This window comes from Falco rusticolus, chromosome 2, assembly GCF_015220075.1.
Source record: "Falco rusticolus isolate bFalRus1 chromosome 2, bFalRus1.pri, whole genome shotgun sequence".
Classification (NCBI taxonomy): domain Eukaryota; kingdom Metazoa; phylum Chordata; class Aves; order Falconiformes; family Falconidae; genus Falco; species Falco rusticolus.
The window spans coordinates 107,638,145-107,782,323 of record NC_051188.1 but is presented as its reverse complement, the minus strand read 5'-3'; positions in this window follow the sequence as shown (position 1 = coordinate 107,782,323).

Genomic DNA, 144,179 nt, shown 5'->3' with positions numbered 1-144,179 from the left:
GTCTGGTCCCTTCTCTCCGAGTTTCACCTTAAATTCTTCTCCCCAACCACAAAGGCTTTTTCTTCCCTTTGGAGGTGTTGCTGGCACCCTGGGGCACATGCAGGCTCCCTCTGTGCTCCTCCATCAAGGTTCACCTCAGCCCTGAGGACCATCCTGCAGCAGCTCAGCCTGCAGCCTTTCAAAAGCCAGGGTGGGTGCTGGCCCGTCAGATGGACCAGGTCGTGTTACAGAGGCCACCATGTAAAGGGTCAGGCGCTTCAGAGGTGCCTGACAACCCGGGAGGGCACAGCTATCCCCCAGACCAAACATGAGCTGTTTCCAATATGAGCAAAGAGTTAATGTCCACTGAGTGGTGATTGTCCTAATGGTCTTGCTCATTTCCTCTGAACCCTTTCTGTCCTACAGCCTTCACATGGAGCTGTAAAATACACTGATATCTACCAGAAGACCAACATTGTGTGTGATTTTCTTCTCCCTCCACTTCTTGCCATTTGCTAGCTGAGGTAAACCCCAGGAACTACATGTGGCAGTTTCTGCGTGCAGGCACTGACTTGCCTTTTCCAGCTGCTCAACAAGGCTGAGGTGCCACCAGCAACAGGCCCTTTGGCAATAGCCTAGACGACCACGCTCCTCAGTCCCACTCACACTGGCCCATGGTGCTTTTGCAGTGTGACCCACTACACATGGGTGCAGGGGACAGCTGATGTTGCCAGGAGATCTGTGAATGGGGATTACTGACCCAATTTTCCTTGGTCAGGATTTACTATTACTATGCTATGAGTGAAATCTTGGGAAGGTTCCCAAGCATGACACAAAAGGACAACTTACTTCCCCATCTCCAAATTCTCCCAGATGCCGCTGGACAGACACAAAACACAGCACATCCACGTGTATATGAATGGATACACTCAAAATTTAATTCCCCCCCCCGCCCCCGCTTATGATATATGACAGAGCAAAAACACCGTAGAAACAAATTCAGGAGGGGATAGGCATTAGCAACGCTTGAAATCTGCTTTCCGATTTAAGGTAAACTCAAAAGAGTACTTAATCTTCTTTTCTCAGTTTTTTGTTCTCCATATTATAAATCCTTCTTAAAATCTCCAACCATGGTGTGTTATTTTGGCTCAAAAGGAAAAAGAAAATCCAGTTGATTTGTACTTTCAGGTTCTGCTTTTAGACTCCAGTTTACCATGATCATTAGTTTACAAATCCTGGTTTAAGGCACATTTAAAGACTGCATTCCAATGAATTATTCTGAAAGGTTTTCTAGAGTACATACTTAAAAACAGCTAGAAAAGAAAATAGTATCTTTACATTTCTCCAGGCCTGCATAAAGGACTCGTTTCACTCCCTGACACCTGACATTGCAACTAAATCACATGATCTCTGTCCGTAATTCCATTCATTTTAGTTGTACATGAGTGCCCATTTTTTTTAGAGTAAATTCCAAGGAGAAAAGTAGAGGTGAATAGAGTTGTTTTCCTCATAAATAATATAGAGAACTACACACCAAGACCACAGAAAATATTTTCTCAGAGCTTTCAGCTTCAGCAATGAAGCTTTTTTTTTTTTTTTTTCCTTAATTATACCAGAAAAATGTCCATATTTATTAGCCTGTACTTGGACGGCTCATGATCAGGACCTCTGCAGACACAGGATACCAGTGCTTTCCAAAGACAACTACAATTCACAGCACTCTTGAAACAAAACGTGGTACAGAAAAACTTTTGAGGATGGTCTAAATTAGCTGTTGCTGTTCACCATGGGAACTGACTTCAGTATAGTTATACTATGATTCATGCATCCAGCATCACCTGTCCCCCTCTGAACAATGCAGCTGGAAGCTGGTATGCAGCTGTCTGGTACTCATGAACCTCTAAAAAAACGCCAAACAAACAAACAAACCAAAAAAGAAAAAGGAAAAAAAAAAAAAAACCACCACCAAACAAACAAACCAAAACTCTGTTTCCATTTTGGGATGGGCTTTCCAGTCTGCTCCAGTGGAGAAGTTTGCATGCTGAAATTTCACCAGGCAACACCACAAATTCCATATGAACACCCCAAAAAAACCCCAACCATCCCACCAAAGTCACATCATACATATATAAGCAAAACCTGATCCTTAATGTTTAATGCAAAGAGAGGTGCATATAATATGCTCGGAGGTCAGAAACACTCCAACTACATGACACTACAACACATAGATTATGACAGATCCTGAACTTCAAACTTTCACTGGAAAGCATGTACCATCTTCAAGTCACACAACTCTCATAATAACATCTATGTATGAAAAAAAACACTGTACAGCAGGTATGCTTAGGTTTTGGCTGATTCAAGAGCTGTGAGTAAACAAGCCAAACTGCTGCTTAGTCTCATTGAAACAGGTACCTTACTTACATTTTGTTACAGCTGCAAAGAATACTTTAAGAAAAGCAAAATCCCATATTAAGGTATTATTTTCTGCAGTCAGATGCAGGAATCATTTTCTACCCATGATAAAAAAATCTCAGTAGAGCTCTTTGCCTCTGTCAGAGAGCAGGTAAGAGACTAAAGCAATACACCAGTCATTTAACGTATTTAATTGTACTTGGGAGAAAGGGAAAAAAGTTTACAGTATTTTTAAATCCCACAAATTTGGCAGTGACACATATTCTTAACTCACAAGCCTCTGAGAAGAGGTCATGCTGCCCAGAGTAAATAACAGCTTCCAATTTGCAACAAGGATGCCCAGCAGCAGCACTGAGATACATGCGATAATGTGATTTACAGGACCAGGAAATAATTTTCAGATATACTGTGCTGCATTAACAGTTCAGGTTAAGTGTGTGCTGCAACTTTCCCCTTGAAGGTACAGTAGGTGGAAGATTCGTGATATCTTTAAATGCAACAAAAGGAAATATAGAAGGGGGAGGGAGGAGTCTCCTGCTGAGATGTTGTGATAAATTATTAAAACTTCTTTTTAATGTTGATGTTACTCCTTAACCTCAGATCACAATACTGACAGCAGAAGAAAACTGAAAGTGCTATTAAAGCTGTGATAAACACACCATGTTGTGGCAACACTTGTAAGGAAAAAAAAAAAGAAAAAAAAAAAAAAGAAAAAGATCCTGGGGTGCCTCCAATCAGTAACATCAAGAAACAACCAGGGAGAAAATATCAAGCTATCTACAATCCACAGTCCCTCAGTCCAAACATTTATGAGATACCATTTCTGCTTTCTGAGCTATTTGATTATGAGACCTCAATAACCTGTGTTTTCCATAAACAAATGCCATGCAAGGAAGCAAAACAAAGTGAACTTTATGAAAGGGCACATTTAATGAACTGTTCGCAGCACATATAGGGTAAATCTACTTAGCAGTTTTTAAGAGAAGAGGAAAATGGTTTGCTGCCTTCAAAAATCATAAGTGTTTTCTCAGCACAGCATCTTTTTTGATAAAGTTGATGCAATTTATCTTTATTAACACATCAACACTGACATAGCCAATCAGCCAATTAGTGCTGCTGGCAGTACATTTCACAACGTTCATATTCAGTAAAAAAAATGTTTGTCTAGTCCTTTTTACCACATACACTAACAACTCTGCACTCAAAATAGGCTGCTTTCTTTTCTCTCTTCCTTCCTCTTCTTTTCCAACACCACAACCCGGTAGGATGGGGGTAACATCTCTTGCAAGAAAGCCACAAGCATCTGTCCCAGAGTCCCCATAATGAAAAGAACCATCTGAATTCTCACAGTCCAAAACCCCACCGGTTTCTAAATAGCATGCTTTTTTTTATATAAAGGCCTTAAATGTCATTCTGTCAATGATACAGTGCAAAGTAAAATTCCTGCAAGGAATATATACGTTACAGAGTCAGTCAAGCAAACTAACAAGAAAACAAATTAAACTCCATGCTCTCCTTTCAGAATCCTATTGCAAGCCCACATGGCAATGTGAAATCTGAGTCACTCAAACCAGCACAGATATTCCCCTGAGATCACCTTTAATGCTGCTTTTTAGAATCTTACCCAAACATCCATTACAAAACTTTTTCTTTCCACTTACCCCCCTTCCAGTGTTTGCCTTTGGTCCTGCTAAGCTTGCTCAGGGTTGGTCCAGAGAAGAGCAACATCAAAATGAAAAGAAGTTCAAACATAGTGATTTTCCACCGTTTCACTGATAACAACATTTCCACAAGTTATTTAAAAAAAAATAAAAAAATCTTACATCCTCTCCCCCACTTTCTGTTTGCTTAAGGAGGAATGATTAATCACTGAAAAATCAGAGCAAGGAGCAGCTTCGCTCTCCTTAGATGTTGAAGTAATATCTCAATGATGTAGCCCTGAGGAAAGCCACATTTCTCACTGATCCGGTTTCTCCCACACAACATGCAGCCAGCACCGCTGCTACTACAGCAGCTATAAAATAATTTCTGCTCCTCACTTTGGTTTCTGTGGGAATATATTCCTCAGCTTGCAGCGTGAGCTTGATTGAAAATGATAAAAACAGTAATGCTTGTGTCCAGCAGAAAAGAGAAAAGATGTCAGGATTGTGAAAAAAGATGAGAAGCAGTTGTACTGACAGCTTTAAGCCTGACTGTCTGATCCTAATAGCTGTGCAACCAACCAAATTGCTCTTTTAAGAGTAATAAGGCTTCAGTGAAAGCTGGTGTCACTGCCACTTGGGTAGGTAGTGCAGGGCTCGAAAATCACCAAGGAACCTGCTAGAGACAACGACTGCCACGGTCCCAGCTCCGAACGCAGAGGGCTGAGCAGAATACAGTATGCACAGGGAGCATTTAATCTCTATTGTGTGGAAGAGATTTCCTGCTTTACAGTGTGCAACTGCTCAGGACTTTTGCTTGCATTTTATTAAAGCTTTAGTTCATACTTTAAACTAAAATGCAAGCTTTAACACACTAATTACTTATAGCATTTCTGAAGCAATTATTGCATGGGGAAACGTTTTGGTGGTTTTGTGTGGTTTTTTTTTTTTTTAAGTAGCAAACAGGAAGAACAAATCCTTAGCAGTAGCAGTAATCTTTTCACTGCACAGAGCAGCTATGCATTTTATATTTTCACACTGTCTATCCTTAGGATCTCCTAAATCCAGGAGGCGGGAGTAGGGAGTGGAGAGAGAGGGAAAGAGAAAGGCACTGTTCAGAAGTACAGACATTTTCAAAATAATAGATTGCAGTCACAATTTTTCTGTTAATAGTTGTTACTGACACAGAAATAATATAGCTACCTACATCTCCCAATGTCTGTATTTAAGAATGTCGAAGCTGGATTAGTAAGCACAAGACTTTCTGTACAAAATTTTGGGTTTTCACAAAGGGTGCTCAGGGAAAGATTCATGACATTCAGAGCGCTCCAACAGTCTTGAGATGCCCAATGCTTACTTAAGTATGCCCAGTAGCTTAAATTGATCTACGGTTCAGCATTTAGTTGTTTCCATATAAGCATTCGGTACTCAAACTAATGAGCCACAAACCTCATGCTGTAGATTTATATAAATAAAAAAATCAATGTGTTTAGAATGACAAAGCAACCATGGTCACAAATTCCCTGAAGTTATCACATTTTCAACTATGGACATGGTGCCCTTTTCAGTGCAACATTAAAAAGATGATATTAATAAATCTGAAGCCTTGCTTATTTGTCTGAATAAAGAATAATATTTGGATTGGTGGAGACAATCATGAACATCTAATATATGTACAGTGATTTTTTTTAAACAAACGGCATGTAACATCACAAACAAGGAAATACTGGGACTCAGCCACCACTGCATCAACCATGAAAGATCTTTTGTTTTGTTTTGAAGTTCTAAAATATATTTATGACCTGGTTACAGGATGTAACATTTGCATTTAGACGGAAAACAAACGTACACTGATGTAGTTTTTCATCCCTCTGTGCATTAATTTTTAAAAGTTATAAGACATCTTACCAGATGCTGGGTCTGATATATCAAGGCTGATGTTTATGGCTCATAGTTTGCCAAAAATTAGGTCAGTATGTATCATGTAGAGTCACTAAGCTGCAGCTTCTTATGTGTAATTTCTCCATCAAGCCATTCTTAATCACCAGTCTCACTGCTAATAATTAAAACACCATTTCTTCTATTTCTCTCCCAACTGTTACTGAAATGAGGCAGACACTTGTATTCATTTTGATTGCTTCTGAAACTAGCACCATACTGCCATGCTGAAGCACCAAAAAAATTACAAGTTCACATTGCTAGGTTTCCAACTTTTTATGTCCAGATAATAAAATGACCTTAAATTAAACCAACACCAACCATCACCACCCTCAGATATCACTATGCAAATTCAAAAACTTAAGAGTTTTGAATCAGAAAGCAAACACCTCCATTGTCCAACACATGTGTGACAATAGCAGTCATACTTCAGAAATCCTGGTGGGATCATTCTCTTGGCCATCTCTGCAGTCTTATGTCATTTCTGCCTCCAGCATCCTTTCTTCAGTCTCTGTCTTGCTTTCAAATTTTACAGTCCCTGAAAGTTTGCCACCCTGTTCCTACCTCTACCTACGTGCAAACCAGCTGCTGTGGAGAAACCTGTTTCCAACGGTGGCAGGCATTCCTAAAAATAGCTCCTTGTTTTCTACAATGCAGAAGGATTCAACATCTTCAACTTGGACACCTCATCTTTTCAGTATTAATGAAAGCAGTGGCTATTGGAAGGTATTATAAGTTTCTGTCAGTTTTCTGCCAGCTCTGACATGTACCTCCAGCAGCCTCAGCAGGATCAGGTACCACTCGAGTAGCAGCTCAAGCAATGTGGCAGCAGAGGGGAAAGACCACCCAATACAAGAGCAAAAAGGAAACGATCACAGCTGCTGGTCATGGGCATATTTGGTTCAGTCTAATGCCTAAAAAGCCCAGACTTCCACTCTGCTGATGGTATTCCGGGTTATTTTGCAAAAAGTAAGTTATTAAATCCACTTTGTATATATCAAGAGTGAATGAGCAGACCTTCAGGGAAACACAGAAACTGTTGTCACTTCTTATGAAATTTAGTGAGTATTTTAATGTCCTCATTTCCAGGCTCATAAGATTTTCAGTTTCCCAGAGTGGAAATGCCTCCAGAGAAAAGATACAGTTTCAAGAACGATTATACAAACTTTATATGTTGGAACATCACAAAGACAAATAAAAGAAACCAAACACTTATTTTTTCCTTCAAGTACCATGATTTTTAAGTCAACATCATGTTTTAGAGATGTAGAAGAACTGATTTGTAATTCTATTTCATGCTATGAATATGCTATACTGGAAACTGAGAGAAAAGTAAGCAGTCTCTTCTACATTTATGTGTGTTAATATTAAAATAAAAACTCCTATGAGAGCTACAAGAGGTAAACTGATCCCATTACAGCTAAATGTCCCTGACATCCAACCAGTTCTTGCCAGGATCTCTTACACCCTCCCAGGTCCTTCTTGACAGCTTACAGCAGTCATGAGACTATTTAATATTTTCTAAGCACAGAAGAACTCATCTATTAAGACAAACCAAAGGCCTATCTTGTCTAACATCACACCTTCAGTAGCCATCAATCTCAGATACTTATGGAAAAAGAAAAGAATGGTAAAGAAAGCCTAGCCTTTACCATTTGCCTAGTCTGCCAGCCTCTGCTTGTGAAAGGCTTTGAGACTTCTTAATTAGAGATTCTATCAATATTAAGTTTGATTAAAGAGTGACAGACCTATACTTCTTGACTTTGTCTAGTTTATTTTTTGATACATTTATACTTTTCTCCACCCACATCATAGTCCTTGGCAATGAGTTCCACAGATTTAATCACCTGCGGCCTGAAAAGCATACTTCCTCTTATTTCATTGAATAGTATACTTGATAATTTTATTGAGATAATTTTGGTTTTCCATGGTGAAAAAAAAAATAATTTCCTATTTGCCTTTTCTCATAACGTGGTTTTCCAACATACCCTCCCTTCATACAACTTATTCCAGTAAGAAAAGTCCAGCCCTAGTCTTTTCTCAGACTGAAGATGTTCCATACCCACAATTGTCCCTGCTGCTTTCATCTTAAATATATCCAGCCCTAATATAGCGTTTATGAGATCAAGTCAAAAGAAAAGCTGCAATATTCAAGATGAATTACCAGTTGCATATTCTCTCCCTGATTCTGCTCATGAAGCCAAAGGGCAGCAGCTAACGTTAAGTTGGAACTATGTTTATAAATGCCTACAACGTTAATGGATGCAGAGGTTCATTTTCATTAACAGAATTTTAAGATGTTTACTCAGTGGAAGCATATATCAGCAACCTAAATAACAAACTACCAATGAGATACTTAGAAAAAAATTATGTCCAAGTTAGTTTAATCTGCAGTTGTTGTACCCACTTATTTGGTCACTCCTGTTTTTCCATATTTTCCTTCTTTTTACTAATCACTATCTGACACAAAGGACTACTGGTATAAATACTTGGTTAAAAGCCTCAAGCTTGAATAAATAGCAACAATAACTTCACAGAAGCTTAAATATCAGAGCCCCTGAGCAACACTCTCTTTTAAAGGTGCTATCTTGGAGAGGTCTGATGCTCGCAGGCTATAAGAGGGATAGGAGCCTTGACTGCTTGCTTGTTGGCATGGTTCTCTGGCCGTTTGTATTTGCCGTCCAGATCCCATTTTGCTGTGGTGAAGGTTACAGACTTTCACAAGATTCTTCTGTAACTGCAAGAAGCAACATTTTGAACAAACACAGCACTCAGTAGTACAGGCATTTTTCGTGCTTGTATTTGCTGGCACTTTTTAATTGTGGTGTTGTCTTAACATTTGGAGAAGCTCAGAAAAAATTGCAGCCTTCACTCTTCCCATTTCAGAACACTGGACAATGAAAATAAAAAGCAAAGCAATTGCAGAAAAAGATAGAAATTACTATTTACAGAGTCAAGACAAGGATGAGGAGGAATGGAAACAGAAGCTGAAATGCCCACCCGCTCCCTCAAGAAGTTACAAACATTTTATGCTATCCTACCTCTTTCCTTTTCAATTCGCCCAAAGATCCCATACAGCCAGCATGTGGCAGCGTGAAAATGGCCATGACTAAATGAACTTTGCAAAAGAAATATCATCAACACTAAACACTACAAGGTGGATATATCACATCCCACATTGTGGGCATGAAGTTTATTTTTCCACTGTCTAGCTCACCATATACAGAGGCCCAAGTTGCCGTAAGCCATAATTAATTCAGTTCTTTTTAGGCATGAAAATTGTTTTGATTTTAAATACTTTCAGCTTCAGGCATTCTAAATATCTGTGGAAACCTCCTGGGAACAACATTTTTGGATACTTGTAATACAATATATTGCCAAATAAATACATAGCCTTCTTAAATCAAAAATCTATTTGAAATTCATTCCAGTTCATGTGATTTCCAAGGACTAAGAAATCAGTGCTTGTCCAGTGTCCAATCTGCACATCCATTCAGGTATTCTGAAAAACAGTTTATATTGCCCTTTCAGGAATATAGCCAAATAAGATGAAGTTCCGACAATCACTGCGTGCCAGTCCCCAAATACTACGTTTATGTTAGCTTTCACTGATAATAGAGACCCACAAAAGGGTCTCTCTTTTCATCGTAGCTAATTAGTAGCTCTGTTTTTTGTATAAGACAACATGAAAGCTTGATGTATAGCAATATACCAGTTTTAATACAGTAGAAGAAAGACATCAATAAAATCAGCACAATAAGTCCAAGACAACTTTCTACACAGAGGGTTTTTTCTTGTTTTTGTTTAGAGGTCTAAGGTCTTTCTGATACTCTGCAGATTATATTACGTAGAATGAAGAAGTGCACAAAAGTTGTTTCATATTATTTTGTACTCATCAGTCAGCATTTATCTGAGGATTACATTAAGTATACTAAGATTGTTAATATTTCACTTAGAATTTACCATTTATTCCAGTCTTTATTCATTGTTTCAGATCAAAACATACATTTGCTTGATGGAGTTCATAGATAACCATGAAATGCGTAAATATTTGGTAAGTAATGTGAGAAAACCAACCTCTTTTTTTTCAACATTTCTAATAAAATAATTAACTTGAATAAACTTATCTACTACATTATACAAAAATATTCTCAATTTTTTCAGCACTGATAATATGCTATATTGTTACTTTGAAATGTAATTTCTAACCTGCATCTAATTTTATTGCTGTCTATATGTAATATAAATTATACACACAGTTTAACAACAATGCATTAAAATATATAATTTTATGTAAAAATATGTAATAAATATTATGTATTTAACAATAATATGAATTGTTAAACAAAATACATGTGCTGTTTCCCAAGAAGCTGCTTCGGTAAGAAAAGTACTGTATGAAGTCATGCATCATGAGAAGAGGTAAAAACACTAATGAGACATTTCACTGTGGTTTGTACTACGCAGTGAAAATACATTTCTTTGTCTTTGACAAGAGGGAAAGAAAAATAAGCAATCAGTTCTGGTCTTATTCCCCTCTTTTCTATTATGGTAAAATCTTAATATATTTGTTATCTTACTGTATCCTATTTTGTTCTGTTTCCTATTCAGAAATAGCACATTTATCCAAAACACAACTATGAAATTATCTGGAACAAAAATTGGCACACACGTATCCAACAGGAAGGGAAAAAAGAAAACAGAACAACGGAGGGCAAAGCAACTTGCAGCCAGAAAACATACCAGGATATATTTTCACAAAGTGTAAGTAGAACAATAGTTATAAACTTTGAAAATACTTGAATTATCATACCAAAATAAACTTTTTTTTTTCTTCCTGTGAGCCTATCTCTAATGGCTATCTCCTGATAGCAAAGCTGAAAAGTACCAGTTCATTCATATGGGAATCATAACCTGCCTACCACAACTTAAAGGCTTTGATTTATCAATAAACAAATTCTGGTTATTGCTCACAGGAAAAAATAAGGCAGGCTCAAGATTTCATTTTAACAAAAGATCTTTAAATCTGAAAGCCTCAAAGCATTTTGTATATCCCCCAGTTTTCTGCTGTCTTGGGGATTATTTTAGACCCATTCACTTTAAATTTTACTATACACAACTTCAAAGCCATGAAGTACTGAGCTCATCCTCTCCTCCTGCTTCCAACTATTTTTTGAAGCACTTTGGAACTGCAATGCCCAGTAGCTCCATCAGGAAGAACAGACTAAAGCCATTCAGGTATCTCCAGATGTAATTTATGGACATTAAACATATAGAAGACAAGCTGAATCGAAGACTATGTGGCATCTCCATATAGTAAAGATGTTGAGAGAAGACCAGTTTTATTGGGAAATGGAATTAGACAGGATCTAAAACTTGAGATCAGAAAGAAAGGAGGACTGAGAGGTAGCAGAGATAGTTCAGGAAGTACTGCTGGTGACAAGAGATACATCTGCTTTTGCTGAACAAATATTGATCCAGTCGGTTTTATGCTTGGGATGCCTCCAGTGCTGCTGAAGGTGTCACATTTCAGGTGACTTGAAACAATGAAACCCTGACTAATTGCAGTTATTAAAGATATTAGCTTGTTTTTCCTTTTATGCAGTATTGAAGTTTCCCTGAGGACACATTCAAGACAAAAGATGTAGCAGTGACTCCACACTTCTGCCCTCGACTTCTGAAGTGCTCAAGTGAAGAATCTCATTTGTCAGCTGAGATTCCAGATACAAATCAAAAGTACCAACAATTACCAGACAAGGGTATAATTTGTCAGTACGAAAGCTGTGCCAACATGCCACATTGCTCACACACCTGCAGCTTTACATACTGGAGTAATTTTTCTGCAGAGTCCCAGATTTGCAATCCTTTTGCAAAAGAAGGAAGAAGGTTTGTCTGGCTTGGTTGGGTTGTTTGCTCACTACGTTCAAGTTCAGAACAAATGCCTACATGGCAGAAAATAGCAACTGTGACACACCTGCTTCCACCCTTTGTTAAATTTTCTGAACATAAAGCCAAAACAGAGGATTTCTCTAACTCTAAGTATCAATGAGTGTCTTTCAGAGACAGCAAGCACTGTATAATCAGCATTTGTCTGAGATATTGGGACAAACACTACAGAGACTCCTGCTAAGCAAGTATCTTCTGTATTTGGGTTTAATTGCCATGTATGATCCAAATTATTTTTGTTTCAACAGTGCAAACCAATTGCTGACTAAGGATATGTTCACGTTCTGCATTCTTTCTTTCCTTTTCCTTTTTTATTACAGATACAGATACTGAGAAATATTTCTGTATTTGTTCTTTAAAATAAGGTCAAAAAACATTTTTTTTCGAGTGTTCTGGTTTTGTAAAATATTTATACTTCACTAATGATGGGATGCATCTGCCCAGCTGTGTTACAGTAGGATATAAACACAAACTGTCTGACAATCCATAGTACCTACGCATCTTGGGTTCAGTCTTGCTTGTGTTGGGAGACAGCTCATCAGACAGGGAACTTCTGCACCAGGCAGCATAACAGGATCCCATGTTCAGAGATGAAACGTAGACACAGCTACCACAAGACACCTCATCTGCCACAGGCATCACTGGCAATTCTGAATTCATTCATTCAACGATTTTATTTGTTTTTCTTTACTCCTATTAGCACTGCAGAGCCCACACTAGCAAAACAAACTGGACTGCATTTAAATATAGCTCACACATCAGGCGCTATTTGATAATTACATTCCAATGCCAGGTCCCAGCGCACCGGACTATAACCAAGGCTAGAAAGTACACACACTGATGTTGCATTGGTAAAAATGAAGGCACCAGCTGACCTACAGAAATCTTTATTAATGGTGTTGATTCACAAAGCAAAAGAACTTAGCAAGGCTATAATCCTAGCCTCAGTCTGTTCTGTCTTATTTTAGAAAATATAACCTATTATTCTCAAATTAAGAAAAAATTATATGTAAGTCCTTCCAAGATAAGCTTATGCCCAGCCCCACCCTTCCACACCATTGTCAGAGTATCTCACTTTGGACCGAGGCCACACTTCAAGCTTGGTTTTGTAACAAAAGCATAATCCTATCTTATGATAGCTTTTGTCATTGTCGTCAACTGCCTTCCACTCTTGTTCAGCATGGAAGAATGATTTTCCCTTTAAACAATTAGCATTACTAAACAACTACATAAAATATTTGACTGAAAGTGACTTTCAGATGAGTTGTACAAAACCCACGCCTGTTAAACAAAAAAACATCAAACAAGGAGGCAAAACACTGTTGTTGACATTAGAGGGTCGAAGGCATGGAGCAAAATTAAATTTGGGTTATTCCTCTCTACCTGGATGTCCTGTGCTGCAGACTCAGTAGAGGTGGCATTATAAGCATGGCTGAATAAAACAATTTATAATAAGGTTTTTGCCTACAGCATTGTAAGGTTGCATTATAGCAACACAGTAGGAAGAAATGCGATCTTTCATTGGTTTCACTCCAGTGACCAGAGGCCAGATGACAGTGGATAATCAGCAAAGACTATAACTTATCACGGCACCGTAATGCATAGCAGCTTCGTAAGACAAGCTGTTTCAGCAGCAGATCACCACCCAAGGAAGCAGAACAAGCTGGTGTCTAAGGCTCAGTGTGTGTCAATTCTATGCGCCTTGCTCGGAGGTTGAAGGAAACAACTGGGAATTCGCATGCGTGTAAATACTTTGTTAAGTCACCTAAATTAATAGAATAATGCAGTGCACTTCAGTTCCCTTTCCTGGTACAGTGATTTTTATAAGGTCATTGCCTATATGTTTAACAGCTAATAATTCTGTTCTTTCCCTCAGCATGGAAAATTCTGCCCTGTGCAGAGGTGGTCACTCAGACTTCAAACAACACACTACAGATATACCTAACATGAAGAAAATCCCTTAAGGTGAGGGACGCAGTGCCCCAACACATACAGTGCAAGTGACTAGTGCAAGCACCATTCTTGTACCCGAGAACTGAGCTTTTGCACCAGAGGACTCTCAAAGCTACAATGCCAAAGTTATAACCCAAAGCCTGTGCCTTCTGTGGTACATGCCAGGTCTGACAGCCACCAACCAAAACCCACACAGATGCACGGATGCTAAAACAAGCAGACCTTTCACTATACATGCTTCGAGGTGAACTGGAGCAATTTTATGCTGTGAGCTGAATCCTGACACACATACGACCTCTCCTTTGTGCAACAGGATGCAAAGGATCCTCTCATTTGGTACAGACCTTACAATACCATGCCAGCATGCCTCTCCCCTTTTACGCTGTATTATGAACAGTGGTACAAAGGCAGAAACGCTGAACTGAAACTCTTCTCAAGTTTCCGGTTAGTCAAAATCATCAGGTCATAACTGTGTGAGCGTTCAATGGGAACAGCCGTACAGGTGATCTGATCTCAGATCTAGGCAGAGGCAGGCCCTGTTCTTCCTCTGAGAGGCTGGGAAAATTTCACCTATTTATTCTGTTTCTTCATCCTTCCCCTCTGGCTCTGCCAGGAGCCCCAAATTTTTGTCCTGGCTGACAGCCTTGAAAACCACATGAAATTTATGAAAGCAAGTGGCATATGCTCACTGGCTTCCATGAAATTTAGATCAATCTCACAACCTTCAGCTTAAAACTCAGTGTCATTTTCAATATTAATTGAACAATTCAAAGTCCATCCATCTAAGCTCATATTTAGAAAAAAGAGTTTTTTCTTGTCCAAGAAGAGTTAGCCTTATCAGATACAGCCCCCATAAAGCTTCCCTATATCCCTGAAATCAATCGTCATATGCTTGCTCCCGGCTTTCCCCACATCTGCCTTTAGCAATTTAAGTCTCATTCCCTCTGTGAAACAGGCAATAAATCACATCCATGGTATTGAGTGAAAAATAAATCATAAACTTAGAAAAACAACCAGAAGTTTGTAAAAGACTTTTAAGAGGTATTGTCTTCAATTTGTGAAGTAAGGGAACATCAAATGTCGGGAAGGGGTTGCTTCTGCGTATGTCATCAAATGGCTCCTTAAATAGGTCCCAGTAAGGTTCTTGGGCTTCAATGCACATATAGATGCATACTGAGGAAGCAAAGTCTGTCCTTATCTATCTTTCATTTTTAAATATAACCTCAATTTTTATTTTTCTGACTTTTCTTCTATTTCTTCTCTACAAATGAAAATCAAAAGGATTTCTTACTCCTTAATGTACACACACTGTGGAAATAGTTTTACTGATTTTAGCTGCCTGTCAGCAGTTTAACTTTAAAGCACTGAGTAAACCCAATATGCATGTTCAATCCCCAAAATGGAATATACCTGTAAAGCAGAAAAGTCTTTTAAACTTAAGTATATAACTGGCCAGCGCTCCTCCTGCATCAAAACCCTGAAGCTGTGACTCCAAGTTCTTGCTCCTTTGGAACATGAGACCATCAGAAACCCGTATCTAAATACGCACAGAGAGAATGATTTTCTGTCATCCTGACATTTCTTTAACAACATTCATAAATAAAAAGTACAGACTATTGGAGTTTCATACCATTGCTGTGTTGCTACAGAAATTTTTTAAAGTTTGAGAAGAGACATCATACCATTACGCTTCATGAAATGCACAGACTGTTGCTATAGATTTTTTCTAAATCTGTTATCTTCTCACATATCCTCCTACATCTTTTAAAATATTTGAGCATATAAATAAATAATTCTGAAATTAATCTTCTTTCCCCAAAATATAAAACAACACCATTTTTATTAAAGGATCGCATATTTTACCAAAATTGGTATTTCAGGAGGACAGTTTGAAGTCAGGAACTAAATAGCAGAACACATTCTCCAAAGCAAACTTCTGCTTTCTAAGTTCATCTTTGTGTTTCACAAAAAACCCCAAACATCAGGAAAAAAATATTGTCCTAAAAACACTTAGAAATATATGAAAGCAGATTGTTTTAATAAAATTCAGTAGGGAGTAAACAAGGTTGATATTGAAAAATACATTACCTCTACAGTATAGGATATTTTATTTATATAATGTATATTTGTTATGGATGTATTTTTCATTTTATAACTTCAGAAATGCTGAAAGGAAAATGCAGTCTTTAATTTTATAATAAAGTAGTTTTGAGTTTAAGCATAGTCTTTCAAAAGGAATTTGCAACTGTTATTGTGACTTAGCCATCCTTTTAGAATACATCTGCAAGGCTAAAGATAGAAGAAACAATTTTTCTAAGATTATTAAAAAATGAAAAAGCCAGTAGAGTACCATGTTCAAAAATTCTATTTGCATTTTATCTGTCACTGAATTTGCCCTAATTGTCCACTATTGTGATAATGTCTGAGCTGAATATTGTATGTCTGGATGTATGTTAGCACCCAGCAATTAGCTCAGCAATAATTATATACTATTTCTGACCTCTTTGTGCAGCTGGCAGAGGGTGGGGTTTTTTTAAATACCTCTTCTGAAACTTTAAGTAATTTTAAAAACTAGAAAAATAGAGTTTAAGAACTATAGGAAACAATTATTAGCTTTGCTAATAATTCCTTATATACTTACAGACTTGGAGAATTCACACATACATTGTGATTGCAAGCAGTTTGAATTATAATAATATTCCTTGATAACCTCTGTTCCTTTTACAGCTCATTGAATGACTGTATCATTTCATAACTGATCCTGTGAAATCAATAAGTGACACTCATTGTTTTTTTAAAGGAACTATTTACTGAATGCATTTCCATAAGTAGGCAGAGTACTTAAATATTTTTAATCTTGCACTGCGTTTCTTCACTAAAATATCTTTCGTCACTATAATGACATCAAATGACAGAGACCCAATGCTGTCTACCTCAAGCAGTTGGCACGGGACTAGGAAAATACAGGTAATGCATTTCTCACTCCTGGATTGGTTCAGGTGCTTACTTGTTCCTCTGTTATTTTACCAGTTTCTCAAATGAGAGATTTTCAGTGATTAGAGATATTTAGACTTTAAGAGATCTAATTTCCCCCACAGGTATAGGCACGTAAGACTTGCCAAAGTTAAATGTCAAAAAGAATTAAAGATAAAATACTGATTCTAGCAAAATTATAAAAACCTCTATATTTGCATCGCTCTATATGCATGCCATGTGTAGTTCATTAACATTATATGTCAGAAAGGTTGCAGGTCAATTTAGAAACCTGATTGCAAATCAAGGGAAAACTACTTTCAAATGACATCTGCCTTGACCTTCAAACCCTAATAATCTAGCGCAAATCAGATTGTTAAATTATAAACCAAAATTAAGTTTATGATTAATAGAGTTCAGCAAATGAACTGCAATGGGTAGCTGTGCTTTATCCAGTCAATAGACTATCCATGAGCAGATCACAGCTCCACTGGCTTTCTTGATGCAGTATTTTTATCATCTTAAACTTCTCCAATGGGTCCTCACAGAGTCTGGAGTCCAGATGTGGTGAGAGAGCTCCTACTGCCATGGCACCTCTTTGTTGAATAGAGGAGCAGGGAAGGACTTCTAAATCATGGTTGTATGTGGGAGGCAAATTCAGGTGTTGGTCTTAGACTAAGGAGGTGAAAGAAACATGTTTCTTTGCACCAGCAGTCAGACCCATGGCTTGGCACAGTTTCAGACATGTCCATGGGTGGGACCTGTGAAGTATCTACTTGAACTGTGAGACCTACATACTATACTTGAGATTTTAATGTCTGTATCAGTGCTTCTTATGATGCATAAAAAACAATTAAAATTTCTGTTTTCTGTGAGGAAGAGAATTTCGCTGATCAAGGATGAGGTGACAAGTAGGCAATTCTAGGTAAGACCCTGAGCTTCTCCTTTTCAAAGCAAGCACAAATGAAATTAGCAGAAGCCTTGATCAATATCTGTGCTGACTAGAATTTATGGTTACAATGTGGCATTCTGCTAATTTCTCAGCATTAGCAAAAATCCTTTACAAGACATTATTACTATACATCAAAGTATGGACAGCACTGTAAAATGACATGACTGAATTTTTAAAATGATGATTCCACTTTCCATGGGGGAAAAAAAAAAACAAACAACAAACCCACACATCGTATTGCAGAGCAGACTGCATACTAGTCCGAGACAATAATGAACAAACTCTTACGCTGTATCTACAAGACTTCCAGACACAAAGTCTGGATAACTAATATGTAAATCAAATAACACTACCACGTGGCAGCTTCAGAAAACAAAGAATTATGTAGACTGAATAAAACATAGACTGTAAGCAGATGTTTAGTATAGGCTTGCATAAAGATAATGGTAGAAATATTTTAATAAGCAAAAAAAAACCCTGGCAGATTTTGTTTCTTAACTCCTATCACTGTCAGAGAAGAAATAATTTTACTGTATATGCTAAGATATCTACATACTTATATGGCTTTAATCACCAAGGTATCTATATACAATTTCTAATCCCTTAAAGCTTCATTCTCACAACATGTGAAAGAAGAATGGGCAGTTTATGAACAAGTAGCTGAGGCACAAACAGAGCTTAAGGCTTGGGCAATTTGTAGATGAGCCCATGATAGAGAGGAGGATTTTTAGAAATCAATCCCCCTCATTAGCTGCCACACATTTTGTTCAAAGACATACACGGCTTTCATTTAAGGACACAGATTAACAAGTACATGATAAACGCAAATCAGACTGTCAGGGCTGTAATGAACAATTTAAGAGTTAGTTTATATTCACTGTTGGAGGTGACCTGTTTTAGGATACTTGCTTCAGTTTAGCACAGAGCCTGAGATATAATGATGTTGCCACCTTATCCTATGCAGCAGAGTGCCCTAATTTCAGGAATACTTAGAGAAGCTTGCAGTGTTCAAACAATACAAAACCTTTTAAAATGGTTAATCCATGTCTTTGGTATCTTCATACTACAGTACACATCATCAACATTTTTTAAATATGCGAATTGCTGCAACAATCCTACAGATACCGATTATTCCAATGAATAGATTGTAAGGCAAGAAAGGGCTTTAAGAATCATCCCTCATAGCAGTTACGGTTATTTGTGAGTAGATGCTCTTTGAAAAACCAGCCACACGAGAAAGGATATAACTGGTGCTTGGCTCAACTGTTTCCAATAAATTAACATACAAATGCTAATTTTAAGTTGTAATTCATAATTTTTTCCATTTGAGGGTTTGATTTTGTGTAAAGACAAAAATTTAAAATAACAATACAGGAGGATAGGTTTACCAGGAAAAAATCTCCCATGCTTACAGATAAACCAGGAGCACAAAGCAAGTAAAGCCTTATTTTCTGCCCTTGTATCCTCTCACACAAACACTCACAGACAGCTATTGCAGTTAGCTGTGCAGCACTGGGGCTTCTCTACAGAAACTCTCCAAACTTGCAAAAAGGAGCAGCAGGAGGCGGGGGGGTGGGGGGGGGGGTGGGGGGGGTGGGGATGCAACCACCACATCCATCCATGTTGCAGCTGCTGGGAGGGGGCAGCTCTTCTTCCCAGGGACGGCAGAGCTGTGCTTGCCCTGCCCTGCTTAGATGGTCACCTTTGAATTTAATACCTTATGGTTCATCACAACCCGGAAAGCAGAAAAGACCTGCTTTTTAGAAACTTCAGCGAGCCCTCCTTTACGTAAATAGTGGGTTAAGATTTAACTGGTGAAGATTATGATGATATGTGGCAGCACATTGTTCCTTTCACGCTGGACCAAACCTCCTATCCCTCCAACCATGAATTAAACTTTTCTTATGGAAAACAAAGTAATCTAAGACGTCAGATCTCCATTTGTAAAATTGTGCTATCTCACTTCCTATTTTGTTCCATAATAATTATTCTAGCAAAGAGCATGAGACAATATCTAAGCAAGGAAATACTCCAGTGTAAATTAAAACGTAAATTTTTAAAATGTCATAGACATTCTTGACTAATGCCGAGTATTACTCTTAAATATTTAATCACATTTATTAGTTTCAGAATTGTTCTACTTTTACAGCTGCTATCAGACAAAGACCTGAGTTTCCCTTGGTCTAGATCTATCTCTCTTAACAAGGAGCACTGTGAAAATATTCTTTATATTAAAAAGCACTCAACTGGGCTGGCAAAATTGGGATCTTGGAGCGAAGCACCTAGAAAAGGAAAACTGCAATGTGAAAGTTTATTAAGGCTCTTTCTCTTTTTGGTTCTCTCTTTTATTTTTTTTTTCTTTTTTTTTTTTTTTTCCTTTTGATATGACAGTACACACAGTCAATGCAGATGTGCATACAGGACAGTACACACTGTGTCTAAAACAGCTATGTCAACGTACACTGGTGAGTAGCAGAGTGTGATTGTAGAAAACCATATTGTAGGTATTATTTCTGTATTTCAGCCACAAGGTTAACTTTGGCACTAGCTGATCATGTGAACAGCAGCATTTTATTGTTTAAAATTAGATGTGATAGCAATTTACAGTCAGAAGCAAATTACAAGGATAGCAGAGTAATCTCATCCCTGAGACAGCTGTGGCATAGATTACTGTGGGCACATGTGGGTTTCCCTACATGTCCCCTCCCAAGTAAATCAACATTTTCCATCACCTTCTCCAAAATAGCAGGGAGGAAAAGAACGTGGCTGTTGATGGGCCCGTAGAAAAACACAGAAGGAAATTACAACACAGGGCATGGACTCCTTCACCTTGAAATAACAGTCCACCGATAAAACATAAGATGTAAATTGGAGCAGACAGATATGAGAGATCATGTAACCTGTTGTCACGCGTCAACTGTTTTAACCAGTCAGGAGCTTTTCTTATTCATATTAAAAGTAGAGGAATTTCAAAAGATGTCTGTATTTTAATTAAAACTGATCAAATACTACTTCATGTATTTATTACATATAAAATGATGTTTTCTTGTTGGGTAATTAGAACTTTAGAGGTATTAAGATTTTTCTCACCTATCAAAGATTAAATTTACTTTTTTACAAATAATAGCAAAATCCACACACAGAATAATCCTACATATCTTCACCTAGGCTATATATTTTTATTTTCTTTCCCTTTTTTCCTTTTCTGAAGGAGAAAAATTAAGTTATATTAGTGTAAAAGTGGTTCAAATATTCTAAAATGCAAGCATTTTGATGACTGACAAACATAATGTACTAACATATAGTGATACACACTAATACTCAGCTTCACTATACACCTGAAAATGAATGCATATATAAGTGAATATTCCTTAAAAGCCCACAAGAATACCAGGCCTTAGCTCCTGAATTTTATGCTAATGTTCTGTGTTAAAAGGTAAGAAAAGAAAGAGGGGTTTGTGAGCTTTGATAGTTCATGGGAATACTGCAACACCAGGAAGCTAACAGCTGTCCCGCTCCATCCCTTCCCTTCCAGCCGAGCAACGAGGGCAATGAGCCGTTCCAGGCTTGGATGTGCTCCCAGTTGACCTGACCAGGGCTGCGCTCACGGGCAGCAGCAGCAGAGAACGACAGAATGTGACAGCGCGGGAGCCACGGAAGAAGGTGCTGAGGGCAAGATCTGGCTGCTGATCTAAGCACTTGCTCATGACAAGAATCCCAGGCAAAAATATGAGCAGGGAATTTAAGCAAGCCAAAGAGAAGCAAAGGCTTTTACCAGGTTAGCTTTGGAAATCCTTAAGTCCTCTAGAGTCAGCACTAGCTGATACCAAGCTGTCTGTCCCAGGAGGTACCCAATCACAATCAAATCTGAAAAGAACAGTAGTGATAAATACAGCTAATAATGAATATAACCAAGACCTAATGGCACTGCATTTATTCAGCACTGATACCCATTATTAAACTAAAAATTTGTAATAAAAGAAAATTAAAAAATATCCCACAAGTGTCCATGTATCTCGCTTCTGAAGTTATCCAAAATTTGCTGGCTACAGCATAGTTCACTTTAAACACAGATGAAAGTATTTTAAAAAAATATGCTTGCTTTTCTATTCCTATGCAGGGAATCACTTTAATGCACATTTTTTCTTATCAAGAAGAATCTGGAGCCCTTTGTTTGCAATGTATTTTAAATAACATCATGAAATGTTGTTATTATTATTATTGTTTTTAAATTTTATTACTAAAAATAATGATAATAATAACAACAATAGTAATCACAGTTTAGCAACCAAGACTGGTGCTATAATGTGCAAAGCAGCAGAAAGAGCAAACCAGAAGCAGCAACACGCCACCCCAAAAACCCTGGCAGTTTTAAATAATTGCATGAGAGGTGCATGAGAGGTCTCAATTAGGCCCCTGGTAGCCCAAATTTCCTTTTGTAATCAACAGAGAGAGGAGGACCCTGCTGGGGCACTACTTGGAACTCCAGTAGGCTGAACTCTGTGCAAGTCTCCGCGATCATGAGGCAGCAGCTCCTACACTGTTTATTAGCAGGACAGCATGCTTTTTGCCTTCTCTACGCTTGGACCATTCGCTTCCATCCTTGAACTCCCGCTACCCTTCCGGCCCTGTTCTCTGACACAAAGCTCCTCGCTCAGCACTGTCTTTCCAATGCCAGACCCACACCAGTCTGTCTTGCCCCCCCCATAAAAGCTTTAAATTGTTATTTTTCCCTTTTCTCCTTCCTCTACACTGCTAACCTTTTCTTTTCTTACCTACACAGGACCATAACTGCATTTCTCTTTGCAATTTTTTTAATTTACCCCAGCAGAAAGCTGCGCCCCTCTGGCAGACATCCCCACCACCTCCCTCCATGGCTCTCCACAGGAGACCAGCAAGGTTTCTGTGGATACCTGGCTATGATACAATGTTGCTGAGCCCTACAAAAAAAGCACAGGCGTTTTTCAGAGGGCTGAACAAACAATACGAGCATATGGCTCCTAATGCTAATTAATTATCCTATGGGTTAAGGGGGGCACTGAAATAATAATGTTAAATGAGATTGGAAAGATACTTCCTGTGAGTTTAATTAGGGCAGTATCTCTCTGATTTCAAACAGCAGAACATAACTCCAGAGGACCCTTTCTACACTTACAAAGGTCAAATGCCATAATTTAATCTGCCATAGTAAAATAATTAATATAAACATTAATGATGACATTCTCAAAGATGGGCTAAGCACGAATTCAACTTTATAAATAGCAGCAACAAATCAGTTCACACAGCTGAATTCTTCTTTTACAAAATATTACTTGTCTGCAGTGATTTTACACAGATGTTCCTTAGTTTTGCTCCCAGGTAAGTTGGATTATCAACTTCAGTCTTTTCTTTGAAATGGTGAATAGTTTTATTCAGCAGAATAAAAAGATTCAGCTATGCATGAATTATCCCAACTTCCAGACGTATCACTTACTCCAAGTAAACTACAACTACAACTGTGGGGTTTTTTTAAACATTCAAATTAAGAGATTCCAAAGAAAGAGTTTAACTGTGTCCCATGACTTGTTATTTATGAACTTTTCCTCTTTTTTTCTTTTGTAGTTTTTTTTTCTTTAAATGATTGCTGTGAAATCCCCATTGGAGTGATTATTTGAAGATAATCACACTCCCTAGAATGCTATTAAAGGTACAATGAGGTAAGACTTTTGTTCCAGAGAAATAACATTTTGATTTTGTGAAAAAGAAGTGCAGATCACATTTAAATACTTATAGCTCTTGTTGTGAAGTTGTTCCCATTTATTAAATGGTCACTGTCAGCCAGAAAATCACATTAAGTTCAAGAACAATTGTAATTAGCATTGTCAATCAAAATGGTACAATAATGGGCACATTAACACAATAGCATGTTGATGTATGAAGAAGTGAAGTTCTTGCAGCCTAAGGTAATGCTTTAGTCTGAAAAGAATAATTGCCAACTACTTCAAAGTGTTATAGCGAATTACATTTGTTTATAGCATAATTAGAGTGTAAAAATGAAGATATGCATGTGCCAGATTTCAAATTGGCTATTTTCTACCTGCAGTGCTCAGAATTTTCAAATCCTTCTGCAATGCATTGTACCTTATTATTTCAGGCACTATATCAAGTTGCATCATGTCACATCCTATTATATTAAATGACGTAACAATTCTCTTGAGTTAACCCTGAGGTATGACAAAGCTAGAAATGTAAAGGAAAGAAAAATATACTCAGTGGAAGAGTTAATGAAATAAAACTTAAAAAACCAAAACATCTTCTAGTTAACCAGCTTTCAAAGTGTAGGCTACGTAATTAATTTAGTTTCTTGGTGCTTGTTTTTGATCTCATTCTCCCATTCTTTCATCAGTATAAGAATGATGCAGAGAAGCCCAAGAGAAGGAAAGACACACCACAAAGAAAAGCCAATGAGGACTAAGTGCAAGATACTTTTTGAAAATCTAAGTGTTCGCTGCTAATTACTGTGTTAAAGAGTCCTTTTTAAAAAATAAAATTTCTTTGACAAACAAGACTCCTGTTTGTTATAGGGAGAATTCATGCTGAAATCTGTTCCCTAGTCTTAGAACATCTTTCAAAAGTTTCTTTTCCTTTTATAGCAGCTTTGAAGCAACTTTCTAGGTAGAAGAGACTGATATCAATCACCTACACAGTGTCCAAAGAGAGTTAATTACTTAAAGCCAGTACTTTGCATTAAACACAAATTTAAGATTTCCATTTGCTTTGACTGAGGACTAGTGAGAACATTTCAAAACAACTAAAAAAAAAAAGTCTGACAGATGGCAAAATCTCTTAAAGCGCTTATTTAAAAGTAAATGTTAGGTCAATATAATTAAGAGATTCAGCAGCAAATGCATCCTTAGTAATTTTATTTTTTAATCAAATATCACCATTATCGGAAGAACTTGCTGTATAGTTCATATATAAATATGGACCCTGAATCACTGCTTTTAATGCAATGGACAACATAATCTTTACCATGACAATATAACTAGCATATCCTAACCTGTAATAATACAGAAGTTTGGGTTTGTTTTCAAGCGCAGCTTTATACTACTATTATTTGGGGGACCTTGCACTTGATGGAGGAAAAGATCCACCTGGACCTCCATCCCTAACCATAAAGATGACTTAGAATCTATTTCCAAATGGGGGAGGGGAAAGTATATATATATTTAGGAAATAAAAAAGAATGCAGTGCCTTTTTAGAGGGGCTGGGAGCCTCAGGACTGAAATTAAAGTTAGCATGAAAATGAATAACTGATTACTGCAACACTGCGATAGTCAGCAGCAGGCAGAAAGGAAGCTGTACCGAAGGTTCAGCAGTTCTCTAGAGCGCACCCACAGCCACATTAATTTTGAAATCCTTTGAAATGCTATTCCACATTCCCATGCAATCTAGCAGCAGTTGTGAAAACATCTTTCAATCATCTATAATAGCTTTAAAATTATATAGCACCTTTCATCTAAATGGATCGGGAAATGGGCTTCTAGTTTTATTCACTAATTTTAGAATTTTATAGCGCTTAAAACAAAGAACTCCGTTAGCTAACTTATAAAAATAGGCTAATTACCATAACGTGACCTAACTACTGTAAGTTGCCTAGACAGCAAAACATACAACTTCAAAACTGCAAATCACCTGATTCTTTCCTTTTTAAGAATCTGAGTTCAGATACTTGCAGAAACATAAAGAGAAAGGAGCAACATGTAATGAATTTACAAATGAGGCCTCATTACAGCCAATTCAAAATTCTCTATTAAAAGGAATATTTTTCTGATTCATCAGAACTTCAGGTTATAAGACATGCCCTATCTGGCAGCAGCAGCAAACCAGGAAGGACTTGAATCTTTCCCGCTTTCACAGCCCACCACGCCACCTTCCTACCACCGTCAAGAAATGGAAGCTCCATCAACACATTTGTTTTTGCCTAATTAACGACCGTATGAACCACACCTCTGATCTGTCCTCATATGACATCCTCAGGGAAGGGTTAAGGCTTGGTTTATCAACACGCAAGAGGGAAGGGCTGTCCCAAGGTCTACAGCTGGAGAGGAGCAGGGAGGGAGGCAAAGGGCTCCCACACTCCTCAGCCTCGGCACTGATGGCTCCAGCTGCTTCTTCCAGCAGCAAAACATTGCTCACCGGGCAGCTCGGCCCCCTCGCCAGTGGGCTCTCCAGTGACTGAGCTTTGCTGTATTTTAAATTACTATTGAGGGCAACATTTCAAAAGTGTCAGAATATCAAAAGGATTATACATGTTAGGAAATCAGTCCTTTATACTTTTGATAATCATTACTCTTCACTTTTACTGTATCTCTACCAAAGCTGGTCTCATTCCTTCTCCTGTTATATTTGTCATCTCGACTGGAAACAAATCTAAAATAGGAACTGTCGTTTTTATTGCCTGTGTTCACAAAGCCTAACACATGTGAGATTTCCATTGCTAATAAACTACATATCTAAATAAAATCTCTTCAACAACTCCTTTTCATTCTTTGAAACCATCCTTTGGATGAGAGAAATGAGTTGATAAAATATGGCACAAATAGATGTGTCTGAAGGTCTTAACACCAGCATGGCTAATATGCTTTTTCTTTTCCTTTCCAACACATATACTGTTTTGAAATACAAAACGTAAAATTAAGTCAGTAACGGCAGTCCTTTAGCAGAACACTCATTCAGTTACAGACAGTGGGACCCAAGATAGGTATGCAGCTGAGCACAGAAACTATTATATTAACTGCTAGCAGAGGCTATACAGGCTTAAATGAGTCTATCACTATAAATGCAGAATGTGCAAATTAATGTGTGTCTGAGCCAAATTAAAATACAGCCTTGATTTTCTGCAAGATACAATATTTGGCTTAATGCAAAACGTTTTAAATAGTCATGTTAGTAAATAAAATTGGTTAGGGAAGTAAGAAAAGGGCACTGACCAAAGCAAGGCCTGTTAAAGATTAGAAAAAAAGAAAATCAAGGTATGTGAAGGGTTGAAAAGTAATAAGGTCTGAATGACTTAGTGATGGCTGTCATAAAAATCTGGCAGGGTATTCTATTTACAATATGTAATAAAACTGTCATGCACAGAATTTATAAAAGCATTTGCCCTAGAAAACTAAATCTTTTTGCCAAGGGCAAGTTAATAACCTCTACAGTTCATTTGAATATATGGGCAAAGAGATGTTTTGACTAATAGAGCATCACAAGGTGAGCACTAGGCAATCTAATAGATATTGTGGGAATGGGATGATCCAAGGATGACAACAACCTGTTAGAATACTGCTGAAAAACCTTGTGAACTTCATATCCACTGTGATCTGTCACTAATGAATGTATACTGTGCATGTATGTGTAAATGCATGGGTTTTACTGATTTGGGATTACACATACAGCAACCCCATGTTAGCTGACATTAAAATAATTCCTCCTCAAATACTCAGAGAAGATGCTTACTTGAGAAGTGGCAAAGTGAATGCCAAGCTATTGCTGTTACGATTATGTGGGGCTTAGTGGTTTGAGAGATTTAAGTCACCAACAGATCAGTTGACATCCAGGATTTTTCCCTCATAAAAATCCACACTTGTAAATTAGCATATTTTTAAATCAAAGCCTCAAATATACATCTAAAATTAACTTGGAACAGTGTCCTACATTATAAATTATGAATCATCCAGGAAAATTGTTGATACATAGCCAGAGTACAAAGCTGCGTGCAGGTTCATAGGAAATGAAAAAGAACCACTTTTGTTAGGGGTAAAAACCATATTCAGTATGATAATAATCACCATTCCAGAAAAATACATTTGTTTCTGCCCAAGAACTAGGAACATTTTTCTGCCCTGAGTGTCGCATTGCCACAGACTTCTATTTATACCTGAGCTAGCTAATATAAAGCTAGCTTTGGATATCTAAAGTACGCTGCCATCACAGCCATGACTGCAACTTAGACTCTGTAAGAAGCTACGTTCACTCCCCCTATTTATTGGCAGTGGAGCTTTGCTGAAAAAAACAACCAGGGTAGATTCCATTAGACCTACATGAATTAAACTCTGCTGCCAGGTATTTCTGTGCAAGGCACTTGATGTCTCTGCACAAGGGAAAGGGTCCAACTAAATGAGATGAGCTTCACATTAGGCTTTAGTCATCATCCCAATAGACATACTGAGGCAGCAGCTAGGAAGGGTTTGTGCGTCTGGCTGGTGGCCTATCCCCACAACACAAAGGGAATTATCCTGTCCTGCTAATGAAGTGCTGTGCCTGTGCACAGAGCTGTGCAGGTTTTGCCGACCTCGATTTGTATCTGAGCAATGTTATTTTAACTTAAAATTTAAAGCCTTTGCATCAGAAACAAATTCAAAAGTTCAGCTACCATGTAGTTTTTATAAATGTCATCAACGTAACCTTAAAAAGCCACAAAATCAGAATGATATGACTCTCCTTTCATGCAGCTGAAATTACCCGAATTATGCTTTACTTGTACTCTTATGTGACTGACTGATATCCAGGTACCTGATGGGCATTTGCAGTTGAAATAATACTAATAATCTCCCTGTCTCTCAACTCTCATCCACAGGAGAAGCAATTATGATTGATTTTATTTTATTGTTTTACTTTCTTACTGGTAAGCCGTAGAGGAAAGGACTCTCAGAGAGAGAGAAATTTACTTAAAACTTATGGTGGAAAAGTGGCAACACATGTGACTGTTCAAATCTCCCGCACACCAAGCTTCAGCCTCTCACCTAGGTAAATCTATAGCTGTTTTTCTCTGAACATAATCATCCAGGACAGTTAATGGTAACAGGGGAAGAGGCAATGCCTCAGAGTGATAAGGCAGTCCTAAAGAAGTCATGATTTGGCACAGAAAGATTAAGCAGTACACTCATTTGTGAAGTGATGCTGAGTGATGATCCTGTTATTATCAGGTTATAACATATGTTCAGGTCAGCAGCATACATATTGCATCCCCAATTTCAAAATTAATTTTTTGGAAAAAGATCAGCACTCAATTTCTAAAAGCCAAAACTTCAGCTGTTTGAGTTAAGAGAAGCTGGACCAGGTTAGAGGAGATTAGAAGTAATGTCTGTTATGGCACGCTTGCTGCCATTTCTTAGCCCTGTCACAGAAGTTTAGAAGGGAACACAGCTGATGCTAGAGGCACTCTGTGGTCCCTGCCCTTGCTATGTCCTTGTAACTCCACACACCCTCATGCACACACACTTCTCCTAAAAAAAGCCCTGTCATTTTGCTACCACTTGGTATTAGCCAAGGCAGAGTGCCCATTCCCACAGCCGAGCCCCAGCTCTGCCCCCAACAGGTAATGGTGTCGACCACACATCATTGCTTTACATGTGCTTCATTTTACTGCTACTGCTGTAGCAGCATCAGCAATGAGGTGTGCATGACCACCTTTTGGCAGCTTGCTCCTAATCAATCATCCCTCTGTAGCCTGCTTTCAACCTGCTGCTTTTGGCCTACTGCCTTGTTATCTCATGGCTTCTTTCCTCCACAGAGCGTGCTAGCTGTGGTCTCGGCAAATTACCCTTATTTTTCTCTACTCAGGGATTATGGACCTCTCTACTGGCTGGCTGCTGCTGGCCACGTGCTCTCCTCACTGGGCGGTTGCTCTTCCTTTCACACAGATTACACCTCCAGCCCCAGAGCAGTAGCAGGCTGCCTGCCTGCCAGCCTGCAGGTATACAAAAATAGCCTGGGAGCCAATATGACAGCAGTAGCAACAGCAATAATGCACTGAATGAACACATTCATACATACAGTAAGAAGTGACCCAAAGTGCTCTAGGATGGAAAAAGAATACAAATCTCAGACTTATTTTGGATTTCTAACAATACAATGGAGCTGTTTAACACGGGTATACCCTTGATTATCCAAACAACGCAACTGAGCTAAATGTAATTTCTTGATGAACGTGAATGAATGAGGTTAAAGATTTCTTGTCACATCACATAAATACCCCAAAGTGATCCAGAAGCATGCCTACAATGTAACAGATGTAGAGGGATCATTAGACTCGGTAGACTGTTTACCGTAGTACCCAACCATTGCAAAAAGCAGTAAAAAAGGCTCACAGCTTTTCCCTGTGGAAATGCAGTGTTCCAGGGACATATTGCCAAGGAATAAGGGAATCACCTGCTGCTTCAGTCTTACCCTACTCTTGTATTAAAGGTTCAAACTGGGGTAAATTAAGAAACTGTCTCACTATTTTTAAAAGAAGAACAAAACCAACAACACAAAAACTTTAAATGTTAGCCTTAGGCCAAAGCTTAGGTTGGAGTAAGGTGGTATCGTTACCCAAAAGTCATCAGTATCAATGGCTCGGCTGGATGCATCAGCAGTTACTGCATCAAGGAATGCAAAGTATTGGAAAAGATAGTAGGAGAGTAAAATATTACATTGAGTTCCAGCAATTTTTAGTACTGAGTTGTTCACTTTCACTGTTAGTATTGAAAGTTGATAGTAGCTGTAAGAGAAAAAGGATGTTTGTCCAACATGCTCCTTGATGAACAGCATAGTTCAAAGTGAAGAAAAGGACCACATTTACAACAAGCAAACCAACATCAGTCTCCTTGATGAAAAGGTTTTGATTAAACAATAGTGGTAAGGGAGGGAAGGAAAGCCACACCTGCCCTACAGGCCATCATTCAGGTGGCAGAAAGGTAACTGTGATTCCTGGTTTCAGTGGGGTTGCAGGTCAAAAAAACCCAACAAAAATATTCTCTGTAGTGAGCGAGGGAGCAGGTAAGTCCTGGCTCCACATACTGTCCCCTACTTGATAACCAGAGTGGGAGATTAGGGTGCAGCAAAAAGGTATCTGCCCCATGAAAAGATCTGTTAAAAGCTTTTCCTTTCAGGGGAAGGAAGAGCAGCAAGTGAAGCCATTTAGCTCAGGGAGTACAGATGAACAAGAAGAAAGGTGAGCACTCCTTTTGTAGGTTTTCAAATTGGTAATACATACATTTATTTTTTTGGTTTGTGATCAAGAAAAGGACATCTGGAACCAGCATTTGTTCAGCTTCTGGTTTGCTGCCAAGCTTTAATTGATTTGCAATTTATTACAGGTGTGTCTGAAATTATGGACAGGAGTGCCTTTTGTCCTAATTTTTGATACAAAAATGCACAGGCTATATTTTCAAATAGCAAAGAGAACCTAAATGATATGAACTATGACCTTGTAACCTAAATTACCAGATTATGAACCAATAAAAGAGTAATAGTAACCTTTTATTGCTCTGGATTTCACTAAGTGAGCATGACAAACTAGACTCACTGAAGATCCTTGGAGAGGGTCAGGTAAGATTCCTGTGGCGACAAGAGTGACTGCATGTGTGTGTGTTCGTGGAGGTGACCTCATATGCAATAGTCATGTCAAATAATGACCTCTCCATCATTTGGGGTAATGGGAGGGGAAGAGGAGTTGGAGATAATATAACTGAGCCCAGACCTACAGGAACATCAACATCCAGTTAGAAAAACTGCCTCCCAGCTGCTGCACATGCACTTACCTCTTCCCATGGCCTAATGCAAGCGCAGATATCTGCACTGTAGGCATCTGCAGTTGAGTGAGATGAATACTACTGCCAGGGTCTCTGCAACCCTGTGAAACAACATAAACTGTCTGTACAGAATAAGTACTCCATGACAAAATGCCTCAGGATTGCGAGCTTCGTTACTGACCTAATTCATTAATGCTTACATCATCTTACCTGCTGATACAGCACATAAAAGGATAAGACCCAACATTAGAGTGGACTAGACTGCTTCTGGACATTGCTACGCTACAAATCCATAGTGGCCATCTTCTCAGAACTTTTGTGTGAAAAATGCAGGCCAAAAAGTAAGTGTGAGTTGTTCAGTTGTTTCTATGCAATAGGCAGTCTATAGCTGAGGTAGAAATCAAACTCAAATACTATGACTCTCTGCTTGTATTTTAGTATCATTTAAAAACTTTTGTACTCATCTATTCTAAACTACCATCTAGCTCTACATTAATGAGATTTTCCTCAAAATTTTATACTCCTTGCTAGGAAGTCCTGCATCAAAAACCCATTTCCAAACAATATACTTAAATAGACCTGTAACTTATTACTAATGTTATAAAGCTCTATTGCTTTTCCCTTTTCAAGAATTACTTCAAGGCCATTTCTAGGTGATATATGAAATCATTACAAGCTTTTAGTTGATTTCTAGGACACAGGCAAGAAAGAAACTTCAAAAAAATCTCTTAAATTTCAAACCTGCAATTTTAACTTCCATATTTCTCTTCAATATTTTGGTTCTACTGCTGGTACTACAGTTGCTGAGTCAGAATTACCTTTTGTTGTTTTCCTAGCATAAACGCAAAAAAGAAGAAGAGAAGAAAAAAAAGAAAAGAGAAAAAAAGAACTGGCTAGTCCAGCAGGATGTCTGTTCTTTTAGGTGAGGAGACAGCAAAAGGTATTTCACCCTCTTTTGTTTTGGTTCGGGGTTTTTTTGTTGTTGTTTTTTTATTATTATTTTATTATTATTATTATTATTTCTGTTCTGAAGTGAAACAAGCAAATACTTTCTTTCATGCAAAATGTAAAACCTTCCTTCAAAAGGAGCTCGGTATGTGCATCAGTGAGTCCCTCTGTTATTTATGCTTCTCTGATTCAAAAACTTTTCAAAGTCTTGTTTCCTTTGTCTTGAAGTCGCATAGCAAAATTCTGTCTGGTTTTGGTGGGAGCTGAACGGTGCAACAAGATTACTTTTTCTACTTGTATTTCTGACCAAGGAAATGAAATTGCAAGCATGACCTTGAACCCACATTTTTTTACATATTGGAGAAACACCCTGGTCCAAATCAACTAGTAAGTTGTTTTGGATTTTTTTAATAACTTTTATAACTTGATATGTGTTTCTGAAATGAAGTTTAACCCATCCTACAGAGGCAAAATGTAATAAAGTTCTCATAAATCATTTAATGCTGGACACATATATATCAGTTCCAGCTACAGAAAAGAAGAATACTAGGCTGTGAAACAGGAGTCTTACGGCACAGTATGTGCTTGTTCATTAGTTTTGGAAAACTGCATTAACCTTTTATATTCTCATTATATTGTGATTTGTCTTATTTCCTAAGATTACAAGGAGTGACACAATTGGATTTTGCCATGTCTTGTCCAGTGTTTCAAAAGTATTCAAGATCATTACAAATTAAATGACACAATAACATGGTCAATGTTTCATTTGCTGCTTTGCAGCTGTTAGGAGGTGTGCCTCCGATCTTGAACACAAGAGACAGCCAAATCTCACTAGTGCCCTTTGGAAAGAGCCTACCTGCCAGTCATGATGGCTTCAGATTATTCCAACATACGTGGGTTATTACTAAAATGTATTTTGATGTTCTGCCTTCCTTGAATCCTATCATTTGGATCTAATCCAACCTTTCACAAAAAGGAAATGGTAACAATTTTCAAAGATTTTTTTTCCACACCGATTCTCTTAGATGCCAAGATGGACAAATTCCCAGTACTACATACATTCACAAAAAGATTATCTAAGTGCAATTAAATCATTTTTGAAGGGTCAACACACTTTAGTTGAATCACAATACTTTTTTTTTTTTTTCCTGAAAATAAAATACAAAGCAATTTTCCATAGGTTCATACCAATGTTTCATCTTAAAATATCAGCTTATCTCTGCAAGGGAAATACAAACCCTAGATACTAGGAAAAAAGTGGCCATAATGTGGGCCTGCCTTTGCTCCTGTGAGCTGAACCATTGCCAGGTAATCCTAGGCTGGAACTAACAGGAATGACCCTGCATTTCTGGAGCTGCACAGACTCCTCCTCTTCATCACTGAATCAGCAAATATTGCCCCAAACCTACACATCAGAATTCACTAAAATGTAAAATTTCCCAAAGTGTATTAATAATTTCATAAATGTTCATGACATAGAAGTATTAATAAGCCTAGAGAAAAGAAAAGCATTGCAAAAGTTCCTTAGTATCCTCTTTGAATTAACAGATGATTAAATTGCAACTTTTGAATGCCCCTTCTGGTTCTGTCTTCCTTATCCATTCTACAATATCTTTACAAGTATTCATAGGCATCGGCACCCACCCAGCCATGGAATCTTCCTTGTAGTTATTGCTATAATAATGTGACATGTTGCACTAAATCAGGACTTTTGTGCTCTATCTTACAGACTTTACTGATACGGTGTGACAGTTCCAACACCTCTTAAATAGCCTTCTAATCTTTTTGCACTTTGAATCACACATGAAAATTTAATTATGTGCAATTCTTCTATCAAAGTTGTCCTAATCTACTACAGCTAATAATATAATATTGTAAAAGGAAAAACCATTAAATTTTACAAGATGGATATTCAGGCAATCATTTTTTTTTTCCTCTGAGATATTTAATCATTATTTTTAACTCATACAGCTATCTGACATTGAGCAGAAAGCAGCCACATCATGTAACACCATACAGTTAACAAAAATGCAGAGGTTAAAATTGTAGCTGATCATGTAAATATCCAATCTTATGGGAATCTAGTGTCACTAAAAACATGTTAACAGGTAATTTAGAATCTAGTCTGTTCGTTGTGCTGCATTTTAGGATAGAATCCACTTTCTTCAGTTTCTTTTTGATGAGGTTCCCACAGTACTTATCTTAATTCCAAAACATACAGAAAGCAATGGCTACAGAAGTCTCCGTTTTTATTTCAAACCTAATTTCCTCTCATTAAAAGTGGTATTTTGACCAATGCAGCCACTTTAAGCAAAATACAGCAATAAATTGGATTAGAAGGCTTTGATAACAACTTTCATATCCTGATCAAAGCCCATAAGAAGTGTTACATGAACACGATTGATAAGAAATAGGAAAAAAGGTTACATGAACAAAGATAACTGTGCATGTGCACAGTTATACTTGCATATGCATTCTTTCACATTAGTATTTGCTGATGTTACAACACTGATAGCAGGGGCAGGGTTTATACTGTCACATTGTCACATTCCACTTTCCTGCAGCTAAGAAGGAAACACTTTTTTCTCCTTGTGCTAGGCAAATACAGAAAACAATACACACTTAAATTTTCAGGAAAAAAAGGAATTTTAATTCTATGCAGTAAGTAAAAGCTGATTTCCATCAGCTTTCTACAGCAAATTGTCCATCAGAAAAAAACAAATAATGGTATTCCTAATATAAGACTCACAAAGCTGTTAACTGGATTTCCTCTCCTGACACATACTCTCAAACTGCGATGGCCAAGCTGTGGCACTCCAGCAGCACAGCCAGCAATCAGCAGAGAGGGCTGAAGCCCTCTTTCCTCATGCCCCCTCCAGACAGTCAAACACCTGCAGCAACAAGGACCAGGAGCAAGTGAAAGGGCACCAGCTGCATGCAGTATCGACCAGGCAAGGCATGGCAATACTCCACATAATAAGGAGATTTTTACCCTATGTGTCATAAAACTGCAGTGCTTGCCTCTATATATATTTATCTCTAATGCAGGAAAATAAGGCACAGCATGCCAATGATCACACAGACATATCTCTAATAATTCTAGGGTTTTATATGACACTGTAATAACTTTGGTGCAATGAGAACATTGATTAAGATCTGCTCTACTGATTATTAAGATTAATATGCAGAGTATAGGAGATTCACTTGCATCTAATAGAGTAGGACATTGGTTAGAGAACTCTTCTGCAGTCACCCTGTGCTACATTTTTATAAGTCTGGACAAAGGTATTTTACACTAAGTTACACTAAGAAAAACAGAACAACTTTATGACAAAAGAGGATCTGTGGCAGAGGAAGTCCAGCAGAGAAAAAATACCAAGTTACTCATTTATGCAGTTCAAAAAAAAGGCATATATGTAGTGCTACTACTCTGATGTTTTCTTCTTCATAGGAAAATAATGTTGGTATCCTCAATCAGTGAACGTTAAACAAGAACATGATTTTCACTAGCTTTTCCTTCTGAGACGTTGTCCAGTAACGTTTCATATAGGAAATAATTTATTCTAAAATTATTTATAAGATACTTGTATCAGAGATGATGATTCAAACTAAACTGCTTTAAATACCCCTAGTGAGTCACGAGGAAGTTTCTGTAATATTTTATACTATCATGAACATTTTAAGGCATGTAATTCCATAATATCAGTGATAGATTAGGGTATGGTATCCAGCTCAAATGCCAGATTTTTTAGACTTCCTATATCCTTCAATAATGAATTAACTTTTTGCTTAATGACTAAAAGTTTAATTAATTTACTGAAAACAGGCACAACTATTCCTTTAATTAAGAAAATTCATTAAAACCCACCATTATCTTTGAAACTCTTCGAAGTTTAAAATGTTATAATGTTATTTTATAAATGTTACCTTAATAAAGCTGAAGAAAAATGACAGAGTATTAAGTTTAACATGACAGAGAAGTAATTTCAGGATTTTTTTTTAATGTGATGAACACAGTATTTTAGCTCTCCTCTTACATTTCCCAAGAGATATCTGGACTCAATGCATCCAAGATTAATACCATTAATTAAAAGCAGGAACTATTTACCAGTCATGAGTTTGGGCATGTTCTGTTTAACTTTTTTCCAAAGGTTCTTTTTCATATGCAGGAAAGGGCAGGAAGTAAAGTGGGGGCTGTTAAAACTCACTTGCATACATATACCATCTAAAAATTAAGCAAGTTCACTTGAATAAACTTGACTTCACTTTTAATGAACACATTAAAATTGTTTATGAGCACAGGAGTAAATTTCAAATCCTTCAATTTTCATTAGAAATTCAGATTTCATGCTCCATAATTTGCCTTTTCCCTTTCCCAGATACTTCTATTTTCTTCTAACATGACAAAGAGACTAAAATAAAAAAATAAAAAAAAAAAAGCAAAAGAGGATCCCTGTTATGTAGGCATGTTAAAAACCTGGAGTTAGCTTTACATCAGCTACCATGAGATCACCATTCGCTGATTTACTGACATGTCGGAGTAGGACGCAGCATCGGTTCTACTGAAGTTGTGTAAATGTAAGCAGTTTAAGTTATAACAGAAGCTTAAAGGCTTTAAACTGTGAGCCTTTCTCAGGTCTATAAACACAACAATCTTGCCCACCTAAGTACTGTGAGAAATCCTGGTATCTTCCAGTTACAGTTGAACCGCACAGCTACTGCTCTGTTAATGAGAAAGAGAAATGTTTTTATACTGAAGCTTGAAAATAGTGAAGGAATGACTAAAACTGGAGAAGCGCTAGTGGTGTACTAGACTAGTAGCTCTAGTAATCTACCCTTTAGGACAGTGAGACGGCTAACACTTCAAGAACATGAATACACAAACATCATTTTCAATCACTTTTGAATCCTGGTCTGACGAAGAGTCTTGGGGTGGTGCAAAAAACATCTGAGTTTAATAGTCTCAGTAATACTATTTTAGAAAGCAAAGAGGGTTTTTTTGTCTAACTTTCAAGTATTCATAGAGACATTCCAAAATGAAATATGTTCAGAAGTATGTAAAAAATGTAACTGGTTATGAGCACCCTGATGGAATAAATTATTAGCCAATGTGACACCCACAGGAAGGGCAGGAAGGAGAATCTGGGAAACTACAGGCCTGACCTTGGTGCCGGGAAAGGTTATGGAGCAGATCATCCTCAGTACCATCACACAGCATGTGCAGGACAATTGGGGGGATCAGGCCCAGCCAGCATGGGTTTGTGAAAGGCAGGTCCTGCTTGACAAACCTGGTCTCCTTCTATGTTAAGATGACCCATCTAGTGGATGGGGGAAAGGCTGTGGATGTTCGTTACCTGGAACTTAGTAAAGCCCTTGACACTGTCTCCCACAGCATCTCCTGGAGAAACTGGCTGCTGATGGCTTGGATGGGTGTACTCTGTGCTGGGTAAAAAGCTGGCTGCATGGTTGAGCCCAAAGAGTGGTGGGGAACAGAGTTACATCCAGCTGGCAGCTGGTCACAACTGGTGTTCCCCAGGGCTCAGTACTGGGACCAGTTCCATTTAATAACTTTATCAACAATCTGAACAAGGGGATTGAGTGCACCCTCAGTAAGTCTGCAGATGACACCAAGCTGGGCGGGAGTGTTGATCTGCTGAAGGGCAGGAGGTTCTGCACAGGGATCTGGACAGGCTGCACCGATGGGATGAGGTCAAATGTACAAGGTCCAACAAGGCTCAGTGCCGGCTGCTGCACTTGGGTCGCAGCAACCCCACACAACACTACAGACTTGGGGAAAAGTGGCTGGAAAGCTGCCTGGAGGAAAAGGACCTGAGGATGCTGGTTGACAGCCAGCTGAACATGAGCCAGCACTGTGCCCAGGTGGCCAGGAAGGCAAACAGCAGCCTGGCTTGTATCTGAAACAGTGTGGCCAGCAGGACTAGAGCAGTGATCGTCCCCCTGCACTCAGCACTGGTGAAGCCATACCTGAAATCCTGTGTTCAGTTTTAGGCCCCTCACTACAAGAAGGACATTGGGTTGCTGGAACCTGTACAGAGAAGGGCAATGAAGCTTGTGAAAGGTCTAGAGAAAAAGTCTTATGAGGAGCAGCTGAGGAAACTGGGGTTATTTAGTCTAGAGAAAAAGAGGCTCAGAGGGAATCTTATTGTTTTCTATAACTACCTGAAAGGAGGCTGTAGGCACATGGAATTAGGTCTCTTCTTCCAGATAACAAGCAACAAGACAAGAGGAAACGGCCTCAAGTTGCACCAGAGGAGGTTTAGACTGGGTATTAGGAAAAAAATATCTTCGCTGAAAGGGTGGTCAAGCATTGGACCAGGCTGCCCAGGGAGGTGGTGGAATCACCATCCCTGGAGGTGTTTAAAACCACGTAGATGTGGTGCTTAGGGACGTGGTCTAGTGATGGACTTGGCAGTCCTGGGTTAACAGTTGGAATTGATGGTGTCAAAGATCTTTCCCAACCTAATTAATTCTATGGTTCTATGATTATTGAGAATTAGACCAGAAATAGCACTAAGGGTCTGTCACTTTTGCAATATGAGATGCCTCATCTGTTAAAATATAGTGTGAAAAGACAAAAAAAAAAAATAATCTCCTTTTGTATGAAAATACTGTTCAATAATATTCCCTGAACTGTACATATGAGCCTGCTGAGATGTTGTTGAAAATACTAAAAAATTACCTGGAAGAGGGGACAAAAGTGAGATTCCAAAGTCATCTACAGCTACTTAAATATATTTAGTGTCAGTACAGCTAAGGGATATTTGCAAATCGTAATAGGAAGCTCCCAAGTTTCCAGATGACTCAGCAGTAATGTAGCAGTTTATAATCACTGTAGATGAATGCTTAACTTCAGTTAGGCATTTGGGAAAAATATTCAGCAGTGGAGGAGCCTGAGTTTGTTCATTTAGTTAATCAGTGTGATGAAAGAAATAATTTCCTATGTTAGGATTTATTAGGCAAGCACTGAGATCAAAAGAAGACCTGCTGTTCCACTGTACATCAGTCAGAACCACAGTCACATCCTGGATACAGGGCACATTTCTATCCATCTTAAGAGGATGCACATACAGAAAATGTATATAAAAGGCAATATAGATTATGAAAGCCAATCCTTATGGATTGAACAAGAACAGTGTGAAGAATGAAAAAAAAATAATGGGAATCTTTATCCTGGAAAATAGATAATGACCTATAGAATTGATAGCACCCATCTTAAATCATGAGTGGCAAGGAGGAAGACAGCAACTGTTCATTGAGTCCTTCCTTCAATACAAGAATCAAGGGCATTAGATGAAACTACCAAAACACAAGTTGAAACCCAAAGGTAGCATTCTTAGCATTCTAGAGAACTCAGCTGTTCCCTAGCTAGCTAACCAGTATTAATGCATTTTTTACATAATTTTAAAAAGTAACTGAAGACTTTCTTGAAGAAGAATACAACAAAATATAGATGTTTAAATTCCTGAGCTGTAAATTGATAGAGATTGAGAGAAAATTCTGGAAAGTTATTTTTATATCTGCTCTTACCAGAGAATACTAGATACAGGATAATGTGCCATATGAATTTGTGGCCTGAGCTAGTATTCTCTGTGTTCTTATAATAATCCTAAGAATACTAAAAATGAAATGTACTTAATAATAACTATGCATTAATTTATTCATAAGATTTATTGTTGCATAAATATTCAGTGGTCTGAAATAGTGAAATGCCTAAAAACGCAAGGAAGCATTGAAAAACTTATAAGTTTAAGACTAAATGATATATATAAAAAAATTATTTGACACAGTGAGGCTGACACAAGCAGATTTTTTGCTATGGGAATCTTTATAATCTAGTGCAATATGAAATGCTAGCTTGCAGATTAACAGAACCATCAATTACTTTTCTTTGTTTATATATTCCAATAAAATGAAAACTTTTTGAAAGTATAAAGCAAAAGACAACTGTATGGATGTGTAAAATTAACAATACATGCTCAGGAATCGAGTCAGCCTTTTTCATTTTCCTCCTTGTAAAGCACAATGCAATGCTATAAATTTAATACCATTTCGAGTTTTGTTTCTTTACCAAAAGATCTGTATCTGCATGAGTTCCATAGGTTGCCATGCTATTTTGTTGGATTAATGACAAAAAACCCATGCATGTATAATCAGGGTAATGTGGTAGCACGTTTCAGCTTCTGCGGGTCATTTATAATTTATGCAATTTGTTCCCTCTTTTTTAATGGCAACATTTTTCATTCAAAGTTGTGCTTCCCTCAGCTGCAAAATGGAGAGTCATTCATTTAATGTATGCAGATGGAAAACAGAAAGAAGGTCAGACAAATTGCAGTCTTGTATTTTGCAAGAAAAGTAGAATTCTACAACCTTCCTGAAGAAAATACTCAGAAATATAAATCAAAATACTGTTTAGAACTACAGCAAGAGGACAACTGTGAAAATATTTATCCTATCATTTTGTTGAAATAGTTTGAAAAATAGTGCCATTTTCTTGTATGATCATCCAATGTCCATTCTGGTTATTTAGCACTGATTTTGGTCTGAAAAGTGAGGCAAAATACAAAAGCTATATTCAAGGTAAACGACAAAACAAAGTCCAAAAGAATTTATAGCCCCAAATCTCAAAACTATGTCTATTTCACCATTATATTTTGAGGTTAATATATTTGACATTTGACATATAATGAACATATTTGAGATTAATAAAATTTTAAAAAGCCCAGTTACTTTAAGGACAATTAAGTCTTTTCCTACTTTAATTTTTAGGGCTAGTTCAATATTATTGAAAATAAACTAAATATTAAATTGCTTGGTTTCATTTTTGTCTTTGCATCTATATAAAATATTTATGCTGATTTTATGCTCAATCTCTATGTCATTGAAGAGGACCAATAACAGATTATTTATTGGGGGAGTTTTACAAATTTTTAATGGCTTTGTCAGAACTGTCAACTAGTGAAGAAAATGAGTTGGATACTTGCTTGTTACACTAGTATGTGAAGAACTTGAAGGAAGGGATATCTGTTTCCCTAAAGCATTTTTAAAAGGCTTAGTTTAAAATTTTAAACTAAACCCAGACATTTTCATTTCACCAAAAAATAATAGACTCTAGCTGCAGATTTTTCCATAAATAAAAGCAGAAGACAGACAATATTTCTTTCTAAACAGAGACTGGCTTCTCAATATTGAAAAGCCAATTGTGTAAGTCTTTCTGTTTGACTTCTTATTCAGTGGAACACACTGAAAGTATTACAGAGCAAATCTCTGTCATCATTTAGAGCCAAGTTTCTCAGTCACCTTGCAGAGAGTATTGTTACCAATATAGTTTCATTATCTATTTGCAGTCGATCAACTTTCAGAAATCCGGTGGTTTGATGGTGTTTAACGACCTTCTGAGACAAAAGCATATACATACCTTCAGTGGAAAAGCTCCTCATTTTTTTGGGTATATCCCATTCAATTCCAGGGAAGTAAAGAAACAAAACAAAACAAAACAAAACCCCAACAACTACCATTAAAGAAATATCTTCATTAGGCAAATGAAGTTTCTGCATTCTTTTTTTAGAGCAGAGTGTATTCTTAAATTTATAAAGTCTAAGAAAGCAGTATCTCTATTAAATCTATACTGTAAAAAATGTTAAGCCGTAAAGGGAGCTAAAAATACAATAGAATTTACATGTTTATCAGCATAGCACTATTAAGCACTAGTCAGCAAAACTATTTCTGTCAAAATCTTGGATACCACCCTTTTAAGTTTCACTTGTTTTTAATATTCATGACTTGAGACATTGTTGGATGATAGTGCTTGAGTAGTGGTGAACCCAACAGTAAAGTAGCTTCATTTAAACATCAGAGTCAAATTTCTGAGCTTAACAGGGTACTGCTAAGCTGGAAGTCAACGATATTTTCATAGTGAGAAAACACCTTTTACCAATTCCTCACCACACCTTTAAAATTATTTGATTTCCTGAAAAAGTGCAATTCAACTCAATTTACTAAGTGATTCAGATGAACTGAAACAGAGGATAAGTATCAACAACATTCAAGAATTTCAAGGATGAGTTAACTCAACAGGCACAAGGGCTCTGGAGGGCTATTCACAAAAAGGCCACCAAGGCCCTGTAACACTGTGGTTCGGTGCTCACTAAAACATATGAGGAGCTAATCACATTCTGTTTCTGCCTATTTCAGAGTAACAGCTTAAACCAAAATTGCTTGTGTCTCATAAGTGCAGTGGTACTAATGACCACTCTCTGTGGTGTTCAGTCATATAACACTATGGTGCAATGACAAGTACCTAAGTACTCCTGTTGCATTTTATCGGAAAGTTTCATATCAGACTTCATATTCAGTGAGTTTAACAACTAGACTAAATGTGTCTTTCTCTCCTTCTGTCATCTAAGTTACAATCACCAGGAGCTGAAGAATGCACCTCAGCAAATACTTCTCCTTTCAATATTTTAAAGATGCTTCCAAGGAATATTGTCATGTACAGAATTTTGTTTTCTGTTGTTCTGATAAAAATTTTGTGACATTATGTTACTTTTCAGGACAGGGCAAGACTATCTCATTTAAATGGAAAGTCTGACTTTCTCTGGTCATGAATACGGTGAGATGCTGTTTTTCTCTATTACCTTACTACTAAATATTTGAAAAATATGGTATGAAATAGGTTTTTTCCCTTCTGAAATAGGTATAATTGTGGGACATAAGATGGGTCCTTGAGAGAACAGAACAGCTGCGTTTAAATACCTGGATCTGAAGGGATTCTGGCTTTCCAGTTCTCCAAATTCAAAGAATCAGCAGGGTCATTAACATTGCTATCAGGCAGCAAGCAGATAACGTATTCTGTGAAAAAGCTCATGTCTTGCAGAGTATAATGTATGTGTTCTGGACTGGAAGATAAAAATGTGTAGTAGTCTGATGGAGTGAATGTCAGAATTCATTTGCTTTGCCATAGGCAGAACTGTTGAACTACTGGAAAGAGTAATTCTGAAGTCAAGCCTCTAATGGACGCTGTACTACAGGGGCAGCTGGACTAGTAACATTGTGCCAGAGAAATATGGAAATTGATAAAACTGAGCTCCTAGCTCCTTCCTCTTCAGAGGAGAAAAGTAGATTGAAAGGAACTAAAACAAGAACAGGCAGATGTGGATGGAAGTAGTGACAAAGAGGGGAGCTAGGACCTCTTCCTCTACAGAAAAGAAGTCTCCATGATTTCTTGAAATGGCAAAATGTCTATAATTCATTTTTGGATAGCATCCAAAGAAACTTTGAAGATTGATCTGATATGACCGACTGATGTTTACATCTGCTGACTGAGACCAATGGTTGATTAAATATTTACAATGTTATTTGTAGGTTGCATTGAGCATCTTAACAGTAAGATCAATTCATCAACTATATTAATGAGGCTACACAGTTGTTAACAGGATAAATACAGTTCATTTGAGAAGATAGTAAAGCAGCAAGATATTTAAGTTAACTCTTTCTAGCAGCAATTAAGAGATGGGATTTTTTTTGTTTTTAAGTATTCCCATATATTACATGTTTTAGTTCCTGTAATTTAGTTTCACATACAGAAGTACATTATTTTGAAAGCAAATCATGACTTGACCTTTAAATTACAAAATGCCAAGCAATTACCCACAAACAACATTTTCTAAATATTTGGCAATCTCTTTTGTGAAGCATCCCTTCTTGCTGAACTTCATTAGGCCTCTTGACTGCATTTCCACTTACAAAAAATCCCAATATTTTGTTTTTCAGAGTTTTAGCATGATTTTTGCTCTCCTATTCTTTTTGTAGCTGAAGAGGATGCATGTAGGCATTAAATACGTTGAGTTCACTGTATATCAAACTATGTCTGACCAATGGATAGTGGAAACTTAGGTCACCTCGCTGCAACGGTTCCAAGGGGCCTTTGGGGCAGCTGTGAAACACCATAAAACACCATTCCTGGCAGAAGGGAAGTCTGGCATAAGGGCTGCAAGAAAGGCTGCAGACTGCAAGGGAAGTTGCTGCACAAAGGTTATGCTAGTAGGTGCCAATATTTTTCACTGCCTTTTAAAAAAGGAGAAATACAAAGTGGCCATGTTGGAAAGATAAAAACGTTTCACACTCTTGCTGCATCCTGAGACACTTTTTCCCAGACACCAAATATTTGTAGCAGTTATTCCAGTTGTCTTCAAATTCTCCAGCTTTCCTGGGTTTTGTATTATTGCTATGCTAATCAACACATACATGCGTCATAGGAATAATTCTTAAGACTAAGTCAAATAACTGAGTATTCCAAATGTATGATTCCACCAAGGATAGAGTTGGTTAGCTGATACAGTGATGAGACCTCACATTCACCTTCAAGGACTAACTTTTGATAGTTTCCATTATTACCAGTGTGGCAGTTCCAAAACAGAAACCCATGCAATTTTATCATGATTTTGAGAATGTTTCTCTAATTAATTTCCAGTTAACCTACCACAAGTAACAATATTATATTTATAAAACCAACCATTGATTTTATTCGTATTTATAGAATGATATACTTAAAGGAGTTTCTGTTGTATGACTTCATACGTAAGGTAGAGGAGTGAATTTATTTCATTACAAGCATTGCTCATCTAAGTGGTAAACTCTTGTAATGGTAGGTAATTCATTGCTGTATCTGTACTATTTCTGTTCTGATTTTCTATCTTTCTGTGTGTAATAAAAAAAATAGGCAAAACCATTTTTTTTTTTTTAATTTATGATGTTCCTGACATTCATAATCTGGATTAATTAAAGTGGAAATTTGAATGTAGATTGTTAAAACTGGAGAATTAAACACGATGTAACAGAACAAACGTTACTTCTTTTTAATCAGTGTAGCGTAAAAGTTGCATGAAGCCAGGGCAATGAATCAGAGTTCCTTCCACATCAGTTCTTTCATTTTTCCTTACTTGCGATTTTTATGAGGAAAGAAAAAGAAAGATGATGATGGTCAGCAGTTCATTATTATAATTAAATTACGAATACATTTTATCTTAATAGGTAACCATAATTTTAAACTTTAATATACTACAGGTAACTATCACTTTATTTTGAATAAAGGTGAAGAAAAAAGGAAATTATGAATGATTTTTTTTTAAGCATACAATCACTACTTTGGAAATAGAGATGCTTTAGATTATAACTGCTAGAAAAGCATAAAGCATAAAATGAAATGAGTAATTAAAAGGATTTTTTTTCATATGGCAAATCTAGTGAAGGTTCATCTGTAAGCATTATATGAAACTAGGCTTTTTCCCCTACTTTACCAAAAAGTTTCATGGGAGATACATATATATATATAATTATTATTTATTTATTTTTAATACTTTCAAATTGGTTGGGACTTTGATTGCATATTTGTCCTTGTGGTAGGCTTTTTTTTAAGCACTGCTCTTCAGAATATGTATGTTACTTTTTTTAATATACTCCCTTAGGGAGCAAATTATAAGAATAAAAATCTATCTCACCAAAAACAGTGCCACATTATCCAGTGATTAAAGTTATGTGACATTCTGGTTCTACACATCTGGTCAAAACAGGCATTCATGTATGCTCTCACAGGTACATTAAGTATCTCAACATGAAAGATTTCAATGCAAGTTTGTCTTATATTCACTATAACGTCTAAATAATGAAAAATATACATACATCATAATTTCTTCATTTGTTGCTGGTTTGCTAAAGAAGAATTATGAAGGATAGGTATCAGATCTTGTGTTGTCATGGTTTTGTCACTTACTTTGTTAAAGTACTACAGTATAGATAGGGAATATCCTTGGATATTTTTATCTTCAGAAAATATGCGTTTAGTAACAGAGAGGATTAAGCAAGCTATTTCATTCTTTCAGGAAATTAGTGAGAAGTGTGACTGACTTTTTGGGTTTAGTCAGATGTCTATTTATTTTTTTGTTGTTTTATTAACTGATTATGATTAAATCAAGGAACAATTTGTGTAAATAATGCAAAAAGATGGGAAAGTTTGGGTGTTTTTTAAACACATCATAACCTAAATTTCTTTAAATATTTACTACTTCTACTACAAGCTCCCAGTTATGTACTACTGGTATAGCTTTACTATTTTTCTTGAAAGCTCTTTTCCTTCTCTCTTTTCCACAAAACGTCACAATTTCCTACCAATACCTTTTGGAGTCCATCATGGCATGTGAACAAATAACAGTTTCACGTGTCACATAAGCTTTACTGACAGGTTTCTTGGGGTATGGTATTGGTTTAAGATGAGACAATGCTAATTCAATTCTGTAGTGTCACTAGCTAATGCCTTGGGCCTCAGACAACAGTTGGGGTCTATAACTTGTGAACATCTCTTCCAAAAGCAGTTTTACTACAGAAGAGACTGATTTTGTGTACATAAACTTGATATGGAGAAACTTAATTATTGAATTAACTTGTATTTCTAACACAGTGAATGTGTTTTATTTATCCAACATAGTAGTCAGGGCTTTTTAACAGATCATGGAATTTGACATATCTCACCTTTTCCAACTTCATTGCAAGTATTTCCAAGATCTGTACTTTCAGAAAGTTTCAAATTTTGCTTTAACAGTTACATCATCATAACACTTGCTTGTCTTCCATGTCATGAGTTACCAAACACAATTTTATTTTTATTGATAGATCTATAAACATACAGTACTTGCAAAATAAGAGTATCTGTCAACTGCCGGATTTAATGCATCACTTTTCCATTTTGCATTATTTTCCACTACAGAATAGATTAAGGAATAATCAGGCATCCTGCACCACATCTTGATAGACTTAGACAAAATTTGACTCCATAATATCCTCCTAGGTAAAGTCAGAAAGCATGGACTAGATAAGTGGACAGTGAGGAAGATTAAGAACTGGCTGAATGGCAGAGCTTAGAGGGTTGTGATCAGCGGCACAGTCTAGCTGGAGGGCTGTAGCTTGTGGTGTTCCCCAGGCGTCAGTACTAGGTCCAGTCTTGTTCAGATTACTCATTAATGACCTAGATAAAGGAATGGAGTGTACCCTCAGCAAGTTTGCTGATGATACCCTCTCCATGGGAGGAGTGGCTGATACATTAGAAGACTGTGTTGCCATTCAGCAAGACCTGACTTGGGAGTTGGGCAGAAAGGAACCTAATGAAGTTCAACAAAGACAAGTGTAGGGTCCTGCACCTAGGAAGGAACAACTCCATGCACCAGCACAGACTATGGGGTGACCTCCTGGAAGGTAGCTCTATGGAAAAGGACCTGGGAGTTCTGGTGGACAGCAAGTTGAAAATGAGCTAGCCATGTGCCCCGGTGGCCAAGAAGGCCAATGGGATCCAGGTGTACATTACGAAAGCATGGCCAGCAGATAAAGAGAAATTATCTTCCCCCTCTGCTCTGCCCTGGTGAGGCCACATCTGGATGCTGTGTCCGGTTCTGGGCTCCCCGGTTCAAGAGAGACAGGGGAATACTGGAAAGGGTCCAGTGGAGGGCTACAAAGATGACGAGGGGGGTGGAGCATCTCCCTGGTAAGCAAAGGCTGAGAGAGCTGGGACTGTTCAGCCTGGAGAAGACAAGACTGGGAGGGGATCTTATCAATGTGTACAAATATCTTAAGGGCAAGTGTCAAGAGGATGGGGCCAGGCTCTTCTCAAGTTCTGTCTAAATATGAGGAAGAATCTCTTTACCCTGAGGGTGACAGAGCCCTGGCACAGGCTGCCCAGAGAGGCTGTGGGCTCTCCTTCTCTGGAGACATTCAAAACCCACCTGGACATGAGTCTGTACATCCTGCCCTAGGTGAACCTGCTTTAGCAGGGGGTTGGACTAGATGATCTCCAACCCTGACCGTTCTGTGATTTCACCCAGAACTCAATCAATTATTTAAAGAGAACACAAGTGTAAAAAATTGATGAATCCTACACAACATCTGGAGATTATTTATCGTGTTATTTACTTTGCAATGCTAGGCCTCTTAATATCTATATACTTCCATCATTACTTACATTTAAGTATAGAACAGCCTCAGTGGCTTTCTGGGGACTAGTCACAATGCCTGAAATTAAATACCCATCCATGTCTTTGCAAAAGCTTTTATTATCCCACCCTATAGCTTCTAAGATAATCAGAGTCACTAACAAGAAAGTTGTAACCTGCCATATGCGTATAATATAGATCTGCCTGGAGAATCCAAGATATGCTGTTTCTATTACTTGTAAAAATTGGAGGGTACCTCCCCCATCCACCTTTTAAGAATGCCCATCTTTAATACTTATAAGGGCTATCTTCAAACTGTTTTTCCAAAAATGTGATTCTCTTGTCAAGCACTGCGTATCAGAATCACTTCCAGATTCAAATACAGAGATGGAAAAAATTACCTACATATTTAGGTTTAGGTCATATTTGAATTTATCTAGCTTTCCTAAGCGTACTGAAAAAGTTTAGAAATATACATGAATTTAAAATGTATTTAATGTAATTTTAATATTAAAGTAATTTAAATGTATTTAAATTACTAATCTTTAAATGCTGTATAATAAGCTATAGACAAAAATTACTATTTAAAAATTGTAATTATATTTAAAAACCTTTCTTAAGATTGAAGCTCTTTTATCCTTATAAATCTTCCAATATACACTGAAGATGCTGCATCTCTGAAAGCAAGACTTTTATCATTTTCTTATTATCCTTAGTCTTTGACTCATTATTATGAACCTTAGGTATCATTTCCATTTCCTTCTCTTTAACATAATCTAGAGAGGTACTAAAACTTGAAATGACACAAAATAAATCAATACATATTTCTAACTATTTTATTATGCAGTTATCACAGAATGTTGTAGCAAGTTAATTAAATATAAGGATGTGGGAATGCAAATCTTTAGTTTCCTAAAGATAGAGAAAAAAAACCCCAAACTGAACTGGCTTGTTACACTAACTGGAAGCAGAACATATGAAATAAAAATTACACTCTTTTCTTCCTAAACTCTACTTTAAGAATGAAACATAAGTCCAGTAGGGGGAAAAAAAAATCTCATATTAATTGACCTATATTACATTTTTATAGTTGGAGCCCCAACCCACTACTTCCCCTAGCATAAAGGCAATTTATTTAAGGCAATTCATTATCTTTACCATCTAAACTAAATCCCTGTTTTATTTTATTTAATAAAAAAAAAAAAGCAAAACATTAGTCAATGACTCATAAGACCACTTCGCTGTAGAAACAATACATTTGATAATATATATGGCATTATTCCAATGTCCTGATGCTACAAATGTTAAAAAACAAGTGAATTTCATTTATTCCAGTGAAACAACTCACATAAATTAAGAAGAACATTTTTGTGTTTACACTGTTTGATTCCACATTCCTATATGCAATTTTCTTTGTGTCGGCCACCTTATTTTAATCCTTGTTTCTGAGGAAACAGGGAAACATAAGTGGCCCCCTCCCCCCAAAATGCCTGAACCAATTTTGGATTGATAGCGCAAGGGATTTACCCCCATATATGACAAATATGAAAATGTCTAATGTAAAGGCATCTTCATTTCTGTCAATTTAGCATGTAAGCTAAGTGGAACAGAATGAAAATTAAACATCAAAAAAATAAAAATCATCAATATATTTTAAGACAGGCATACTGTGAAGCTGTCAAATGAATTATGTTAATTACAGACCATCTCTAATTTTTAGAGCAGATATTTCTTGTACATACTTCTTATATATACACTTTGCTCACTAACATCAAAGAGTAATCACAGAGCTAAGCTGTAAAAAATATTTCAGATGAGAGTAAAATCAGGAAATGGTGTGAAATTCAACTGTATTTCTATTAGCTTGAGTGAAGCACAGGGGTGGTTCAGGGCACTGAACTGGCTTTAGGGTTGCTCTCTGTTTCTTCTCTCCTCTAACCTCCTCTTCTCCTGCTCACTTTCCTGTCACTGCATTGCAGAACTGTGGCCTTGAGTCATCCCAAATGCACTTCAGTTTGCATGCAGAGTGACAACAGTACACCAAGGACTGGATTTAGCTCCTTCCAATTTTTAGCTAGGGTTAGCTTCAGGACTATCCCTAATAAGTCCCCCAAATACCTAAAAAGTGAATCAATACCTATCTCTGGCTCATTTGTTATGCAATTAACAGCAAGTTCTGAAGTGACAGAGAGAATATATTAATTATTTAAAAAAATGCAAATAAATACTTTAATTCCTGAAAAGAGAGAAAGCAAGCACAGAGCAGCGAGGCCAGCAGCCGCAGAGGTCATGCTGCACAGGCCTGTGGTGCCAAAGGATCCAGCTGCCTGCCAGGACAGCCTGCTCAGCCAGCTCCATGTCCCACTTGGGCTGTTCCTCCTCCTCCTCCTCCTCACCCCTGATCCACCAAGGTGGGCAGCAAGTGTGGCGGGTGGCAGACACTGCAAATACTCATGTTTTAGGTAGTCCTGTGCTGTGCCCAGCATTACCTGTAATGGCAGCTGCCATAAGCACGATGCTTGTGGAACAGCATGAGAGGTAAATATAATCTTATATATTGTCTATTATAATTTTATATTAAAGAAACAATCAACCCTGAAACATCTGTTAGTAGCTGACTAACACCCACCCTGTTGTGCTCATTAGTGCAACAATAAAAAGTACTGTATCAAAAACTAAGCAATCTACATAAATACATGTTTGGCTCTATCACTAAAAATTATAGAGTAGAAAACTGCATCTTCTTTCACATCCTTCAGTATCCTGGCAGATTAAAAGCATGTCTGAAGTTCATTTGAAGCTACACTAACGCAGCAGACACCTGACGTCAGAGGGGAGGAGGGCCCTTCCACACAGCAGACCATATCCCTCAAGCACTGAAGGTCAGTAGGGAAGTACTATGTCAGTAGAGATGCCCTGATTTATACCAGCTGGAGATTTGACTCAGCATGTACAGAATTAGCCAACCTGCTCCCTGTCACTGGTCAACTAAGACAATTTTTTTTTGTTTCAGATCGATGAATGCTTTTCTTAGCATGACTCCGTAAGTCCTTTTAAAATACATTTTGCTTTGATTCTGCTATGGGAAATTTCCTTTGACCCATAAAAAAGTGCATTGGCCTCTTAGACAAAATCTTCTTGTTCTTAATAGGAAGCATCAACTGCATCACTCAACAATTGAAAGGCATTTGCTCCTGTGTACATAATCCTATTGTTCAGTTGACTAGAGGAGTAATAGATTTTTTATGTTTCTGTCCCCCAGTATCTAGCCATTATGGTAGCTCACAAGAAAACAATTCAATTGGAAAATAAATAGAGCACAATAATTCCAAAATTCTGTTTTCTTTTAGCTCTGTCTTTTCACTACATAGCAATATCTACAATATTAAATTCATATTTACTCCACTTTTTAAAGCAAAAGAAAACAAGCAAGCATATCCCCAGAAACTATATTTACTGTAATGAAATCCATATGCAAACCGTGAAATCCATAGTTATAAACAGAATTTTCTAAGGACCTCCTTGGCAGTCTTTTCCAGTCCCTCACCTCTAATATGTTTCTCTATAGTCTCATCAACAGACTACAGGAGCCTTTTGAGTGAGGAGGAGCTTTTTGGATTTAATGTAACATAAATGTGCCATATAGTATTTCTTTCCTACACAAAATTTTGGAACCCTCCCCTCAGAACTAAGCCAAGACCACAGAGTGAGTGTGTCAGCACATCTACAGTACAGTGGTTCAAGACCACAGGCCCATTTTTTTAGCTTTACTGTAAATTAAGCCTGCATCAGCTGCAAACCGCCATTGGTATCCATCAGCATGCACAGAGTGCTAGCTGCTGGATGACCCTACATTCTCATAGTTTCACCCTTTTCCACCTGAAGGAAACACACCTCAAGTGCACTCAGAGTGTGCTCAGCTGAAGGCTGCAAGGGTCCAAGGTCAGATACAAAGAAATCTGCACCCTTTAAGAAAATCAAACTGCTAAGGTAGACATACTCTTCATGCACCAGTGAACAGGTTAAAGTCTAATATTTTATGATGCTAAAAAGCCTAGAAGTTTTAATAGTAGATCAATTCTACAAATATTCAAGAGCTTATTAGGTAATAATAAGATAATATTTCTTTACTCTTAGCTATACACATTCAAACATAAGGATTTTTTATGTCAAGAAGTGTATTATAAGTAACTTTTCACTGTTTCGTGTTTACTGTTACCTTAGTTAACCAGCTGTTATTCTTTGCACAGTAGGTTGATAAACATAACCGCGTTCAGGCTACCAGCCAGAGCTGCAACTCCAATCACAGTTGAGACACATCTCAAAAAGCTCAATAGCATCCCATGGTTACAAACTGGAAACTTAGATCAGAAAGAAACAACCCTTAGTACCTCACTGAATGTCTCTGCCTCATGTATTTATGGATAAATAATGTCCCTGTCAGCAATTCTGTTTCACACTGCTCTTGAGGAAAAATACAGATGGTCACAAAAGTTAGAAAGCAATGTCACCCTGCACTCTGGAAGTACTTCCAAAAGGAATGTCTAGGTTTTGTACAATTACTCCCTCCTCTCAATCATAGTACTGTGGAAAGAAAGAGGCTGCCCGAGATTTTGTAATTTACTGATCCTCCTCCCTTGCTGATTGCCACAAGGTGGCAGAGCTCAGAAAAGAGAGTAAATCAGGGTGCTCTTATGCCTTGTATTTTAGAACTTGCATACAGATGCAGATCTCTGATAATTACTAAATCAACAAACATGCAAAGATTTTTGCCTCGTAGAAATCCACATTGTTCATTCAATCAGTGTAAATTTAAATTATTTACCCATTCACTGAGTACTAGTATATATGCTGAAATATGTATCATAAAAATAAAAGGGTCTTCACGATGAGATCTTACTACAGCAGGGGCTTCTTGAACCTTGGACGAGAAGTGGAGAGAGAAAATTTTATGTGTCTGAGAACAGCCTAACCCTGCTGCATTATTTACTGATACTTTTTTATATTACGGTCAATGCAAAAACTGTCAGAACAGTGAGGTTATACAGAAGCTATACTGGAAAACAGAGCAAGCCTTCAGTATCAAAGGAAACACTATGACTTTTATAATCAAATTATATTAGACATCATCCACCTTACTGTAGCAAACTTTATTCAGAATTATAGGATTTTTACAGTTGCCTACTGGAGCAACAAATTACCAAATCTGAATGAGATTTCATTTTAGCCAGAGGAAGTCTAGCCCTGCATGCTTGCATTCTAACCAGGTGGCAACATGTTCAGCCACCAAAAAATCTGGACAAATCACTAAACAGCAAATGCTTCCCTACATCCTCCTCTTTCACTTGCTGCCATGCATTTAGGTCACGTTTTTGTGGTGTATATTCTCAGCAAGAGATAATGTTCCTTTAAATCTTTCTGCTGTCATCTCTCCTTGCATTCCATAATGCTAAAGGTCCATAGGTATGCGTATGTAGGTGTATTTCCAGTTAATTACTTGACCCTCCTCCCTCCAAATTATTCTCTACTTACACATCATTCAAAGCACTAATTCCCCCTGTACCAAAGCAAACTTCAAGTTATACCTTTTCAGCATTTACACTTTAAAAGTGCAACGCGAACACCTGTTTAAGTTGATAGCCACCTGTTTTCTTGAGAAATCAAAGCATTAATAACATGGAATTAACAGATGGAAAGTGAGGCCTAGACCAAACAGGTTACTGCATACATTGAGTTAACATAAAAAGTGATATTTTTAATGAATTATTCACATTCTCCATTATTCTATTCCCATCTATCTGCACTGAAAACCCATCAGAGTTCATTTGCTCTTTACCCAGCTTGCCAATTCAAAGACAATTGAAGATCTTCTAGGATTTGGCCCATACAAAATGGATACTTAACTATCAAGAATGCTGCCTAAAGTAGGCAATTCCAGCTAATTCCCTGTGGCTGAATTTTAAAACTGATTATGCAACGATTTTAGCAGAAGCTCAAAACTAGGAGAAGGGGAAATCAAAGAAAAAATTAGTTAAATAGCCTAGAATATCAGTATGTTGCAACTATATATCTGAAAGAAACATCTTCAAATCTGTCAGCATTGTAAGAAAATCTACAGGCAGACATCTTTACTGTAATAAAAACAGAAATCATACAAAAGGCTTCAGTGTTTTCTTCTGTATCTATCACTGCTTCCATGGCACAAAGTCTTCAATGCTATAAGAGTTTTAATTATCAGGACTGGAGCTGTGTGTGCTGGGCACACAAGAAGCCCAAGACCAATATGACAGGAGTAGCCTATACACATTATAGGTCAGTGGCAAGAGGCATCTGGCCAGTCCCACCAGACCTACTCAGGATCTTTTCCTCTAGTGTGACAGTTGAGAGACCGGGATCGTGTCCTCGCATTCACACAGCTGAAGTCCAAACAACCAGTTCATTTTTTCCTGTTCCCACAGAATGAATTACAGTAGCTTCAGAAAAGTTGTTTTTAGAAAGAAATTTGGGAAAATATTGATTTGCCTTTCTGAATGCCTCCATAAAGGTTAAATAAATTGGAGCAGATGACGGAATAGGTAGAAATCATGGCAAAGTTGAACACTGTCCTAGAATTGTGGTCACAGTGGTCATTAGAGCAGTGAAATAGATTCTACAGGGAAAATTTCAAATTCTTAGATATATTTTAATATTTTTTTTTAATCAGGAGAACGGAAATACAACTTCCTCCATTAAGCTAGGCTGACTTAAACATATTTCTAATTTACTGAACTGAAACAAATAAATTTCTTTCTAAAATACTGCAGACTGTTTCTACTCCAGGACTAAATTGTCATTTGGGTACTTGACTGCTTACTGTTGTCCTCTAGGTTCCTTCATCAGTGAAGCCTCTAAGTTCTGTGTAACACATCAAATAGCAGTTATCAAGCAAGAAAAGTGGACCATAGAAAAAAGAGTAAGAACATGAAGCATCTAAACACCACTCCCAAGTACACTTTATTCAAATTGATTTTTTTCAATTTAAAAAACCTCCAGCAAAATGACCTTCTTTACCTCACCAGTGTTTTCAATCACAAAAAATGTAGGTAAACAGTGCATTCTAAAATAATTTGCAGCTTTTCAGTAGCAAAAATATTTCTAAATTATGCATTTCATTTTCGAAGATTTACATGCCTGATGAATTTCACTGTGTCCTAATCTGTTGGGTTTGTGGTCTACACTTAGCCATTAACACCATTTAACAGTTGTTAAATAGTATAATCGCCTGTTGTTATCCTGATGTAGATTCAATTCCAATGTTAATTGCTCTCAATGTGCTGCTCATAAAACCATCCCATGCTATTTTCTGTATGCTCTACTTGGAGGAAAGCTAAGGTGAAATGGACTTTACCGTACCTCAGTAGAAAAATTCAGTTTAATGGAAAAAAGCTATGTACTTAGGAGAGTTATGAACTGAATATTGATGTGGTCCTATTTTGAAACTTCAGAAGAATTACAAGGCAGATTTGGGGTGATTGTTCAGAGCAAGAGCTCAGTTTCAATCTAGCAATAAACTTGCCCATCTGCTTTTCAGTGATCTTGTAGGAATTTAGAGTGTGCTCACCTCTGAACAGATTTCAGGAAGTGAACAGTTTGAACTAGAAATATGCCTAATCTTGGTTGGTTTTGTTTCTTTTCTTCTTTTTTTCAGTATTTGAAAGTCTGTAAACATCAGCAGGTTGTTCCACTTACTGTTGGGAAGAACGGTGGTGGGGTCTCCAGCTGAGTCAGTGCCCACTGCTGGAGTCCATGACTGGGCCTCTGCCACTACAAGGAGTACTTCAACAGCAAAACTAACTGAAAAAGTAGAGCTACCATGTGAACAGAAAATATATATTTTTTTTAATACTACATAGCTGGACATTTGCTGCTGTTCTCTGAGTTTTGACTAGTTGATGGGAATTAGCAAACCTCCATTAAAGTTCTGTTTCTGTCTTTTCCACCTTTTTTGGGGGGGAAAGAAGCTTTCTTCTCATCCTTTACAGTCTTTAGGGGAAATTAGTGCTGCCACTGCACTTCCCACTTCTGCCATTAAGCAGTTTTGATACAGTGGAATAGAAGAGATGCAGTATATGCCTGTAAAATTGAAAGAAGCACTGACAGTCTCTTGAGACACAAATCTTCCAACCCAGTTACCCTCGTCCCTGGCCCTCTTCTCCGCATATTGTGTCATTCCCTCTAGAAGCCAGCTTTGGCTCCTTTATGTTAATGTGCTTCTGTAGAATAGCACTCTTAGATGACTGAACTACGAGTAGCAACCTAAAGTAAACTTGGTCACAACACCAATTATTAAGGAAAATTACCTCAATTTTCATAGACAGATTAATAACTTTAGGTATGGTACATATCTATGATTACCCTTAGAGTAATGCAATAGGAACACATTGCTCCTATTTGTGCAATTTCTGACAATTTTATGGTCCCTATATAGAAATCAGACCGAATCACAGCAGAATTAACTCTAAAATAACACATCCCTTGATGAAATACAGAGTTTGGGAAATCTGCCTTTTTTAAGCAGAAAAAAACCCCATAGGGATGTTGATTATATGCATAAAATTCCTATACCAAGAAATATACCAGAATTTAATTTCCAAAATTAATTTCATTTAAAAAAAAGAAAAGCCACCCATACACCTCCTAGCATATGTTTGCCAACTTAACATATGCATAATCAAGAATGAAAACCAGAAAAAGAAATGTATTTCCATATATACAATATTCAAGTAATTTCTCTATTACTATTAAAAAAGACAGAAAAATCTCTACTTTCCCCACCCGTACATCCCTGGCCATGCTTTTCTTTCTACAATAAATAGAGCATTCAACCTTTAAGGATGAGGTCTTGAACTCACTCTACAATAAAATGCTTAAGGCCTTTCATTTAAGATATAAAGATTCCTGCAAAAATAAGAACTAACCAATAAGAGGTTTCTCAAATTTATTGGATAAACACTTAATGAAAACTACTCCTGTTGTTTATTTATTAATTATTCCCAGCTCTCTCTCCACCACTTTTAAAGACAAATACATTTCTGGACTAGGACAAGAAAGATCACACCACACAGAGGAAGGCAATACAATAAGAAGTTTAATTTATTTGAAGTTTATTCTACTTGAAGAAAAATAAAAACAGATTTGAGACGCCTTACTAAAAACAAAAGCAACCATCTGAAGAAATAATGGGAAGGTGTTCTCTGTCAGAAGCAGAGCACACTGCTGTCAGGACTGGTAGGAGAGCACTCTCCTCTGTTCTCATGCAATTCAAAGAATAGATGCGAAATCAGAAATTGTGCAACTGCTGCAAAGGAAAACATTTGTCATATATGTTGAGCAGTCTTGCTATTCCTAAATTCTAACACTGTCAATTACTGTCTATTACTAAAAAAAAAAAATGTTGAAAAGGATCACATTATCATTCAGCATTTCCTCTTCTTATAAAGCAAGAGCACAACTCTTATAACTGTCAACTCAAATGTAAGCCCAGTACTCTAAATGTAGCAACACGCTATAAAAAGCTGTAGCAGGGAACAGTGAGAAAGAGATTTGCCTGGAATTTCTCATCGGTTCCATTCTTTCAGCACAAACCCAAGTTTTCAGTTAAACTAATAATATGTTCAAAACATCTGGACATCTCTATTTCAGACAATACACCTAAAATGATGAGAAATACATTTTTTTAAAGAGAAAATTAATTTCAAAACTGTTTTGAGGACAATAACCCAACTTTTTGAGGATTCCTTTATTTTGAGAACAATCCAGCATTTTGTAAATAAATGAATATATACACCATGCCATTTTTATACTTCAGTTCTGAAAAAAAAAAACCCAACAAAAAACAACCACAAACCACTTTTCCATACCAAAGGGAGCCTACAAATGATTCTACAGTAGAATCCGTTCAAGACTTTTGCAGCATATACACATGTAGAAGATTTAAGAAATAGATGAAATGCTGGGCTACTGCCATCTACAATTTTCAGTAATACACATATGCTATTAAAACTATGATCATCTGTAAATATATTCTAAATAGCTATATTTACCAGACCAATAAAAAGGAGATATCATCATAGATAAATGTCTAGCCCCATATTAAACACATACCACTCAAAGTATCTACATATTGATTTTAAATAATTTACAGCTCTAGATAATTGCAAAGCTAGATTCCAAATTGCCAATAATAGCCAAGTAACGCATTTTAAAATTCTCATATAAGCAAACTACCTATTGTTTTAGCTTCAATTCCAGCCATTAAAGTAACTGGAAAAAAGCTACAGATCTGTTATTTTTACTGCTCCATACAGCAGGAAGAAAAGAGACTTCATTATTTTTCACACTGATATGTCAATATTTATTTAAAGAAGTTTACAGTTGTCAAGAGAGTCCTTGAAGAGGTGTCCAGAACTCAGAAATTGGAAACCTTATTGCATAGTGAATCTCTTGTTAGTCATGTCCTGGATTCCTGCAGAAATTCCAGTTTCATTAGGAGACCCCAGCAATGAGAGGAGATGCTGCAATGAGGCAATGGTCTCTTACTCACAGAAATACTGAAGGGAAGCAGAAGCAGCATTTCAAAGAGAAAATGATTTCTAATTATCCTGTGACAGTCTTTTCACTAATGACTTCCTGTCCATTATCCAAAAGCAAATAGAAAAAGCCCCACACCTAATAATATGACAGTAGCATCTCCTCAATTTTTATATATCGTCAAAAAGGGAGGAATTTGTGTGTGTGTGTCATATGGATTTCATAGTAACATCAGTGCATTTAGCAAAGCAGCAACTAAGCAGGGTTCACAGGGTTTAAAAGAACATTATACAGCTTTAAGCAACTGACATTTAACTGATGGGGTGAAATTCCAATTCCCACTGTCAGAATCACCCAGTATTCTTTGTGTGCATAAAGATCTTTGAGATCACACCTGCAGACCTGTCCACTCAACCTGGAAAGAGCATATCGCCGCTGGCTGGACTCTGCCACCTACCTGCGTGGAATCACGTTCTGCAAGTCTTTTGTAAACGCTGGCTGCTGGGTGCCCAGAAATCTAGCCATTATAGGCTCACATACATTTCTGTGTCCGCAGACTGAACTCATTGTGTCACAGATGTGTTTGGGCCACAGCATATGCAATGCAGGGTCAATCTGCACATATGCAGTGTGCCCCACCGATTTTGCAATTGCTGGTACCCATGCGAGTACATTTGATGGCACACAAAGTGTCAGCTACAAACTCAAAGTCTACAGGTACTCTTGCAAGCAATGTGGCTAAGTGTAAAGTTACACAGTATTTTTGGTCTGCCAGCTGTAAAAGCATTAAAGAATATCCTAGTGCCTGTGTGCAGATGTACAGTTTCACATGCCCGCTGTTGCAACGACATTTTCGGCTTAATGTCAGCACTGCTAATTTAGGCCTCCCTATATAATTTTAAAGTAATCAGACTTTGTACAAGTTGTGAAGAACTAAAGCCTTTCCAGGTCCCAGAAAGACTGAAACTGCAACATAGCTTTTCCATATCTGCTTTGTCTTCTCCTGACCGAGACTATTAAGCTACTGATGTACCTAATAACAGCTTCAAGACATCCCACTCCTAAATTTGCCTAGGTGTCTACCATGTCAGCTAGAATGAATTAGGTGGACAAAATCTCACAGCCACTATTATTCATAACTTACAACCAACTCATGTACATGTACAAGCACTCATGTAGCCACATGAAACATTTTTCAGATTCACGCTGTGAGCAGCAATAGATCAACTGGTCCAACCCCCAGTTCAGAGCATGGTCAGTCATAGCAGGTTGCTCAGGGCTGTTGGGTTTTGACCATCTCCAAGGATGGAGGCTCCACAGCTGCTCTGGGCAGCCCCTACCACTGTCTGACCACCTTCATAGTAGAAAAATGCTTCCTTACGTTTAGGTGGGATTTCCAGTATTTCATGTAGTGCCTACTGCCTTGTGTTGTCCTGTCACTGGCCAGCACTAACAAGAGCCTGGCTCCATCTTCTTTACTTCCCCCATCAGGGTATTTGTACACAGGGATCAGATCCCTTGAGTCTTCTCTGCTCCAGGCTGGACACTCCCAGCTCTCTCAGCCTGTCCTTGTGAGACAGATGCTCCAGTCCTTTAATCATCTTTCTGGCCCTTCCCTGGACTCTCTCCAGTTGTGTTCCTGCCCATCTTGTGCTGGGAAGCCCAGCATTGGACCCAGCACTCTCAGTGTGTTTCACCAGGGCTGAGGAGAGGAGAAGCATCACACCTCCCCTGACCAACTGTCAACACTCCTCCTAATGCAGCTGTGGCGGCTGTTGGACCTTCTTTGCCAGAAAACCACGTTATTGACTCATAGTCAACTTGGAGTCCATCTTCCAGTCCTCTGAAACCTCTCCCAATCACCACAACCTCTCAGAAACAACCAAAACTGGCCTCAAAGTGAGATACCATCCTCTTCCCCCATGCCACCCCGGTGCTGCGCAGGCTGCTGCCCTCCTCCCGGGCATGCGGACCCCTGCCCACACCCACATCCCACAGGCAAGGGCATGCCTCCGTCCTCCCCAGCTGTCCCATCCCTGCAGAGCTGCAGCCTCCCTCAGGAGCGGGGCTGGCTGAGCTGTGGCCTCTGACAGGCGGGGTGGCTGAGGCACTGGGTGGGGGGTCTGTACCCCGTGGGCCTCACCTCCGCTGGGCCGCCGGCTCCCCCAGGGCCCCTGTGCCCTGGGCTGGGCACAGACACGCAGGCCTGCGCCTCTGCGGTGAACATGTATTACATTGATTACTGCTTACAAAAGTCTTTGTCTTTAATTAGGGATCGCTTAACTGGGAGAGTGAGCTCAGGGAGCTCAAAGACAACTTTAATGAGAAGTGGTGTTTGTGCTGAGCCCCCTGAACAGGCAAGATAAGCAGGACTGTCCAGACAATGAGTATTGTGTGCAGCTGTGGCATGACGGTAACTCCACCACGCTCGGGTGTCTGGCCAACATCCCTGGCATGTGTGAACCTCACAAACCATGAGATAGTGCACACCTGCACTTAGCATAAATGTAAAAGTTTACATACACTAGGTGTGTAGACTATTTTTGTTTGTCGCTGAGTATAATGGTAGGCCAGCTCCAGAAGCCTCACCTATGGGTGGACGTACCACATAGGAATTTTCCCAGTTACCAAGAGACTCCTGGCACCAGCTGCAATGAGGCTTCCCAGCTGAAGTGTGGGCTTGGGTGATGTTAAGATGGTAATTGCTGATGTACTTAGTCTCTGTAACACTTTGCAGTAGTGATTTGATGCTTTGCTTCTATTGCTCTTTAACCACATTGCGCATAATATCTAGTACTATTTCCTTTTTATAATATTGCATGTTATTTTTCTTCTATTATTAATATAGTGTAATATAATAAACTGCATTTATTCCTATATTTGATTTGGAATTCGTTTTCATTTGGTATCTAGTCAACCACGAAGAGCCTCCTGCCCCTCTGTGAGCTCCTCAGGAGGCCTGATCCTCCCTGCAGGCAGGGCTCCCACAGCTCCAGCCTTCTCCCGAGCACCACAGGTATTTGTGAGCCCTGCTGTCAGACACCTCTTGTCCTGGAAATGGTTTTATTGAAATACGCAACATAGGCAGAAGGTGAGAGAAGGAAGCACTGCCGTTTGTGTACAGCCCTCTGAAAGGCAGCCCTTCAGATGGATCCCATCCTGTTCAGATACTGGCATAAATGAGAGAGAAAACCCGAAAGCTCAGAGTGGACCTGATGCCAGGAAATACCAGAGCAGCCCATTGAGCTGCTGGGTGGCAGTACCCCACGTGGCTCCCCCTCAGCCTGATGCCCTGCCGAGCAAACACCGTCTGTTCTCAGCCATACAGCCACCAGCAGCTGGCACATAGCTGGTGAAAGCACGCATGCCTGCGGTCACTTCCAGACACTACCTCCCAAGTCCTCAGCACTGTGCTTAGAAAGGAAAATCCCTATTTTTGGACTAGCAACTGCAACCCCCCAACAGGCCCCCAATACCACAATTGCCTTAACAAGATAAACCTGGATAGGGGATATTTAATTTTTCTACCTTTGACTGCTTGTCTGAGACACAGTCGTGACATCAGGTGGTCACAACAACGGTTTTTACAACCAAATGACAACAATGAAAGTTTCTATAAGTAATACTGTGGTAAAACTTAAATCCCCTTTCTGATTCCTCCAGCCTTTCCCTTTCACTACAGAGCTCTTCATTTTAAGATGTGCTATTTTCCATCTCCTATCACATATGATTGTGTCACAGCCTAAGCTACCTTTCTTGGAATGAACAGTTTACATCAAACAAGTTATTTTTCTGATGTACTGCTGTTTTTTGGTGCATTTCCAACACATGTCTGTATTTATTACCTATTTTTATTTGAATGAAATGATACTTTGGATATTAATTTCCTGGAAAGAAAGCAAATAATAAAAATAAAAATAATGAAGTAACACACACTTTCATTCAAAGTCTATAAATATCTCAGCAAAGAAATGTTCCAAACAACCTCAATGTATTGTGAAATAAGCAGTCATGTTAACTCAGCTTACTTTATATAGGTAATCAATGTATTATCTATTAACTAAAAATACTGTTTTAATGTATTCATACCAAAATATTCCTCAGTTACATACTACTATATTTAAAACATTGCAGAAACAAAAATCATAAATGTACATATCAGCCACCTAACAGACAACAGGAAATAACAAATAGCTCACACACTCTAAGAATCCAATACTGAAAACGCTGCCCAGACTTTAAATCAGTACATTAAAATACCATAAGAACAGATTTGTTTTACTCTTCCCAGAACAACAAAGGCTTTAACTTCAAAATCCTTGGCCTCAATAATCCATTCTGCTAGAAATGTCATTCCCTTTCAGGAGCCTATGTAAGCGGCGGTATCAAGTCTTTTTTTGCTGGGGGGTCCATGCTGTATTCTGACCACATCAATACAAAAAGAAAGCAAGAGGAAATTATGACACAAGCATGAACATAAGCATATCTATTAAAAAAAAACAAAAAAACAAAAAAACACTATGGATTTCTCTTTCCTTTTTTCCTCCAACTTACCCACCATGTTATCAATTTCTATTCTCCTTTCCTCAAACACCAAAAAACCCACTATTGCCATTCTATTTAAATGGAGTTGCAGTTCTGGTGTAAGAAGAATGATTGACCAGCACTGTTAAACAAAGTTTGTGGTGCACAGATGTGGTTCACATTTCATAACACCTTGTTAATGAGACTGTTGATTGAAAATTATATGACTTCAGCACTCTTCCTAGTTGCATTATGAGAACTTATTGTTGATTTATTATCATGTAGTGTTGCTGAACTATATTTTAGCTGTATTAGATTAATCTTTTTTTTATTCCTTTTCAACTCTGTTTTTTAGATTAGACTTAGACTACATAGATGCACTATGATATATAAATGGTTGGATCCCAGCCTCCCAAATACCACACACATCTTTTTTAAAGGTTTTCCATCAAGCTGAGAGTGAAAGACAGACACAGCCAAAATGAAGCAGAACTACTGTCAGACACTGACAGTGCAGAGGGACATAGATAGATAACAGATAGTAGGGTACTAAGTACCCTACAATTTATTGAAGCAAATAGAGGAGAGTTGAGTGGCAAATTACCTACACTGTTCGCAAACCAGCAGGCTACCCTGTTTGCCAGACGTCCAAATTGTTTCTGGGTAATTTGGCACATTTCTACTTTGTTGTGCTATTTCTTATGGAGTGACTTTGAGTTTTGATCATTCCCTGCCGTGCAAGATCTTTCCAAACCTAGCAAAACTTTTAAGAACGATGGTAGCAACAACTGAATAGATGGAAATCAGCTGATGAATCAACCATTTAAAGTAATATGAAGTCAGGCAGACACATAACTATTTTTAAAGGAATTAAAAATATATTAAATACCAGATGTAAACAAAACAAACAAAAACCCAACAAAATTTCTCTCTACTAAATCTGAGAAGAGATTCCTATCTTAAGAAACAGACCATAGGCAATTTGTCAGGAAATTGATATGAGAAATAAATACTTCTTTTGCATAGTGAATAAATGTGAAGCAAAACACCAAAGATTCAAGGAAGATAAAATACAGTTACTTTTTGAGGTGTTGTCTTTTTTCTTCTTGAAAGTAGAAAAGGTCACTTTAAAATTATGGCAAGAATGCTGTTCACAAGGTCAGGAATCCAGGAAAAGGAATTTGATAGCAATAGTAATTTTAGACCTGCTGATAATTCTCAGCACTAACCTGATAAGCAGTTTTGCTCTGAGAAATTAAACTGTAGCAGATGAAGCAAACCCTAATAATTCTGTGAGTGATTGATTTCTATGCCTGATATTGTGTATATACATATACACACACATTCTATATGTGCACATGTTCAGTGTATGTATTCTAGTTAGCTAAGTCCTTCCATAGCAGAGAAAGCATCAGCTTTACCAACAGCCCAGGCATGAAAGCGACTGTGATTGTAGCATGCTGTGAGAGACTGAGTGGTCTAACAAAGCTGGGAACACATAACAGCAGTGGGAAACCTCAGTTACTCCCCAACTGGGCCGTGCAATTATCACATTCAGTTGTGATACTGTGACTGAATTTCTGGCTGGTTGATGAGAACCACGTGAAGGAAGCAGTCTGGGGCACCATGAAAGGAGAAGCACCTCTGGGCACTGGTCTGAAGCAGCATGCAGGACCTGGCTCAAAGCACACCTGAAGAGCCACTTGGCACCTGTGATGATAACGTACCTGGAGTCCACATCTCACAGGAGCAGCAAGCCATAACTGAAGCAGTACTTAATAAAAAAAAACCAAAACAAAAAAAACCCAAACCACACAATCAAAAAAAGTACGCAAAAAATTACAGCTCTCTTTGAAATATAAAAAGCCATCTAAAAGATGTAAATATTCAGACACAGTACAGAGTTTATTCATAGACACTGTACTGCAGGCCCAATGGAAGTGCATTTCACCTGTCCAAAAATGTTTTCAAAGACAGTATAAGATACTCTCTGAAAAGCCAGGTAAGAAAGCTTTTGGAAGAAGGCTATTTTGCAGAAGATGAAGTTATGTCTAAATCAAGTAATAGGGAGGATTATAAATGTTGACAGCTTAAATGTAAACACTAGACTGGCCCAAAGGGATTGAGAAGCAACTTGAAGATGACATGAAAATTAGTAAACAACCATCTTTCTCAGGAACACAACCTTGCTCGAGAGGGCAAACTGATGACGAAATTTAAAAGGGAAAAAAAAAAAAAAGAATGGTCAGAAAAGATAGAACACAAAAAAAATCTAAAGAATTTTCTTATATCTGGATTCATCAAGCAGACTGCCTATTTTCTTCGTTTCTTTTTAAAACAAAGAATGTATTGGAGGAACTGTTTGAAATTAAAACACCAGTACAAATACTTGTAGAAAAAACTGACAATTTGGATAGTGAATAATTACCTAATTAATAGTTACCATTATTTACCTAATTTCTAAAGGAACTCAGGGATGAAATACTTGAACTGTTAATTCTATCAGTAACCTATCACTTAAATTGCCTTGACGGCAAACATAGCAATTTTTCATGGCTTCAAGGAAGACCCAGGAATGAGGAATGCCCTAAATAAACTAATGTAGATTGATATAATAATTAAGGAAGAGCCTAACTATCTTCTGTAAAGGGAAGTCATACTTTCCAAATCTATTTCTCTGAAGGAGTCAATGAACAAACAGACAAAGGAAAGTAAATTACGTATTCTAGTTCCCTTTCCAAAAGACATGCAATGAGGTCTCTTGCTGACACTCATCGAGGAACAAAGTAGTTACAAAATCACAAAGCAAGCTATATCTGGCCAGTCTAAAGGTCACGCGTCATACAACCCTGCATCTGTCAGGAGCTGATTCTGTGCCACGAGGCAGATCTTTTATTGTCATTAGTTTTAATGCTTATTTGGCAATTCTTCTTCTGATTGTAATGATATGACATTTATGAAGTAAAATAGGTACGATATATAAAAATCTAAATAAATTCTATTTCTTTTTAACCAAACTTACACCTTTCCTTTGCACTTCTCTGGCTTAACTGGCATACCCACTTATGCACAAATATTCCAGGATCCAAACTCAGGTGCATGCATTGGTGTACACCGCAGCCACCCAAGAGTTTGGGAATAGGGAATAATATTGATGACAAGTAGTAACAGACAGCAGAAAATTAGAAACCAACAAAATCTATAAAAACAACTGACTGAATGACAAGAAACAAAATGTTATCACAAGCACTGCATATCAAAGATATAAAAAACCCTAGCACTGATTAAATTTATCTGCCTATATAAAAGTATGGCATTGGACCTAAGGAATATAGAAATTCTTTGCCCAGATGAAAGTAGACAGATAAATTATCCAATGATTTTGCCATACACCTAAAGACTTCAGGAGACCTGCTGGATAAAGGAGTATGTTAACAGCCAGTTAAAGAATCAGCTACTATTTCATTTGCAAATAGGACTGAGATACTTCCAGCATAATCCTGTCAAAGCATGCACATAAGGTATGCACAAAACATTCATTTTGATTAAGTCACACTAGCAAATTAGGTGTTCAAGCAGTGTCGTTTCTGGCAGAACCTAGCAAAAGCAGCTAACCCCCCACCAAAAATGTTGTCAGTTAAACATACTTCTGTTGGCAACAGAAAATTTGGATCATACTTGAACTAGCTGCTCTTAAAAATTTGAACAGGAAGTTCAGTCTTTGAATCAAAAGCCAAAACAAGTGTGCATGTTTTCCATTTAGCATTCTTAGAACACTTTCTTTTAGTATTGCCAAATCATACATTTCAATACTCTCAAATTAAAACTTTGTCTTCTTGAGGAGTTCATTGTTACGCTGCTTCATTTTTTGAAGGATTTTTTTTCTTCACACCAAAAAACCCTCAGCTTTGAATTTTTTATAAAGCTAGTTCAAGGTCTTCAGCATGGCATTAGGTAAACACCTCACTTTCTCCTCCATTAGTGAATACAGAAGGGGGGAATTATATTTCTACCCCTTTTATGCTACTCCTTGAGGTCCTTCTTGGTGGAAACATAGACAATTTTTTTTTCCACACATATAAAATATATACAAATATGTTTCCAATGGAAAATCACATTGACCATAATGGAGACTAAGTGGTGATATTATATGCTTTAACTACAATGTATAAAGGACTACAACAAGCTATTACTTTAAATTTCTTTAATTTAAAACAGAAAATCAGCCCATAAACAAAAGGGGGTGGTGAATTACTGGGAGAAAACTTGTTGAATTATCTGGTTGACCTCTCTGCTTTAAGAAATGAGCAACTCTGCCTAACCTATTCTTGAGAGATGCTACCATAACTTTTTCTGAAAATTCTTCTGTACTAGAGACATTTCAACCTCTTCAACACACTTTTTGCTGCCCTTGTGGTAAAAGGCTATTTCCTCATGTTTGCTATGGATGTTTTTGACTTCAGTGTAAACCTACTACTTCTTAAACCTTGCTCAGTAGAAAAAAAGAATTATTTTCTTCCACTTTTGTAACCATTGTGGGGGAAGGGGCAACGTTTGGAACGTTACCAACTCTGCATCAGTCACTCCTCCAGATCAAATAAGCCCATCTGCTATAGTATTTCATATGGTCAGTTTTCCAAACCAGTATTTCTTTAGTAGACTTCTCTATGGTCTACATAGGTATAGAATCTAACGCTGGCCCAAGGCTGTTTCAGCTTAGTAGTACTGAATAGAAGACAGAAATTATTTCTTGTGAGGCATGAGTAGAGTTCCTCTCTATACAGTGATCTGACATTTTTGTACGTGTAACATTGTTTGTGGAGGTGCTCCCACAGCTCACCCTTGGCAAAATGTCCTGGTTAACGACAGCAATTAAGACAGGTAAGTGATTAAAAAGACCAAAGAGGAATCAAACACCCCAAATAGCGCTTGCCCCAAACAAATACTCCTAAGGAGATAAATGACCATAAACCAGGTTAAGCAGTGACCAGGGAACTGCAAGGAGATGCCTGAAACAGCAGCGGGATCAAGAGGAAGCATACAGGAAGCATGAGTACAGTGCACTGTGTGCATCCTCATTAGCTGAATCTTACTTTATTCTTGTACAGATTTTTTTAACCAATATCATTTTAAATCCCAGACTTCTCTTTCATAGCACATGCAGCCACTTTTCACCTATTCCATTTTTTTCAACTTAATAACCATATACCCCATTCAACTACCCAAGCTGTTAGCAAAGCTACTCAATAATACCAGATCCAAGAAAGAACCAAGCTGAATCCCACTTGTAATTCCTTCAAATTAAAATTGAAATGCTGACAACTATTCTCTGGAAACAGTTTTATATTAATCTATTTTTCTGGGAACAGACTTCGGTGAGACAATGCTTGTCAAGAATCTTCTGCCATTTCAAATATTTCCATGAGTGTCACAAACACATAACTAAATTGATAACAAGATAGATTGCTGCTATTTCATATTCCCACTGGGCCTCAGATTCCCAGTTAGGGATTAAGACTAATATTTTAGGTGTTACACAAGTATAGAACAAAGAAGAAAGAATGAAAAGATAAGAGTACACATGGATACAGAAAGATGCATTATTCCTGTAACGGGCAGTTGTCTCACTGTATGAATGATCTAACACAGTTGCAATGTCTGTTGAAATAAAGGAGAACACTGCATTACCAGTCACTAAGTCCAGATATTGGAATTATTTTCACATTTAACATGTAAGGATAACGTCTAAACTACTCTGAAGAAACATATTTAAATATACGTCATAGCAGACTTTTTTGAAAATTTATAGGTTTTGTTAATTACTTTCAAGATACTCTCCATCTTCAGATAGCATTCAGATAGAATGGATTTCAATAAATTCTTTCAGAAATCACTTCAGATCAGACAGATGTATTTAGATAAGGTTAGCAAAGGTTATTTTAATCTTTTATTAGGATTCCTTCTCATTCTCTCTTGCTTTTAACTTTTGCAACATTCTGGCTCTGGGGGAAGAAAAAAAGCAAAACAAAAAAAAAAACAAAAAAAAAAAACCCTTGTCCTGAACATGAGTTTTAACTCCTGTTTCTCTTGAAGATAAGATTATGGAAATTAGATGATATAACTTACACCACAGAATCTGATACTCTACAAAAGGCAGAATATTTTGACATTTTCCACAGAAAGCAGACTAAAACCTTGTATCTGCCTGTTTCTGTGTTAATATTCACATGCTGTATTATTTTGTGTCTTTCAGAAAGGGGGAATACAAAACATTTCTCACGTTTCACCTCCTGAACTGATCAATTAAGTTCTGGAATAAGAAAAATGTTACTTAGTTGAGCCACTGATTTTCCTAACAATTTCTCTCCATGGTTGGCAGCAAGTCCTTTATTGTCACTAACATGTTTGTAGAATGAACTGTTCAACATAAGTTTGCATGTATGTAACATCGGAGGCGATACAATCCTCTAGTATTGACTTGTCAATGTTGCATGCTTGGGCTTGCTCACAGTCAAGCAAAACAGCAAGCCTCTCACCTGGGGCAAAGGGCATCCTAATGCAGCAGCAACCAAACTGTCCCAGATAATTCAGCTCTCAGGCAGAAATAAGGTTATATTTTTATGAGAACTTGGGCTGGAAGTTTACAAGTCCTTCAAGAACACATTTACTGCTTACAGAAACCTCAAGAGCAGATCTTTGCCCTAGATCAGCATTTCTCCCTTTAAACCCCAAAGCATAACATCTGTTTAAAGGCCAAGTTGTCAAAAGCACACAAACTGTTCCAGCGTGAGCCGATTGTTCGCAGGAGCCATGCTGACCGCAGAGAAGAGCACAAACCACAGGACAAGCTGGAGTTCAAAGTTCCATTGACTGTAGCAGTTTGATGGCCCATGGAGCCGCTGATCCTCAGATGACTGCACAGTCATAATTAAAAGTACTTCTCTCCTTTCTTACATCATCTCCATCAAAAGAAGTTATTTTTTCATACTGCTAATTTCAGAACCTAACATTTCCAGAAAACTGAAAGGAAAACACAAGAATCCATGGTGAGCACTTGGCAGCATCTTCTCAAACAGCCTCGTTGCAAAGCCAATACATTATGTATCTACGCCCTGAAGAGCATTCGTAACAAGTCTTATTTTTTTGCTGCTTCACACTCATCTTCAAACAGGGGCAGATGTTTTAAGCTGTGCTCTTGGCTAAATTGGGTTCACTGTAAATTTGCTGTTAGCTGGAGTTACAAATGACTGCAGGCTGGTTAGAAAACTGCAGACGTTGCCTTCCTCATGGACAGGCACATTCATCAGGATTTCTTGATTTAAATATCTACTGACAAAGACCCCTTCCATGAGGGGCAGCAGCCAGTTTGGAGGTACAAGGTCCCTGCTGGCAACGAAAGTGTTTCTTGCTGGATGACAAATGGAGTTAACTATCCACCTCTTTTTGTGCAAAAGGGAGATGGGGAGAGAACAGCATAGAGAGGTCCAGAAACTCAAAAGGAGAGTTAAAACACAACTAAAATGGATGTTTGGACAAGCCAGTAACCCACTCAAGGTACACAGGAATCTTGTTTGGACAAGTAATTTAAGATAGGATTTGGTTTTAGAGTAAACACTTCCGGATATGTATTTGTCCACACAAGAAAGTCATACATGTTTTTATGCTATCATCTGAAATATTCCCACGTAACTAAGAGGACCTAACTATACCCCCGGAGGACAAAAGTGGCCAATAGCACTCAATTTAAAGAAAGCAAAAACCTATACCCACTACAGTTCAAACCTGTCATTTCACCTCAAGACTCCTACCTCATGCTTACAAACTGCTTGGAGCTGTCTGCGGCAATTTAAATTATGTAACCTTTTTAACTCGCATTAGGGCAATTAGTCTATATTATTGCAAAATTAAGGGCAGGGGGAAGCAAGAAGATGGGAGAATTGAAGAAGGAAAGTGTTACAATTAGTCTAGCAATCTGAAAATGTCCACAGTACAGCTCTAATATAAACCAACAACATTTCCTGAGGTATTTCATTCAGTGCATTCCTATTATATATAAGCCCTACTAAAGAACTTTTCCATTAATAACCCCCTTCTTTCTAAGGCTCATATAGTTACTGTACTGTTGTTTCGATTCTAAAGCATTGTAAATGCCTTGCCAAACTCTAATGGTAATTTGTCTCTTTAATTTATTCATTAGGACTTTTCTCTGAAAGTCTTCACTATCTGCTTTTTCAGACTCATCTGAGAGCATTGCTATATATCAGGCCTGAACTTTCATCATTTCAAATCACCATATTGAGTTTTAGTGAAACAAGATTTTTGATGTATCCACAAGATCAAATGTCTTTCATGCAACCTCACTAAAAGAAAGTTTCAATTGTTTGTATGGTTAAATTATTATTTGTTTCCTTCAGTCCATATCCCAGAATTTGTGTACACCAAGCAGATTTTTCTTTTAATTATCTTGAGGGAAGGCTCACATATCTAGCTTTTGTCTAGGTGTCGGCTGAAAACACACTGACAGCAATTTCATATTTAACAATATACTATTAATCTCTCACCTCTGCACTTTTTGACCCACAGAAGCTAATTTGGCACCTATTTATACAGATGTTTCAGATCTGCGCACACACCCGTCCACCCCTTTTCTTGCTCTGCACCAGAGGCCTTCTTTGTATCAGAGAACAGACAAATTCTCAGTGAGTGTAAAATCAATGCAACCTACAAAAGACACAATGCTGCAGACTTATAGTTATGCCTAATCAATAGAAGCATCAAAAGAAAATTTGGGGTTATCAGGTGTACTCAAGGCAGCTGTTACTTCTCAATATAACCAAGTGTCACCTCCTCAAAACCATTTGCCTCAAAACTATTTGCCTCCTTTTTGGCATCTCTTAGCATTGATGCATTTGACAGAAAGAATCCTATCCTTGCACGCCAGCACACACACAAAGTTACTGCCTGTATGGCTGGGTTTCTACCACAATTTCTTTATGCAGGGGACAGTGTGATTAAAATCATAGCACTGGTATCAAGACATATGTATATACGTCTACAATAAATTTTATAAAAAAGTATTTCTTCTTGATTTTGCTACAAGAATATGTTAGATTTCTAAACTATCAGGTTTAAATAAGTTCCTAATAATAATTTATTTAGAGATTATTTGTAATTTATGGTATAGCAGTTTATGGCAGGTCTGTATATGTCATTATTCCAAACAGAGTTAATCTCAAACAAAGAAAACTAAGAAATAATATCTGTTGTTAGAGACATGGAGGCCAGATAAGAATCCAATAATCACTTAGTAACTTCTGCCACTCAGCATTTGACAGAAGAGTAGAAAGCGTCCAAAATAAAAGGTGGTTTTAGTCACAAGCTTGTTATCTAAAATATGTCATAAGCTCTGGGAAGAGATTCTGTGCACCTCCTTGTTGTGCTGTGATGGTTCCTACTTAGGTGACTGCACAGCTAAAGTAAGTACATAATCAAAAACAAAAACGAAAACCCCCACGCACAGTGGCAAGGAAAGGCACGCTCACAGAAAAGTTGGGGGTTTTTGCAGTTTGAAAGCAGCCTGAAATAATAGCAAGAGTACATTACTATGTTCTACCATATTATTTGATATAAAATGGTGGTCTATGAAGATATAACAAAACTGCCAACTGGTATTCACTAAGAAAAAGGTTCAGCTTTCCTTGTAACCATCAGACCCTGGGAACAGCTGCCTTGAATTCTGGTCCCTCAGGTTACTTGAAAAAGACAAGCAAAACATGATCTCAGACATTTTGTAGTTTTGCGAGGACCTCAAGAACAATGGCCAAGAATTTGGAATCGGGTCATTTAATACTCAGGGTTCAGTTTTATTCTTTAGTAAATTATTCTGATTGATTTACTGAAAACAGTATTGTTACTGAACACTCAGTGTAACTATTCAGTGGCACGCTTAAGGAAGGTATAGGATATATTACGGTCATTCTTGAGGAGACTGATTAATTTCCCTCATATGGTGCTTATCTGGAACAGCAGTTCAACTAAGAGACAAGACAAAATCATCCAAAGTATTTTTATTATGGGTTATTTTTATTAAAGACTAGTATTAAACTGTCTCTTCTGCTGCTAGAGTAGTACACTCTTTAGATAAATGACACTGAAAATCCTTGCTTCATATAATTTTGAAGTCCACAAAATCACTGCCTGACTACCACATTTCACAGTCCCGTTAGTATCTTATGGTTCTCACTTTATAGAGTTCCTGAATGTTATTACCTGCATTTATATGTTTCTATTGCACAGACTTCGCTACCCCTTCACTCTGAGCTAGCAGACCTTCACTTCTGGGTATATTTGATACGGTACTATTAGGTTCACCTTTGGAAAAAAAGTAATCATAAAGGACTTATTTGGCTAGAACAAATTGCAAAATATGGCCAGAAAAGATCATCAGATAAGAAATTTAGAGGCTCAGAGTAGTAACAAGCTAGTGGAGGCAAAAGAGTCTATCTTGTCCAACTTCACCAGTAAAATCAATATGCCCTGTATCTATTGCTTAAATACAGCTCTATATCACATCATACTAAAATAATTATTTAATAAATCACATTTTCCAAAAGGCTTTTTAGACAGAAAGAATAAATAATGGCAATATTTCCTGAGTGAAAAGACCTTTTTTCTAAGCCGATTTTTTTTTTTTTTTTTGTGATGTGCTGTAATTTGCAGCTGAGGTTGCTGTTAGTTAATTACTTTTTTTACACACACACCACATTTCACACACACAGAGATTTTTAATAATTTACATTTGTTCATCATGTAGATCAATTTAAAGCAGGGAGGGGGTGGGATGAAATCCATGTCACTCAACCATTCTCTCTGATTTCATAGCTATTTTAACACTATTTGATCTTCTCTTTGAATCATGAATCTGAAGTACTTCAAAACCTCAGCCTCTCAAAAAATAATATACCAGCTCATAAAGACCAAAGGAAAAATCTGTCACTGCTGAACATACATTTCAACCATTCATAGAAGTTTCATCCATTTTGTTTATCCAGTGAAAATCACAAGAATAATCATCTAAGTTAGTCTACTAAATTACAGCTAGATAGATTTATACCTGATATACTTTTAGCTGCAGAAGTTCAAAATCTCTTGCAGAGAAAAACATATACCGTGAAGAAAATACAATGTGCCTGATGCAGCTCATTAACTTTGTTTGAGCTATTATATCCTTCAATTATAATAAAAGACTCAGTGATTAGGACAGACAGTTGATGCACCCACTAAGGGGTCCAAAGAGCTCTTCATTTTACAAGTTTCCCTAAGAAATACTTCCAGAGTCCTTTGCGCACATGTGCTACAGCATACTTAAACAATTACCCTCACCCAAATACACATACGCTCAAAATATACCTTACAAACTTAGATGTTACATCTTACGATTTTGCCATCTTTTCCCTTTGCACATGCATACAATGCACATGATGTTCACACACTTGCCCACACACACTCAAACACCTTCATTCTTCAACAACAGCTTGAAGACAAGGCTATGTAAAGTTAATTTAATCCCCTAGAAGTAGGAAGAGCAGGAAAATGCAGATGATACGAACACACAAATGAATACGTCTTTCATATGTAAGGGAGAAAAAAATTAAAGGCTAATACAAACAGCAAATAGAATGTATGTCCATACGTAGAGAGAACCAGGAATTTCAGTTTGATTTCACTGTATTCACTCTACTCCCCTAGTATATGAAAATCTAATATTCTAAAAAAGAATATGCGCATATTATTGTAATTTAGATTAAGGCTTGTCCATAAAAGGGGAAACAAAGCAAAATCAACTACAGAAACCCAAACAATGAGAAATCAATTTAGGTCCATCTTGATAAGGCTTCCATCCGAACAGAGGGGTAAAATACATCCCACATTGCAACAATAACCTAGAAGAAGTTATTGCATTATTGTATAGCAGCATATCACCAGTAAGATAATTTGCCCCTTCAACCTAACAAATTAATTTTTATCAAGCTTTTTAATTTCTTCTCTTTGGGATGTAGGATAGTTACAATTTATGACCTTTATTTAGGTATCTAACACACACATTGATCCATCTTGATCTCCCAGCAAACATCTTTCCACCTTACCACAACACAGGAAAGAACTGAAAAACTTGATTACAGTTTAAATAATTATTAAAAAAACCAACAACCAAGAATTATTTATATTATTCTTCTGTTGACCTGCTGTATATAATGAATGGCATCAGAAAACCTAAGGGAAGAAGTGGACAGATGCTCCCCAACGTGAGAATCACAAACTGTGAACACAACTTACAAAGCTCCCCAAAAAGTCACTCGGTAACTCAAGTTCAATAGATCATACATAACAAGATTGCACAAAGTTTCATGTGTCTCAAAAATAAAGCATTTCTGCAGAGGTACTCCCACAGTCACAGGGTCCTGACTGCAATTCTGTACAAGCTTGCTGTGTACAATATATGCTACAGTAAGGCTGGAAGAAGCACACCCAGCCAGAATGACGACATAACCATTATTTTCTTAACAGCTACATGTTTCTGCAATTCTAGGCCCTGTACACTGTGCAGATGCCTGGTAAGACTGGGTCCCCAGCTAGCCAAGCTCTAGAGTGTCTCCTAGACTGAATTAGCCAAAATAGTTCTGAAGGTTTTAAAATAAAAACAAAGCAATAGGCAAGGGTTTAGCAGACTGTTAATTAGAATAATTATCATTTTAATGAGGGAGAAATCACAGAACCAGGGCAGCCCCTTGTTTCTGAGTTTTAGCAAACCCTACATAGGCTACTCTGGTCCACACAAATCTCTTGCCACCTCCTCCGTGGCCTGGGGCTGCTACTCACTCCTTTCTGCACTTTATCTGCCCCTTCACATTAGGCTTCTGCTCCCCTGGCCTCTGACATCCCATTGTCCCTTTTCCCCTAGAGCCAGCTCGGTTACCATACAATGTGATGCAAGGAGCAGTCCTCTTCCATCCTGGGGAGTCACTCCAGTGATTCAGCTAAATTGTTTCTTAAACTAGTAACAGAAACTTAAACACATAAACCAGATGCCATCCATCGTACCGTGCTGAAACCTTTCAGTCCGTGAGCGTGAATTTTTCCAGGGAAACCTTGATGCCAAAATTTGTAGTTTCCTGCTGAGGAGGGATTTGCTGCCTGAGCCTAATGAGGGCTGTCCGTCTAGTTCACAGCCTGCTCCAGGCAGTCATCTCTTCCATGGGATGTGAGAACAAGCTGAAGACTGCAAATAAGTGCTGCACAGCCAAGTCAGCCTCCCCCATCACTAAGTATAGCCATACAGCGGAAAGGGACTGCTGTCCCAAGCCCTCTACTGCTGCTGCAGAGAGTAAGGTATAAATAACTCACCCTGCTGCTGCAGAGCATGCAGAATTTTCTTTCTCCTGCAGTACTTGCTCTGGCCCTTCATCTCAGGACACCGTTCTTACATGTTCAGTTTCTAAAATCTTCTGAAATATTATTTTATTAAAACTCTGAGGGCACTGTCATGAACCTAACAGAACTAGCACTTAGTCATGCTGCCCATTTTCCCCGCTGCTTTACCTTAGAGGTCCAGACTTTCACCTTTCAAAAATGCTGTTGAGTGTGCTGCTAGCACTGTGAGGGGTCTTTTATCGTTATTACTATTATTATTATTATTATTATTACGTAAATGCTGACTGCCTGTAGGCTGCCTAAGGGCTAGACTGTTGGGTTGCCTGTGTTACCCTTTCTTCCAGAACACAGCTAATCCAGAAGCACATTGTAAAAGAAGTGCTAAATATTTTTCATAGTCAGAATTAAAAGTGAACACACAGGGCTGTAAGAAAACATTTTGCCTTGAGGCGCATACAAGTACTAATGTTGCAGTTAAACACCCTTTACTCCTCAAATGGGAGGAAATGACCCTTTATGAACTGCAAACAGAAGAAATCCTCACAGGTACACTTCTGTTCTACTTGCTCTTTCATGAGCGAGAACAGCAAGTATCCATGGGTTAGCCACAGACCTGACACTGCCAATGACCTGCATCCACGGCAGTACGGTACTATAAGATGGAAATGCTTCCTAACAAATCAGCAAACCACATACCAAGGCCCACTATGTGCGCATACATTTGTGTCCACACACAATACTATAGGACAAGGTCAATATTGTTGTGTCCTGCTAGAAAAGGTTTTCAGAGTCAGTCACCCATTAGGAACCACTTGGCAGTTGTGGGGTTCGTTATTCATTTTGTACCCAGTTCCAATCAATAGCCAGAAATGTCCTATATGCGTTAATCCATTTCGATGGTAGTCTCAACACTCTTATTAATATGCAGGTTGATGCACAGGGTTCAATGGATAGAGACATCTCACCCTGACCTTGACACCAACTCCATGCAGGGGGAAGGAGGTGAAAGAAGATGGGAATTTAACTCTTGGCTGAGCTTTTGTTTTATTTAACTTGTAAATAGACAAAACTCCTTGATAAACATATACTTTAACGGACACATTCCACTCTGCAGCTTCAGTTATTTTCATACCTACTGTTAGTAAGGCACTTTGTGGGACAAAAGTTTCTGTCAGTTGTCACATATGTAAAAAAGGGGTTTTTTTCTACAGCTTCATGTCTTGTGAAGCTACAGTCTTTAATTATACAACTACAGAATTATTATTTTTTAACTGCTAATTCATTTTCCAATGGGAATAAAATGTATTGGAATAGATCAGAGCTGTGTAGCAATGAAGACATATACCAACAACCTTCTTTCCTAATAAAATTGATGGCTACTCCGGTTAAGAATGATGGTTACAAGCAAAGAAAAAATGTAAAATTGAAAAGAAGGAAGAAAAAGATACTATGGTTAAAACAGGTGAAGGATGCTTTCAAGAACTGAATTCTGTCTTAATTAAAGATCCTTATGTAAAGTTAGGAAAGTCACTGAAATAATCTGGAAAAAACCCAGCCACTATTTCTTCAGTTGCTTTATGGCCAAAACCTTGATGTCCAGCTGCTGAATGTTTTCAGCAGAAAGCTATGTTAATGCCAGCTCATTTCTGATTGACGTATTGGGTGTTTCACAATGCAAAGTACACTGAGATGTGCTCACATTTTCAGTGATTCAGAATGGGTGCCCATTTAATTATATACATATGCTTTCACTCTTACTGCCTCACATAACTGACACCAAACCACAAATAATTCTACTACTTTGACATACAGTTGCTGTAAAAAATAATTAATTTTTTTGAAGTGGCCATATATTAGAAACACCAAACACAGTATCAAAGAGTGAATCCCGAAGAAATTTGGAATTCCACCTTCAGAGAAGTATTTGAACAGCAGAATAGAAATAAAAATGAACATATGGAACTAGAAAGAAAAACCAAGAATGACAAATAGCTGCTTCTTAATGCTATTTTGTACCTTAAATGAGGTAAAAGAGAAAAAAAACCCACACATTTTAAAATGTATCAGAATTAAAATGTATCAGAATGCAAACACTTAAGAAAACCTTAAGTCTTGCTTTGCTTGTTGAGCATTCAACTTTGCATTCTGAGAGCAATATTAATTTTTTTCCCCTGGTTTTGTGATTTAATAAATGCATTCCCAGTGGAAAAGACATGGCATCTTACTACATGAATTTCTTTTGCTTTGAGTACTAATTACCCCACCACTTTACATGGACAGCACAAAGATGGCATTTTCTTCTGCTGTATGTTCAGTGAAACGTGTAATTGCATATAGTGTCTCCAACTACATGACTACCTTTTTCCTTTATCTCACTAGTCTTTTTTGTGCTGCTTATTCAGTGCTGTTTTGATGTAGTAGTAGAGGGTGGTAGTTGAGCTGCCCTTGAAACAGGAAGATGTTTCTTGTAAATCCATCCAAGAGTCAAAGTTTTAATAGATTAATTAAACTTGTCAAACTCTTTAAAAGCATTTTTCCCCAAAGTAATTTATCACCTATGAAGTAATGAACTAAAGTGCAATAGCTAATTACCTGCAGAACATAAGAAGTACAGAGCATTTCACTGTAGGGTTACCCCGTTGCATTAGCCTATGAATCTGAAAAATAACCCATCTTAATGTAGGGGATGCATTAAGGAGAGATCTTAAACTAAGTCACACTTTTCTGCAAATAATCATAGTACAAGTTTTAGAAGAAACTCAAATGATTTCTAACATTATAACTATTTCTAATTAAATTTTATCTAAATGTTGTCGCTTATGAGCAGGACTATCAATAGCCTTACAACTTCAATTTAGTCTATACATAGTAAATGCATAAAATGGTAAATTATATGCCCCTGTCTCCTGCACATTGTTACAACTTTAACTCCTTTCAAGGAACTATAAGCCTTTTGATTTCTGAACACATTCATTGTTACTGTTTTTCTTTTTATTTCTTTTTTTTAGCCTAGCCCTGGAAAGAAAACCTGACCATTGGAAATCAAAACAGAGTAAGACATATGTGCTGGGTGTATCCGAGCTATGAAACCTTGTCCCACAGAAAACAACAGAAAAGCACCAAACTGAAAGATTTTACATACAAAAAAAGCCAACCCAAAAACAAAGAACACAACCGTCCCATCAATCCTCTTACTGACTGAATAACCCCATTTAAACCAGCCACACTACTTCAGCGACTAGTGTAGTATGTACTGTTAATATTTCCACATGGAGTACACAGCTAAGCTTTCCTCTCAGCTGAATATTTAGTATTTGCTCATGGTTCAAGGCATCAGTAGGTTTAAAGGTAGAAAGAAATATAAAGTGCAAAATAGTAAGTAGTTAGTTAAAGAGTAAAAAAATCAAGAATCATCTGCCAAGATCACCTGCTTCTCTCTCAAAAAATGTAATATTAAATTATGTGTATGTCACATAGGGCTGGCACCATAAAATAAGAACATCTATCAATTTTCATATTTTTGCTTTGACACGAACTAGCAATCAAATTAAAATTACACCTATTTGAGATTTTATTTTTTAACTTCATTTTTGGTAAGTATGTCAAAAGTGCACTTTTTTTTCCCAAAAAAAAAATCTGTTTTAATGATGCTCAACTTACTCATGTAACTGATACACATTTTAATGGTTCAACAACAAAAAAACCCTGTTCCTAAAGTTGCTGCTTCATTTTTCACATCTCCCTACATTTCTGATTTCACTAGTACCAATCTATTACCACTCAAAAATATTAAAATTTTATAGAGACTTCTGCTCTACATTATAGAATGTACTTGTGAGAAAGATTTTTTACTATAATGTATATTTTACCCAGTATACTGTATACTAGAAAGATTTGATCAACACACACTTTCTTAGCTTTGTGCATATTCCATCTCATATCTACTGATGTTTCCTTGAGTGCTGTTTTTAGTGTCAGTTGAATTTTTCCATCCTGTAAGTTTGCTCATGCTTTGCTATATGGTAACAACTTTCCTACATGGTTTAAGGCCCAAAACATTTTTTTCTGGAAGAAAATCAACTTGAAAATCGCTTTCTTATGAAGATTGATTATGATTGTTGTCTGTACCAGGAATAATAAAAAAAAAAAAAAAACCCAAAACCAAAAACAACCACATGGTAGAGGCTGTGCTACTGAGTAAAATTTAAATGTAACAGTTGAAAGAAGGTTATCTCTAATATTGAGACTGAGTCACTGTGTGCTTTAGTTAAAGCTGTAATCTCAAGTTATTTACAGTAAATGTTGAGTTTTACTACAGGATATACCTAACCATATTTACAAACGTTAATACAAAGCAGATTAACACAATTAGCAAAGTAAATTGATTTTTTTCTGGTTTAATCCTTTAAAAAGAAGAAAGCAATAATACCTAAAGCAAGCAGGGAACATCAGCATTGCAAAAGAAAAGGGTAGCTTGCCTGCACATGAAAACTACTCCACCAATTAGGAGAATTGGGGGTTGGTGTTTTCTTTTGGTTTGTTTTTTTTTTTAACTGCTTATCCAAAACTCCCAGGAAACACAGGTATTTCATGCAGCCAATCAGAAAGATATTCCAAAGACATGCTATAACGCACATTGGAAGTCATTATTAAACAGGGAAAGCAAGGGGAAAAAAAACCTGAAAAGGTTAAAATCAAATATTACAATCTTAAAGAAAATACCAAAGGAACAATGGCAGGATGATATCAGTGGTCTCAGTAGTTAAGCTTAGTAACTTACATGGTTACAAATGGGTGAGGCTGCACTGTATCTTCCATGTATGTATGATGTAAGTATGCAACTTAATGAAATCAGTGCGTTGCTATGACTAAACTGGAGCTTGAATTAACAAACCATTCCAAGTCAGCCATTAGCATCCCATTTCTCCACTTAGCGACTGGAGAGCTCTTTCCTGCAAGAGCTACAAAAAGTTTTTGTAGTGCCTTCATCAGAAATACGTGTATAGCATAGGCTATCTTCCTTCTACATAGGTTTGTGCTCTGAGCAGGTATCAGCCTGGCCTTTGAGCAAGAGTGTATATAAACTGCTGATCCAAAACTGATTCTATGTATTCTCCAGTATCTTCTACTACTGTCCCTCACCTATTTTACATATGTACTCCGTGACCAAAAAAAAAACCAACCCAAAAACCCAAATACCTGCTTTTTATTTCAGTTTTCCTTTTAGAGCCTGGAGAGCCACAGAAACTTTCAGATAAAGTAAGATAACCTGTTCTCTTTCTCTTCCAATAAAAGAAAAATGAGCATGTGAGTTTAGAGGAGTTTTAGCCACCAGGCCAGGTATTTCTATTGTTAAGACAAACTGGAATTATAGGTGCCAAGGGCAAATAGGGTAGATAAAGGAGGAGGGGGATGGAGAGGAGACCATCCATTAGTCAGCTTTCTAGGCACTTGCCTTATACTTGAGATGAGGCAATAACCCCTAAAAAAAGCTGAAATAAACATAGGCTGAAATAGTAGAGCATGTTAGCAGTGCCATTCCACAAAGTACGAGAGACAGGCCCGATGTACTATGATTGCATAGACCTTGCAGTGGTTTGGTTTTATAAAACTTTAGGTTGTTGCTGACATTTCAGAAATGTTACTAAAGATAAAGAGAACAAAACTCACAAACACAAAAAAAGCAGGAAAAGCCTCTTCAAAGTCACAAAATTAATCACAAACTGCTCTTAAAGACAAAATATAATAAAGCATACATTAAAGAATTAAGATCAGAATTTATAGCTTCTTTTGGTCTGCCTAGGAAATTAAGAAATTTCTTTTACAGGCAACAGCTCATTCTTTTGCTTTTTAAGACTTTTTTTTCTTTCTGTTATTGAAGCAAAACGGGATCTTGGTATGCTGTTTACATGAGAACAAAACATCAGCGAGGAACAAGTATTGGTTGGTTGGTTGGGGTTTTTTTTTTAATCTTATCTCACAAGGAATGAACAAAAGTAAATAAACCTTTTTCAACCATACCTAAAAAGTACTTGGTCATCTTTGCATTTATAAAATGCAGTCCAAAATCTGTCCTGCTTTTACAAGGCATGAGTCTAATGGGAGAGAGAAGGAGGTCATGAAATAGCTGTACTTTTCCATGTGAGTCTGCAGAGACTTGATCTGTCCTCAGCATTCAGATCTCTAAGTGCACAGAGATTTACCCTTATCAGCATTTCTTGCAGACAATCAAATTCAACTCACCTTTTGTAATTACATCATTAAACACTGTAACCTATTTTCTTTCTTTCTACCCTCCCACCACCACACAGATCAAGTTGCCAATGTAAGCGCTTCCTTTACGGGGATTTTTCCTTATTCATAGCTATCACATTCTTGACACTTGACTATCCTTATAGACTCTAACTGCTCCAACGAGTTTCATTTGGAAATGCATTAAGAAGAAGTTGGTCAGATTGCGTGGCATGTAGGCAGGCAGAGCATGGCAGTACGTACAGCAGCTCATTCCCTGCACTTCTGGGCTTGCACCCGCAGACCACAGGCACAGCAGGACATGAATTTGCCCGGCATAATACCATCCGTCATTACTGTGCTCTGACTCGTGGGGTGCAATCACACTAACAAATGCGATAGAGATACAAATACTTAAATAATTTGCCAGACACTTTATTTTGCAGTTTGGGAAAGATAAGTTTCTGCCATTAGTCACCATCACTTGTATTTAACTTTGTGTACACACTCACTAGGCACACCTTCAGGGAGAGTTTGCAGAACAGTAATTTTCCATTTTCACTAAAACCTCAAAGTTAATCTACTTCTATTCTACAACATCTGACATGTCTCTTCCTCCTAAACAGCTAATGAATCACATTAATGTGATGAAAATTACAGGGATGATGTGTGCACGTACAGTTACTTGACATGAACAAGGACAACCGATAGTATCCAGAGAATATGCAGCAACTGGGATGTGCATAGTTTTGTAATTCTGTATTTTATGAACCTTCACTAGAAGAATAAGCAGACACATCCTCTAATATAAATCTGTATATTTTACAGTTACAGCTTAACGTTAAAGAGTAAACACAAAAAGCCAATGTATGCAACATTTAACCAAAATACTCAAACATGAGCACAAAACAAAATTTTTATATTAATAATTCAGTATCAAACTTCAATTTGTTTGATATTCAGAGTTAAAAAGATTAATTTTATTTCAAGCCCCTACACCTGTATTTGAGCATTTAATTCTCAAAAACAGGTTAGAAGATACCAACCTTCACTCATACCTCAGTAGTAATTCTTCTATCAAAACAAAATAGTAATTTTTAAGCCACGAGTGGAAACCATGTCCATCTACTGAAACCATGACAAATACACTGTTTCAGTGCACAAGCTTTCTTTATCCTCTAGTCCTGGAAAGAGAGACACACCTCTTGTATATCTCGAAGAAATTTTACCTCTTTCTCTGTGTCAAGGAAAGCATTTTACATTTGTTGTGTATCCATGCTGAAATACTGGGAAATGGTGTAGATGAGCAATATTAGGAAAGCACCTTGGCGCTAACAACATGGAAAGCTACCAGCAGTGCAGACCTGGGTCAAACAGCAACCTGCATAACCACTAACTTCTCTTCCCACGGGGTATCAATAACCAGACAGAGCCACTGAGTGTAAAAACTGAGTATAAGTGCTGATAACTTTCAGTAGTTCTGCTTTGGCACATTTCACAAAGCTCCAACACCTGTAAGAGAGGCCAGCTGGGCGAATGACAGGGTGTGCCAGCTGCAGGGTTAGAATATGTATGACAGTGACCCTCAATATTATAAGAAAGGCTGAAAAATCAACCATTAGACAGCAGATGTTGTATTTGCCCTGTAGAAAAGTTTTGCATAGTTCATTTTAAGTTATTGCAATGGGTTTCAAAAAGAACTCCTGAAAATTGCACTGCTTTTTAAACAGATTAATACCTATTAAAGTAGCTAGCTGCTCTTTCTGAATTGTTGTAGAGCACTTTTTTTTTAAGCTTTGCCTACCACCCCTTTTCCCTGAAGTTTACGACTACATATATTTTACTTTGTAAAATACTGGTTTTGAAAAACAAAAAACAAACAACCCCTGAAAACAACAAAAGCGATGCAGATTCTTCCTATAGATATTTCTATAGAATAGATAGTTCTATCTATATAGATATTTAAACACTATATTAAGGATATTATTACTGAGCTGTGTGCATAATTATGAATATTGTTCATTGTAATACCTAACATAATACATAACTATATGAATTGTATATTTTATATTATGTAAATTTAATATATCTATGTAATTTTTTCATATTATATAGTATAATCATATAATATATATATTTCCACTTCATATAGATTTTTATTTTTAAAAAATATACTAATAAATGCGAACATTTTAAAGCAAACAATTAAAAGTATGTATAAAAAAACCACACTAGCCAACAATGAAAAGGCAGAGTAAATAGCTCCAGAGTGGAAAGGAAACCTTCTGTAAGGGCAGCAGCTGAGTGGAGAAAGGACTGTTTTCTATTAGGTCTAACAGCAGGATTTGTTATCATTTAAATGCATGCTCTAATACACTTAGTGTTTTGTGCTACGTTTAACAAGATTAAGTGATCATACAATGTTTCATCTCAAATCTTTATTGGAAATCAGACGACAAGCCTCATTTCTTGCCAAAACATTGTCCCATGGTTCATGCATGATGCTAATTCCAGCTGAATGAGTAAATCTGTTTACCCAGGCGTAACAAGAAAAGTGCTATTTATCAATTAGAGGATTCCCTTAGGAACACCTTTAGTTTTTTTCTGGACTTGTATAATTTTTGTAAACAGGTGCAACTTTGCACCAAAAACCTAGATTATGGAGTTCTAAGGCACTGTTGAGGTCTTTGATGTGGATAAAATTGGAAATACTGTTATCTTTACAGTCAAGGATTTAAAAATTGAAACACTTTATAGAAAGCACCAAGTTTTGTAAGTATTAATTACAAAGGAACTTTAAAAAAAATATATATAAAAGCTTCTAAATGAAGACTAGAAGGTGGAAAGACTAGCAACGTAAATGGACTGAACAGAGAGAGCTTCAGAGTACAACTGAATGATGTATGTACTAAACTAGAAAATAATACAAGCCTCCCGGTACATGGATGTGTGCCAGCTCCTAAATTATACCAAGAGATTACATAGGTGGGAATGGGACTCCATTTTTCAGATTCTCGTACCTACTGAAAAAAAATTCTACAACTATGACCCAGGAAGTCATTCATTACTTTCAGCATATCTTTAGCTAATACATCTTATAAACCAGTTTCTACCCAGAAGCTGAAGTGCTATAGATCTGGCTTGACTGTACCTGTACTTATAATGACAAAGAGGGATCTTCAGTTTCTAGTCTAGATAAAAGAATTTTTCTGGCCTAGTCTCTTGCTGTGTATAACGTTCTGTTTATTTATTGATTTTTTAATGTGATATGTTTAAAGATCCAGCTGCACCATGAAGTTACACAGGGAGCTGTGTTATGGGAGCTGGCAACATTGGGGTCTTTGGTAAAAGTAACAACCACAACCAGCATTAGCCAGGGAAATTTTGCCAGCTTATTTTAATGAGGACATTAATTGCAGATAAATAATAGTTAGATGTCTTTCATACACCCAATGCAAGTGATACTAGGAGCTGATCTAAGTAATTATTTTGTTCTCTGCTGGAGAAGTAGAGTAAATAATATGCTAGGCTGTCTGAAAATAAAGTTCAGGTTTGTGTAATTCCACTTCAGCTGATGTCAGTATGGTCTTGGACTATATCTAACATGTAGAAGATTTAAATATGAAACTCCCTTTTCTCAAGGAAAAGCCTAAACTAATGTGTTAAAAAATATCCCATGTCAGCATGCTGTTACCAGTGCTTTAAAACTCTGTTCACAGGCCTGCTTTTAATGAAGGCAAAGTCATTTAAACTTGGGTATCATACATTCAAAACGAATTTCCTAATCCCTAATATTTAGTTTATTCAGGGTGTACTTTCAGGATGGTCACCAGAAAAATGGATTTCAGCCACTGTTGTAATATTCACTTAGTATGCAAAGGGATACAACAAGATATAACAAATAGTTATATAACTAAGGGGATATAACAAGATATAACAAATAGGGAATAACAAATAGTCTGATGTTTTTAGCATCCTTTTTAGGAAAGAGGAGGATGCAAGATCCCAGCAGCAGAGGAGGAGATTGGAATCAGAGAAGGTGCTTGGTGATGGAATTTGCTTTCTCTCATTCTCAGTGACCATGTTGATTTCCAGACTGTTGCATAAAAGGGCAATGACACAGCAGGCTTGTAAACTTAGCCTGCTCTTCTTGTGTGCCAGGCTGGAACTGCTCCCGTGCCAAGAAGAAGTCATTTAAGACCACATTTTATATTTACTACAGTTTGAACAACACTTTTTTCCTATTCAACCTTGCTTAACTAAAAATATTAATTTAAAATAAAACCAAACAACAAATGTAGAGGGGGGTTGGTTGGTTTTTGTGGGTTCTTTTTTTGTGGCGGTGGTGGTTTTGTTTAGTTTTGTGTTTGGGCTTCTTGGGGTTTGGCGTTTGTTTTCCTCACGTATGAATTGGATGCTGGAGTTCTGAATCCACCTTAACACTTAAAACAAAGTTCCAACAGCAATGAAAGAAACCTTTAGAAGAAACTATCTCAGAACTCGCTGTGGCTGGTATTCTGGCCTTGCTTTTTCTGAAAAACAGGCATGGCACTAGGATACATCCTGTTATTTTCAGCTTTTTCTGAAGTCTGAACAGATCTCCTGGCAACACTCATTTGCCAGGCTATAAACCTCTGGGTTCTTTAACACGCTTCCTGCTAACGTTTTGGAGAACTCTTCAGAGCCAGTTTGTTTTTCAAGGTATTTTTCCATAGCCTTTACTTTTACAGTTTTTAATTAAATGAATTATATTAATCAGAGCTATAAAGTGTTCTTTGAGGAGTGTTATGACCTCTTCAATCATCAAATTATGTTCTTCATTTAACAGCAAGGTTTCTTACAGTAGTCTTACGTTTTTATATTATTCTTACTGTTAAAAGTGTTTGTTAAACAATGTTTTCAGCCTATGCCCCCAAAATTTCTCTCAACAAACTACTGTCTGGGTTGAATCACTTGTGCTGTGTTTGTCTAGAAAAGCTTTTTCCTTTTTTAGCTTGAAGACCTAGAATGGAGAGGTGCTCAGGGTTAAATATATGACCTTCACTACACCAAACTATTCATAACCCGAATCCATAGTCTGCAGAAGTACATGTGCAAAACTCCTCTCTTATACAAGAAGCAATTCCTCTAAACACTTTCCAACAGACCATTTCCCTGGGGTCTGTTGCAGGAGGTAAATCAAAACTGTTCTCCGTGTTCCTAAAAGTCACCTTGAGCAGACCTCAAGCTGCGTATTAGCATTCCCCTCTATTACTTGCTGCTGCCCTCCTCCCTGTCGCCTCCCCACACCAGTCTGCTCTCAGCCACTGCCACCACCGACTGCATTTCTGTCCTGTGCATTCACTTGCCTCTACCAATACTCCACGGGAATGTCTACAATGTTATTTTTGTTTCCTTTGCCTACACCAGTATTTTGATTTTTTTCTTCATTTTAAGTCCGAGACTTGTCACTGACTAAATTTTGAAAGGCATTTCCATATACTTTGGATATGTAAAACTGCAGTACTAAGGTGTTTTGTTGTTGTTATTGCTGTTTGGTTTTCTTGGGTTTATGTGTGTTTGGTTTTGGTGGTGGTGGTGTGTTGGGGTTTTGGGGTGGGTTTTTTTCTTGTTTTTCTGGGGTTTTGGGTTTTTTTTTTTTGTTTGTTTGTTTTTTTAACCTGGCCATATTACAAAAGAGAATATGATATTTCACCTGAGGCCTCACCAAGTCCAGAAACGCACAACAGTTGCCTTCCATACATGTGGATCCACCTGTATAAGCCACCAAAGAAAGTGGTGTTTCTGTTGTTTCTTAATGCATATTTTTGTAACCACAACAACACCCGTTTCTGTGACAGTTGTGTAAAGAGTTATTCTCCTTTTGATTTTCAAATAATAACCATAGTTAAGCAGCAGAAAACAGAACAGCATATGATATTTTCAGTTTAGATTTTGAGTCTACACAGTATTAGGAATGAAATTTTGAAGTGAAAACATTTATTCAAGAAAACAAAAGGGTTTGCACATTCCTGAAGACAAAACAACCACTGAATGTATGTTATTTAAAAGGATTATTCATTTTATAAGATGACATTTGGAAGTATAATTTGAGATGTAGGGAAACCACTAAAAGGAAAATGTCAAAATCAAGCTAAAACATTTAGAAACATCAGGAATAATCTTTCTATTTACTTGGACTGTTTCCAAAGGCTAAATGGGTTTGCAAAACAATTTAAATTTCCCCAAGTTTAAATTTGAGTTTGCCTTCATGAAATCCCTAAAATTCCTCAAAGTTAAAAAAAGAAAAATATCTCTCTTTCACGACCAGCTTTTCAACAGGAAGGAATCTTGCAAACTGTCCTGGGTGTGAGCCAGGAGACAGTCACCTTATACTTCAAATGACAACGGATTTTTCCTTCACCGAGGCTGAAACAACACTATCTGATGGAGCAGCATGCACTACTCTGCCTCAATCTGTCAAGTTTGAAAGGATTACCTTCAGAAGTATTGTTATATTTAGAAAGACTGAAACACGAAGATCGTCTTGGCCAATGAAAAGATTTCAATTCAGTTAATTTCAACTTAGATGTGAATAAGGCCTGTCATATAATTTTACATTACGTAAGTTAGTATGGGGTTTTTTGTAAGGACCTGTTAGATACTGAATTTCCAATTTAAAAGTTCCTCTTAAAGTTTCCCCAGAATATCCCCTTTTTGGATGTTTGTGTGTCTCAGCACCCTCAGCCACCAAGCACTTAAATGCAAAGCAATTGTTCTTCCTGAAACAAGGAAATCTAAAAGCCATCAAAATCAGATTTCATTTTCTGCACAATTTATTTTTCCTCCTGTAGTGTGAAAACTATAGCAAAATAAGCAAAATACTCTTCAACTCAAGTTAGAATTGACTTCCAGTGACTGAGAATTACATTGCAGGTAATATTTCACAGAGCAGTAACAATGCTATTCTGTCCTATTAAAAGTATGAAATTATGAGCACAAACGTCCCCCAAGACCATATTTGCTGTCTGGTTGCATTTGTGGAGCCTTTTTTCGTACCAAGAGGGATCTGCTGTTTCACAGCAGCATGATGAAATGCATGGTGTGCTTTGGCAGTGAGGGTGCTGAACAATGACACCTCGCAAATTCAGCACTGCTACTGAAAGACATTATCGCCTTCAGTTGGCTTCCTGGGCCACCCGTCACCTCCCTTTTTGCAAGAGGTTGTTGCCCCCACACCGTAAGCCAGTGGAAGAGAGCAGCACATTTCATGCCTTGCCGGCACCAGTGCAAAACCTGGAGCTGGAGCTAACTCCTTCTCATGAGCAACTTAATACTCACAAATCTGCACTGCAGCAGGGGAGGTGCAGGTGCACAGCCAGGTCCACTAACAGGTTGGGGGATGAGGGGTGGCATTGTAACCAAGGCTGAGGTGCTGAGCTGTATCTGTCAGCATAGATGGTATAGATTTCTCCATCCTATGGACCACCTTCCTGCTAAAAATTTGCCAGGGCAAAGGAAGGCACCTGCAGTAATTATGAAATTTCTTTTGCTGTTAACACTCCTCAAATAAACATTTATTTTCCTAACAGGTCATGTTGACAAAAAGGCAAGATAGAGGAATGTTAAAGCTAATTACTTTTTAACATACGTTACCATATATATGGAGCATTTCTTTAGTATCAGATTAAACCTAATGTAATCAAAGCTAATCAAATCTGAGTTTCTTTAGATCCTGTTATCCTAAAAAAACCCCAATATTCTTCCTCTGTTATATTATACTATGTTGTACTTACAACTATGACATAGCATACTCTACTATGGCTTTCTGTACCTGATAAAAAGAAATGCCTGTAAATATATTTGAACTTTCTTGGTGAGTTTCTAATGCAAACTCCTTTCAGCACCAATGGGGAAAAGTGAGGACTACCTAAATTAAATTACCTCTTTCACTTTTCCTGCACAATAGATTTTGCTAAACCTGGAGGAAGGTCAACTGCTGTATGAAATATACAGTTGAACAACTTCTAAGATCATATTTATCAGAAAAAGAAGCTCTTCCATGACCACTTGCTTAAAATATATCTTGTCAGATAAGTATGTGGTATTAAAGAAACACTGTAGTATATACTTGATAGTGACTGTTAAAAAACAAATGGATTAAGTACCTTAACAAATTTTGCAAGTGGTCTTTTCAATTACTTCCCTCCTAGAGGACCTGTGGAACCCACCCCCTCCCCTACACGCACGCACACTGTATCAACAGAAGAGCAATTACTACACCACTGAGCTAGATGGCTAGTTATTTATGGTGCTTAACTAGTCACAAATGCAACCATGGCATAGATGTATTAAAAGGGAATAAAATAACTTTTCATAAATATTTGCTTTTCATATCTTTATAAATGTTCTCCCTCTTTTGTTCTGGATGTTCTGGTAGATATAGTCTCTTTAGCTGCCTGAAGGATCCAATCAACTAGACAGTGTCTTATAAAAAACTGATCTGGAAAAATGTTCTGGAAGAACAAGTTTGCAGATCAGTTTTTTATAAGACACTGTCTAGTTGATTGGATCCTTCAGGCAGCTAAAGAGACTATATCTACCAGAGGTTCCCCTGAAGTTCATTTTGAGATTGGAAATATGTTTACTATAGAATTGAAATAATGTCATGAGGCTGAGAGCAAAGATTTATCTATTATCTTCAATGGATGCAATACTAAGTAGCACTTTATTTGTTTCACATCACTCATGTTGTTTATATCACTTGCTGTCTCAGAGAGATGCATAAGAGCCTCATTTGAAAAGATCTCTGTCTCTCACCCACAGATGATGCTTTTGAGAAAGCACAGTCTAGTAAGTACATATATACCCATGTATCAACTAAGTAAGTATTGTTCTCATGTAGCAAGTTTGAGACCAACTGACAAATGCTCTGCAAGATCAGGAACCAGGTCACTGAGATACTCATTTTTACAGGGGCAAGGGGGATTCTTCTGATGTACATACATCAGAGATGGGACTAAATGTACCACAAATAACTAAAAAAAATAAATTTAACACACAGTGTGAAGACCTAAATTTACTAATAGCCAGGGAAAGGAAGGCATTACTACCTTTTTCCAGGCTGTGATTCCTTGGCAGCCACACACGCAGGCTCACAGCCACTGCTGCAGTCCTGTCTTTCTGTCTGTTCCTAGTAGTTCTCATCTCCTGTGATGAGCTCTTCCAATTTGCTAAACCAAACAGCTAACACAAAACCAGTTCAGATTAGCTTTCTGCCCATTTCGTGAACTGAAATGGTTTATTCTAGGTCAAAGACAGGACAGAGTGAAAGGAGCACAAGCTGCATTAAACATCAGCATTTATTCCTGCTTCTGCCATTTGTGGGGTAAGGGGTCAACACCCTGAGCTAGCATAGACAGCTGCAGGTGAAATGGGATGGGAGGAGCCCATCACACAGTGACTGTGACACAACGCACCCCAACATCGCTGTTCTTCAGTTATGCTTTGGCTTGAGGTTTCTTGTTATGTTGTTTTCTTTTAAACAAAAAAAGGAATAATTTTAAGGTGCAAAAACTTCAGCTGCTTTGACAATACTACACATACCAAATTCAGCCTGACTAACTTTAAAGAGCACTTTTAAGATTAATGGAATTAGAGATTAAGAACCTGTTGGAACTCCGAACATGCAAACACCTCTTGCACAGTGCTGTAACAGAGCAGCTAACCTTACATCAGGATATGACTTCCTAATCTGATGCAAAAGACACAGGTCCACAGCTAGTGACCTGCTGCTCCACTTGGACATGCACAAGTCTATGGGGCTGGATGTGATCCAGCTGAGGGAGCTGGCAGAAGAGCTCACCAAGCCACTCTCCATCATAACACTCCTGGCAAACCAGAGAGGTACCAGCAGACCAGAGGTTAGCCAGTATGATGCCAACTGCAAGAAGGAGGATCCAGGAAACTACAGTCCTGTCAGCCTGACCTTGGTGCCAGGAAAAGTTATGGAGCAGATCATCCTCAGTACCATCATACAGCATGTGCAGGACAACTGGGGGGATCAGGCCCAGCCAGCATGGGTTTATGAAAGGCAGGTCCTGCTTGACAGACCTGGTCTCCTTCTATGTTAAGACGACCCATCTAGTGGATGGGGGAAAGGCTGTGGATGTTCGTTACCTGGAACTTAGTAAAGCCTTTGTCACTGTCTCCCACAGCATCTCCTGGAGAAACTGGCTGCTGATGGCTTGGATGGGTGTACTCTGTGCTGGGTAAAAAGCTGGCTGCATGGTTGAGCCCAAAGAGTGGTGGGGAACAGAGTTACATCCAGCTGGCAGCTGGTCACAACTGGTGTTCCCCAGGGCTCAGTACTGGGACCAGTTCCATTTAATAACTTTATCAACAATCTGAACAAGGGGATTGAGTGCACCCTCAGTAAGTCTGCAGATGACACCAAGCTGGGCGGGAGTGTTGATCTGCTGAAGGGCAGGAGGTTCTGCAGAGGGATCTGGACAGGCTGCACCGATGGGATGAGGTCAATTGTACAAGGTCCAACAAGGCTCAGTGCCGGCTGCTGCACTTGGGTCGCAGCAACCCCACACAACACTACAGACTTGGGGAAAAGTGGCTGGAAAGCTGCCTGGAGGAAAAGGACCTGAGGATGCTGGTTGACAGCCAGCTGAACATGAGCCAGCACTGTGCCCAGGTGGCCAGGAAGGCAAACAGCAGCCTGGCTTGTATCAGAAACAGCATGGCCAACAGGACTAGGGAAGTGATTGTCCCCCTGCACTCAGCACTGATGAGGCTGCGCCTCAAATCCTGTGTTCAGTTTTGGGTCCCCTACCACAAGACAGACATTTACGTCCTGGAGCATGTCCACCATAAAGCTGGTGAAGGGTCTGGAGCACAAGTCTTGTGAGGAGTAGCTAGGGGAACTGGGCTTGTTTAGCCTGGAGAAGAGGACACTCAGGGGGGTCTTATTACTCTCTACAACTACCTGACAGGAGGCTGTAGGCAGGTGGGATTAGGGTCTCTTCTTCCAGATAACAAGCGATGGGACAAGAGGAAATTACCTCAAGTTGCACCAGAGGTTTAGCTTGGATATTAGGAAAAATGTCTTCACTGAAAGGGTGGTCAAGCATTAGACCAGGCTGTTCAAGGAGGTGGTGGAATCATCATCCCGGGGGGCCTTTAAAAAATGTGTAGATGTGGTGCTTAGGTACATGGTTTAGTGATGGACTTGGCAGTCCTGGGTAAACAGTTGGACTTGATGATCTCGAAGGCCTTTTCTAACCTAAATGATTCTATAATATTGAGATAGTGTGTATGTAAGTATAAGCAGATGTTCAAAGAGGTTATTATTAGTGAATATTTTATTTTTCCCCTCCCAAGTTCCTGCCACTGTAAATGTTGTTTGCTTTAAGTATTGGTTGAAATTTTTCTGGACATGGAGGAAGAAACACCTACAAAAAATTATTAAAAAGCATAGAGGTCATCTCCCCACAGACTCTAGGGACACTGCCCTCAACACAAAAATCTCCCTAAAGAGCTATTACAAATAAATTCAGATGTCACATTTACTATGTGTCCATACAAAGCAAGCTTCATCTACCCTACTGAAAGAATAACTACTCTGCATGAAAAATTGTTTTAAAAACTTAAAAAAAGTGAGCTGCTCCTGTCTCCCATGACTTCAGCGGAAGGTCTACAGACTGCCAGTGTTATCGCACAGCATCCCAAAAGGCAACACTTCACTGAAGGATCAAAACTAAATGCATTTTGGGTTACACCTGTGTAATACATACACTCATGCTCTCCAGCCCCAAGGTCAATCAGCTCAGCACACCACCTGTCACATCCACTGCACGAAGGTCCCTGATCCTCTCCTAGGCATGGGACCATCAGGCACCCTGCCCCTGGGACAGCCCCAGACTCTGTTGTCCCCCAACACATGCTCAGGTGATCTCTGAAAAAGCGTAACTAAGCCTGGACCAAACTCATGCCTTGGATCATCCTAACAGTTTAACAAAATGAGCAAATCACATGACACTGCTTAGATTATACTTTAACCCTGTTTCATTTGCTAATGAAGACATAGCCTTGGTGCCTGCATGCTAACAGCAAACTCCATTTTGGCAAATGTTAAAGAAAAAAAAAACCAACCCCGCCCCCCCCCCCCCCAAACCAAAACCACACACTATTTTTCCCTCCTGCTCTTCCACTTTTTTAAAAAAAATAATCTAAGATTTTTTTTTCCACATTTTAGCTGTCTTCAAGGCCTGACATTAAAAGCTACAGATATCCCAACTAAATATAACTAAATAGCACCCAGTTAAGCTCCCTACATATTTTACATAATTCATTCCAAGTAGTTCAGGAAAGGCTGGCACAAAACCAAGGCAAAACAATAGGACTGACTATGGTACTTTTATATGCAGCATGATCAAGGCTTTTATATTGCACAGGAGTGAAAAAACACTAACGTCCCACCAGAGCACTGTAACCTCCTACAGCACTCAGCAATAATTTCAGGAACCAAGATTCACTGAGTGAATGCCGTTACCGACATTTAAGAGCATACCAATGGCTACTTTGCAGTACATGCTTTGAAACAACACACTTGAGCCTCACAATGATTATTGGCTTTGATTTCCTACTAGACATACCCATACTCCCATGTGTGTAACAGATCCAATCTATGGAAATTTTAGAGCCTACTTTGCTGAAAAAAGATCAATATACAGCTAGCATTTGAGAATCTGGCTGCACGACAGATAACTGTAGAAAAGAAACAAAGAATTCTTTGTTATTGAAAGGGAATTAAAAAGTGAACACTACACTACATACAGCACAAAAGAAAACCATCAGTAGACTACATGCATATAAAAAAATGTTTGGAATTTTTTAATCTTAACTATTTTCTGTCCTACTACGTTAAAGACTATCATTCGTGGTCTTTGGGAAACTCCATGTCCCTACACAACAAGTTCGATATTTCTCTTTTGATACCATTTTATCAACACACTAACAGAATTAATAGGCTGTTCTGAAAAATAATTGAAAATAGTAGGGGGAAAATTAGAATAGGATTGAAACTGCTGATTCCAGTACCAGGTGTCCTAGAAAAAGGTATTATTTTTTACTGGACATGGCCAGGGTCGGCTCAGTCATAACAAATCCCAACCCCCCCACCTCCCCCTATCATGGCTCAGCCCAACATCTTTTCCCCTCATCAGGCTTATCTTTACCACCATCAATAATAATTTTCTGCACAGCAGAAGTATCACTAGGCTTGTAATCACTGCCAGGCTTCTCTGGCAGAAAAATCACTCTGAGTCACTAACAGCTTTAGAGAGGCTGTGACAAGTATGGCAGTGATATGCTGACAAAACCATTTTGAAATGTAAAGAGCTAGTTATGGACATACACTACAAGAAAAAGCCATTTTCCTTTCTGTTTTAAAAATACATATTTATTTTTAAGGAAATATTATTCCTAGTTAAGTTGGTGAAAAAAATCCATCTTTAGGAAAGTAAGGGAGAAAAGACAAAATTATGAAATAGGTTTGTAGAGTATCATAGAAAAATGTGTCTAGAATTAAATGATTTTTCTTAGTGAGTATAATACTGATTTCGTGGTGGGGAGGGAGGGAAGTGCAAAAATGTCATTTTAAAGAAAAACTATTTGAGCATCACAGTTTGAGTTGAGTAAAAAATGGTTTAGTAACTACAATGAAAAACATTCCCTTGACCAGAATTTCAGCTACCATACTTCAGGGTACAGGCACGGGTGGGAAACAGAGGTCAATATAGGCTAGAGCAAGGCACTAAGGGCAACACAGGCTACAAAAGCCATTGACTTCATTGCATATTTCATACAGAAGAGGCAAAATAAAGATTATTTCTATCCCAGAGTTCAGATAAGTGCTACCAGGAAGTTTCAGAGTTTGGGAAAAAACATACATCAAGCATATGTATTCTTTAAATAACCCTTTTTTTTTTTTTTTCCCCTTAAAGCTATGCTGAGGCAGAAGACCTGTTCCTGTCCTGTACGTTGAACCTTTGTAAAGAACAATCAACTGTGAGCCCGTATGATCATAGCCCTTCGGTACCAATGCTGGGCAATTATTACTGACTTATGGCAGTAGACAGGTGTCCTGGTTTAAGCTGGGATACAGTTAATTTTCTTCTTGGTAGCTGAAGCAGAAGACTGTACCAAGGTTTTTGAGACTAATCACTAGAATAGTTATGGACTTAGCACACAAACTGCATAAAAGGTGGAGCAAGAGTCAAGTATGGAAGGTCCATCTGAGGTTTAACTGTAGCACAATTCATCAACATAGCCAAACACAACAGAAGAAAGTCTATCTGTATTTACGTCTGTCCACATAAAAGGAAATCTGCTATCTTACATAAATTTTCTTATATTAGGAAAATTCAAACAAATAGCTAAGCATACCCAACCTATACAATAAGAATTACCCTAACTAAAGATGACTTGCAGATTGTTTAAAAAAAAAAATAAATCACAAAGTATTCTAAAATTCTGTTTTGTGTTTTGTTTTTTTGTTGTTTTGTTTTTTGTTTTTTTTTCATTTCAATGGTACAACTAACTCCAAGCTAGGGAAATTTTTTGTCTCCCTCTTCTTTCTCCCATTCTTACTTTTTACATTTTTGGTATCCCAGTGGAAACAGTATATACCATCCAGAAACTCATTATACCACAATTAAGAAACAGTTCTATTACCTATTTCTTACCATATGTTCAAGTAATTACAATCAGTGTTAAAATCTTGTAATTATAGTTTGCAGAAAATTAACTGTATGACAGACTTTTCTATGCCTCATATTTTATTAATGCTAATTATTAATTATTTGCTGTTCTGCAATGCCTAAAGCCCATTTCAGTATGAAAACACATGTATTAAAAGGATCATGAGGGATATCTTTTAAAAAGTGGGTTGTACTTTTCTCAATCAGTCTTATCTAAGATCAGAGACACCAAGCTGTACAATTACCATACAGCATTACTAAAGCGTAAAGCTGAATTCCTATATATCCATGTTTTGCCACATTTACTTTGGATTAATTCTCAATTCTCTCTTTAATATATGAGACGTTAGAAGGACTTAGACCATTAAGGTTACTTTCTTAAACTCCTAACCTTTCTCTCATCTAACTCCGTTGGCACCTTTTTCTCAGATTAAAGAAAGATGTCCCTCTTCTGCATGCATTTCCTTAAATTTTTTATTTTGCTTCCTTAAATCTATGTTTACTTTTTCTAAGAGATATAATCATAAATAGAAAAATATTCAATTCTCCCAATATGGACCATCTAAAATCTGAAACTCAAGAAACTAAGCATATACATGTACATATAGTATTGCACTGTGCTTTATCGACAAAACAAGAGCTTATCTCCAACAAAGTTTTAAGATATGTCGCTATTTTTATTTTTCCTATAAATAAACGGACTTAGTCTTCATACATTGCATAGAAGAACAAAGGATTCACTCATCTTTTCACACTTAAATTACATAGGGTTGTGTTTTTGGAGTCTTTTTACAAAAGCTTTAACAAAGACACAACATAAGGGACCATCATGATAGCTGTTTGGTTCTGTTAGATCAGACTTTATGCAAAGAAATCCCTGACATTCAGATTTAGGTTTCAGTATCTTTGTTTCATACAGATGTTTTAACTGATAAGCTGTCATCACAGATGACATGCTTTTAACAGCAACACCACAACAAGCGTCTTTATAAAATTAGTTCCCTCAGAAATTTCTAGTTTTTAGCATAGATAGAAATTGCTCCAGAGAATGAAAAGCCTTTCTTTCTATTATCTTTATTGACAGTAATTCTAACATCTAATGTTTATCTGCAGCATCTGTATTTTTTTAATGTAAATGGGGTTTTGTTGTTGTTATTTTAATTGACAAATGACCAGGAAAATATTCTTTAAAAATTATGCTGATATACAAATTTTTTGAACTATTTAATAAATTTATCTTAACACAAATGCATAAGAAGGGAACAGCAAAAATTACAGTACCATAACCTCTCTGCATGAGCCTGAGGAAACTTCTCTGCACTTTAAAAGAATGAAATACCATTTTCTGATCTGCTTAGTCTAGAAAATTGTTTCCTATGCTTTGACCACATATTAACACATTCTTGCACATTTTCCTGTTAATTTTCATTATTAGTATTCCCAGCGTATATATTCTCAAAGTTGAAATTTTATATACACATTTATATACACACAAATACGTACGTATCTTCAAAGTTCAATCATGACAGAAAGAGCCGTCACTTAAAAAATAAAATATCTTCCAAGTTTTCCCTTCTGAAATGAAAAATTCAGTAAAAGCAAGATGAAATCACTGAAATTTTTGATATCTCTGAAGGCACATTACCCAAACCTGTTCTTAATGTTATATGATAAGTTTTAGTGATGACCTGATTTTGTAATCCTACTGAACTCTGAACTGACAGCACTTCTCAGAAATGATGTTCCTTTTCAGGCTTCATAAAAGATCTTTTGAAAACAGTGTTGAAACTGCAGATCACTGACTTAAATCTAAATTGCATCCAACTCAAACGTTCCCCAAACCTCCTGTAACCTAAAAATCCATTATCTGTTCTTATGCATGTACACACTTAAAAGACACCAAAAGCATCAGTCTGTCATTTAGTTCGCTGCTTCTGAGATGCAGAATACATGACCCTTTTAACTCCTCCAGTTTTGTTCTGAAATTAATAATAAACATTCACTACACACGTTTAAGTTTAAAATCTTCACATGCATGAGATTTTATCTTTTATTAGGTATAAATTCATTTTTCCTTTGAGGTAAACTTTAGAAACAGATATTGAGTGTTCAATGTCCCAAAACAGGATTCCAGGACACCCCTCGAAATAAAGCGACATGCAATACTAAAATAAATACCAAATAGAAACAGTATCTCATTCAGGAAGACAACAGTGGTAGAGATATACTATGAAACAGCGCAGCATCACTGCATGGTTTTACTCCGAGATGACCACAACAGTATCATCAGGTCCACTGCAGCTCTTGCAGTGAAACAGAACTTACTGTGGCACTGATTTCACACAAAGAATTTCTCAAGAATATCAGCTTCTAGATTTTGACAGATGATATCTAGTTGCCAAAGACAAAGACATCTCTGAAAACTGGAACCTCTCACAAACCCAGCTCTACATCTCCCGGCACTGGAGATGAAATAAAAATAATGAGCTGCCTCAAACCGCAGTCAGATCCACTGTTGCAAAGCTTGCTGCCTTTCAAGAATAAAATCTGCGATCTGGACTGCTGACATTTCAGGCTTTTCTGTCTTCTGGCCTAAGTAGAACTAGCCCTTTGTATACATGGTCCTCTCCCCTTTCAGCAGACTTCTTTAGTGCATGGAGCCAGGCTGGGAGGGAGTCAAAGCTCAGGTCTGAATTGCATCCAGGAAGCATAGACTGGAGAAGGTGGCATAGGAAATAGCTGCAAAACACAAGCATTGCTGCTGCAGAGCACACTGGCTTCAGCTGCGAGATTTGGCACCATTGCGCCTGTAGGGCTTTGACCATTCAAACGCTATGGCTTCTCTTAAACTCTTTCTAGCCTATTCCAGTACATATGTATAAATTTTACATATAATAATCGTATCCTCACCTACTAGGTATCCCCAAACTCCAAGTGAATTTAGACAAAATAAAAACTAACTAGAACCTTCAGGATCTTATTAAAGCAAATGTACTACACAGCAGGTATCGTCACGTTGACCAAGACATCATGTCAGGGCTGCATGCAGATGACTAGGCTGCTGGTGACATCCTGCCTAACAGACAGTGTGTGAGAAATTGCTGGACATGGCATAAGAAAATTCATAGTCGTGACAGCTCAAAAGTGGAGAACTTGACAAAAGTTACAAAAAGCAATGAGAGGGGTTTCTAGCCTTCATAGATGGCTACGGGGTTCTCACAAGACAAACTGCAGAGACAATTGAAGAGTGGGACATTACAGAGCATTAGGTGGTATCCTGCATGGCCAATATTACCTAGGTCACCACTTCAGTGATACCAAAATGCCAAGATTACCTTGGTAATTGTGTCAGAAATATCAGATTTGGTTGGTATGAATTTAGTAAAACTGGTACTAGTGGAGGAAAAGTAATTATGGATAAGTTATCTGGGAGAAGACTGGAGCAATGACAGAAATATAAAAGCGATTAAAAGGAGAATGAAAAAATAGGAAGAAACATAAGGCGTGCAAATGTCCCTGTAATCAGAGCTGCCTGGGGATACACATGACAGCCTTGCGCTCCATCACTGCAAACTAAAAGAGGACAACAAATCAAATATATTGTACTGACAATATCATGGGGGTTGAACCCATTTCTGCACTCAGGAGGATCATGAGCATGGCAAGATGGGATGCTTTCCCCAGCAAGCACGTGGGAGCACCCTAGGGGGGGCTGATCCAGAATCCTGTTATCACATTTTTCAATGACAGGTACAGTTCTTACGGCCCTCAACGTCTTCCCAATCATTTCCCAATACACTGCTATATGCTACCCACATTTTATGTTAAACATCTTTTTAAAGTTACTTTTTGGGAAGGAGAGTAGGGTTACTGTACTTAGTTTACAAATTGCTAACTTTGTCATTAAAAAAAAAAAAATTAAAATCCAATTCTAATTAGATTTTCCCCAGCAGGTTGATTTGACATTCAGAGTATTTTTCTCACTTTAGTTTATGATGGGATCACACTACTGTATTCAATGCACAACAGATTAATTTACTGATTTAGTTTCATGACCATTTATTGGGCTATACAGTACTAGGAATACAACATGAATTATATGCTAGTTAATCAAGCACCTGCTTTATTAAAAATAGATTTTTAAAAGAAGACTTAAACTAGGAGTTTCAATTCTTTGGAAATGCACTCGTCCTAAGACTCCATAGAGTTTACTTTCAATTTACTTTTTAATTTACTGTGTAACCATAGCTACATCTATCTGAAATAAGTTATTCCTTTATCTAATGGGCAATACATATAATCTGGATCCTACAGTTTGCAGCTTTTTTTTCCTGATTAAGCATACATAGATATGAACAATCTTCTGACTTATTTTGTCAAAGATGCAAGGAATTACTTTGTTTTCTGTTGCAGACACTCTCAGGATGACCTTTCATTCTGGAGTTAACCTATCTGAGTTACAAACCCATTAAATTAAATGAATTGTCAAAGCTGAATCTGACAATTCTGTACAAAAAGCTATTCATCATGAGATTTGTAACGTAACTGTAAAGCGAACAGTGAGAACTTAAAGTAGCAACATTAAGGTCTGTAAAAGCAGTGCCAATTAGTGCTGTAATTCTTCTAATGTCATACTGTTGCAGCTCCTAATAGTGCCATTCATTTAACGTGTTAGGTAGGACATGGGCTTAACCTGAAAGCTTTATGGCAAACATCATAAGCTTTGAAACAGTTCAAATTATAATTTTTCCAGTTCATATCCTTGACAATTATCTAATCCTTCTATAAATTTCATGTTCAAATATAGCATCTTAAATGTAGGGACAGAAGTCTCCCACAGCTGAACTATTCTTCAATATCCAGCCATAATACAGGCAATTCCCACAGAGCTCTGTATTAATTCTAGCAACACTCCTCTCCTCCCTACTGCCTCCCTCCAGAATGGTTTCAGTTCATCCAAAGAAGTCTTCAACACCACTTTTTGGTTTTTTTGAAACCTGGAACCTACAAGCAGATGGAAGGGGGATCTCACGCCTACATTGTTACTCTTGATCAGAAATATCTCATGTGCTTATTCCCGATTCTGTTGCCAGCCTCATCTGAAGACGGTTCCTCAGTCCTCCAGCTGTACAGCCGGTTGGCAGTCAGCACCAGTATCTTTACAGTTTGGTCACTGCAACATTTCCAAGGCCATGGGCAAGGTGACAGTTTCTCATTACCCAGACATATGCGTCACCTGCAGATTGCTACATTAAGCTGTATTCTCAACTTCAGTGCTGCGTTCACACCTTGTGGTCCTTCGGGAGAATTAAACCAATAGATACCAAACATTAAAATAGGATTCTAAGCTAACAAAAAATAGACGTATTACTGACTCTAAAAATCTCATTGCTGTTGAAAACTCACTCATACAACACCACGGAGGTATTCAAAAAGTTATTTAAGAGGAACTGAAACACAGAAGAGTGTGATCTTGAGTCCTGACAATGGTCTGCATATACCCGTGCAAGGAAATTACGCTTGTAATACAAAATCCTATGGAATTGCTCCCTTTGGCTGTGGTAGCAAGATAGCCTCCAATTTCCTGAAGGAAAGTCAGCACAAGTATCAGTGACCCTGTATTGATGCACTTCAAGGACGATACACTGAATGACTGAGCCTGAGAACACACACAGTGAAGAAGGACAGGGAAAAAATTTTTGAGAAATACTAAGCCACTTTTTTCTTCCTGATGCTAGTTCATTAATCTCTGCATCTCTTCAAAGCTGTCACAACAGGGTTTGTCTTCTCAACTGTTTATTTATTTAAAGAACAAAGAGATTTATAAACCTTGAATTTTTTCTCCCCCTCCCCAGTTTGTCTGGAATGTTCATATGTTTTGCTAGATCAGGCATCAAGGTGCCCTATAGTCACTGAAGATACATAAAGTAATCCAACTAAACTTTAGCCTCTACATGGTAGTAAGTTGCTTTGGTCAGCTCAAGTCAACTAGACAAAAATAAAATGCATCAGTCCACTAAAATAATGAAAAAAATTGTTTAATGAAATAACATTCTCAGTATTTCATTAATACTTTTTCAGATTTTTTTCATTCTAAGGAGGAAAGACAATAGTTAATTTCATGTAAGAGTAAAAGAAGAGACAAAGTGTATCTTACTTGTATCATACAGTACTCATGAAAACACCCAAAACAAATTCCACAAGACACTTTCCCTGTTGGATTCACAACAGACTCCAACATAAGCTAATGGGATGATAAATAAAATAAGGGTTTTAAAAAATCAGCAATAAAAGCAAGCTTACTTCTTTCATTCATATTACAGGAAAACTATGTATCAATATTATTTTCAATTGCTATAAGTTTTTTTTCTAGTACCATTTGATTTCTTTTAATTCTTGTTTAGTGAACAAAAAAAAGAGAAATACAGGAATTATTTTTTATTTCAATAAATTGGTTAAAAACTTGCTGACTTTCTGCATAATTTAATATAGAATATTTACAGCTTCAAATGAATTAATCACACAGGCAAATTACAGACATCATTAGTCAATTATGCATACCACCACAGGGCGTGCAAATGCAAGACTCCAATCACACAAGATGTCTTCAAGTGTTACCGAAAAGAGCATTAAAAACCATGGGTTAAAGTCATGCTTATCACGAATATATGAAATTCCTTTAAGTTTATAGGATTCCCCCCTCCAGTGGAATAAAATCAAAATCTACCCACTTACCTCTAAGCTTTTTAATTATTTTGTTTCTTACAGATCCGATCTGTTTGTAGAATGTAAACACAATTAGCTCCTCAACTACAGATTGTTTGGGGGGTTTGGGCAACAGAAGCCTTAGCTGTACATTTGATTAAATAATTATTCCTTCTGCTGAACATTTCTGTGCAATAGCAGTTCTTTGCAGAACAGTAGTTTTTGTCTCAGAAACCAGATCCTTTAAGATACCCAGTAGAGCTAAGAACTCATGTTTAGATGTAATTAAAATCTTTATCTAAAGGAAATAATTCAAAGGAGTTTCGTCACTACAGCATTAAATTTGAAAGTTGTCATGTATGCAAGTAAAGATACTTTTAATTTCTGCAGTACAGTTACACCAACTAGCAGTGTTTTATTCTACTACATATAATCGGCCAGTTAGGGTCAGTAACTCAAATTGTCAAAACCATACAGGAAGAAGGGGATTTTGGGGTGCATTGGTAAGATCTAAAAAACTGCAGTGCAAAGATTGCTCATCCAGTTTGCAGCAGGCTGGTATGGCTGCATGGGACAGTAGCAGCATGACTTGGTAATACTATATCAGGGCGGAAAACCAAGGTCCCTTCACTCCGGCACAGCCTCACGCTGATACAGATATGCTGCTTCTGAAGCTAAAGCTAATTTAGCCACAGCCAAATTATTTATCTCTGCATCCTGTTCCATATGTGCTAGCCTGGGCAGGATGCCCCATTGCAAGTGTCCTGCTAGAGCACCTCTTCTCAGAGGGCAACACCTGTACTTTGGCACCACCTACATGAAGACAGTCTGGCAGACACACTCTCCTAAAAGCATATGAATGGCGAGGATGTAGAGAGCTTCAAGCAACATGTTATACGCAAGAATAAACTACCTCACAAGCAAGGAAATACCATCCACATCTGTGGAAAAACAAAACCAAAAAAGCTGCATTTGACAGTACAGCAGCGCTACAAAAGAGATGTTGGAAGAGCGTGAAGTGTGATTAGAAGCTAAATGGAACTACAGAATTTAGACTCGATTGATTTGTTAATACTTTTTTTGTTATATTTGGCCTTGATGCCATCCTCTTCATCCTCACAAAAATGCAGTGAAATCTTCTATGACTTTAAGTGATCCAAATATCGCCTCCATGGGAAAGACGCTGCATCCAGACACAGTAAACCCACACGAATAAGATGAGATAGTCAGGTTGGTACTGGTTCAGAAAGTTTAAACTAATTAAACAAGTTCTCTTCTAAACACTCATTCTTCTTGATTTTCATTTAGCTCATTACATCAATACTTACTTTTATAGTAAAAGCCATTATATATCTATTAATCAGCATACTGGTATGTCTTAACCTATCTGTAGAAAAACATCTCTGTGTTTGTGGAGAACTCCTAAATACAACCTCCCTTCAGTTATTCCTCAGATCCTCTCCTGTCCTCACAGAATTCACCCAGAGTTGTTCAGTGAGGTTAAGGTCAAAACACAGCAAGCCACTCTGTCCTAACTCATTCTCTAGACTTCAATTTTTATTCCCTCCTCCCACCCTCCCTTAAAATGTTCTCCTTGATCTTAAATCATGTTGTATGTTGTTATCCTCAAGAAATGCAATCACAGGCAAAGGGTGGCTTTCAGATGGGACCTCCTCACGCAGAAGTGCATACTGTGGCAGCCCGATTCATATTCCTTGCATCTCCCTGACCACTTCAGGAAGTATGACTGCAAATCATCACACCCCCCCCATCAGTATTGCTTTTGACTACAGAGCATCACATTCAACCTCTGATCTTAAATCAGTCTTCCCCCATTCAAAGACTATCTATCCATCTCTATTTCTTATTTAAGGAGTAGTTTCAGGACCACGCTTCATGAACTTTAATAAGCAAACAAATGCTAATTTTCAATAAAGATTTTAATTGGGTCTGATGAATCATTTCGTTACAAATTATTTTTCTTCCTGGTTCACCCAAGGAACTGGGCTGTCAGCATCTCCTCTCCAAAGGGTAGACTTTCAGGCTATCAAAATAACTATTAAAACCACATTTCAGAGCAATTAATAACAGTAAGAAAGAATCATGCTGCAAATAGTTTGTAAATGGCCAAAGGCTAGCTGCTATACCCTGCATTCCCTTAACCTGAAAGTGAATTTTTTCCACAAATGTATTCAAAACATCACAGACAACACCACACAGTCTCACCAAAAGAAGATAATCTTTAAATCTTGAGCTCCTAGTAGCAAACTGATTCATTTCTTTGGAAACGAATAGAAAATGACCTGTTGATAGCAGCTTATTGGGTCCACCAAAAGTTTTCCACAGGAATGCTAAACAAAAAATCTGGCTTGTTCAGAGGGTCAGATAAGGAATATTTACACACAGACATACTGGGATTTTTTGCCTGAAGAGATACATGCATATTCTCTCAATCTGTAGCAATGCAACCCTGACTCTGAAGGGTGTTCGTAGAGCAGGACTGAATAGCTGCCATTCTGCCTACCACTTCTAATAGCAAATTGTTCCGAGGAGAAGAAATCTCTGTGGGTTTTGTTTTGTTTTGTTTTTCATATGTCTGGCATTATAAAAAAGGGAGAGATGGAGACCTTGAACAAAATCTCCACAGCACCTCCAGAATAGTCTAACTGGAAAAGAAAGATGAGTTTTCCATCTACATTTATGCAATTACCTTTTAACCTTTTATGTTGTTCCTATTACTCAAAGTTGGGTAAGTTTTAGAACAACGGTGTTTTCTTTGTTGCCACAGACCAATGTTTTATATTGAAAAAAAGAAATCACCAGTGAGATTAAGTTCAGTGCTGCATTTAAAGCAGATTCACAACATCTAATATATTTTTTTACTATCTTGCTCCTTTTTTTTCTTCACTCCTCCAGATAAGTTTACACTTTCATCCTGGTTTCAGCTGGGACAGAGTTAATTTTCTTCTCAGTAGCCGGTGCAGGGCTGTGTTTTGGGTGTGGTGTGAGAGCAATGCTGATGGCACACGGATGGGGTTGGTTGGTGCTGGGTGATGTTCATACTGAGTCAAGGACTTCTCAGGCCCTGTCAGGGACAGGGCTGGGGGGGCACGGGGAACTGGGAGGGGACACAGCCAGGACAGGTGACCTGAACTGGCCAAAGGGATATTACATACCATAAGATGCCATGCTGCATATATAAGCTGAGGGAAGAAGAACGAAGGGGCAGACATTCACAGCAATGGCATTTGTCTTCCCAAGTAACCAACACATGTGACTGAGCCCTGCTTTCCTGGGGAGGCTGAACACCTGTCTGTCGATGGAAAGTAGCAAATGAATTCCTTGTTTTGCTGTCCTTGAACACACAGCTTTTGCTTTACCTATTAAACTTTCTTGATCTCAACCCATAAGATCTCTAACCTTTACTCTTCCAGTCCTCTCCCCCATCCCACTCTGGGGGGAGTGAACGATCAGCTGCATGGGACTTAGTCACCAGCCAGGGTTAAACCACAACATTTTTTTCCCTATTATATATAGTATCAGCTATTTTTCCAGTCATATCACTAAACTTCAAAAGATAAAATAGTGAACTTAGAATCTATCTGACCAGTTCACAGCTTTTGTATGAGATATAATCATAAACAGGGATTACATTGCAAGCCTTTGCTCTAGCACCTAGAAAAGCAACTAAGCATTACAAGGGAGTTTGCATTTCCTTTGGTCATTCCTCCCTTTGCACAGTCTCTTTTAAGCATTTCAGAGTGACCAGGCAGAGTTTACCATTGTACATAAGCTTGCCACTAAAATGTAGCATGGTGGCTCTGCTTAATTTGATAGCAATATTACAAAGGCAAAAATTAAAAGTTTTTTCCTCTTATTTCATACATGAGTCAATAAACCACTTAACATTAAAAATTAGTCAGCCTGTGTTGCAAAGGAAGACCTTAAATACCACTGCAACAATAAGTTTTAAAAATGTAGTGGTTCAAGTTCATAGGAACAAGAAATTAAAAATTGATAGTCATGTTAGTTCTGAGACCCTGCACACATCCACCAGCTTAGAGCACAACCGAAAACACAGCTATGTGTAAATGAAATTAACATAAGAACTGTGACTTTGAGGTGTTTTCATATTCTGTATTCAAAGTGAAGTACACCTAATAAAAAGACAATGAGACAATGAGAAAGATGGGGAGGTGTCTTAGTTTTGTACTACTATGGGCTTTAAGGAAACCACCACAAGCATACATGCTTCATACAAGTTTTTTTAGATTAATATATTTTCAGCACACTTGAAAGTACACATTAACAAATATCTTTCTGTGACGTTCATTTAGAGTAGTGGAATTCACTCTGAAACCAAAAATAATTTCATTACAAACAATGAACATGGATTAACAAGGCACCGCAACTAGCTCATACCCAAACTATATCTCAGTGATTAAATAGATCTTATCCTGCTGACTTTTTTTTAAGCACAAACGTTGCTAGAAAAAAATAAAAGGAATAAGCTCATTGGTTGGGGAAGAAGGAAAAAGAAGAGAAATTACTATTGATCGTAAACTTGCTTGGCAAAGGTTCCACTACACATCAGATGGCCTTCATTTCTGCAATTACAAGGGGCAATAAAATATCTAATTTTGAACTCTAGAAGTGTATATATTCACAGGTAACATGTTTAAATATTTCTAAGTAACTTTTTCATATTAAAAAAGTAAAATAATTAAGTAGTACCAGGCTTTCACATTAAATTCAAATGAATCTGACCACAAACATCAGTCTGTCTGGTAGTGAGGGTACTATCCTGAAAGCTGAAGTGTCTAGGAATTTTAAGTTCAACTTTAGCTATGAAAACCTTGAAAATCTCACTTGAACATCAGATTTAATTTTTGAGATCAGTGTTTAATTTAGATACAGACCAGGAGATGGCAGCAGTACCCACTGAATTTATTTACATGACTGAAATTACAGCATATTAAATTCAAAACAAATATGGAACATATGCAAATTATAAATATGAAATCATAAATCCTGCAGATGCTTTTAAAATATAATTCTTCATCAGGGACTGTATTATATGCATATTTCTATTTTACTTGCATCATGATAATTTTCTTCTGGGTCACCTTCAGAAATGAATTAAAAATTGATATATTTTCATATGCCATGGCATATTCTTTGCAAGTCAGAAACCAATGATTTATTCCCTTATTTATAGATTCAGTAATAATACACTGCAGAACAGAGTGATCTGTGGGTAGTGGTGGATAAAACTTCTAAAATGTGATTTACAGCTGTAAGGATACGTCCACAGGTCAAGGGTACAGATAGGATATGAGCCCCAGGTATGAGGATGTTACTAGTCCAAAGAAACTGGAACAGGGGAGGGCGGGGGAAGGGTGGCAGGCACTTCACTACTGGAAATCAGGAGAGATCTGGATAGAGAAAGAGGGAGGGGACTGATAAAAAAAGAGAACAAAGGAGGACCTCTGTAAGCTCTCCAAAAGAAAAAAGATCACGTAAATCCCAAAAAGCTGTTTCAAATCATGACCAGTGTGCAAACATGTGTGAACAAGAAATAAAATTAAGAAATAAGAAGAGCACAATGGATTTAAAGGTGAAGTTCGTTAACGAATGTTGCTGCCCGGGACAATAGTATCAGAATTGAGAGGACACTTAAGTTTTTTCTACACAATAATGTGACAGTTTCATGTGCTTTTATAGGATTCTTCATTACACCAGTGCAGTCCTGTCAGCCACCATATATTCAGCAATGCAAGAGTTCTCTTACAGTGACAACGTTCACATTAATAATAAATTTGAATCTGTTCCAATTGACATTTTACACTATAAAATGAAATAAATATTATCCTCATTTAACAGTCAAAGAAACTTTATTTCAGAGTGCCTCAAAGTTACTTGGTGTTTCAGAACAGAACTAGAATGTGTCCCTAACTAGCTCCTACGTATTTTCTAACAAAACACATTGATATTTAATGGGAAAGGGATTTAAACCACTGCTGTAATGAAATTACTTTTCCAATGTCCACTCAGAGCAGCTAGACAGGTCCATGGGCTTGAAGGTACCCACCAATAGGGCATGTGGCCCCAGAGGTTGTATAAAAACAACCATTGTTCCAGAAGGAAATTAAATAACATTAAATTTACCTTCTTCACAACCGGCAAAGCATGCCTTGCAGGGTTGGTCATCATCACTGCAAGTGATGCAAGCCAAACCCATCAGTACTGCTAAAGTAGTTAAATCATGGCATTGCCTAGAGAGGAGACCAGAACAACTCCACTGGCAGAGAAGCTCGCAGAGCACACAAGGGCTGGGCTCAGTGCTCTGGTTCTTCAACAATCAAATGAAGAACAGGAGATATAGCTGACACCAGGCCCTGGCACGAGCCAGGCGTTTTTTCCCTATCCTCAGCAGTTTGCTACCACAGACAGCTGCCACGTTTACTCATCTGTAAGGTGGAATATTGCTTACCACAACAGACCAGGGCCAATAACACAAAGTCACAGTGGTGCTCATCTCCTCAGGTCAGTGCAGGTACTGACTAGCAGTATCTGAAGCCACTGATGAATAATACCAGCAAGCATGCCACGGCACAGGGCTCACTGTTCTGCCCTCTGTCCAACTTGGGGGGGGGGGGGGGGTTGCCCAACCTGGGCATGCAGAACAAAAGCATGTACAAAGCGACTCTGCACACAGAAGTGGGTGGATGTACAAAATTCATCTAACACTACACCTAATTATTGCACAAACCTTGGTCAGCAGACTCAAATATAATTTTATTTTCCACCTATATAGAAAGGTTAGCAGCTCAGTTCAGTTGGACCAGAGGTACAACTGCAGCTTCCTCACAGCAGGTATACGAACCAAATGCTGGCAGCATTTAATGCATCTGTTCACTTGCACTAGGAAGCATGTTTGAAGGAGCAGTAACAGTATCATAATTGACCAAAGTTTTTTCCCTATCCCAACCCTGGACAGATAATGCTTCCCTGTAACACTGGCTGTTAGATGGTTGAGAGTTCTGGGGAACAAAGGTAAAGCTGTCCAGGAAGAAAAATACATCTTTCAGTGATGGAGCAGATCTTCAAAACCCAAAGGCAGCACCCAGCTCACAGAACAAGGACAGTTCCCCAGTGATATCCTATGGGTAACATTGCTTTTGTGTACCTAAGTGTCTAAACTCAGCCCATCCTGTATATGATTGTTCAAAATGTGCTTTTGATATCAGCCTCTCGCCAACCCAGATTTCCCTCCACAACGCTCACAATAGCTTGTGATAATTACTGTGAACCAATCTACAGGTTCTAGGAAAAAAAAAAAAAAACAACCAACACAAGTTCCTTTGTTATATCTTGGATTCTGGAGAACATCAGACTGGAGGTGTGTTACTTTCAGAAACAAAAAAAGCAAGTTACCAGAAAAATCCATGTTTCAGCTCCTTCCTTTCCAGCTGAAAAAAGCTTTTGACTCCTTAACTTTAGTAAACTACTAACATGAATGTAATTGAGAATGTGGAAATCAACCTTTAACAAGTATGTCATATTCTTCAAACCGTAGTTAGCAAGACTTAGATGTCTGACAGTCGTTGAAAGGTTTAGCCATACTTTGCACCCAAGAAATAACTGTGTCTTCAGGATGACAAATCAGTGGTCATCCACATTTGGTAAGAGTGCTAGACCTCCAGATACCACAGAATAAAAAGCAATTACACATCTTACTGTCAAGATTTTGTTGTGGTTTTTTAAAATCTATTTATTTTTAAATGTGAGGGTGCCTAATCTGTTATCTCTTATGAGGCTGAAAGCTCATCACATCACTTCTTTGCTAGTTAAATGAAGCAGACAAATTAGAGCATGCTATAATATCGGCTAAAAAACCATCAATACTCTGACAAGAATTAGGTTTATAAGACTTCTTTTTTGGGGGCCCTCAAAAGGAGCCACTTCCTTATTCTGGCAGGCAGAGAGGCCAGAAGAGACAGCTGGTTGACATGCGGTCCAGATAACAGGAGGGTCATACTGTTTTGGCACATGGAAGTGTTCTGAAGGAGAGGCAGAAATTACAAATGCCACTTCTTCACATGAAAGCATCTGCTGGTCCATTCGTAAAGCAATGTACATTCCTGTCTCTGTCAGATTCATCTCAGTTCATCTGGTCCCCTTCTTGCAACACAGATTCACGCAACTAAGAAATCCTATGGCACTTCTACAAGGCAAAACCACCACACGCTTTGATTCAAGACTAATCAGCTGCAGTGTACTTGGGACAATCCATAAAACCTGTTCAGAACTCCAGGTAGCAGAAGTAACAGCAACCTCAGACAGCTGCAGCCGTGCAACAGGTATCCATGCAACTGCAAGGGGAAGTCCAAAATTGCATACTGTGAGTCAAAAAGCAGCTTTTCAATACCTGCTTTTTCATGTGAGCTAGTGGTGGGCTAGTTTTCACAGAATGCCCAAGTTTGTTTTCTCACTATGAAAAAGCTATAGTTTTCCTTTCCACTCAGCTCCTTGTCCCCACATACCTTTGCAAAACACTAATTCAGAGTTATCTTATATACCAACACTGTGAAGAAAAAAATTTTGCACTCTTTCTTGCCAGAAATAGAACTTTTAAAGTAAAGCTAATCTTCCATAATGTGTTTCACAATGTTCTCATCAGAGGGTTTTAATTACATGATTTCTGACACCTGCTGTTATTTGACTTCAAAGATTTAGGTCAATACTTTCCATTACTTTACTTTACTGAAATAATCAAACAAAAAACGTATCTTCTACTAAAATAATTTGAGAGTTTATCATTGTGCTAAAAAAAGTGACTACTCAGACAGACCTAAAAGGCAGCTTTAGTAAGTATCATTGCTGTCAAAAAGAGGCTAAAAACTGATATTGGTGGCCAAGTATCAGAGCAATTCAATTAAGGCTAAGGTTGAAGTTCTACATCCTTGGCAAGCAATGGAAAAATATTGTCAGTTTTTATAAATCAAACACCTTTTTCATTTTTAAACTTAAATTTTCTGTTCACTTGCCTCCTATTGCATATTTGATAGCAGACCTTCAGGACATCAGCCTCCTGTCCATATTAAGTTATTGGTAGGAGGATCTTTGAAGCAGCATAGGAACAAAAGTTTTACTGCTGACCACCTCTAATAAGGTCTATAAAAGAAATTTTAAGCATCTTCAATTTAACTTACTATTACTGAAAACAATTTCAGTCCCCTCAAAGATCTAATACTTTCTTATCCTTGAAGGGATACTTTCTCTATTTATTCTGAGGGATTAAAATACCATATATCAACATATTCTGAATCTTGAGCCCTTGATAATAAGAACAATCTACTACATTCCCAATAAATGCTGGTAATTTGAGCTGAGACACAGGAAATAGAGGAGTTTTAGGTTTTTTTGTATTTTTCAAACCTAATGCTAAATTCCTGTGGTGCATTGACCCTGGCTGGAAGCCAGGTGCCCACAAAAGCTGCTCTATCACTCCCCCTCAACTGGACAGGGGAGAGAAAATATAATTAAAGGCTCATGGGTTGAGATAAGGACAGGGAGATCATTCCCTCATTATAGTCATGGCAAAACAGACTCATCTTGAGGAAATTAATTTATTACCAATCAAATCAGGGTAAGCTAATGAGAAAATTAAAAAAACCCAACAAATCTTAAAAATGCCTTCCCTCCACCCCTCACTTCTTCCTGGGCTCAACTTCACTCCTGATTTTCTCTCCTTCCTCCCCTCCAGCAGCCCAGGGGGACGGGGTATGGGGCTGGGGTCAGTCTATCACATGTTCTCTCTGCTGCTCCTTCCTCCTCAGAGGGAGGGTCCTTACACTCTGCCCCTGCTCCAGCATAGGGTCCCTCCCACAGCAGACAGTCCTCCTCAAACTTCTCCAATGTATGTCCTTCCCACAGGCTGCAGTTCCTCACAAACTGCTCCAGCGTGGGTCCCTCTCATGGGGTTCACTCCCTCAGGCACAGGCTGCTCCAGAGTGAGTCCCCTGAAGGGTCACAGGTCCTGCCAGCAAACCTGCTCCAGCCTGGGCTCCTCCCTCTGCAGATCCACAGGTTTTGCCTCAAGCCTGCTCCGGCATGGACTTCTCATGGGGTCACAGCTTCCTTCAGGTATCCACCTGCTCTGTCATGGGGTCCTCCTCAGGCTGGGGATGGGGCGGGATCTGCTCCACCATTAACCTCCATGGGCTGCAGGGGCACAGCCTGCCTCACCATGGGCTTCACCACAAGCTGCAAGGGAACCTTTGCTCCAGCACCAGCAGCATCTCCTCCCCCTCATCTGCACTGACCTGGCCCATATTTTCACTCCTCTCTTCTGGCTGCTGTTCCACAGTTCCACACCCCACCCCACCGGCCCACCCCCCCTTCTTAAACATGTTGTCCCAGAGGCGCTGCCACTGTCACTGACTGACTCAGCCTTGCTTAGCTGTGGGTCCCTCTTGGAGCTGGCTGGCATTGGCTCTGTCGGACATGGGGGAAGCTTCTAGCAGCTTCTCACAGAAACCACCCCTTTAGCCCCCCACCACCAAAACCTTGCCAAGCAAACCCAGTAAAAAAATGTTTAAAAAAAATTGAATCCCTAATGGCCTGTTGCCTAGATGGTGTTTCAAAATAGCTCCTGTGAGAATGTTATACTGTTTAAAGTGTCGGTTTGGGGGTTGGTTTTTTTTTGTTTTGGTGCTTCTGCAAACCTTTGGAGCAGTATTTAAACTAACAGTAAACTAAACTAGTTTATTTTCATCAGAAGTATAGCACTTGGTAATGCAAGTATTAACCATATTTTATTTTTTTTTGTCTGTGGAACTGCAGAAATTATTGCACATTTCTAGTAAAAGTTTCCCCTCTTTTCTATATTAGTATGCAAATATTCAAGCTTCTACATCTCATGACTTTAAAAGTTTAGAAAAACAAACAGATGCTTTAACTTAAATTTCTGTCTTAGAAACATATTTTTGTTTCCCTCGATCATTCTTCTCTCAATAACAAACAAGGCCTATGTGGGTCTTCAGCAGCTTTTGCTTCTATCACCTTGGTGTAAGAAGCTAAAGATCAGACAGAGCAACTGAAATGGAAAAAATAATTCCATCAACAACTCAAGAAGCAGCGATTAGCTAGTTCTTTTCTGAAGTAAAATGGTGAGCATCTGATTTATTCAGGTACAACAGGTAAGTGATAAAGGAAAAAGCATGTGTGTAGTGAAACAGATCTTTCTTTGCTTGGAGGCAACTACAGTAATAACCAAGTGGCTCAGCCTCTTGCTAAAAATGCTCTTTCTGTCCCTGCTTTTCAGAAGGATCCTTTTGCAAAAAATGCAGACGTCATTCAGCTTTACTGAATGCTGAAATGAAAAATAGATGCCCACTGTCATACAGCTATATTGATTATGAGTGAAAATGTGATCATTTTGCATTAACTTGCCCCACAGCACTGGAGTTCCATCAAAGCATCAGAAGGAAATTAATGCTTTCATATCGTGCCTAAGAAAAATATGAGATGTTGCTCACTTTGCCCTCTAGACAAAGAGGTATATGCCAGTAGCTGAGAGGTAATAGCTTTCAGAAGAGAATATGAACTCTAGACTTTTATTAAAATCATTATTTAATGTGCAAAAAATAATGAAGCCACAGCCTTGGCATTTAAAACAGCAATTTGTAGTCATTACATCTTAGATCATGAGGCTTATTTTGTAAAAAGCCAGTCTTTCTCAAATTAAAAATTCATCATCAACTCCCACAGATTATGTAGTCCTTTAAATGATGCTATTTCATACAGATTTATTCCAGCTAAACAAAGAGCCAGTAAAGTGGCACACACACACAAAAAAAACCCCACACAACCAACAACATTTCATTTCTTTCTCTCTAGAAGGACCTTTCTACTGCTTAGACTGTTGTGAAATCTCACAAAAGGGTTGACTAGTGCATTGATATTTTAGTAATTTCACCTTCCAGGGACATTTTTAGATCCTAATTTGTCACACTCCTCACTCACTCTCACTGTAGAGTGAACTGTATATATAAAAAACCACCTTCAAGAGGAGGTTTCTTTCTTCTCTTTTCATACTTAGAATGACAGCCACAAAGTGAATGACAGTAAGAAGGTACCAATGGGCTTAGGTGGATCCCTCTAATTGACTAGCATTTAATCCATTATGAATATTAGATTTATTTTTTAAGGAATAATAGGCAGTGGAAAACTTGTTCCTCTCCAGCAGGAATCCTGTTAAGAACTTGTGTGGCGAAGTGAGGCAGCCCTACACAACTGCCATTTGTTCTGCTTTATAGCAAAAGCTGTTGTGCTTGATTCTCTTTAAGCACAAAGTGATTTTACTAAATGAAGTCCCACAACATCATGGCACCTGTAGGTTTTACTGGTTTGTCTAATAAATCTTTTGGAAGACCGCTATGGCCTGATAAGAAATCACAAGATAGCACATTTTGTTTTATGTCTTACTAGTGAGAGATTTTCCTCAGTAACTTGGAAAAACACGAATGAGATTTACATGTGTATCAGCAAGAGAACAAAAGTGCACCGCACATTTTAGCTCTTTCCTGCTTCAAGGCTTCTTCTAATTACCATTTGAGCTATAGCAGTGTCAAGAAGTTGGGATCCCTTTAGAAAAGAACATTGAGAGTCAGTTCCTCCCCCAAATTATTTTAATGTATGGACCTGAACACCACCTGTAATTTAATTTTTGTATGTTGAATAGGCATGCTGATTTCAATCCCACTCTCCTTTTCAGCAGAAACAGTACATTTAAATTAACGTTTCAGAGTACATCCTCAACTGTCTTCCAAATGTCTATACTCAAAACACCTCTCCACCAAGCATTCTTCTTACTATGGTGATGCAGCTTTTTCTATACCCTTCTGTGATCTCTACAGCTACCAGAAGAGATTTTAGTTAGGGGCTAACAATGTCTTATCAAGGGACTGAAACGTTACATTTGTTACTATACTTGCCACCTAGCTAAACAGCTTGCTCTTTCTCAATATCTGCCAACAACTCTCTCCAAGACCTATCTCCAAATGCCTTTGATACATAAACTTTCTATTAACCTCTTTTGCAGGGTTTAGTCACAAGTTCGGCAGAATTCTACAACATTCTATGAAACTTCACCAGGAGTCCAGATCCACATGAAAAACCAACAGACCTCACACTCACTAAACTGCTGTTTACAAGAGATTTATGCAAAACTGTGGAATTCAAATTGGAAAAAAGAAATTTAAATACAGACTGAAGATTGTACGAATCAAACAGGACTGCAATATATGCAGCCTATATAAGGCAAAAAAATCAAGCAGAACAAGCTTCAAAACAAAAGCAGGGTGTTGTACTTTTCATAGTAACCACTAGTTCAGGAAGTTGAAAATAATGGATGGTCATCATGACAGGTAGTTGGCTGGAAAAGGAATAAAATGAGATATTTTGGTTGTAGGAACTCATCAGAGACAAGTTATGTCAATGTCCATCCAAAACTACAACATAAAAATCAATTTGGTATATGTAAAGAAATAGACCAATTAAAGGAAAAATGAAAGTTAAGAAATGTAGTCAGTGTTGCCAATTGGAAAGATACAATTGAATAGTTACTGCACATTACTGCAATTTGAACATTTACACAATGAAGTCCAGAGAACCCTACGCAAGCTCAGAACTGCTACTCTACAGGTATCAGTGACCTTTAGGTCCCTACTTCATTACTTTGTTATACGTGAAACTTGGCATGTTTGAAGCAAACAGGAATATCATATTTTCTATCCAAGAGATAGATATTGTAGAGAAATTATGAAAATACCCAGTACCTTGATGCTTCAGGAAATGGTGTAACTATTTAGAGGCTGCTTAAAACCTTAAAATTTAAATAGTTTCCTTCCCAAAATTGTTCTCAATTACTCTGACACTAGTAGAAGTTTTATCTTCACATTTCTGGATTTATCTGCAGAGTTAAGAAAACATAATGGATGTTGACACACAATCTGTAGAACAAAGTAAGCCGTCTCAGCTGAAAGAGCTTGCTGTCTCATAGGGGGAGCAGGCAAGCTTTCACCACTACAGAACAGTTTTGCATGCCAGTTACTGCTCCATCACAACGTTATTAGGGAGACATTCAAAATCAAAGCACCCTTTCTCAAATCCTCTCAGGGAGCCGAGTCCTCTAGATAAGCATCTATTTAAAGCTTTTACATCCTCTTTCCTCCTGTTATATGACCCCAGACTGAGGCAGGCAGGTGGTTGTACAAGAAGGTCATTGCTCATATCTGAAACATCTTTTTATGTAATCCAAACTACACACAGATGAAGTTCTACTTACATATCGGGTACAGCTTCTTGGATATTAATGCTATGGACTTTAATGCTCAACTTCAAGCAAAATCTTAAAAATTAGGGTCTGTCTTCACTACATAAAGATCTATTGTGGGATTTCTCAGTGCATAAGCATGGGGAGCATTAAAGAGGTTGAGTGATCTCAAAGGAAAAATAAAATTATTTTTAAAACCAGGAAAACAAAAATGGTTATTCACTAAGCACATTGAACCAGGCAGGCTGGGTTTTATTTTCTTTTTTTCAGTATATGCTTGCTTCTACATTGTGCTCACCTTTTCTCCTAAAGCCCAGCAAACATTTGAAATGATTATGTATTCAAGAATGGCGTATTTGCTGAAAGAAAGACAAATACTTCTTTAACTTGAAACTCAATTTGTGGTTGAATGATTAATGTCATCTAGGTCTTGCAATTACATAAGTTTGGATGTCACCCAGGGGGTTCAGGTTGTCATGCCAGTAGAAGTACACATTTCTTCTCAATTCAGTGCACAACAGGGCACATTTCCCTAGATGGAGTACAGGCTCCCTCTATAGTTACAAGTCCAGCAACAAATACTGTCTGATCTGACCATGACAGCTTTAATTTAAAATCTTGTTTCTTTATGGTAAAACAACATAAACAAAAACATCCATTCCTGCATAACCTCTGTTGCACCACCTGCCTTCCAGTTATCACCAGTCTCTGATGCCCAATCACAATTATTTTTTCAGAAGTAGTAATGTTGCTAAAAATAATCCAAAAATATACAAAAGTGAATAATCAAATACAGAAATTATATTTAGTAACTTTGATCAAGTCTTGTTTCACATTAACATTTCAGATGAACTCTTCTTTCATCATATGCTCATTAATATTCTGTTAATATCATCAGTCTTAATTAACAAGCAGTACATACCTTTTGTTCTCTTTCCCCCGGTTTATTTTCGCATTTGTGTTTTCACAATGCAGATAACACACTATTTGCATCTCCCATTAACAATTTTATCTTCTCTATGCGGATACCTGTCACCTCACCAGTCTCCAAGTCTGTCTCAGGCCAGGATCCCCAAAACCAACATCTGGCCACTACAGCAGGTGTTTGCTCTGCTTCCAGGCTATCTGACTGCTTAGAGTGGCTGTGTTGCTAAGCAGCTCAGTCTGAAATTTAACGGAGTGCAGAATAACCTGCCTTAAGCTAGCTGTTCTGGAGGGATGAGTTTCCTGTCCACATTTAAGTTCCTGACCTCCGCACTTCAAGTTCATCTTGCTAGCACGCCAGGAGTGTAAGTGAAAGTGATGGATTTGTGTCTGCTATGCTTGCAGTGAGGAACGTGCAGAGGGACAGAAGACTGCGAGAAATAACAAAGAATGATTCCTCACCCACATCTCATCTGCCCTTTACAGCTTGAGTGCTTCTAAGTCCACTTTAATGCAAAATCACATATGCCAAGTTAAAACTCTTCCAACAGGCTTAAGCTCAGTTGTTGGCCTTTGCTCCAAGATGGACTGGAAGCGTGAGCTCAGTTAGGGACAGCCAAGATGTTGTTCAAGAAACAGCTGGTTCCTGTGAGCAACAGCATGCACCCTGATGAGAGCCCTAGTAAGATTTTTTATTATTATTATTTCTTCCCAAGGAAAGACAAAGAGATTAGGCCTTTAAAATAGCTTCTTTAGTTTTGCCCTAGAGGGGCTTAAAAGTACTCACATGCCAAATTACTAGATCTCAGTGAAAGCCAAAATCTAAACTGGAGATGTACCAAAGAGAAACTTAGATTGCCTCAGATCCTCTCTCCCTGTGTTGGCAGCAGCAGCAGTGTGTTGGAGACCTACAAATATTTCCTGCCAATATAAAGTCAGCCCCATCCCAAGCACCAAGTGCCTCTTGCTAAGGCATCTACCACGTGCTGGGTGCTGAGGCTGTTAAACCCTAAGTCATGGCCCACCAAGCTGGTAATGTGCCTCTGAGGTAACATCGAGAAATAACGTGTTCCCCTGCAACACCGCAGAGCCTCACGAGCCCTAGTCACTGCAGTGCAAAGCCCATGCTTTACCAAGGCTTTTACCCATTACCGTCATTCATCACCTGCCATCTCCACCAGTAAATCCATTTCACACGCTGTCTCAGTAGGTATCTGCAAAGACTCCTTCCTACTTTATGTCTTTTACAGTTGAAGCATCTTCAGCATCGTATCTATAAAAGACAAGAAGCTAACTTAGGGCTCTGCTTGAGTTTGTGGTGCTGCCTGAGGTATGTGTTCATAAATAGACATTTTGCTTCCCTTGATTAACCCTCTCAAGTGATCTTTCTGTACTCCAGGAACACCGCTAACAAAATCAGGTCACACACAGGGAGAGAAGCACGTAATAAAAAAATGTTTCAGATCCTCAGCAGTATTGTTAAATGAAGGACTGAACATAAAAACAAATAAAATAATTTAAAACTGTCATTTGGTCACCCATTATGAGATAAAAACAACAATGTTCAAAGCTTTAGTAGCTATGTTGTATTTACTGGGGGGTGGGGGGGTGAGTACCTAGTTCCCTGAAGCTTGGTTGAGTTTATTGGATGGTGCAGGAATTAACAAAAGCTGTAGTTCATCTATGTTCCAATTCCCCCCTCCTGCCCAAGAAAAATCAAACTCCTTGAAGGAAATCCATCAATTCCTTAACAGCAGCAGGATTTTAACTACTGCAGTATCCTAACTTCTTACAGAAATCAGAAGTAAATCTCATTTGGTATGTATATATGTTGCAATGACCTTAAAAAATAATTTTGAAATAAAAACCTACATACAATAACACTAATAAGTATCAAAGTGAAAAAATCAAATTTAGAAGCATTAATGTAGGCAATGGATCATCATCTATGCCAAATAGCTTAACTAATACAATCAGTTTAATTTTATTATCATTATCCATACGATATCAACAAACAATCACAAAGAACTCAGGATCTCTGACTACAAGACCTTAGCCATTTTCATGGCAAAATATCTTGTGGAAAAAACAGCAAAAAAAGGTTATAACTGGCATCTGGCCATTCTAAAAACCAAGAGGTGATCAGCACTCAACAGTCTCAGCCTCAAGGTTGTCTGTATTCATTATCTCTGTTGCAGAGACAAAAGTTTAATCTTTACACACAAAGCCTGATGTCTTTGCAGACGATGCAAAACTGGGAGGAGTGGCTGATGTACTGGTGGTGCTGCCATTCAGCAAGGCCTCAACAGGTTGGAGAAATGGGCTGACAGGAAATGTGTATTTCAGCAAGGGGAAATGCAAAGTCACACACCTGAGGCGAAATAAAACCCCACGTGATTGTACAGGCTGGGGGCCGACCAGCTGAAAAGCAGGCAGGTGGAAAAGGCTCTGGGGGTCCTCATGGACACGAAGTTGGACATCAACTCAAGCAATGTCCTTCTTTGCTCCAAGAATGCAAACAGCCTCCTGAGCAGCATTTAGAAAGAGGGTAGCCAGCAGGTTGAGGTGGGGGTGATCCTTCCCCTCTGCTCAGCACTGGTGAGAGACCTGGGAGTACAGGGCTCCCCGCTAGGAGACAGAGAAATACTGGAGCAAGTCCAGAGAAAGGATTGGAGCACGTCTTACAAGGAGAGGCTGAAAGAGCCGGGACGGTCCAGCCTGCAGCAAAGACTCAAGGAATCCGAGCCCTGTGTATAATAAAAAGCTGATGAGGGCAGTAAAGAAGATGGAGCCAGGCTCTTGTCGGTGCTGGCCAGTGACAGGACAAGGAGAGGCAATGGGAACTACCGGAAATGCAGGAAATCCCACCTAAACCTAAGAAAGCACTTTACTGTGAAAATGGTCAGACACTGTCAGGGGCTGCCCAGAGAAGCTGTGGAGTCTCCACCCCTGGAGACAGTCAAAACTCAACTGGACACAGCCCTGAGCAGGAGGTTGGACTAGACCTCAAGAGGTGCCTTCCTGCTTCAAAAAAAATCAGTTTACTCTTTCTACCATCCTGAACAACACTCATCAACTAAAGTAAAGCAAACACACACATATCACACAAAAACCCCGAAACACCTAGCTAAAATGAAGCTAAACTCCACAGATTCAAGAAAAGTTGTCTGAAAGATACATGAACTTTTTTGTTCTAAGAACTTGACTACCACACCAAGGCTATTAGTCCAGCAGCCATTTACACAGAAAAGTCTTCTGTGGTTCATAGTTCTGAAAAGCTATGGAACCTCAGAGCATTTTCACTACCACTGAACAGAAGCAGAAAGCTGAAAAAAGATGTGTTACAATCACAGTATTTGATCCAACTTAAAGTGAAAATACATTTAGAGAAAATTTCTCTCTTCCCACTTAAAGAAAGAATGAACACTAAGGAGAAGACTATTCTTGCTGTACATCACTGTCCTTAGGAACTTCACCTATTGAGGCCACCTCTAACAGATCCAATACCTAAAATTGGCCAACACAGAATTTTTCTTTGTTCAAAAGGAGTAAGTGTTCTCTTTACTCAAAACCAGAAGAGGAGTTGCTCATGCTTTGAATCTCTGTTCTTAATATTTTCAGTTTTACTTGGTGGGGTTTTTGTAAGGTTTCGTTTTTTTAAATGGGGGGGAAGGGGGGGCAGGAAGGAGGGGTGGCATAGGGCAATCTCATCCACCAACATGCTAACAAGAATCACAAGCTGATCCAAAATACTCTATCTCCACAATGACAGAGAATGAACAAGCTTTAGGAATTTTTTTCTTATCAACATGCTGTACCAAACCCAACCTATTTACAGGAACCTGGCATCTAAGTGTGATAAAAACAAAAAATATTTTTCCTTCCATCAAAAACAGTTTAACAATTTGATTTCTCTGAGATAGAAGGAAAAGTAGTCTTAATCCCATCAGCCTGTGTTTGTACACTACCTACTAGTACACAGCGTTGATAAAGGTTCTATAAGTAATCCATGAACATTACTCACTTGTTAGATATAACAAGTTACTTGTTTCCCTACTAGTCATAGTATAATATTGCTAAAAATATTGTTTGCTCCTAAAAACCCCACTTTGCTCATAATACTCATATTTTCTGTACTTGAGAAACTATCTCATGACAGCAAAAACATTGTTGTTCACATATTCACTCTTCCAGAGTTACCATCTTAAGTCATTTAGATAACTTCATCTGCAAGATGCATGTTCTTATTTGCATACAACATAAATACAATAACCCCCTAAAAACACATATAGCATTGTAGCAAACAGGTGGAGACTGGATTTGACAGAAGAAATATTGGCTGTTCCTCTGTCTGGAAATGCACTCAATCTTCCTCGATGATTAATATATCCCACGTGTAAAAGCCTGCATAAAAGACCAAGCAACAGCTGTAATTTACTGAAGGAGGTAGGACAGCTCAGCAGCAGAAGCCATCCAAGTTGTAAAATGACAGTGTATTAGTAGTTCCCATCCATTTAATTACAGTTTAAACTTTCCGATATGACACAGTAATAAATTGAAGATTCCTGCATTACTGGCTTTTTTTTTTTCCTTTAAGACAGATGTTGTACATGGTATATTGTGGACCTTTTCCATCTCTTCCTTTCTTGCTGGTTATTGCCTGGCTAACAGGATGTTTCATTTTAATGAAAAATACATTAGTGCATTAAGATAAGGTCATCAGTTCTTAAGTTAAATGCAATTTCTGTAATAAAATTAATTGTATAGCCCACATAAAATTTTTTATGTGGGTTAAACACTTTTAATTACTACCTAAATTTTGTTCAACTGAACGTTTAAATGGCATATTCCCCTATAAAAAGAATGCATACACTGTGAAATGCCTTTACAGTTCTTTACGGCATGCCTTCTATATGTTATACTGTAATACAGTAAGTAGTCATCACTGTTAAAGTCTACATAAGTCTTTTGAGCAAGGCTGAGGGAAAGTAGGCAGAGGACAGAAAACTGCCAGGCTACGCCATCTGTGAAAACTGGGTTTGAGGATGGACCTGGTTGCTCAGGGCCACGTCCAGTTGGGTTAGGGGTATTTTTAAGGATGGAGGCTCCACAATCTGTGTGAGGACCCTGGTGTGCAACATTAAAAAGTAGAAAATGTTTGGGCAGTTATTTGTACATACTGTTCTATTTCATATAAATAGCAAATTTTATTATATATAAGTATCAAATCATCACTGCAGCAGAAGTTGGAGCTCAGACAGATCACCTCTCAGGTTACTGTAGCAACCTTTGGCTATGAAAAAACCCTCATGTTTTCTCAGTAATATTTGTATACTTAGCATGAAGCAGATCTTCTCACACATGAAAGGCAACATTAGGGTGACTTTATCCCAGTAGTTAGAAAGTTCTTCTGAAATGTGAGTCAACAGAAGAATAAATTCCCCATTCCATTCAAAAGCAGAGATATAACCCTGGGTCCTCTAAGCCTTGGATGGCTTAGATGGCTGTTAATTGTTTCAAGTCCTCTTAACTTTCATAAATGATGCATAGTCCCTTTTTAAAGTCCTTATAACATTATTGTGTACAGGTGAAAGGAAATCTTTTTTTCACCTGAGTGAGAACCAGGTAGTCCCCTCAGGCAAATTTTGTTTCAACGAGGATTTTTTTTTTTAATTCAGCTCCTGAACTGAACCAATAACCAAGTATAATTCACCTTTAAGTCAGATGCCATTGAACTGCATAATGATAAGTCCTGGGTCTTGAACCATAGATTTATGGGTTAATTCAATGTGCATACTTTTTCTAGGATATTTTTAGTTTTATGCTTACAACTCAATGTATATTATTCAATCAATTGATTTATGAAAACAATATTCCTTTGCTAACTTAAATGTGGTTCCATATTTCAGAATCAGATTAAATTTGACATTTTATGTTCTCCTCATTTTAACTGAAATAGATTATGTCAACAAAATAAAAAAAGTCTTCTTACATATAGAAAAGAATTGTTTTCATTAAAGTAAGCTTTGGAAATACTTGCCTTTTATGGCCTCAGACTCAATAAATTGTTAGATTAACTAAATGAATGCATAATATTCTATGACAATACGTTGATAGAAGCATCTTCTATAGTATTCCTCATTGTGCTTTCTAAGTTTACTTTAGCCATAAAACAAACAAACAAAAAAAAGCAGCACATTTTTCTTTTAGAGCATCCAGGAGGTGTGAATTCATTGCAGCTGAAGGAACTGTATAACATCTTTGCATTATTGCCAGTAACATGATTCCTTGTTTTGAAAGTCAGACACAGTTAAAACACATTAGAACTTGCTAGCTCTAGCACTATTTGCATAAAGGAAAACATTATCATTTTACAGGGGGAGAGATATTATAGCGCAAGAGAAAGCACAGTAACCTTATGCAGCTGAAAACTAGTTAGAGAAGAGGCCTGTCCAATGTGAAGATTCCTGGGCATCTGACCTCCAAAGCCTTGTCAGTCTGTGGTGCAGATGTGAAAGAGGAGGGAGTACAGAAATAGTCCATATACATGTTTTCATACATGTACTGTTTGGGTACCCGAGTATGTGTGTTGAAAAGCAGTGAAATATTTAGCACTTCAGCTCTGCACCCATGAGGCACTCACTGGTAGTAGCATACGGTAAGGAAAGTAAGAGTCCCCTAAGACCCACCCATATGGACGGCAGTTATCTGAAAAATCCAGTTCTAGAAAGATATATCTGATAGAAATAACCCAAAAAAGCAGAAAATAAACATAAGTGTTTATAAGGTTCTTTCCCTTTTTGCATTTCTTAACCAGCTAATCCCATGTTTTCTTTTCCTCTGACTTTAAGGCATTTTTAACTATTTATACTCTTCTCCAAACTAGAAAATAATTACTCAACTGTCATCTAAATGTAGCAAACTTTCCTCAGTCTCTCATATTCTTGTTTACCTTTGACATACCTAATGCATAGTTGTGTTCTATCTTATTAGGAACAGGTACTTTGTTTCAGACTTTTTTTTTTTTTTTTTTTTTTTTTTTTAAACATCAGAGTCACTTTTTTGAGCTCTTCTTCCACTAGTGGGCTTCTGTCAATCGTTTAAATTAAATCAAAGTCAGATATACAACTTCGTGGTAATGGCTTTGAAATTCTAACTGATTTACTAAGTTACAAACTAATAAAATAAAAAAAAAACCCACACCAAAAACCCAACCTTTGTAGCAGGAGCCCACACAGATATTAGCTATTTGTAAGATATAAATCTTAGATGATCTCATTGAATTGTTTAAAACCAATAGATTTTCAAAAATTGCTTATAAATATCATATTTAATAAAAGAAGTCTAAAAAGATTGTTACTCATTCAAAGAACTTAAAAAGCTGCACCCACATCCTTTTGGCTACAATATGTTTTCATTCCCTTATCAAATTGCTGTCATTTGGCGACTTCCTTTTGGTCCCTTGCCCAGAATAATTTATCCATCAAATGGAATTTCACAGGTGCAAGATTTACAGTGAAAAACTTATTTCAGGCATTTTAATCATCTGCAAGCTATCTCTCCGTGAAGTTCTTCATTAAATTAAACCGTTCGAATCCGATACATTTTTGTTAAAGCTGTTCAATTACACATAGATATGAAAATTTTTATTTTTCACCAAGTACACCTATTTCTTTCTTGCTCATTGTAAAATTGTACTCACTCCTTTTTCCTGTTTAAGGGGGAAAACAAATATCATCTTTAGATCCACAAGAATTCTTTAATATCCTCTCATTTTTTCAAAAGCATTTATTTTTGCTAGCGACTGAAATAGGTAATATTATGAAACTATTATACTAAGCACGGAGTGTTTTACAAAACATCAGCATATGAAATGATTTCTGAAGTATGCAATTAAAGATACAGGTTTACAAACCTGTACATTAACAGACTAACTACACTCTACTATTGATGATATTTGTATATGAGCACACAGATGTCCATGAACAGAAACAGGGGAGAGGCCCTGGGCCAACTAGAAGTTCCAACACCCACTCACATTGCCCTTTTTCTTGAAGCCATTCCTCTTTTCCAAGCAAAAACATTTCAAGTCTTTGCAGGGACAACACAGTGAATATGAATGTAATTCTATTTCAAGTGCAACTTTCCTTGGTTTCATATATATTCCTGTGGAAGTTATACCCTCTGGAGATCCACAAGATTTCCAAGAACCTCTGCCCAATGCTTACTCTTCAAGAGGCATCTCTGCCTCGAGGCTTGGTTTTAAACAGAGGCCAGCTCTAGGCTCTGAAGGAAACTGCCCTGCATTTCACACAGCAACACCTACCAGCTTTTATTATCCTCAAAATAACATAGCACTTATTTTATAACATAATGTAATAGGAAGATAATCCCACTGTAGCTAGCCTCCCCAAGAATCAGAAAAAATGCACTAAAGTGTTCACGGCTATGTACACCAGCACCACCTGATGATAGCTACAGTGAAGCACATAATGATTTGGTTGGACCAGATCATTAGTGAATATCCATGCTGTGCTAAACAGTCCATTTTTCTCTTGATGCTCTGCATGGCACACTGGAGCAGAGACCAGGGATTAGGACCAGGATGCTCCGCTCCCAGGCAGTCACCACCCCTGCTCCTGAGAAAGTGAGGATATTTTCCTGGGCAGCTCTTCTCCAACAGTGTGTACATCTCCCTACCTTTCAGTGTGCCCAGCACAGCAAGATGCGATACGGTAACACCTGAGCTAGCACTGTACTCTCCAAAACACGCACGGGTCAGACGTGTATTTAGTAAGCTCCCCTGCAACACACAACAGGATTTTCAGGTATCAACAGAACAGCAGCAGCAATCACACTGAGACTTGACACAGTATCTGCAAGCTCTCCCGCAAGGGTCAACTCCTTTTAGCACGTGTCCAAGTAGGCTTTCACATCTGCGTAACAGGTATTACAGAAAACTGTAAAGTACTTTAGGCTGTGTAACCCTGAAACTCTGTAGTTTCCCACTACTTGTTACCACTGCTAGTAACAGGCCACAGGCTTTGTAAGGTACTCCCCTAGGGCTCCTGACCAAGGCTTGCTTAGCTTAAATTTGCCTTCACTTGCACGAAGCTTTGTTTTTGCTCAATTTGGATATAAACAATAATTCCTCTACTGATCAGCTAGCTATGGCTAATGTTTTAGTTTTTCTGTGCAGAACTGGTATTCCAGGCTAACAAAGAAAACTAAGCCCAAGTATCTAACATGCCTAAAACTGCACTACAAACAGTAAATTTGGATGCAAAGGACTCGCAGACCAAATAGAAGAAAAAACAAAGTGTAAAACATGTTAGGAAACATAAGAATGACCAAGTGACTCCTTGAGTGAGAATCCCACCCAGCACCAGACAGACCTGGTTTACACATTTAACAAAAGAAATTTGCTTCAGGTGTCAGATCAACCGCCACTAAAGCAAGCTGGGGAAACCAGAAATCCCACAAGATCTACTTTCATCACCACGGAGCATTACAAGAGTATGGTCCTTGGGTGGCCACTACATGTCTAAGAGGGATATTTCCAAATGTACTGCCCAGAGTTGGAGGACCCAAGCTACAATGTGGGTGAGGAGCCACAGAAGCATGTCACACAGTCTGCCTGCACGCTGTGTCTGTAGCGGATACAAATGCTCAAGCAGAACAACTCCTGATGAGAAATCCCAGCCAGTGCTATCCTGGAGCTGATCTCACAGAGCCGACAGACCTTTTGTAAATTGATGTATTAGTTCTTAAAGAAGGTAATAGTTTTCTCTCGAGATGTGACAAATTGCTCTCTTCAACTTCCCATGTATTTATGAACGTATTTGTTCAGGACAGGACTACAAATCTAAGTTTACGAGGAACTGTTTTAATTTCCTAGTCTCAAAAGAGCAGCAAAGCTGGCAAACCTGATCACTCTGTCTTTGATCTTCCTTACTTGTAGACAAGCTGTAAGAGATTAAGCTCTTTTCCCATGACTTAATCACTTAAAGTGATACTCTAGGATTCCCAAGGGTAAATGCATTAGGTTACTATCAGTCTGGGCACTTTTTTCTTTAAGAGATTGAAATATTTATGAAATACTGTTAACTTGTGGAGTTTGGATTAGATTTTCAGAAAACCTTTGATAATTTAGGGGCACAACCTGTTTAAACCAACATGAAGAAGGAATTCAAATGGCTGCTTTTTAATATAATGTAAAGCATTTTTTTCTATTATTGATTTTTCTTCTCATGTTTCATATTACATATATATTTACTTTCTTTAAGGCTATAAGAAAATGTTCCTGCAATCTGGAAAGGGAAGAGTCAGTGTGTTAAATTAAAATCCTTGATTATTGCTTTGCTGTACGGCAACAATTTAAGAAAAATGTTTGCAGGAGTTGTATCACTTTGCTATATACTCTATGTCCACTGTAACCCAGCTCCTGCTGACTGAAGCCCCAGGCTCTCTCAGTCTGGGAAAGAATTGATTCTTTAAGGGAACTGCCATAACAGTTCCCAACTTGTATAATCTTTTTATTTTTTTTTTTTAACCTAACTGCATTTATATCCTTCCAGAGCCATTAAATTCTCCCCACGGAAGACACGGGAAGGTGAAGGAAGCCTTACAAAGGAAGGTGGTTTGGTTTTGTGTGTGGGGGTGGGGTTTTTTTAATCCTAGACACAGTGACAACTGTATAATATAACGATGGCAAATACATGGGATTACTGCCAGACTCTCATCCAAGACACACTGATGTCTTCATCTAGTCAAATATGTTCTCCAAATAAAATTATATTATGAAGAGCAAAATGAACGTTTTGTTATGGATTTTGGCATGAAACCATAATGATTTTTAACTCAGTTGTTCTGCCATGATTCAGGATATTAATTGGAGTATAAATTGTACAGATGCACGTTCTGCATTTAGTGACCTTTTCCTTTCAAGGTCTTACAGAATCATTTGTCTCTAAAATGACCACTCTATGAAAAACAAAAAACCTTATCACACAGAAAAATCAGTGTTGCTTAAATAATGTAAATGTTTGATTTTTAAGAATAGTAAGTTTTGCAAAGTATTCCAACATTTTCAATTAGATCTTAATTTAATACGAGAACATACTTCCTTATTACAATTCTTGATACTGCTAAAAAGTTCTATTTGAAAGGTACAAGCAGATAATTAGCAAGATGTGCACATACAAAATCCAGGTTTAGTGCCTGCAATAGTATGGTATAGAAGCTGGCACAGCTATTCCCCTCAACAACTCCGTAGGGAGACCAGATCCATTTGGGATTCACTGCCTTCATCCTTTGCAAATTTAACACTTAAATTGAGATATCAAAAATTCTGAAATTGAAATTTGGAAAAAATCCAAAATTGAAATTTAGTTATACCTGAAAAAATTATTCAGAAAACCCCGGGACACAAATATATTATTACTACCTGTAAGCAGCCCTACCTTTAAGACTGGGTGTATAATGGTTTCAGAAAGAGCAGCAGCAAAAAAGAAAAAGGGCAAAACCTACTAACCTTCTCTGCCCAGATAAAAGAAACCAGTTATGTCCTAAAGAAGAAGATGTATCCATAGTTTGAGGAAGCATGATACAGTCTCACAATAACAGCTATGTAGCATAAACAACTAAAATCCAAGCAAACTTTTAGCTCTGCTGCTATCGCTAAAATTATTGAGCAGTCATTTTGCCAGATATTTTTATCAAAGTACCACAAATATTGTGTCTGTCCCATTTCATTTTCAAAAAAAAATTGCAAACAATTTCAAAACACAATGCTAAACTCTTAAGGAAAGATCATCAAATTCTTTCAACTGTCAACAAAGGTGAAGGCTGGTTTTCTCTGCTGAGTCTTTGTCACATCCATTTGAAGCAGCCGTCCATATTCAAGTCATGCCAACTTTTCCTCCTTGCTTCCTAAGCATCGGTGAGGGAAAGACTGAGAGTGATGGCAGGGGAAAGCTCAGCTCAAGAGCTGTACCTCTGGGTCAGCACCTGGCCATGCCAACCCAGGGAAAGCAGCAGCTGAAAGCACGCATGTGAACTCACACAGCTGAAGTCCTGTTATTCAGAATCAGGCTTAAAATGGAACACCTTGCTATGCCCTTTTAATCACTTAATTTTCCTCTCTCTTTTCATTAGAAATGCCCAAACTTTTGTCCCATCTAGACAGTTAAAATAAGTGTCAGACCAAAGCAGAATATGCATCATAGGAAACAAAATTCTCAACTGATGTTTCCCCAAGCTGTTAAAAAATAAAAAAGTATTTAAAAACAAAGAATGAAAAAGGTAAGGAACTATGGGTTCTACAGAAAAAGAATATTTATTAAGGCCATTTCTAAAACTGTAGTAATGAGCTAAATCAAGAGGATATTTGATTTTTTGAGGCAACACATGATACAATGATGCTAAAAAGAGTAGCTGCTGTCATCTGAAATCTTTTGGGCATTTGTTGGGGGTGGAGAATGGCTTGTGAATTAAATATTGTGGAAACTTTAAAGCAGTCATCAGAAATACACCAATACTGTGTTCAGTCACAGGATATAGAAATAACTAAGGGGATTCACTGATTATTTCCAGTAATGTTTGCCTTCGCTAGGGCAGTCACTGATTAAAATCAACAGTGTATGAAGTGTTCTCTGTTTGCTTGGGGTGTTTTCTTTCTCTTTTTTTTTTTTTTTGAGAGTTAGCTGTTCAGTCTGGTGATAAGTTAAGAAAAAGCTGCATAACTGCAATATGAAAATACTAATTGTAAGCAATCCTCTTTTCTTTATATATTAAGATCAAGAAAGAATGCCTTTCTGTCCCAAAAGTCAGACATTTATATAAAGTGCTTCCTCACTCCACAGTGGGAAGAAACCATTCTGAACCTGCACCAGAGAGACCAACTCAACCTTACTGTACCATCATGTGGGGTATGAAACTTCATGGTCATTTCTCTGGATTCAGATCAGGGACTAAACCTTCCCATTGTTCAGATAGTCACTCCAGTAACACCCCTTGGGATATTTTGATGTAAAGTTCTCTTATTTGACATAGCACTATCAACCTGCTTCCCACAAAACTTTCATGGAAATAGTTAAGTATCTGCTAAGATGACAGATTAATAATACAGCTAAAAAAAAGCAAAAATATTTCACTTTCACCTTAGGAAAGGAAAAATAAGATGCTTCCTTTCAAGATGGACAAAACTAAACTGAAGCTTCTTATTAGCATGCTAAATTAAAAGTCATGTAATTTTTCCGGAAACTCCCTATTGCTTTGATTCCACTTAGCGTATTTCATTAGTTTTTAGAAAGGGACAGTTAAACCTCCCTTCTTTCTTCTGCCTAGGCTATGCTTCTAGATTTAGTCATATTTCCCATGACGTCTGTTCAAACTACGTAATGCAGCACTTTATGGAATTCACATGCCTGCATGTACTGATAATAGATTACATGTCACACATGCAAGAACAGAAGTACAAAGGAAAAAAATCAGCACCCCTATACAAGAAGTAGAGCCATTTAAAAGTAGAACTGAATAACAACATGCTTCCCTCTTCAGTTCCATACACAAATGATGAAATGGTTCATTTTGATAATGCAAAGTTAGATTCATCTGAAAACACTGAAGATTTACCTTATTAGGAAGATGTATTTTCCTTTCAGAATTCAATATAATACTTTGATTTTTAAACCCAGGCTACCGTAGAAATCCCAATTATTGCTTTGGTCTCTTAAATTTCTTCTCTTTAAGAAAGACTCCAATATTGGTCCACCTCTATGCATTATTTTTTTTTGTATTAGAAAACAAGCACAATGCTATATATTATGCTTGGGTGACATACTGTACATATGCACAAAATCAATGTTAATGTAATTCTTCTGATCCTTAAAAATCTACTTCTGTGTCTGTAAGAAACCTTAATTTGATAAGGCTGCTGGTGGGCTGAGTCAATAGATATTACTGTTTAATTATTTCTTTGTACTTCCTCATCTGACTGCATCCTTCCCTATTCTCACCATACTTGGACAGCAGATAATATAGGTCAAGGACCTGCATCGCTGGTTTTTGAAGCATCCCTGTGTGTAGTCATGTAATTCTCATCACACTGGTGTCCTGCTCCCTGTTTTGGATCCTTTGGATTACAGTTCATACAATAACTGCAGTTCTTGAAATAACCATAGTGCCAATCTACAATGAATCATAATGTACGAGGGTGGGGGAGGCTGGACATGCAGAGCATACTTAAAATAATTAATAAAATGGGGGATTAAATAATAGGCTCTGACTGCTTTTGTCATTCATTTAAACTTTTTATTTCACCTCCTTTACTACATATTGCATGAAATCTCTTACTACTTAATAGCTATTGGTGTATAATTACAGGCACCCAGGAATACCTGCATTTCATGCAGCCCAGCTCTCCTCAGGGCTTCATAGATATCTTGAATTAGCAACTCTGGTTCCTTCAAAATGTGATTAAGACAAAGAAGGGCTTGTTACCAGATTCCTCTGTTCATGTACTCCTTCCTGCTCCCTCAATTCTAGTGATGGTGTCACTACTATTCAAGCAAATTCAAAAGACAAGTCAGCATTGGACATAAAACATTTCAGATTAAGGCCCCAAGTGATCACTTATTCTCTGACCCTGCACTCAGTCCATGTACCCATTTCCAGGAGAATACACCACTCATTGCCAAAATACTCTGTTTTAAGAAGTTACATTGCCAACTACCAGAAAATAGCTTAAGGCATTTTTGATCAAGACCCAAACTAATCAGTTTATTATGAAAGATTCCAAGTTAATAAACTTGCCTTTTTTTTTTTTTTCAGAGGAGCCCTCATTATGTTTGGATGTAAAATTTTAGATGATGCAATTTTAACACTTCTTGAAGGGTGATTGATTTATTGTTCTGTCATGATATTTATTGGATAATATGATAAATTCAATACAATTCATCACAGTATTCTATAAATATTGCAACAAATTATTAAAGCAATAAAATCTTGTGGCAGAAATTTAATGAGATCATGTCACATTTGTGTTAAAGCCAAGTGATAAATTGTGACATCTGCAGCGGCTGTCACCACCTTAAAAGGAAATGTCTGCACATTCTCCTAGCACAAAGCAAAGGTCTAAATCTTGACTTGCAGCTACTAGAGAGAAAAAGTGCAAAAGAAAATATTAAATGTATATGTCTAGCTGCACACTCATCTTTCCCTCTAGTAATACATACAATCCTGCCTGGATGCCATTTAGCATTAAATAGAAATATACAAAAATTCAGCAGTATAGGGTAGACCTATATTTACAGATTTATGGGGTGCCATTTTTTGAGGAAAATATTTTTGTAGTACTATTGTTTTAATTTTCTTCTGCCAGATAGACCTAATGCAGCATATGAGAAAGCAAATTGCTGTTATCATATTGTCATACAAGTAAAAAAAAACATGTAACTGGAAAAAACATAGAAAGCATGAAGAAAAGGATGACACTCCATTTACAAGTCTGGAAAGGAAGTTATATTCCTAGGTATTATATTAGATGACAGTTGTAGGAATTGTTTATGGGGCTAGCAACACTTTTTGTAGATGTATATACAAGTAAACACAAAATTACTTGCTGCAGCTGTGCTTAACAGGAAGTTGATATCAAGCCTGACATGCAGTTGGTAATTTTTTCCTCTGATTTGTGTAAGAACTAAGATAGACTGCATCTCACAGATTTAATGAAATAATTTTATAAATGGAAGAGAAGAAGATTTAGGAGGTCTTACCATTATTCAGCCCAAGTACTAAATCTTTTATCATTAAAGGTTCTCCTAATTGTCTCCTGGAGGAGTTAGAAGTTCCACAGTCATTCATTCAGAATCTCTTCCTACTTATCAAAAAACAAGTCATCCAATACAGGAGCAGAAAGCAAACTATGTGAATTAGAGACCCAATCCCTGCCAAGCACACTCCTTTTGAAAAACAGGTATCAATCCATTAATAGCTTAAGCAACAAGGCTTAAATTCATCTCATTACTTCTTCACTTCATTAGAGTACAACAATAGAAAATTATTATACCTTCTGTGAACCAGTTTCTAGCATTAAATGTAGTACATGCATTTACAATGATATTGCAGTACTCAAACACGTGTTAACCACACACCCCCCAAGATAAAGCTTTTTGAACTCTTAAGGACTTTATTAAAAACAAGCATTCCGAAAAAAACATAAGCTATTTGTGAAATGGTATTGAGACAAATTATGCTTTTAAAAAAGTATTTTGAAGATTGATCATACTAGAAAGATGATAAAATATACGCATTTTAATATGCAACAGTCCTAAAATAAATTTGCTTCTTGTATTATTTTACTAAATAAAATTTTAGATAAGTATTAATATTAGCAGGAGGTTGGTTCTTCATCCTAGTCATTTACCACAGTAACACTGCAGCATATTTTTGCGCATCACACCAAATGCCAGACAGACCTGTCCTCAATGCTTTCAACAGATCAGGAACTCTTTGCTTCAGGTTCTGCCACATAAAATGTTTTGGACTTCAGTAAAGACTGAAAATGGTTCATTTTGAATCAAATTTCTCCCCCTACCTCCCTAAGCAAAGCTTGTAGTAATCATGAGCTCTTAATCTATTGAACTTGATACGAAAACCTAAGGTTGGGCAATATCCTCAGACACACACTCAGTTGTATTCGCCTTCTCATGGCACAACCTAAAATCTACAAGGCCCATCCCTCACCTTACCTGTACATGTGCTTAACAAGGGCTCGTGCTTTGGTGTTTTGTTTTTTAATGTTGCCGCCCTGTAATTATTTGTGGCAAAGATAGATTTTCTCCATGAAAAATATTAGCAAAAATACATTGAGAATTTAAAGAGAAACCCTTTATAGTTTAAGAATCTGAAAGACAAAGCTTTGTCTCAAGTTGCATGGGCAATCCCACAATTTCAGAACAGCCATTTAATTTTCTGTAGTCCTGTAAGAACCTTATACATTGACTTCAACCAAGCAAGTCTTCTATTTCTTAATCCTATTTCATAATCTTAGTTGCAGCAACATCATGAACCTACAGCACAAGAAGCTGTTCACAAGAACACTACCTCCAGTGAAGTTCATTGCCTTACTTGTGTAAGTTTTGTCATCAACTCTCCTTATAGGTATAAATAAATCAATAATTTGGGGTTTTTTTTACTTAACTTGCCATCTCCCAAGAAAAACAAATCTATGTTGATCATATCATTTCTTCCATTCTTTCAACTGTAAAATTAAATAAAAAAAAATCCATGAATTCTCTATGTTTGTGCTTCTTTCCCTTTCTGTATGCAAGGGGAACTGACACATTCAGTCTTGTTTTTCATAGTTCAAAATTAAATAAAACCACAACTCTCATCTTCTAACTTCATCTAATTATACAATGTTTTGCAAAAACCTACTGAGGGAGAAGAATTTGTTTAAGAGTTGTAGCTAATCGTTATTTTGTTAGGCACAAAATAAACCCCACTCAATTAACATTTACTCTTAAACTAGTTCCCATAACGTTATTTACTGTTATTACAGATTATCTTGCTTTTGCATGTTTTACCATTGAGATACTGGATTGCAACAAAAAGAAGGGGGGTGGGGAAACACACCACCACATAAACCTGACATCTAAATTTCGCTCAAATAGCTATATAGGTACAGGAGTAAATCAAAACAGCAACATTCTGTCTACCCTCTCAATCTTCATGAAAGGTTTAATGTAGAAAGCCAGTTTCAATATTTTTTTCTTTGTGTTTTTTTATTGCTTTGGAGCATTCCTAAAGTGTATTCATTGCCCTGATAGTCAGTACACTCCTACAAAGCATGAGAGGATTTTGTTTCCCCAACAAAAGCCGAAGCAGCCCTAAAATACTTTTCAGACCAAGGATTAGGGCATTCACCTGTAGGATGGGAGGACATTCAGACAAGGAGACAACTGAGCCTACATTGCACATCCCTGCATGAGTGCTGTAAACACTTTACTCTGATTTTTCTTGGCAAGGGAATAAAAAAAAAAAGCCACTTTCATCCATGCCTTAGTTTTCCTTTGGTTTTCTCTGCAATCTTTCATTAACAACACATCACCATTTTAGGACTATGCTTTTTGGGGGTGTGGAAAGGACAGCCAATAGTCACATACTGTACACATTTATTTCAACCTGATAATTTTTAAAGTTTTCTGTCTGCCTGCTAAACTGAAGAATGAATTATTCTTACAGCCTGAATGAAACTCTCCATGAATATTCTCTTCTAGTTCTATCTTCAGTAACTACACAGTTAAGTGAATGATAGCCATCCATATTTAATTTGTAAACCTCTTTATGAAGCTGTAGATCATTAAGTGAAATAATGAAGTGTCAGATACTTCCCTTTCTTCATTAACACAAAAATATCTAATTCCATCCACATAGCTAGACAAGTTGAGCACCCTACATTTTGCAACATCAAGAGTTCACATCATTTTAGGAAATTTGCATAGAAAGAGGAACACAGCAAGCTTTTTATAAATCAGAAGGACTCTTAACATCATGAAAGCAATAGCAGATTTCTTCTTAGCTGAAATCAGGTTAATAAGTGGCTCTCTTCTCATGCATTTTTATCAACTAAGTTTTTAAATATCTACCTAATCCCCCAGTCATCGTGAAGGTGCACTGACCCTCAGCTTTACCAAGCTGTAACTTCAATTACATTAGTCCATGAAAAAGTTAATTAGAATATACTGCCATAACAGTAGAGTATAGAAGCAATATGAGGACACAGAAAAAGGAGATGTGACAGTAGACTAGTAAAAACAACTTTAATTATTAACTTAAAACCCACACATAACCCACCTCTCATTGTTACAATATTAAATCTTTAAAATTTCTGTTGCTCATTTCTGTAATATCATCAGTAAACAGCATTCTGATACTCAAACTCAAATGTGGCTTCAGAGTTCATTTAGTGCATAGCATCCTTAAAAAGCATTCATTATTTCTACCTATTTCATCAGCCTTTTCCATTGATACATAATAGAAAACCTCATTCAAAACACTAATGAAAAGTACCTATCATGCAGGGTCAGCTAAGCCAGGAGCTAAATTCAAATGAACAGCTAGCCAAGTCTCTGCTCCATATAACTGGATGAATTGGATACACAGTGAAGAAGACGCATGAGTAAAAGCTTCGGGAATTTAGGCCTGTGAACGCAGATGATCCAAATTCAGTTATGTTGTCAGTAGATTAAGCAGCATAACACAGAGCCTGGGGAGAAGTGCTTAGTAGTCATAGATTTATCAAAAAAAAAATTAGATATCCTTGAAACACTGTTATAGTTTTCTAGGACATAATTTTATCTATGTTACAGAAAATGCCATGTAATTTACAGAACTCTGAAAGTGTTCTGTAATAGTATTTCACAAAATTTGACACCGGGTAACTGCAATAGTTTTATGCCCCCCACTCCTTCCCCCCCCCCCCCCCTTTTTTTTTTTTTTGCAGTCTTTTCCCACTCTGAACAGTACATTTGTCTCAGGGTAACAGTGCACTCCACATAGTAACACCACATGCCACAAATATTTTTATTAATTTATGTTATAATTATAATTGTATAATATACAGTACACAAGAAAATTGTGGATATCCTAATCCAGAACCCTGTTGTATTATATGTACATGATATGACCAACTTTGGAGTAAACCAACAGCTTGAAGCAAAAGGAAGAAACGGTTAAAGAAGAAGTGGCTCGTGGATTGAGCAGGTGATTAGACAAAAGATGGTAGTTCAGGGTTCCCAGAAATTTTTTTTTAAAAAGAAAAGAACACTATCAAATTGAATTGTTACTTCAACAAGGAAAAAAGAAAGGCAAAGGACACTTAGTGAATATTAGCAAAAATCTAGCCTTATTGGTAGACAGCAGTGATCTACAGTTCTGCATAATAGGCTCCCCGCTCTATAAATCTGCTCTACTCCACAGCACTTTCCTGAGTATGTAATATATTTCTAAAAAGTTCCATCTAAATGTCACCTTGAAAGCTTGCGTGCTGAGGACCATTCTAAATGTCAGAACAGTCTCATGTGACCTATGACTGAATTTAGGATGCGTCTGTGCCACATTTTCCTAAAATGAATTTCTAAGACTAAGTTATGCATTTGGAATTTGGATTTTGATCTGTGTCATTATCCAGTCTCCTTGCCTTCAAAAGCGCAGAATTTTCAGTTTACCTGTTTTCAAGGTTCAACGTGCTTGGAAAGAGCAATGAAATGTTACAGTGAAACATGTTGCTCCTGCCTTCTTTGAAAGAATTAAAACCGAATTATGGCTGCATTTTGGATTTTTATCTTTGCACAGGTACCAATTCCTTTACAGAATGCAGAGAAAAGTATGCTTCATTAGCTCCACTGTCCACAGAAGTGAACGTGAAAAGATACAAAAAAAGCTGGATCTCTACAGCATTCATAACACAGAAACAGATGCAATCTTTAAACATCTTTGGGGAAAAAAGAGTGAAATGCATTAGATATCTAAATTGACCTAACAAAGATAAAGAGGATATTCATGCATTAAAATGAAGGCATAACTATATCAAAGGTGGAGGGAGGGGGAGAAATTTACTGAAAATAAATACAGAATTAAAGACTTTCACAGTTCATATTAGCATCTAGGAGACTCATACATTAGCTTATTGAAGAAGACCGCCTAGTTTTCAATGTATTTATAAAATTACGCATGTTATGTCCACCTTTTTGTTTCCATAATCATCAGCATCCATGTGCTCTTTAGCATCAAGCTTATCCCATGTTATTTATGAAAAATCAAAGCAGCAAGAACCCTTGACAGAGGAATGGACAATTTGCTATATAATTCTATTGAAAGCTTTTCTGGGATTTGGTACATTCATAAAGACCTCCTTGGTCAATTCTGTGGGTTTTAGTAAGTGAGCTTAAGCTAAAGCTTTACACTTGAGAAACCTGATTCTACAAAATGTATTTCACAAATCTTGTAGTTTTACTTTGAGCATTCCACCACCGTCCAGACTGAAGTCCAGAGAAAAGCTTCATTCATGAAACTGATAAAGAAATGTGTTCTGTGTGATATTCGATAAAAATTTATTTAGACTGCAAGAATGTTTTATTACAGAATGTATGACCCTAAAATCAAGAATAAATCTTGGTACCCAGATCTGAAAGGAGCACAGTTGAGGACTATGCAATAGGCAGCTTCAGCTGCAGTATCATTTGGCTTGTGACCACTGAATTATACAACATTCTTTGAACAAATTTGTTCAAAGGGAAGAACAGCAGTTCAGAAAAACAGGAAAAACTACAGTACTATATTCTAGCTTGGGCTTAATTATTATACGAGATACTTAAGCTTTACTTTGATGTTTTATTTAGTGTAGGACTTGGATTCATAACCCATATGCTGGCCCTCTGAACCAAAACTAATTTCATCTTAAAGACAATATAGGTCACTGTCATAAAAGTTTGGATGAGAAAATTCAATTGGGGGGTACTATTAAACTCATAATGCTAATAGTAGTCCTTATCAATTATTGCTGTAATAAAAGGTAGCCCACAAACTAGAGAGGGTATGTGGAAGAGGTTAATAGTGCAATCATCTAAATGTATAGTACTCTGCCAAATTCACTGCATTAGATTTTATTTAGTGTTACTCTACTGCATCCTGCATTACTAAGTGTAAAATAAATTCCACTTTTATAGCATTAACTGGTTTATTACTTCTATTTATTAGAAATATTTTTACTGTTTTCAGACAAAATATATAGAAATATTCAAAAAATCTGTTACATTAGCCTCTCACCTTTCTTATAAAGTACTTAAAACATCGAAAACATTGAGAATTTTCTTTACTTATTCTATTACATACATGCATTGAGTTAAAACATAAGGTAATTCCACACGTTTTACCTTGCAATTTCATTGTTACTATAAAATCCTACCTGTGATTTTTCAAGAAGCTTCTCAGATTTAATTTCTTTACTAAAACATCAAGTACTTGTCACATGGTCAGCGTACCTGATGGATTAAACAATGACATCATCAGAACTCACCTTCAGCTAAAGGTAGAAATAAATTGAGCTTTAAAAGAAGCTGAAAACAGCATTCATGTTCCTGTTTTGAGTCTCCTGCTTACTGCTTTAGTTTCTGGCCATCTCAGGCATTACACTACAGAGACCTTTTACTGTAGGAAGTGGACCCGTGCAGAAACACAGACAGAGCAAGCTGCAACAAAGCCATCATCACCACAGCAGCGATTCCCCAGCAAACTCACCAAGATAAAAACTATAGATGCATGTTTATATTCCAGAATATTAACCATCTTCTCCCATAATCTTAGGAAACTAAGGCAGGCTGTTCCAGAATTACCCAGTATTACACTTTATGCTGTACACCTCCTTAACAGAAATACAGTAGCACATATCCCAACCAGTTCCTCTCTCTCTCTCCTCCTAGACCTCTTAAAAATCCAATCCATGTTTCTTCTGGGATACTGCTGTCATAGTCACCTACATATACTCAGGGCTATAATCAAATGGGGGTTGGAGAGCACAATATTTTTCTACACACACACTATGTAACAAACTATGGGGGTGTAAAACTAATTCTGGAAGCACAGGACTATAGCCATAAAACAAAAAAAATCACAGAAAGTAACAATCTAAGAAAATGTCTCTTTCTTGAAAAAGTTGAGGTAAAGCTTGTACAAAGGTTCATCGGAATTAGTTCATCTTCAGCTATTTCTTGACCCTCCTCATGCTCTCTGGGTGTTATGTGACAGTAAACACACAAAGTGACTCTAACCTGTCAGTTTAACTTTGGAAGATGTTACTGAAATGTCCTTGTTCATCAATTGATGGCAGTCATTTACCTGGGGACCTAAAGCTTGAGTATTACAGGTCACATTACTTCACATGGGCACTAAGATCCACACCATTTAAAGCATGCAGCCAAAGCTACCAATGTGAACACTGAAAAATAACCTCCTCCCCAGTCTCCAAGAGAAAAACTCTGAACAAGTGACAGATGATTGACAAGCTAGATCAAGTTCCTTATATTTTAGGCATTTTTTTATTTGTTGGATCAGTATGCAGTCTTCAAATATTTACAGGTATAGTCCTCAAGATTTTTGAAAGGGAACAGCTAAAATAAGAATCCATACAAAGTAGATTCTTGATACGATACGCTGAGGTATAACAAGAGCTGTACAACAACTGATCTAGGGTCACCCAAAACTTTGTGGGGTGTTTTTTTTTTTAAAAAAAAAAAACATCATGAAAGCAGAAAACACTCACACACTGGATGACTGCAGGCTTCAGTTCAAAGCAGGGACATCAGACTCACTCACTGCCCCAACACGTGCTACAACGGCCAAACTATTGGCTGTTGTAAGGTACATCGCACCCACAACAAGTGTTTTCTGTGACAAACCTAACACACTCTGCTGAGGAGACAGTCTTTTTTAAAAATACTTATTCATACCAAAAGAATTTACCTTACTAAACCCCTGTATTTTCTATCAATTTTTAAATTCCCAGCTGGTTAGGGCAGGGGATAGTGGTGCATGTGCATTTGAACTGGGTCTCCGATTTGCGGGAAACTATTTGAATGTTAAAGCAAGGATGGGCTTAGGAGCAGCTGGGAGGGTCTGGTTTTGTTGTTTTGGTTTTTTTTTACTTCACAGGAGGTGTGGAGACTTGAGGAGAGGCAGAGGACTCAGCTCAGTTCTATACTTCAGCAGCTGTTCTTAAATCAGAGGAAAAATCCTGTACTTACAGTTAGGAGGGTGACTTGCACCAGAGAAGAAAAGAGAAAAACTGTGCTGTTTTCTACCAAGGAAGCAGAAAATCTTCTTTAAGCAGAGGCTCACATTTGAAGAGCATTTCCCTGGGAGGCTAAATACTGCAAGCCTGACATCACTCCTGACAAAGCAGTGACTCCAGCTCACTGAAGAACAAACCCCAAAGCATGCCGAGATACTCCTAACCACAGGGTGGGAGCAGACAGCTGAAGACAGGGGGCAAGTTTTCCCAGGAGCAGTGCTGAGAAGAGCAGAGAGGTGAAGCTGAGCCTGGGAGACGGGGCCTGCTGCTCCTACCACCACCAAACATGTCCGCTTCAGCCCCCAGCCCCACGCAGGGCCCCGGCAGGCAGGGCTGGCCTCACCGGGCACCCGCGCCCCATCATGGCCCAGCTATGGGGCTGGGGTCACTGCCCCTGAGGCCTGGCCCTGCCCAGCCGGCACCCCACTGGCACAGCAGTGCACCCCCAGCTGCCATGGCGAGCAACCGCCCCAAGCTCTTTCTGAAGTGATCTGAAGTGAATCCACTACCATCACCCTCACCCCACCCCACCCCTGAGTAGTTCAGGACTTCTCAGGTGAAGGGAG